The 144,179-nt window shown below is 43.6% G+C and overlaps 2 protein-coding genes across 3 annotated transcripts; both read right to left on the bottom strand.

Annotated features, from left to right (window-relative positions):
* Positions 1-28,717: 28,717 nt before the first annotated feature.
* MINDY4B (MINDY family member 4B) lies at positions 28,718-69,300 on the bottom strand. The gene is made up of 12 exons (XM_067739787.1): positions 69,194-69,300; positions 68,929-68,956; positions 66,954-67,121; positions 58,898-59,017; positions 57,883-57,974; positions 55,095-55,260; positions 54,156-54,221; positions 49,345-49,415; positions 47,513-47,585; positions 46,553-46,714; positions 30,507-30,687; positions 28,718-28,860 (listed from the first exon to the last, which is right to left on the bottom strand). The coding sequence occupies exons 1-12, from the start codon at positions 69,298-69,300 to the stop codon at positions 28,718-28,720; spliced, it is 1,377 nt and encodes a 458-aa protein (XP_067595888.1).
* A 35,565-nt stretch (positions 69,301-104,865) lies between these two features.
* Positions 104,866-143,465, bottom strand: CLRN1 (clarin 1). Of its 2 annotated transcripts, XM_067737198.1 has the most exons (5): positions 143,213-143,465; positions 119,853-120,032; positions 118,723-118,747; positions 117,671-117,684; positions 104,866-105,131 (listed from the first exon to the last, which is right to left on the bottom strand). In XM_067737198.1, the coding sequence occupies exons 1-5, from the start codon at positions 143,463-143,465 to the stop codon at positions 104,866-104,868; spliced, it is 738 nt and encodes a 245-aa protein (XP_067593299.1). The 2 variants fall into 2 exon arrangements, with proteins under 2 accessions (XP_067593299.1, XP_067593300.1); XM_067737199.1 differs by lacking the exons at positions 117,671-117,684; positions 118,723-118,747.
* Positions 143,466-144,179: the final 714 nt, after the last annotated feature.

The raw sequence follows: 144,179 nt of genomic DNA, 5'->3' as shown, positions 1-144,179 counted from the left end.
ATGTTGAGATCAGCCCTACCCTGGGCGAGCTGCACTGCAGGCTTCCCTCAATAAAACTCCCAGGGGTTTCTCCCCCACTGCTGTAGCCATGAGCTGAGGCTTCTGGTGTCCAGGAACGGGGGTTGGCAAACACATTACCTGCAGGAAAGGCTTTTATTTTTGTTGACCTGCAGCGTGAGGATTTAACGTGCATGATCCCTCCTGCGGAGAGAAGCCTGTGAATCGTGCCAGCTGAGGCAGCCCGTGCTAAGTGCTTCCAACCGAAAGGCACAATCAAATCCCGCGGCAAAGGCTCCAGTCTTACCTTCTCAAACAGTGTCCCTTGCATAGTTTGGCAAGCAACTGGGCATTAGGATTTCAACATATGAATTTGAGGGGGGACACATTTAGATCATAGCAGTGGATGTACCTCAATTTATTTAACCAGTTTCCTATTTTTTCTTTTTTTTTTTTTGATGTGGACCATTTTTAAAATCGTCATTGAATTTGTCACAGTATTGCTTCTGTTTTATGTTTTGGTTTTTGGCTGCACGGCATGTGGGATCTTAGCTCCCCAACCAGGGATCAAACCCACACCGCCTGTATTGGAAGGCGAAGTCTTAACCACTGGACCACCAGGGAAGTCCCACTAGTTCCCTATTGATGGATGCTACTGTTTGACAGGTTTTTTTTTTAATTATTCGAGGTCAAATACATCCTAAGTGATACACTGGTCAGTAAAGAGCAGAGGGTGAGGGGGAAGCCCTAGGAAACCACTTTAGCGGTAGGATGAATTTCACCAGGCACACACATTGCATAGCTTTGGGTGATCTTGGTTCTAACTGATAGATTTAATTGCAGTGGGCTGGACGTGAGGTGAAGCAAAGTACCGGAAGCACTAAAGGAAACCAGGCCTTATTGTTGACCCTTAGAATCTGATGACAAGGAATGAGTTAACATGATGCACTGTTAACAGGCATTTTAATTCTTTCTCATAATGAAGAGTCCTGAATTCCTGAAAAGGGCACCAGATACAGAGTGAGGGAATTGGGATCTAACCCTGCAGAACATCAGATTCCTCAGAGAAAAGTGCTGTGGCCTCTACTGTTTCAGGACCAGACCCCCAAGGGAACAAGATACTGAGTGGGACTTTTCCTTGGCCTGGGAATTGATGGCCAGAGACAAAGGCGAAAACAGAGGATTCTACAGAGAAAGGTATCAAGGAGCCTCTAAAAATTGGGGCCAATCAGCGGCCCACCTCAGCCATCGCCCCTGTGCTCCTATGTATAAGCCAAAGACAGCTGGCAGGGGGTAGGAGTGAGGGTGAGAGGTGCGGAGCCAGGGGAGAAAGTGAAGTGTTGGAGTTGTGAGCCGTCAATTTATGGGGGTGGGAGGGTGTTGTGGTTATTTCTATGCAAACTTAAACTCAAGCGAAGGGGTCCCCAGGGGTTACTTGTAAAGTAACCTGCAGGAAGGGTGGGTGGCCACTGTATTAGTTTTCTATTACGATTATAACATTACTACAAATTTAGTATCTTAAAACAATGCAAGTTTATGATTTTACAGCTTTGGAAGTCAAATCCGTCTCCGTGAGCTAAAGTCAAGGTGCTGACGTGCTCGTTCTCTCGCTCTGGTTCTATCATCACACGGCCTTCTGCTAACTTCGACCTTCTTCCCTCCCATTAGGACCCATGTGGTTATCTTGGAGCTACCTGGATAATCCAGGCTAATCTCACTATCTCAAGATCCTTCATTGAACTGCATCTGCAAAGTCAGAGAGACTTACCTACCATATAAGATAACATATTCACTGGTTCCATGGGTTAGAACATGGACATCTTGGGAGGCCATTATTCAGCCAATCACAGTCATAGTTCCTTGATCGGAATCACCTTTGGCACTGGACTTGTTGAACTGCCCTCCGCTTACCTGAGTGGAGCAAAAGCGAATTGGAGAGGGATGTGGAATTGAGGGGGGATGGCCATGGGGCAGATGTCACTGGCCGGTTAGATAAGGATGTGATAGTACCCAGGGCATCCAGAGAGCGGCCTTCACTTGGCGACGGGGATCCTGGGAGAAAGTAGCTCTGGGTAGGACTGCTAGGTGCAGGAAGTGAGGGGTTAGGATTGGATGAAGTGGGCTTGAGCCAGATCTCCCAACTCGATGTGGGAGCAGGAGAGAAAGCAGACCACCACCTCTCCCCACATCAGGCCCTGCAGTCACAGTCTGGTTGGTTATTTGGAAGAGAAAATGTTGCATCAAACATAAGATGGGGAGGTATAAACTGCATGGGCTTTTTAATAACTTTTTTTTTTTTTTTCATTTTGTGGTACGCGGGCCTCTCAGTGTTGTGGCCTCTCCCGTTGCGGAGCACAGGCTCCGGACACACAGGCTCAGCGGCCATGGCTCACGGGCCCAGCCGCTCCGTGGCATGTGGGAACTTCCCGGGTCAGGACACGAACTCGTGTCCCCTGCATTGGCAGGCGGACTCTCAACCACTGTGCCACCAGGGAAGCCCTTAATAACTTTTGATAACCAGAAAGCTAGATCTACCCGAGATGTCATACTAGCCAGTAGGGAAAGAAGAGTCAACATTTGACAGTTGGGGTTCAGTAAAGAAAAAAGAAAAACAACAGTTATTTCATGTTTGTGTTACTAGCAAGGGCAGGCTCTTCAATAAACCAGTTATATTTCTTCATATCAGGGCTGGGACTCCAAGGAGAGAAGGAAGAATCTTAAAAAGACTAAGTCACAGCAGCTATCTTTGCTTAAGTGCCACTTGCAACATCCCAAGAATGAGCGTTTTCCCTCTGGGTCCACACTTGCCATAGTTATGTGTGGTTATCTGTGTAGTTGAATAGCGTGGAGGCCCACTTCTAGCTGAGTTAGAGGAAAGGATTTTCAATTTAGAAGTCCTCAGGTAAACTTCTTAAATGGTTGTTTTTCTGGAGTGACCCACAACTGAACCTCAAACTTGCCTGGAAGGAGGCATTTGAAGGTTACCTATCACCCTCCTGCAATAGCACCATTCTGCAATATTCCATTCCTGCAACTGTTCCATGGGAGGCAGTGGAACAAGGCAGGTAGCAGGGCAGACAATCCCACGTTCTAATCCTAGTTTATCACTTCCAGGTGTGTGACCTTAAGCAGGTTTCTGAACCTTTGAATCCAACATACCTAGTCCAGATAGGCAAAGCACAACCTTTTCTTGGTGGATTTTGGGCACTCTTCAGTATCTGGGGTGGTGGGGTCACGTTATGTGAACTGCTGCAAACCCACCCTTGAGTTTCAAGGAAAAGAGGTCTCAGGCTGACTTCTGCTACACACAGACATTTACTAGCAAGTAGGTACGAAACATGCATAGTCCCTGTTAGTAAGCTTGATGGAGTCCCAGCTATTGATTCCCCATAGTTCTTCTTGCATAAAAGTCACCTCTGAGGGAAATGCAGCTATATATGTATATATATATAATATATATATATACATATGTATATTAACATCTTTATTGGAGTATAATTGCTTTACAATGGTGTGTTAGTTTCTGCTTTATAACAAAGTGAATCAGCTATACGCATCCATATATCCCCATATCCCCTCCCTCTTGCGTCTCCCTCCCACCCTCCCTATCCCACCCGTCTAGGTGGTCACAAAGCACCGGGCTGATCTCCCTGTGCTATGCAGCAGCTTCCCACTAGCTATCTATTTTACATTTGGTAGTGTACGTATGTCCATGCCACTCAAACTTCGTCCCAGCTTACCCTTCCCCCTCCCCGTGTCCTCAAGTCCATTCTCTACGTCTGCATCTTTATTCCTGTCCTGCCCCTGGGTTCTTCAGAACCGTCTTTTTTTTTGGATTCCATATATATGTGTTAGCATACCATATTTTTCTCTTTCTGACTTACTTCACTTTGTATGACAGACTCTAGGTCCATCCACATCACTACAAATAACTCAATTTCTTTTTATGGCTGAGTAATATTCCATTGTATATATGTGCCACATCTTCTTTATCCATTCATCTGTCATACCGGTCAGAATGGACATCATCAAAAAAATCTCCAAACAGTAAATGCTGGAGAGAGTGTGGAGAAAAGGGAACCCTCTTGCACTGTTGATGGGAATGTAAATTGATACAGCCACTATGGAGAACAGTACGGAGGTTCCTTAAAAAACTAAAAGTAGAGTTACCGTATGACCCAGCAATCCCACTACTGGGCATATACCCTGAGAAAACCATAATGCAGCTATATTTTAGTGGCAGGATTCTGTGGGCTGTTTTGTTGGAGTCAACAGTCCTCTGGAATCAGCAGGTGCACACCAGACCTTTTACAAGGGTTGATCAGCCTTGGGGGTCATTGATAAGGGTTAAGTTTCTTAGGTACCACTGATGCCAGTGGGTTCTTTAAATTGTGTTATTCATCTATATATGTTGAACAAGCTGTTAACTTTACCAATGGAAAGTCATGTTTAGTATCCATTAGGCTAATGAAAAAACTTCAAGTGCTGGTGAGAGATAAAAATACCTGAGGAGCTTATAGCAGCTCCCTCTGGAGTGGGGCCTTTTGATTAAAGGCCAGCACACCACCCCTGGAGTGTATATTCCTGATTAGGGCATGACTGTCACAAGGGTGTAGCCCAAACTAACTAATACATATATTTAGAGCACACTGTTTATGTTGAAATATTTGAAAGCAAACTACAGATGACATGAGACCGCTCACACCCTGGCCTCCTCTTCCTCAAAATGAGGGTAATAAAACCTACCTCACATGGTTGTCACCAGACTGTTAAATTATGAGAAAGCTTACTATAGTGCCTGGTAAATAGTAGCGGCTCAGAAAGTGTTAGTGATATTGTTATTTTTTGCTTAGATACATCCAAGCAAACTTTTTTTTTTAAAGATGTTGGGGGTAGGAGTTTATTAATTAATTAATTTATTTTGGCTGTGTTGGGTCTTCGTTCTGTGCGAGGGCTTTCTCTAGTTGCGGCAAGTGGGGGCCACTCTTCATTGCGGTGCGCGAGGCTGTCACTATCACGGCCTCTCTTGTTGTGGAACACGGGCTCCAGACGCGCAGGCTCAGTAGTTGTGGCTCACGGGCCCAGTTGCTCCACGGCATGTGGGATCCTCCCAGACCAGGGCTCGAACCCGTGTCCCCTGCATTAGCAGGCAGATTCTCAACCACTGCACCACCAGGGAAGTGGTGCAAACTTTTTAAAGAAATTATGTACCCATTGAACACTTCGAAGTTGACATCTAAAATTTTTCATTACAGATTTTTATAATAGCAAAGGATTTAATTTCTGGCATGTAGTAATTATTAACATTTTAAATTAAAACTGATGTATCAATCCTTTAAATATATCCAATGGAATCTAAATACAATGATTGGGTGCCAGCTGTCCCTATTTTAAAAACACATGAACAAGCTTTTCTTTCTTGTAAAACCTCTTCTGTGATATTTAAAGCACAACATTTTATTTCTTTACTTTTTCTCCTTGAATTTGCATTTCCATTTCACTTACCCTACGGAATTTTATTCTAACATAATATACTTTTATGCTTGAAAGTCTTTTATTGATCACGCTATTGTATTTTCTGCAACAAATATGTGTACGTAAAAAAAGGTTTGTAATTATTTCCTGTTACCTCAGGGCTCCAAATGTTAAAAACATTTAGCTTGGGTTGTCATTATAGTTATTTTTTTGTGTAGAGTTGATCAGAATAACAAACGTATGATACTTTTTTTTTTTCTTTCTGGTACGCGGACCTCTCACTGTTGTGGCCTCTCCCGTTGCGGAGCACAGGCTCCGGACGCACGGGCTCAGCGGCCATGGCTCACGGGCCCAGCCGTTCCGCGGCATGTGGGATTTTCCCAGACCGGGGCACGAACCCGTGTCCCCTGCGTCGGCAGGCGGACTCTCAACCACTGCACCACCAGGGAAGCCCCAAATGTATGATACATTTTGATAAACATGTGCCAAAGAAAAAGTAAGCTTGTATTAGAAATAAACTTAATAAAATGATTTTTTCAACTAATTCATGTATCTGGATGAATACTGTTTATTTCTAGAAGGAGACAAGAGTCAGGGAGAGCAAGAACAAGCTGGAACCCACAAAGGCAGACCGAAACCTTTCCCATTTTCCCAAATACTTTCCCATTTTTATTGATATGAGAAATGAGGACATTTATTCATGTATATAGGAAGTTGGGCATGGAAGGACTCTTGCTCTAGCAATGACATTTAATTCTTTGAACTCTGTATATTTTAAGGGATATTATAACAACCCCTGAGAATTAACTTGTAGATTATGAAAGCAGTGACGTTGTTGTTTAGATCACGTGGACCTGGTAGAATTGATTTATCCACCCCACCTGGGCAAGGAACCACAATCAGCTGAGGTGTTTGCTGAGGGCAACAGTAAAGGTAAGAACTAAAAACTCATGCTCAGTTGAAAAAATCTAACAGGGTATTCCTTTCTTTCGTTTTTTTTTTTTTTTTCGGTACGCGGGCCTCTCACTGCCGTGGCCTCTCCCGTTGCGGAGCACAGGCTCCGGACGCGCAGGCTCAGCGGCCATGGCTCACGGGCCCAGCCGCTCCGCGGCATGTGGGATCTTCCAGGACCGGGGCACGAACCCGTGTTCCCTGCATCGGCAGGCGGACTCCCAACCACTGCGCCACCAGGGAAGCCCTCTTTCTTATTTTGATATATATCAGCCAGATAGTTTTGTTTTTCTTCCCTTATTATCCTTTTATCACATTTTAAAATGTGTCAATAGTATTTAACTTTATATCTCAGTATGTAAGTTACAGGATAGCAAAAGGGGCATGTGAGTCAGCTAGAAGAATGAACAGCACCCAAGAACAAAAAAAGGGACTTGGCGTCTCCTCTTGGGGAAGGGATTAGTGGGATTTTGATTGAGCTGTGGTTCAGCTCATTGGCAAGAGGCGGCAGCTGGGTCTACTTTAGCTTTTCTGACTCCTGGGCGGGGATGTGTGTTCAGCTACGTGAAGAAAGGCCCTGGCTTTTGCAGGACACCATTAAGGTCAGAGGCAACAAGAGCTGACATAGGTTTTGGTCTGCCTTTGTGGGTTCCAGCTTGTTCTTGCTCTACCCGACTCTACAACCATCTTCTCTTCTTGACCCCCCTGTCCATCATCAGTCAGGAAGACAAGCCCTGACTGTGATAACTAATTTTATGTGTCAATTTAGCTCAGCTAAGGGATGCCCAGATAGCTGGGAAAATATTATTTCCCCGGGGGTGGGGAGTGGGAAGTCTGTGGCTTCTGGAAGAGACCAGCATTCGAACAGGTGAACTGAGTAAAGCAGCCCGCCCTCCCCCGTGCGCCTAGGCATCATCCAGTCCACTGAGGGCCTGAATAAAACACAAAGGTGGCAGAAGGGCGAATTCACTCTCTCTTTGCCTGAGCTGAGACATTCATGTTCTCCTGCCCTGGTAAGTTGGTACTTCTGGTTCTCAGGTTTTTGGACTTAGATTAGGATTTACACCATTAGCCCTTGATTCTCAGGCCTTTGGACTCAGGCTAGATTATACCACCGGATTTCCTGGCTCTCCAGTTTGCTGATGGCAGTTGTGAGACTGATTTCTCAGCCTCCATAACTGCATGGGCAATTCCTATAATAAATCTCCTTTGATCTATATGTATAGCTGTCTATATATCTGTATCTACATCTATCCTATTGGTTCTGTGTCCTCAAGTCCGTTTTCTACGTCTGTGTCTTTATTCCTGCCCTGCCGCTAGGTTCAACATTACCATAATGTTTAGATTCCATATATATGTGTTAGCATACAGTATTTGTTTTTCTCTTTCTGACTTACTTCACTCTGTATGACAGACTCTAGGTCCATCCACCTCACTACAAATAACTCAGTTTCATTCCTCTTTATGGCTGAGTAATATTCCATTGTATATATGTGCCACATCTTCTTTATCCATTCATCTGTCAGTGGACATTTTGGTTGTTTCCATGTCCTGGCTGTTGTAAACAGTGCTGCCATGAACACTGTGGTACATGTCTCTTTTTGAATTATGGTTTTCTCAGGGTATATGCCCAGTAGTGGGATTGCTGGGTCATATGGTAGTTCCAATTTTAGTTTTTTGTTTTTTTTTTTCTTTTTGCGGTACGCGGGCCTCTCACTGTTGTGGCCTCTCCCGTTGCGGAGTACAGGCTCCGGACGCACAGGCTCAGCGGCCATGGCTCACGGGCCCAGCCGCTCCGCGGCATGTGGTATCTTCCCGGACCGGGGCACGAACCCGAGTCCCCTGCGTCGGCAGGCGGACTCTCAACCACTGCGCCACCAGGGAAGCCCTTGACTCTGTATTTTAATTCACAACATCCCAACACAAGCCAAACTACTCAGTTGCATTTCACAATTATAGTTCTATTTGACAGAATCCCTAATCCTTTGGCTTTCACCGTTCTGCATTTCGTGCACCCCAACACCAGCTGGCCCGCTTAAAGTTTGAGCTCTGCCTTTAACCTTAGAGGTGTATAAGACAGAGAAAGGCAGGAGTTATGGGTTCCTGATTGATTAATTAACAAAGGGAGAGGTTTTTATACCCTGTGGCAATGCAACCGTAAGATTTGGAATAGGTGAGGGCTAGTGTGGGAGGGGACTATTGTGGTGCAGCCCCCTCTCCTAGGTGGATCAGTTTGAGCAGAGTACCTAAGGAAGCATAGGGTCTAGAAATCCGGTACCTTAAAATAATCCCTGCTCTAGTTTCTCTGGGAAGGTCTGTGTTTATCTGCAGAGGTGCAGGCTCTCGTGTGAAGACTGCTCATCTACATCTTGGCGTGGGTCCTCAGTATCCCCTGATGTCCTGCTTCTCTGGCCAGGTCTCAGTGCAGGGCGGCAGCTCGTGCCCTGTACAAAGGAGCCAGAGTGCAAGAGGAGGGAGGAAGTCCAGCCCCAGGCTCGCCAGGCTTGCAGCCTGGCAAGGAAGGGCCTTCAGGTACCTCATCTTCTGGGGAGTTTTCTGTAACCTGTGCAGAGGTGACATCTGTGCTAGTGGAGACCCAGGTGCTGGGTGCCCATCCCTAACATTCTCCCGGTTCCATCGTCTTCCCAGTATCAGGGCTTTAGGCCTCCAGGGTAGGAACCCCAAATCATCTTCATTTTGGCGTTTCAGTGGCTTTGTGTTGATTGTAGAAGTGGGGGGGGGGTCTTTCTTAGATCATCTACTCAGTCATGTTCAGAGGACAGCAGATCTTGGAGTCTCAGGGGCACGCAGACTGTAAAGTAATCTTCATCGTATCCTCCCTTTTCTCCTTTAAACTCTTACTCCCTCACTGCAAAATCAGATGCTTTCAGCATCTTGAAAATTATACACGGATCCTTTTAACAATTTAGATATCCAATGCTTGCTACAGAAATATTTTTAGAATAGCATTTTCCTGATTATAAAAATTATACCTGTTCATCATAAAAAAATCTTGGAAATTTTTTGAATGAAGACAAAAAGTTCTACCGTTCAGAATAAGTATTAACATTTTCTAATTATCTACTTTTCATGCATAGATGTCTATGTAGCTCTATTTGACAATATTAAGAATGATGTGTATTAACAGTTTCACATCTTGTTTTTGTCATTAAGTCTTTAAACAATTTGTTAAAAAATAATTAAAGAGTGTACTAGGAAAGGCACTGTGCTCGGCTGTAGGGTATACAGTGTGTGTGTGTGTGTGTGTGTGTGTGTGTGTGTGTGAACTCATATAGGCATGATTATATTTTCCAGCCTGTTCCCCAAAGTAAAGAGGCAATAGATGTTATCTCTGCCCTCCCAGACTTTCCAATCTAGTGGAAGAAATAATACATGTACGTAATTAATTTCAATACAGTGGCAGCATATAATAAATCATGAATTCCTCAGAGATAGCTTGGAGATGGGATGAATCTACACATGCATATTCTGGGCATTTTCCTGTTCTAGTAGCTGACATTGAAGAACTATAACAATAGTCTTGGAGCTTCCCCTGATCTGTGAATGAACAATTTCTGCTTTTCAAATGTAGAAATCATTGAAAAGTTTGGTATGCGCATGACAAAGGGATGTCGGGATCAATGGAATTTGTCTCATTTTCATTGTTCCCCACCTCTGAAAGGTCATTCTACCAACACTCTGTTTTGTCAGAGTCATTTAGAGTCCTGGGGAGCTCTGCCACCTGTCTCTGGAATGTTTTGAGGGTGAGGAATAGATGAGACATTCAAAGAATGAGGAGAGGTTTTGCTCCTCCCTCCTTGGTGTGCCATGGGAAATCACTAATTTGGAGTAATTAGGGCTAAGTAATGGAGAAGGCATAATGGGACATTAGCCATGCATATGACACAACAGGAGATTGCCCCTGCTAATGAGGAGAGAAGACCCAGTCTCCAGTAATTCAGAGACTGCACAGTGAAGTCCCATCTGAAAAGTGAGACTTCCAGGTAGGAGGGGACTGGGAGATCAGAAGTGAGCCTATGATGGGTGAATGTACCCTTTACAGAGGCAGAGAATTCCCCGTGTGTCTCCTGGTGTGTTTCACGTAATTTTCTCCTGCTTCAGTGTCTGATCACCATTATTTATAAAAGGGATAATCCAAAGACCAAGGGGCCACCTATGCCTTTGTAGCTGAGGCTCTGCAGACTTAACTGGTTACCCTTCCAGAAAATGGAGGTGGTATTTCCAGTGCTTTTTATTGTCTTTCCTGGGAAGCTTTCAGGATTTCGGTGAATTTGCTTACGCTCATACTCATGGAAAAATCCCATTAAATCTTGCTTCAGGGTGATTTGATTTTATTTGGGAAAGAAGGCTCTCTTCCCACCTTCCAGCAAGGATTTGCATATGCTATTTATTCCCCCTTAGTGCAGATATTTTATAGGAAACTGTGCAGACCTTATTTGGCATTCTTTATTTAAGGAAAAGAATCACTATTTTGTTGGCACTCACCGTTTCTGCAGGGAGGAAAGTCATTACATGACAGGAGCTGGGCCATCCGATACCAGGTGGAGAAATTTCAGAGAAAGCCGCCACCAGACCGCACTGCTCCCAGAGCGCTGTTCAGAGCGCGAATACACTTGGGTCGTCTGAGGGATGTAAACAGCCCGGCCAACTTCAGAGTATTTTTTGGATATGCTTGCATGGAAAAATCAGACTAAGAAAGTAAGTCAGGTTCCACCTTGAGAAAAGCTTCAGTGAATTTATCCCTGACTGCAAGGGAGCCCCTGTAATGACAACCCCATTCAGGTGGAAAATGATATTCTTGGTCATCTGACCATGGAAATTTTTCTTAGCAAGACAGGAAGTGGAAATTTAGTTTGTTATCAAATAATAGTGGTAAAAAGCAATAAAAGTCTTCCTCTGAGACAGGGACAAGGCAGTGAGGCTCCGCCAGAAGGCGTGCTGAATTGTCATTACCAGGGTGGTCATCTGTATTTGGTCCACCCATTTTCTCAGTCTACAGTTCACAAAAAATATTTGCCTAGGGGGTGCGATATGTGGAGTAAATGCTTTTCTTTGTGCAAAGCCAAGATTCATTTAGAAAGGAGGACTGACCCCTGGTGACCTCTGTGCCCCTCTGCCGTCCAACTGAGCTCTTGGAAGGCAGAAATCTTTCTGACCACGTGAACTTCCTGCTTAAAATCCCTTAGGCTTCCGGATGATACCCACACTCTTTGAAGATCTGGTCACGGGCTATCCCTTTAGCATCTTCTCTGATAACTCTTCACTCTGCTCTCTGGGTGCCGGTCATACCTACTTTTTTCTTTTTTTTAATCTAATACTTACCGAGCCTGTTCTGTACTACAAGTCAAACACTGTGCTAAGGATTTTTACATGGGTTAGCTCACGTAGTCCTGATGGCAACTCTACGAGGTAGGCACACAGAGGTTAAGTGACTCACCTGAGGTCCAGTAGTTAATAAGTGCTAAAGCAGGATTTGAATCTGAGCAGTTTGACCACCGAGCCCATTCCCGTCACTGCTGGGCTCCACCGCCTTCTAACCTGAAGGCACCATGCTCTCCCGCCTCACTGTCTTTGTTTATGCTGTTCTTTTTGTTTTTCTTCCTCATGGATTCCTTTCCTTGTTTAGAAATCATATGGACGTCACCTCCTTCAGGAAGCCTTCTCACATGCACTCTCCCAGCACCTGTACTTAATTGTCATAGCCCTTGTCACACTTGTGTGTGTGTGTGATATTTTTTATAGTCTCCCTTGTCACTAGGCCAACAGCTTCTTTTAGGTAAGAATGACATCTTTGATCTCCACAGTCCTACTCTGAGTTCCCAGAACTTAGGAAGTCCTAGTAAGACAGTCAATACAGTTTTTTCTTTTAGGCAATGAATGCGTGACGTGTACCTTTTTCTCACCAAACAGTCTGGATATGAGGGTCCAGGGCGGGGGTAGCAGCTCTAGGGTGAAGGGTCCCAGTTTCCTATCTTTTTGATTCACTGTCCTGAAGGTGCTGCTGTCGTCCATGTGAGCCTAGATGGACCATCTCCACAGTGTCCACCCACATTCAAACAAGTGGGAAGAGTGAAGGGAATGACAAAGCCCTCACTCTTTCCCTTTAAGGACCCAACTTGGTATTTGCACTCCTGACTTCTGCTCACATACCATTGGCTGGAACTGAGTTACGTGGCTGCATCTCGCTGCTAGGGAGCCTGGGAAATGTATTCTGGGAGGCCATCTGCCCAGATAAAAGCTATTAGTGTAACTGTATTACTGTAGAAGGAGGGTAATGAATATTTGGGGATAACTATCAATTTCTGCCACAGTGAACAAGAATTTAAAAACCACCGGAGCGTCTATCTTGGGCATGTTAAGTTAAAACAGCAGGTGGAGTGTTTGAATTTTTAGTTTACTAAATAGTAATTTATTTTATAGAGTCTAAAGCCTTTAACAGTTTTCTGGCTGGAATCATTTGTCAGTGAACATAGGATTAGTGAATCAATTTAGTGGAACCATGGAGGAGTGGCCCGTCGGGGAAGGTTTCCTGGAGGAGAAGCATCCGATCTGATATTTGACGCATGTGTAGGAGTTAAGCCAGCTGATGACCAACCCATGTCTCCAGGTCCAGGGGCTGCAGTGGTGACCAGCTATGCCTGGCCCACCCCCAGCTTCACGCTTGCCCCTCAGACTTCTTGCCTTCTGTTCTGGGGCCTCCCTGTTGACACCGATGCATGGGAAGTTATGAAACCCCCATACATACACAACCGGAAAGGCAGGGCAGAAAACACCCCCTGGAATAAACCTTCAACCTGAGAGGAGAGCTGCTAGGTACATTTTTTCCCCTTTCTCACCCAGCTGAACAGTCCTGAGGCACATTTTAAATGGCTTCTCAGGATTTCCCGGGCGGTCCAGTGGTTAAGACTCTGCGCTTCCATTGCAGGGGTCACAGGTTCATCCCTGGTCGCGGAATTAAGATCCCACATGCTGCAGGGGGTGGCAAAAAAAAAAAAAAAAAAAAATGCTTCTCAGAGGAGTGGCAGGAGGTCAAGCTTCTAGCACCCTCCATGCATCTCACCCTGACGTGGTACTCCTCCTTCCCTGTCTCCCTCCCCGTGTCCCTTGCTCCTGTTTCGTGGAATTTCCACCCCTAAATAAAGGAGAAGCACGGAAGCCTTCACCTCTCAGACTCTGCTTGCTGGAGAACACCTTGTTTCCTCAAATCCCGTTTCCCATTCCGTCAGCAGCAGGAAGCCATTCTCCTCTGTGCTATCTCTGTGAAAGGGGTAAGGTGCACAATAACCATCCACATGAGTACCCACCCCAACTTGCCCTGAAAGAGAGCGGAACTTCTGCAAAGACTCAGAGGCACAGGACATTTTCAGAAAGTCATTCAACCACACATTTCAATTTAGATCTCATTGATCCCATGTTAGCATGGGGAGACAGTTATTAAAGACTACGGTTGAGTGGTTCCTACCCTGGCCTCTGTCTCTCACAGAGGAGCTGTCATTGGCATGGGGTCGGGGAGGGGGGAAGGCAGGGAGGTGGACCTGCCAGCATCAGCGCCCCTCACAGCCTTCAGGAGTGGAGACAGATTTCTCCAGAGTCAAACTAATGTTAGGATGAAAGTCCCTCTCCCCAACCCCATACCCACAAAAAATCTCCCACAGAGACTCAGCAAGGCACAAGAATCTCATCTCGACTGTGGAGTCCCTACTTTTTAAAAAAATCGCTTTAATTTTTATTTTTTATCGAAGTGTTGTTGATTTACAATGTTGTGTTAGTTTCAGGTGTACGGCAAAGTGATTCAGTCGTATGTCTCTCTATATGTATACATACACACACACACACAAACACACAGTAGGTCCTTAGAGTTCCTACTTTACATAAAACCCAGCGGAAATCTTGTGAAGTTTCACCCGTTGACCAGTCTTGTTTTTGCCTTTTTTGTGTTTAATTGTGAGAATATGACATTAAAGAAATTTGAGAAAAAAGATCAAAGGTCAGCCACAGTCCCTCTCACCGAATACAATGCCAGGGAGCAGCTGTGGTAGGTGATCTTCATGGTGTCATCTGCATCCAGGAGCCTCTGGGTCTTGACTGTGATTGTGCTTCTCTTCCCTGTCCTGGTGAGGCTGGTGACAACCCATCACCTTCGCGAGCCCTCCAGTCGGCCCCAGCAGGGCCCCCACACTGCCATTCTCCCCTGTGCCTGGAGTGGAGCGGATCCTGGAAAGGTCTGAACTGGAGGGTACGATCCAGGTGGTTCCCTTATTAGCCCTACAGGGGCAACCCTCTGGGTGTGGAGGCCTCTTCCTGCCATTGGGAAGAACTTGAATGTTTTTGACACAACAGCAAATCACATGGGCTTATGATTTACTTTTCTTATAGAATCGTAAAAAATAAAGTGTAAAGGGAATCATCCACAATTCCATCATCTCCTGATAATCATTCTTACTATCTGAATATATTTTCTTGTATATGTACATATAGAATGTTCTCTGCTCATCACGTGATTGCTTGAGCCTCCATGCTACCTTGTTAACAAGAAGCCCAGAGTCTCCCCCTGGAATTCTGTTCTATAGGATGCCCCACTCCCCATGCTTATTTGTTGAAAAACTCCAGGAGCTTACTTGGGATAGAGTAGCTTAGTCCTGTTTCCAGATGCCAGGTGTGAGTACCCTCAGAAAACGTGATCATTCCTCTCCCACTCATTGCATCATAGAATTGCTCTTGAAGACCGATTCTGTGCTATTGGACAGATGACCTTGGTACTCTCTGAAGCATTACAGAGGTGCTTCACATGTTAGCTTCAAGGTCAGAGTCATGGAGTCCCAAAGCATGAAACAGCTGAGGAATGGCACAGTTGGGAAGTAGCCCATCCCAAGGCCTTTGTGTTGAGTCCGGACCAACTCTAAACTCCCCCCAGTATTCACAGCAGCACTATTTACAAGAGCCAAGACATGGAAGCACCCTAAGTGTCCATCGACAAAGGAATGGATGAAGAAGTTATGGTATATATACACAACGGAATACTCAGCCATAAAAAAGAATGAAATAATGCCATTTGTAGCAACATGAGTGAACCTAGAGATTATCATACTAAGTGAAGTAAGTCAGACAGAGACAAGTATCATATAATATCGCTTATACGTGGGATCTACAAAATTGATACAAATGAGCTTACTTACAAAACAGAAACAGACCCACAGACATAGGAAGCAAACATGGTTACCAAAGGGGAAAGGTAGGGGGGAGGGATAAATTAGGAGTTTGGGATTAAAATATATACACTACTATATGTAAAATAGATAAATATCAAAGACCTACTGTGTAGCACAGGGAATTTTACTCAATATCTTGTAATTTATAATAGAAAAGAATCTAAAAAAGTATATATATTGATATATATATATATATATATATATGACTGAATCACTTTGCCATATACCTGAAATGAATACAACATTGTCAATCAACTATATTTCAATAAAAATTAAAAAAAACTACCCCCTTTTCCTCAGGGTAATTTTGTATCATGGCATCATTGCCCTTTGCTGATAGTACTGGATCTTGCTTAGGATGCCATGATTCTCCTAACAAGTTTCCCTAACTTGAATTTCAGTAAGCAGGGCTGGGGCATTACAGTACCTTCTTATCCAGAAGGAGCCTGGGCACTGTATGCTCAGAGATCTACCCATCCCCACAATTCTCCAGTCCTCCCTACTAGGGGGAGGGGAGCTTTTGCTAAGCTTCACGAAAGGTAGAGACCAGTCACACCCTTCTCTCCAGGGTCATGGGTGGCCGCCACCTACACTTCTATAATTAACGGGACTCCTCAAGCAATGGTATATCGGTCAGTGTTTAACCAGCAGATCTCTGAAAAGATAAAAAGCCCTGAGTTTTCGTTTGCCAATTTTTGTGACGGAAATATGCGTACCAATTTCAACCCATCCAGGTGATGCCACAGGACTTGGAGTTGGGTGTTGATGAACACCGTTGGCACGCTCTGCCCTGGGAGTCCAGCCAGCTGCAGGACACCGCTGCCTCACGTGACTGGGCAGGACAGAGACCTGCTCTGAGTGCACCTTTCATCTTTGCCTACAGAGAACTGCTAGAAGCATTTTCTAAGTAAGTGCATAAGTAACTAAAGTATACCACATTACATACCTAAAAACTGAGATCATACCAAACAATGTATTCTTTTAACATTGAAATAAGGCTTCTGGTATCCAGTTGTTTTTTGTACTTATCAAATATCTTAGAGGAGGTTGATTATTTTGTTTAATTATCAGGTTTAAAAACCTGTGCCCATCACTCGAAGCACCTCCCCCTGCCCATAACTTAGTAGGACTCCTAGTGCAGAGAGCACCCCCTTCTGGGGCAGCTCCCTCCACCACGTTTCCCTTGTTTTCTGGGGATTTTGTCCATGGCCTTAAACATACATTGTGCTAAGATGTGATTTAGTTAAAATAGGAAAACCTTATAGGATCTGTGTATTGATTCAACATATTTTTATTCAGAACTTATGGTGTGCCAGGCACTGTTTTTCAGTGCTGAGATTTATCAGTGGACAAAACAGACAAAATTCCTGTCCTCGTGGAGCTAACATCCTAGCGAGGAGAGGCAGACAATGAATGAATGAATGAATGAATGAATCAGTGCTGGCAACAAGGACCAGTGGCATGCTGGGGCAGAATTCACTTTTTGCTGGAGGAAACAGGAGTCTTGGCACCTTTCAGAAAGATTCCAAACGTTGGTTAACCTGCTGTGGACTCTTGAAGGGCACTGTGTGAGGTCAGGGAGATGGCAGAACAGCATTCAGCTTTGATGTCTCCCTTTCTATCAACCCTCAAGACTCAGACTCAATGACTTGAGAGCAGTACCAGGGACCCTGGTCCAAGGGCCCTGGGAAAAGATGGGCTGGCCCGCCTCCCCTGTGCTCCCCGCTTACCCAGTGAGCCTTGAACTAATTAGCGAGCAGAGGGAGGGGTGGGGGAAGGAGTCCTGGAGGAAACCAGTGGCCTTGTAGTTCACTAGATGTAACACACTGGGCAGCTCGCTTACCTTCTCTGAATCTACTTCCTCGCCTGGAAAACAGGTTACTAAGTCCAACTTCAAGGTCGTTGTGAAGCTTACAATAGCATCTGATACACGGGAAAGCATACTGCAAACCTAACACAATTTAAATGCCATCTCTTTCATATCCTTTTGATTACGAGCTAAAAATATAGTGACAGGTGAGTTAGGCTGGAAATTGGTCATGTGCTTTCTTTGTGATTCTCTCTCTTGCTATGTAAACAGCATTTCCGATACAATACTAGATTCTGAAGCTATTTTCAAGTAGGGATTTAAAGCAGAGATTAAAGAAGCATGGATGGTAGCCGGTGGGAGTGTGAGACTTCTGATTAAGTGTGAACCTCCTCTGCTGTAGCAGAGGGCTCTTGGGATTTGACCTAATTGGCAGGTTGCAGCGGGTGCTTCCTTGTTCCTGGATTCTGGAAGGAAGGGAGAGGTTCCCATGGTGTGAGACTTGGGTGGAGGTGAGATGTATGGGCTGACAGAATGTTCAGGTGCAAGAGTGTTGGCGGAAAGACCCAGTCCATGTGGACAGTGGCCGCTTTACACCTCTCAACCTTCCTGCCGTCTTGCGTTAAATTCCATTCTGTGGAGTTTAAGGGAAAAGCCGTTTCCTACAGTTGTAAATTGCACACACAAGGTGACCCTTGTTGTAACTTAACAACAAACTTAATTTTGGGTCATTATTTGCCTGATACCACAATGCTACTATCATTTCATAGGCCGCTCGGCATGTTCACTGTTGCTCTAAAAACATCCAATTTATGTCAAGGCATTTGCATGAATGAAATGGTCACTTTTAAAATTTGGTAATAGCAATTGGCAGAATGTGGACCTAAGTCAGTGTTAGGAAACACTATCTATAGCCTTCAATACCATGTCTTTAAAGTACACGGACACATTGTGTTTAAAAACGTAAGTGAAGTTCTTCACTATTAAAGTTCCACTAATGCGTGAAGCATTTTTTTTCTTTCCTTGATGATTGTTGCACTATTGTCTGAAGGAGCCTGAAGTAGTTAATGTAGCTGCTGTCATCCTAATAATTTTGGAAACAGATTGTGGGTTGTAGTTATTTAAAAATGAGAAAATTGGAGCTCAAGAAGGGAATGCTATTTTCTTCTGGTGCAAAATATCAAGGCAGACTAATTACAAGAAGTCAGTTTTTCTGACTAAACAGGTATCTGTTATGTCTTTTCCATAAAACGTGCACAATTACTGGGCTGTACTGTTCTTTTTCTTCTCAGTTTAGCTCTCTGGGCAGCTTGTCCCTTACCAGTCTGTCTTGAGACCTCTGGAGGTTCTTCCTCCCTGCCTCCCTCCCTGCCTCCCTCCCTCCCTCCCTCCCTTCCTTCCTTCCTTCCTTCCTTCCTTCCTTCCTCCCTCCCTCCCTCCCTCCCTCCCTTCCTTCCTTCCTTCCTTTCTCTTTCTCTCACACTCATCAGCAGCCCTGCTTCACTCCCTATTCTTTTCATCAGTAAAGGCACCTGTCTTGATTAGATCACCAAAAGATACCTTTTAATCAACATCAAATGACTGATTAAATGTACCTCTCAGGGCTTCCCTGGTGGCGCAGTGGTTGAGAGTCCGCCTGCCGATACAGGGGACACGGGTTCGTGCCCCGGTCCGGGAAGATCCCACATGCCGCGGAGCGGCTGGGCCCGTGAGCCATGGCCGCTGAGCCTGCGCATCCGGAGCCTGTGCTCCGCAACGGGAGAGGCCACAACAGTGAGAGGCCTGCGTACCGCAAAAAAAAAAAAAAAAAGTATCTCTCAGATCAATAAATGACTTATAAGGCAATGGGTGAGAAGGAGGTACTGAGAAGAATAGAAGGGACTAGATGGCTTTAAGACTTATTGACTCCCAGAAATGGAAAACAAATTTATGGTTACCAGAGTGTTAGCAGGGGGTGGGAGAGGTAAATTAGGAATTTGGGATTAACATACACACACTATTATGTATAAAATAGATAAACAGCAAGGACCTACGGTATAGCACAGGAACTGTATTCAACGTCTTATAATAACCTATAATGGAAAAGAATCTGAAAAAGTGTGTGTGTATATATGTATATGGGAAGAAAGTAGGAAAAAACCCAGCCTGGGTATGGCCTGTATGTTGGAATGGCAGCTGTTCACACACATTTCTTTGGTTGTTCCCGGGAAGGGGTAGCACTTTGAGGGGCAGAGCAAGGAGATCCGTCACACCTTACATAGCTGGATCTCTTAAATTCTTGGATGATGATTTCATCCTTTCCATTACGCTAGCAGCTGCAACCTGAGTATGCAGGGCAAAGTGACCTAGATCATTCCAAGGAGCAAAGTATTTTCTATGGTGTACTGTTCCTTTTTTGAAATGGGAAATCTCATTCTATGGAAAAGACTCCAAATTGGTTTTTCATTTTACACGCTAATAGCCGGGGCAGCTACAAACAGCTTTAAGCAGTGATTACAGCTCTGTGCATGGAACAACTTTCTGCCTTTTGATTACCCTGGAAATTCAGGCTCTGGAGTGTATCTGATGTTACCCGGAGCTGGACTCACCGTTCGGAAATGACTCATAGTGGGCACGCTTGCCCTCACCTCCCCCGAGACCTGGTACTGACTGTGCTGTGAGACTGTCCTGTGAACTGCCCATCAGCCAGGGGCTGTTTTACTTTCTATGGTGACAGTTGAGTTCACTTAGCCAGCTCATTTGCACAGCTCTTTCCTCCCCGGTGGCTTTCAATTGCTCAGTTAGTGAATCTGTCTTACTTTTAAGTAGCGATCAAGCAGGTTGCTCACCTTCTACTTTGGTTCTGCCCGTCAGGGCTGCCCTGTCTTTCTGCCTGGCCAAGTCTGATTAATTCTTGCACATCGTGGCTTCTTGGGCTGCTGCCGAGGGGTAACCTGTGTGTTCCCCGCAGCACATCTCTCGTGGATGGTGGTCAGCCATTCAGGCACCCAGGGGAGAAAGGGGAAAGAGTCCAGGGAAGCTGGGGCTTCTGGGAGAGGAAGGGGCCATTTGCATTGCTGCCCCCCTCCTCGTTGGGTTACAATCTCATGCAAAACAAAAGCTAATTAGAGGTGAAGGGGCTTAATCAAGTAGGGGAGGGTCTGATTTCAGTGTTTGAAATAGGCCAAAGTACCAGCTTCTTTTTTTTTTTTTTTTTTTTGGCGGTATGCGGGTGTCTCACTCTTGTGGCCTCTCCCGTTGCGGAGCACAGGCTCCGGACGCGCAGGCTCAGTGGCCATGGCTCTCCCTCCACCATAAACAGTCATGCCTCTCAAGACACGTTGGTCAGAGGCAAAGACTTCTTGTCTTTGCAAATCTATCAGATCCTTGTTATTTTACTATGGCCCCTTTCAAACAAATGGTGTTAGTACCCCTTATAAATAGCAATTTTTTACAAACAGCTTTATTGAGATATAATTTATGTTCCATAAAGTTCATCTGTTTACATGTTCTTTAGTGTATGTACAGAGTGTGTATTCAATTCTATGATGTAATTTTAGAACATTTTCATCATCCAGAAAAGAAACCTTGTACCCTTTAGCAGTCACTCTCCACCCATCCTCCCTGCCTACCCTCTCCTCCCAGCCCTAGGCAACCACAAATCTACTTTCTGCCTCTATAGATTTGTCTTTTCTGGTCATTTTATATAAATGGAATCATATAGTATGTGGTCTTTTGTGACAAACTTCTTTCACTTCGCACAATTTTTTGAAGTTCATCTATGTTATAGTCAACTGTGATGTGGTCATCTATGTAGGCCACTCCTTTTTATGGCTGAATAATATTCCATCGTATGGATGTACAATATATTGTTTATTTATCAGTTGATGGACCTTTGGGTTGTTTCTACTCTTTGACTATTACAAATAGTCATTTATAATATAATGCTGATACAAACATTTGCATGAAAGTTTTTGTGTGGACATAGGCTTTTGTTTTCTGGGGTACATATCTAGGAGTGAATTGCTGGCTAATGTGGTAACTTCATGCTTAACATTTTGAGGAACTACCAAACTGGTTTCCAAAGTGGCTGTACCATTCTACATTTCCACCAGCAATGAAGCAATCAGCATCCTTACCAACACTTGTCTTTTTGATTACAGCCATCCTAGTGGGTGTGAAGTAATATTTCTTAGGGTGTTAATTTGCATTTCCCTAATGGATAATGATGTTGAAGATCTTTTTGTGTGTTTATGTAGCCATTTGTAGATCTTCTTTGGAGAAATCTCTATTCAAATCACTTGCACATTTAAAACTGAACTATTATTGAGTTATACATGTTCTTTACATATTCTGGGTACAAGTCTCTTATCAGATGCATGATTCTCAAATATTTTCTCCCAGTCTGTGGTTGTCTTTTCTTGATGGTGTTCTTTGAAGAACAAGTGTCTCTAATTTTGAGAGGTTCAGCTTATCAATCTTTTCTTCTACTGCTTGTGCTTTTGGTATTGTATCTAAGATACCTTTGCCTAATACAAAATCTCAGATTTATTCCTATGTTTTCTTCTAAGACTCCTATAGTTTCAACTTTTACATTTAAATCTATGACCCAATTTGAGTTAAATTTTGTGTATTGTGTGAGATAAGGGTCCAACTTCATCTGTTGCATGTGAATATCTAGTTACCCCACCACCATTTATTGAAAAGACTATTCTTTCTCCCATTTAATTGTTTTGTCCTCTTGGTCAAAAATCAACTGACCGTGAAATTTAGGGTTTATTTCTGAACTCTTAATTCCCTTCCATTGATCTATATGTCTATCCTCAAACGTCCTAATTCAGAAAAATCTTTTTATTAATTATAATATGCATATAGAAAAGAGCATACATTTAAATGTATAATTCTGATAAATTTTTGCAAGTGAACACAGCTGTGTCGCCAGTGCTCAGACTTGGAAATGTAACATTACTAGCACCCCACAACGCTCTTGTACCCCCGCTAGTCACTACTTCCACAGCTTATCGCTCTCCTGGCCTTTATCACCGCAGATCTGCCTATTTATTTTTTTAATTAATGAATGAATTTTTTATTTATTTCAGTTTTGGCTGTGTTGGGTCTTCGTTGCTGTGCACAGGCCTTCTCCAGCTGCGGCGAGCGGGGGCCACTCTTGGCTGCTGTGCGTGGGCCTCTCATTGCGGTGGCCTCTCCTGCTGTGGAGCACGGGCTCCAGGTGTGCAGGCTGCAGTAGGTTTGGTTCGCGGGCTCTAGAGCACAGGCTCAGTAGTTGTGGCGAAGCTTAGTTGCTCCATAGCATGTGGGATCTTCCCGGACCAGGGCCCGAACCCGTGTCCCCTGCACTGGCAGGCAGACTCTCAACCACTGCGCCGCCAGGGAAGCCCCAGTTCTGTCTATTTTTGAACTATATATAAATGGAGCTGTGTAGCACGTAGCATTTCCTGTCTGGCTTCTTTCCTTCAACATTATGTTTATGAGCTCCATCCATGTTGTTTCATGTAGCAAGAGTTCATTAGTAATTCATACGAGTTTTTGATATGGCATTATAAAATACGACAACATTTAATGATCTACATAATTCAACAAAGCAATATTCTCCAAATGACTAGTGCATGGGAAAGATGCATTGAAAGTGCAAGGTACACCAATGAATTTTAATATAACAGAGTTTGAAAAGCTCGTTGATACGGTTTCACTTTCTGCATTGCAACTAACCTTTCAGAAATGACTACTTGTAGAGTTCTGGTGTAGTATCAAAGAAGAATAGCCACAAAGCTATTCCATTTCTCCTTTGTTTTCCAGCTAAATATCTATGTGAGGCCAGATTTTCTTCATGTATTTCAGCCTAAAATTGTATCACAACAGATTGAAATGAGAGGCAGATATAAGAATATATAGCCATCTCACGTTAAGCTGGCCATGAAAGAGACTTATGGAAATGTAAAGAAATGCCACTGCTTCCTTTGGAAAATACAGTTGTTTTTCATAAGATAGGTTAACATGTAATAGGTTTATTATTGTTATTTTAAATGAATGAATAGATAAATATTTAAACAAATTTTCAGCTTTAATTTCTAACAGGATAAATATTAACAGAATAACCCTGATAAACAAAAAGTTTTCGGGGTCATTGATAATTTTCAGGGCATAAAGACGTCCTGAGACCAAAAAGTTTGAGAACCACCGGGCTAGTGGGTAGTTAGGCATTCAACACATAAGCATACAAATAAGTATGTAATTATTAACCACCACAGTGAGTGTATAAAGGAGAACAAGGTGCTAAGAGAGACAAACTTGGGAGAGCTATTAGATGGGGGATAGTGTCGGAGAAGGTCCATCTGAGGAAGTGGTTTTTAAGCAGAGATCTGAAGAGTGAGATAGGGCTGAGCATCCTTGTTGGCAGAGGGAGGGGGATGTGCGCCAAGCTCCTGAGGTGGGGGTGAGTTTGGCTTGGGTGGGGCATGGTGGTTAGCAAGAGAGGGGCATGAGATGAATCAGAAGTCAAATCCCACAGGCTCTTGGAAATCATGTTAAGATTTCAGCATTTTGTTCAAAGTCCATAAGCATGACTCTACTATATAATATGATCAGATTCAAAGTTTTAAAAGATAACTGTTGTGTTGAAAACAGAAGAGGCCAAGAGAGAAAGGGAGAGGAGTACGTGGGCAGCTTTTTTTTTTTTTTCTTCTTCCGGTACGCGGGCCTCTCACTGTTGTGGCCTCTCCCGTTGCGGAGCACAGGCTCCGGATGCGCAGGCTCAGCGGCCATGGCTCACGGGCCCAGCCGCTCCGCGGCATGTGGGATCCTCCCGGACGGGGGCACGAACCCACGTCCCTGGCATCGGCAGGCGGACTCTCAACCACTGCGCCACCAGGGAAGCCCCGGGCAGCTATTTTAATAGTCCAGTGGTGTCTGCACCAGGAAGGCGGCAATGCAGATGGAAGTATTTTAGAGCTAACATTTATAGTTCTTGCTGCACCCCCTCCACACCCCTCCCCCCTCACCGCCATTGGAGCTGAAGAAAAAGGCTCCAAGGAGAGCAGTACTACCCGCCATGCTTAGTGACACCAGTTCTAAGTATCACAAAAATTAAATATCCGTCGCATCAATTTTATAATTATTTGCTTATTTTTGTGTGTGTGATTGAATTGACCACATTTAATTATTTTTGATGAGATTGAAAAAGTCACTCTCATAGCACCACCTTGTGGACAGCAGTGAGAAGTTTTAAAAATTGGGTTTAATAACTGGAGGAGAAAAAAAAAAAGACACACCAAGTTCTCCAGAAAGTTTACCAGTTATCAACCACCCCAGGTCCTTCTTGGAAAGAGAGGGGATATGAATACATTCAACAGAATTAATTTCCGGCTATCCTGAAACTGACAGGCTGTATTTATTCGAAGTCCATTCTCTCTGGTTGAGTTTTGACATAAAGAGTCACTGACTGAAAATACCTTTTATTCAGATGTCATCTGAGGGCCACCTTCCATATCTCTGTCTGCTCCTTCTCTGTCTCTTTTCCAGGCTCATCAGAACTTGCCTGACCACTAACAGTGGAACTCCTCGGGGCTCCGATTCAGGCCCAGTTCTCTTCTTACATCATATTCTCCTCAGGCAAATTTAGTCCCGACCACCATGTTCCTCACCACTGGTACCTCCCAAATGTATTTATGTGGTTCAAACCTCTCCTCTGAGGTCCAGGTCGTTATTTCTAACCCACTGTTCTGCCTGTGCATGTGAATGTTTCCCATCCAAGACTGAACTTGGGATTTCCTCCCCTCCAAACGGCTGTTCTTTTAGTGTTTTTAAATTCAATGAAGACAAAAAACTTCCATCCAGAAGCTTAGCAGCTATTCCTGATGCCTCCTTCACCCTCACCTCCCCCCACACCCCCGCCCCAGCAATCAATCTCTTGACCTTGTCTGCTTTACCCACCACGTAGTTTCTCCTGAGTGGCCCACTTTGGCCGACCTTTATTGCCACCACTCTGCTCTGGTCATTTCTTGTCCAGACCCCTGCTGTAGGCTTCTAACTAGTCTCCGTGTCCACTGTGGGCTCTCTAATCCATTCTCCACACTGAGGCATTTTCTCAAAATGCACATCTTCTCAGGCCACTGCAAACCTTCCAAACCCATGCCTCCTAGTCTACGGTGCCTTGTGGTGGGTCCTTCCCTGCCCCTCCAGCTGCTTCTCAGCCACGCTCCACGCCACGCTCTGCGTGGCAGACCCGCTGCTTCTCTGTTCCTCAAGCGTGTCCACTGCAGGGATTGGCACCTGCTCGTCGCTCTGCCCGTCCCATGCTTATCTCCACTCAGCCTTCCTACCTCAGCTTAGCCCTCTGTTCCTCAGAGGTGCCTTTTCCTGAACTTCCAGCCTTTATTAGAAGCTGTTACACATCAGAAATACCTTCCCTCTGAACACTTATCTCAGTTTCCAAGTTTATATTCACTAAAGTGGTTTCTTGATGAAAGCCTTTGCTTCAAAAGAGCTCCAGAGGGAAGAGGGCCCACGGCTTAGTTTGCTCACTGTATCTCTCCAGCAGGCAGCCACGTGCCTGCACATAGGTGATGTTTAAAAAGCTCCCTGTGGGCTTCCCTGGTGGCGCAGTGGTTGGGAGTCCGCCTGCCGATGCAGGCGACACGGGTTCGTGCCCCGGTCCGGGAAGATCCCACATGCCGCAGAGCGGCTGGGCCCGTGAGCCATGGCCGCTGAGCCTGCGCGTCCAGAGCCTATGCTCCGCAACGGGAGAGGCCACAACAGTGAGAGGCCCGCGTACCGCAAAAAAAAATAAAAAATAAAAAGCTCCCTGAATGAATGAGTGAACTGCTGTGTCTCTGAGGCCCTGACGAGGCAATTACAACAGTCCGCAGTGTATATCCATAGTTTGTGTTACGAACTTGTAAATAAAATCAGGTCCAGGTGTGATGGAAGGTTGAACATAACCTGCAGATGCCAAACCTGGCCAGGGAAACTCAGGCCCGCCTGCCCCCTGGCCTGGTCCCGCCTGGTCTTGTGACATTGGTGAGCATACCCTTGACAAAAATGATACGGGCATCTTCGCTAAGAACAAACAATGATTTTGAGGGACATACCAAAAGTATTTGCCGTCTCCTCAGGGACATGGGCTCACTAAAAACACATTTAGTTTAGGTAACTGTTCAGAAAAATTATTATCTCTATCTTCACGCAAATAGCTTTTTCCTGCTTTTTGTTTTCGAAGCTGACAGGACAATTAAAGTCATTTATCTCAAAACACAGAAAGTTCAAAGGTGAACTGCCAGTCCTAGGAAATTTCTAGCTACTTTTCAATAACATGTTTCCACGTTACGAAAAGAATCAAACATTATTGGGTGCCGTGTTCCTAAGATGAAATAAACACTCATTTTCACTGGATATTGACATACAAAGTGATTAATGCCTCTCTATGTCAAAATTATTATACAACTGTATATAAAACATGTTTTTAATCTTTCCTCTATTATTTTACTTATTAATACATTTGTTCCAGGAATAATTGAAGATAGTATAACAGCACATAAAATACAGCAAAGTAACATAAATTATAAATCAATTAAGAATTCAAAAGAAAAATAGGGTAGGATAGAAAATAGATGCAGAAATGAGGCCAATTAAAAAATGCCTTTTGTAAGGACTAATATACTGCAAGGCAACACTGCTGGTTGTCTGCACAACAGGTTGTCCTGCCCTTCTTCCTTCTACAGAGTCCTGATTATGTTCTGATATCGAGTATCCTGTGCTCAGTCCTGGAGGATGAACCGTGGTTGATCTAAGAGAGTCACGGGCCCCTATCTGGACCATTTTGTTAGAAAGGAATGTCCTTGCTGTGTGAGACAATTTTAGTGAGATCTCTTACTTGTGGCTGGGAGGTTTCTGACCGATGCACTTGCTGTGGTTCTCATTAGGCTCTAAGCTTTCCAGCAGTCCACACCAAAAGGGAGATTTGGTTAGAAATAAGGCAGTGTCCGTAAAACAAAAACAGGCTCGCACCTCAGGAAAAGCACAATATTGCTAAGACTAAGCAGTATGCTGAGGGTCTGTAGGGATCCACTCACTTGTCCAATGTATTTAAAATCCTGAATGAAAGCATCCATGATAAGGATACTGTAATCGGCAATCCAAGCCATATTTGCCTTTTTCTTTTGACATAATTCATTATTCACCTTGAAGTTTCATTTTCTATATGCTTCTCAAGTTGAAACATTATTCTTTGAGCCAAAAGAAAATGCACTTAACAAATTAATTTGGACAACGGGTGCAGACAAGTTGTTCTTTGCAAACGAACCTTTGGCTTATGACTACAAAGCCCTAATTCTATGAGTCGGTAGACCGGTGAGGTGGGTAGGAAAAAGGTCTAGATGGTCCCCATGTGCTTCTTTTAGAAAGAATGTGTGTCTTGCTCTGTGTATTTCTACAGAAAAAGTGTAAGCATTCAACAGGACAGGGAAAGATCATATTCTAAAAAGAATTGTTTTCCCCCTTGAACAGTGACATAAGAAGACGTTTTACTTTTGTATCTAATTTTATTTTGTCTAGGAATCAGACTTCTTTTTCAGTTTATCTGTTTGTCCGTCTATGTATTTATATCCAGCTTATAAAGAAACGAAGCAAACATAGCACTGATAGAAAGAATATCTCCTGTGTGCTCTCCTTGATGGCTTGAACTCCCAGCCAGTTGCAATAGCCAGCCTACCAGGAATAGACCCCACTTCAAGCCCATTTACTATTTTAATGACAAGAACTTGCTAATGTGGGCACTCAAAATGTAACCTTGGAAGGGAATGCTCTTCATACCAGGAAATCTTTGAGAAGGCTTGAGTTCTTGCCATAACTAAAAATCTGATGATGTATTACTGATAACTTCATCCCCAAATGAAAGCTAGCTCCCTGCTTCCATAATCCCCGGGGAGAATCACACCGAGAAGAGAGGAATTTGGAGAGAACGTGAAGGAAAGAGACTTCAGTTTCTCTTTTGAATAAAAATGAAGGCACCAGTCTAGGTGAGTATAGAGGACACACCTTCCAGATGCTGCGGGAAGTGGCCTGCACGTCTCCTACAGCACTGATATAGCAACTGCAGACAGTTCATAGAGGACCAAAGAAAGAACAGACTGCTCACGGTGGGCGGGGTTTGGTGGGGCTTCGGAATGAGGAATGTAGATGTGAAATGGTCTCTCCCCCAATTAGGCTTTGTATCCCAGCGGTGCTGACACTTCAGACTTCATTGCACATCCTGGCTTTCTCTTTAGTAAAGGGGAACGGTTCCATTCCAGCTGACGGTGGCCTCTCCCCACCTAGTTCTGATTGCTGCCTCCACTGGAGAAAACCGTCTTCCTGGCCTGTGTTCATCTTCATGTCGGACTCTTTCCCAGTGATGGGAATGAGTATCTGAGGGGGGAAACAGCCAGCATTTAGACCCCAGCCTACGTATAGTATACGGTTTTGGAGGAAGCCAGGAAGGAAGGAAGGTAGGATGGGTGGGCAGGAGTTGGGCTCAGGAAGCTGTGTTCCTAGAACTGGGTAAGCAGAGGGGGATTCTAGTAGATGATGGTATTTAGACTCGCCCCATACAAAACACGACCATGATAACCTGGTTTGTTGTAGAGTTTGGAAATGGAATATTGATGACATGGAATGGCATGGTCCAGCACCAGATGGGACACATAGAGCCGGGTGTAGGTCACCAGATGTTGTCAGGAAAAACAAGAAAAGAGAGAGCTTACCACTTCTCAATGCTTCTAAGAGTACCTTTGCATTTGGGGGTGAAGGGCAAAGTATTTTCATGAGTAGTCAAGAACTGAGTTCCAGGCCCAGGTTGGTCTCAAATGACATTTGAGAGGGTACTTAACATCTCTCAGCCTCATTTACTCAGTTAGAAATCATTTTTTGGCCACTTCAGTTTCCTCTGTGTAAAATAAATATCATAGTATCTACCTCAGATGACTGTTGGGAGAATTTAATGGGATAATGTATGTAAAGTTTTCAACACAGCACCCGGAACAAAACGTTTGCCATGCATGTGAGCTAATAAAAACAAAAACAAAAAACGGTGCTTTCCTCAAAGAAGAGAGTAAAGTAGAAACAATGATATATTTTAAGGAATGTATTGTCAATGTCCCACTAAATGAAATGGGCTCATGTATATCTATATATCTATATAGATATTTCTCATAAGTAGAGAAAAAGAATTAGGAGTCACACAGATAAAGCAGTCACTAAGATACTTTTCCAAATTTAGTCATAATAATGACAAGTTGCTTAACACCAGACCTGTGATACTGAATGCAAAGAGTCAGACATCAAATCAGCAAGGCTCCGCCTATGGTGCCGAGGTACCAGATACAGCCTCCCAGTCTCATCATGGTTTTTCCCTTGTCCAAAAGGCCAATGTTTAAAGACATCTTAAGATTAGTCTTTTTTCCTCATGTGTTTAAAAAAATATGGTGGGAATTGAAGTGGATTGTGTGGTCGCCCTTGGAGCAGAACCTCTAAGGTTTGCTGGGACTGTACCTTCATTATCGTTGCTTTCCTAGTGGCTGGCTGTTAGTAGGCCTCCAAAATGCTTTTTGAACTAATCTGAACACAAATGCCCTCTCAGTTTCGTTACTATGTCCCAGGATGATTGATCATCTGATGTTTGTTCTTGGGATAGAATAGACCAGTTGGAACCCCCCTGCCCCATCCCTTTCTTTTTCTAGTTCTTTCCTTGGGCATTACATGCCTTGTGCTCACAGATAGAAGACTCCAGGGAAGACTTTTTTGGAAATCTGACTCTCAACCTTTTGTTTTTTCTCTTACCTAAAAGTTGTTGGTTCCTCTGTGCTACTTCCGGACCCCCTGCCCTTATTTAAAGCAGGTTTAGAATTTCCATGTTACAATGCTTAGGTTAGGCCCATGGGATTGATGCCTAGGTTTCATCTCAGAGATCACACTTCTACCTCTTCCTGTAGAGCTAGCATGAGCTGTGAACCGGCAGTAGCCGCATCTCTCTGAGCGCGTTAAAGGTCAGGGCGCTTGGGATCTGGAATGCTCACCTACGGTAAGGTGCGCAGGCTTGTTCTGTGCGGGCTGGCCACTGTAGAAGTACAGATCAAAGAGGCGCTCCACTTTCCAGTCTGATAACAGCTGCCTGTCTGTGCTAAAAAGGACGCTGTAATTTCCGTTGATGTTGCACAGCCAAATAGGTAACTTGGGAGTCTTCAGCATGCTGCCCACCTGCAAGGGGAGAGGGGAATGCAGATGAACATAGAGATTTGGCCACATTGTGAAAGATGCTGATATGGCATCAGGATCAAAAAGCAGCTTGGAGGCTCGGCGTTGCGCTGGGAGCTGCGCAGGGTGCAGTGTGTGAAGGAAGATTTCAAACGAAAGCTTCATCATGAATGAATTTGCATTTATGAATGGTGTGGTGGTGACGCTGCAGTTTTTCTCTGCATGGATTGTATTTTAAAACATTTTGGGGATGGGCTCACGGAGGAGGTGGAACCATTTCAGTTCAGTTTGGAAGTGAGGTGGAGAATAAATAGATAAACTGAAATAGAAATGTAGGGGTGGAACAAGAGAACGTCAAGTGATCTTTGTTGTTGACTAGTGTATTTACCCCCGTTCCCAAGGTAGGACAGTATTTCATTCAGCAGGTGGTCATTCAGGCAGCACTAACCATTTAGAATATAGGAAAAAGAGACTATTTAGAATATGGAAGTAGTGAATATTTTGAATACAAAAAAAAGCTTCTGGGAAATAAGGGGAACACACACACCCTCACTCACACAGATATACCTATATCTGCGTGTTAACGTGTAGATCAATTGTGAAGAGGTACTTGGAGCTGAGTGTACTAGTTTAATATTACCTATAATTTTAAGTTCACTGATTTAATCAGCTTGTTATCTGTTTTTTCCAGGCAACTGTCAATTCAGCCTTGAATTTTCAAGTTAGTGCATTAGATTCACAAAAACCCCACTCTGGGAGGTGCTGTAACAAAGGGTCCTGCACACTGCTGTAGCCCCTGAGGGTATCTCGATATTATAGTGTATTTTTCTTAATGGTGTCTCCCCTATTGTTTGAAGAGGCAGGGAAGCACATTTTGTTAAATGCCATTGAAACTCATTAATGTTAAAAAAAAATTTTTTTTTCTACTTAAAGAGATAAACATGAGCTACATGGAAACCCCCATCATTTTCCCACGATGCCAGGGAGAGCTCTGGACCCTCAGCCCTGGCACGTCTTCCCATGACAAAAGGATTCAGTTCTGTTTCTTTTCTTCTCAGTCCTTCAAGTTGTCCTGTGTGCTCAGGAGCAAATTCTTTTGTGTGGGAAATCCAGCTTTCAGAAAATGGTCACGTGTTTTGTAAACCCAAGTACTAAAGGCTAATAACTTGACATTCTGATTTCTCAATAGCTCTATTCAAATCTCTTCCTTTTTCTAGAGTTTAAATTCTTCAGTTGTGGGTGAGTGGGTGAATCAGAGGTGCTTTTGTCTTTAAGCTTTTCTCTTCAGCTACTGGAGAAAAATTATATTACTGTGTTCAAAAGAAATGACCTCAGTTTTAGTTGACAGTTGGAAAAAGGGGTGCAAACCCAGCACCCCAGTCTGGATACGCTCATAGTGGGTGCAGGTGGTACCACACCAGCACTGGCCCCTCTGGGCTGAGTATAACATGAGCCTCTCACACACCAAACGTGGGGTAAGTCGCCCACTGGCTACGTTGGAAATAAAACACAGAGGATGTGCCGTTGAAGCAGCCCCATGTGTTTAAGTTCCAGGAGCCGCCCCCAAGTTCCAAAGAACACTGTCGCCATTCATAGTTATAAAATAAGCTCTTTCTTTCCCAGGCCTTCTTGCGATGGTGCCTCCTGTGCTAAGGTTATGTGTAATCAAAATATGATCCATATGACTTGGGATTGTTAAGGTTGGAACACATGGATCAACCAATTAGGAAACTGAGGGCTGTTTGTAATCAAAAGCCACTCCATTTGAACTTCAGGTCGATGTTCTGGCTGATTTTAAACAAACGAAATTTCCTGTAAATTATGTGTGGGTGGATGTAATAGACTGTAGGCATATATGATATTGTTTCATGGAATCTTTGTAATGTAGGCAAAATTCAACAGGCACTCAGATTCATACTCTGCAAAGGGCTGACACCACACTGTAGTGATTTTATGCAACAATGCAATGGTTTTCTTTCCTGAACTCAAAACTACTCAAGATTTTATTAAAGTAGGAGGAAAATGAAGTAGTTATAAATATAACAATCTCCAACACCCAAAGTGATCACCCAGAGACCCCACACTAAACAGGCAGAGTCCCGCTTGCCTTGAGAGATTCTGGTCAAGAGGAAAATGTCTGTCACAGCACTTTGGGTTTTAACTCTGAGGGGTGAGCCTTCGGATTACAGCTGAGAACATACCTGGTTTAAAGGGAGTCCCACAAAACCAAAACTGAGCACCTCCCTATGGAACCCAGCCAAACATCATGCCCCTTTCATTCCTCTGAGCACCATGTAATCTGTTTGACTGGAATCTTCTGTTAAGAATTTGTATTGCGAGTTCAAGATGGCGGAGTAGAAGGACGTGTGCTCACTCCCTCTTGCGAGAGCACGGGTATCACAACTAAATGCTGAACAGTCATCGACAGGAAGACACTGGAACTCAACAAAAAGATACCCCACATCCAAAGACAAAGGAGAAGCCACAGTGAGATGGTAGGAGGGGCGCAATCACAATAAAATCAAATCCCATAACTGATGGGTGGGTGACTCACAGACTGGAGAACACTTATACCACAGAAGTCCACTCACCTGAGTGAAGGTTCTGAGCCCCACGTCAGACTTCCCAACCTGGGGGTCTGGCAATGGGCAGAGGAATTCCTAGAGAATCAAACTTTGAAGGCTAGCGGGATTTGATTGCAGGACTTTGACAGGACTGGGGGAAACAGAGACTCCACTCTTGGAGGGCACACACAAAGTAGTGTGTGCATCGGGACCCAAGGGAAGGAGCAGTGACCCCATAGGAGACTGAACCAGACCTACCTGCTAGTGTTGGAGGGTCTCCTGTAGAGGCGGGGGGTGGCTGTGGCTCACCACGGGACAAGGACACTGGCAGCAGCAGTTCTGGGAAGTACTCCTTGGCATGAGCCCTCCCAGAGTCTGCCATTAGCCCCACCAAAGAGCCAGGTAGGCTCCAGTGTTGGGTTGCCTCAGACCAAACAACCAACAGGGAGGGAACTGAGCCCCACCCATCAGGAAGCTTGTACAAGCCTCTTAGATAGCCTCATCACCAGAGAGAAGACAGCAGAAGAAAGAAGAACTACAATACTGCAGTCTGTGGAACAAAAACCACATTCACAGAAAGATAGACAAGATGAAAAGGCAGAGGGCTATGTACCAGATGAAGGAACAAGATAAAACCCCAGAAGAACAGCTAAATGAAGTGGAGATAGGCAACTTTCCAGGAAAAGAATTCAGAATAATGATAGTGAAGATGATCCAGAACCTCGGAAAAAGAATGGAGGCAAAGATCGAGAAGATGCAAGAAATGTTTAACAAAGACCTAGAAGAATTAAAGAACAAACACCTGGAAGAATTAAAGAACAAACAAACAGAGATAAACAATACAATAACTGAAATGAAAAATACACTAGAAGGAATCAATAGCAGAATAACTGAGGCAGAAGAACGGGTAAGTGACCTGGAAGACAGAATGGTGGAATTCACTGCTGCGGAACAGAATAAAGAAAAAAGAATGAAAAGAAATGAAGACAGCCTAAGAGACCTCTGGGACAACATTAAACACAACAACATTTGCATTATAGGGGTCCCAGAAGGAGAAGAGAGAGAGAAAGGACCCCAGAAAATATTTGAAGAGATTATAGTTGAAAACTTCCCTAACATGGGAAAGGAAATAGCCACCCAAGTCCAGGAAGTGCAGAGAGTCCCAGGCAGGATAAACCCAAGGAGAAACACGCCAAGAAACATAGTAATCAAATTGACAAAAATTAAAGACAAAGTATAATTATTGAAAGCAACAAGGGAAAAACAAAAAATAACATACAAGGGAACTCCCATAAGGTTAACAACTGATTTCTAGGCAGAAACTCTACAAGCCAGAAGGGAGTGGCATGATATACTTAAAGTGATGAAAGGGAAGAACCTACAACCAAGATTACTCTACCTGGCAAGGGTCTCATTCAGATTCGATGGAGAAATCAAAAGCTTTACAGACAAGCAAAAGCTAAGAGAATTCAGCACCACTAAACCAGCTCTACAACAAATGTTAAAGGAACTTCTGTAAGTGGGAAACGCAAGAGAAGAAAAGGACCTACAAAAACACACCCATAACAATTAAGAAAATGGTAATAGGAACATACATATCGATAATTACCTTAAACGTGAGTGGAATAAATGCTCCAACCAAAGACACAGGCTCACTGAATGGATACAAAAACAAGACCTATATATATGCTGTCTACAAGAGACCCACTTCAGACCTAGGGACACATACAGACTGAAAGTGAGGGGATGGAAAAAGATATTCCATGCAAATGGAAATCAAAAGAAAGCTGGAGTAACAATACTCGTACCAGGTAAAATAGACTTTAAAATAAAGAATGTTACAAGAGACAAGGGAGGATACTAAATAATGATTAAGGAATCAATCCAAGAAGAACATACAATTATAAATATGTATGCACCCAACTTAGGAGGCACCTCAATACGTAAGGCAACTGCTAACGGCTCTAAAATAGGAAATCGACAGTAACACAATAATAGTGGGGGACTTTAACACCTCATTTACACCAAAGGACAGATCATCCAAACAGAAAATTAATAAGGAAACACAAGTTTTAAATGACACAATAGACCAGATAGATTTAATTGATATTTATAGGACATTCCATCCAAAAACAGCAGATTATACTTTCTTCTCAAGTGTACACGGAACATTCTCCAGGATAGTTCACATCTTGGGTCACAAATCAAGCCTCGGTAAATTTAAGAAAATTGAAATCATATCAAGCATCTTTTCTGACCACAACGCTATGAGATTAGAAATCAATTACAGGGAAAAAAATGTAAAAAGCACAAATGCATGGAAGCTAAATAATACGCTACTAAATAACCAAGAGACCACTGAAGAGAGCAAAGAGGAAATCAAAAAATACCTAGAGACAAATGACAAGGAAAACACGACTATCCAAAACCTATGGGATGCAGCAAAAGCAGTTCTAAGAGGGAAGTTTATAGCTATACAAGCCTACCTCAAGAAACAAGAAAAATCTCAAATAAATAATCTAACCTTACACCTAAAGTAACTAGAGAAAGAAGAACAAACAAAACCCAAAGTTAGTAGAAGGAAAGAAATCATAAATATCAGAGGAGAAATAAATGAAATAGAAACAAAGAAAACAGTAGCAAAGATCAATAAAACTAAAAGCTGGTTCTTTGAGAAGATAAAAAAAATTGATAAACCATTAGCCAGACTCATCAAGAAAAAGAGGGAGAGGACTCAAATCAACAAAATTAGAAATGAAAAAGGAGAAGTAACAACTGACACAGCAGAAATACAAAGCATCCTAAGAGACTACTACAAACAACTCTATGCCAATAAAATGAACAACCTGGAAGAAATGGACAAATTCTTAGAAAGGTATAACCTTCCAAGACTGAACCAGGAAGAAATAGAAAATATGAACAGACCAATCACAAGCACTGATATTGAAATTGATTAAAAATCTTCCAACAAACAAAAAGTCCAGGACCAGATGGCTTCACAGGTGAATTCTATCACATATTTAGAGAAGAGCTAACACCCATCCTTCTCAAACTCTTCCAAAAAATTGCAGAGGAAGGAACACTCCCAAACTCATTCTATGAGGCCACCATCACCCTGCTACCAAAACCAGACAAAGATGCTACGAAAAAAAGAATATTACAGACCAGTATCACTCATGAATATAGATGCAAAAATCTCAACAAAATACTAGTAAACAGAATTCAACAACACATTAAAAGGATCATACACCATGTTCAAGTGGGATTTATCCCAGGGATGCAAGGATTCTTCAATATATGCAAATCAATCAATGTGATACACCATATTAACAAATTGAAGAATAAAAACCATACAATCATCTCAATAGGTACAGAAAAAGCTTTTGACAAAATTCAACACCGATTTATGATAAAAACTCTCCAGAAAGTGGGCATAGAGGGAACCTACCTCAACGTAATAAAGGCCATATACGACAAACCCACAGCAAACATCATTCTCAATGGTGAAAAACTGAAAACATTTCCTCTAAGATCAGGAACAAGACAAGGATGTCCACTCTAGCCATTATTATTCAGCATAGTTTTGGAAGTCCTAGCCATTGCAATCAGAGAAGAAAAAGAAATAAAAGGAATACACATTGGAAAAGAAGAAGTAAAACTGTCACTGTTTTCAGATGACATGGTACTATACATAGAGAATCCTAAAGATGCCACCGGAAAACTACTAGAGCTAATCAATGAATTTGGTAAAGTTGCAGGATACAAAGTTAATGCACAGAAATCTCTTGCATTCCTATACACTAATGATGAAAAACCTGAAAGAGAAATTAAGGAAACACTACCATTTACCATTGCAACAAAAAGAATAAAATACCTAGGAATAAACCTACCTAAGGAGACAAAAGACCTGTATGCAGAAAACTATAAGACACTGATGAAAGAAATTAAAGATGATACAAACAGATGGAGAGATATACCATGTTCTTAGATTAGAAGAATCAATATTGTGAAAGTGACTATACTACCCAGAGCAATCTACAGAATCAGTGCAATCCCTATCAAATTACCAATGGCATTTTTTACAGAACTAGAAAATAAAATCTTAAAATTTGTATGGAGACACAAAAGACCCTGAATAGCCAAAGCAGTCCTGAGGGAAAAAAACCGAAGCTGGAGGAATCAGACTCCCTGACTTCAGAGTATACTACAAAGGTACAGTAATCAAGACAATATGGTACTGGCACAAAAACAGAAATATAGATCAATGGAACAGGATAGAAAGCCCAGAGATAAACCCGCGCACCTATGATCAACTAATCTATGACAAAGGAAGCAAGGATACACAATGGAGAAAAGACAGTCTCTTCAATAAGTGGTGCTGGGAAAACTGGACAGCTACACGTAAAAGAATGAAATTAGAACACTCCCTAACACCATACACAAAAATAAACTCAAAATGGATTAGAGACCTAAATATAAGACCGGACACTATAAAACTCTTAGGGGAAAACATAGGAAGGACACTCTCTGACATAAATCACAGCAAGATCTTTTTTGATGCACTTCCTATTGTAATGGAAATAAAAACAAAAATAAACAAATGGGACCTAATGAAACTTAAAAGCCTTTGCAAAGCAAAGGAAACTACAAACAAGACAAAAAGACAACCCTCAGAATAGGAGAAAATATTTGCAAACGAATCAATGGACAAAGGATTAATCTCCAAAATTTACAAGTAGCTCATGCAGCTCAATATTAAAAAAACAAACAACCCAATCAAAAAATTGGCAGAAGACCTAAATAGACATTTCTCCAACGAAGACATACAGATACCCAAGAGACACATGAAAAGCTGCTCAACATAACTAATTTTTAGAGAAATACACATCAAAACTACAATGCGGTATCACCTCACACCAGTTAGAATGGGCATCATCAGAAAATCTACAAGCAACAAATGCTCGAGAGGGTTTGGAGAAAAGGTAACCCTCTTGCACTGTTGGTGGAAATGTAAATTGATACAGCCACTATGGAGAAAAGTATGGAGGTTCCTTAAAAAACTAAAAATAGGGCTTCCCTGGTGGCGCAGTGGTTGAGAGTCCGCTTGCCAATGCAGGGGACACGGGTTCATGCCCCGGTCTGGGAAGATCCCACATGCAGCGGAGCGGCTGGACCCGTGAGCCATGGCCACTAAGTCTGTGCGTCCGGAGCCTGTGCTCCGCAACGGGAGAGGACACAACAGTGAGAGGCTCACGTACGGAAAACAAAAAAACAAACAAAAAACTAAAAATAGATTTACCATATGACCCAGCAATCTCACTACTGGGCATATACCCAGAGAAAACCATAATTCAAAAAGACACATGCACTCCAATGTTCATTGCAGCACTATTTACAATAGCCAGGTCATGGAAGCAGCCTAAATGCCCACCAAAAGACGAATGGTTAAAGAAGATGTGGTCCATATATACAATGGAATATTACTCAGCCATAGAAAGGAACAAAATTGGGTCATTTGTAGAGACATGGATGGATCTAGAGACTGTCATACAGAGTGAAGTAAGTCAGAAAGAGAAAAACAAATATCGTATATTAACGCATATATGTGGAACCTAGAAAAATGGTACAGATGAACCGGTTTGCAGGACAAAAATAGAGACACAGATGTAGAGAACAAACGTATGGACACCAAGCGGGGAAAGTGGCAGAGGGGTGGGGTGGTGGTGTGATGAATTGGGAGTTTGGGATTGACATGTATACACTGCTGTGTATAAAATGGATGACTAATAAGAACCTGCTGTATAAAAAAATGAATAAAATTAAATTTAAAAAAAAAAGAATTTGTATTGCTTTGGGGTAGACACAGTTTATCAGCCAAGCTCCCCCAAAGGAGGATTCTAAATATCTTTTATTGGTGAGATTCCACCAATGCAGAATTGGTGCGTGTTGCCTCATGTTGCCATGGTAAGAAGGAAATTAAATTGTGATACAGTGGTGCTATAAATAAAATACCTTTCTCCTTAAATTCACTCATCGTGTAATAAGCCCAGTGTGTTCAGCCTTACATGCAGCAGTCAAGCCTTCCATAACATGTATCCTTTAATGTAAAGTTATGAAGATAGGAAGAAGGACGGGACAATTCTAAGCACCAGAGGGTGAGGATGGCGTCCACGTAATGCTTTCCTATGCTGCCGTCTAGAACAATGGCTCTTACAGTATGCCTTTGCACAGCGAGCTTGATGTTGAAGTCCCAAGGCCCCCAGCCGGTGATCTGAACCAGAGAAAGGTGTTGGAAGTGTTGTGCGTTTTTCGCTGATTCCTGGTGACAATTTGTGTGCATGAGTGCTCGTGGTTGGACTCTCATCTCTGCCACCTGGAACCTGAGTTGATGTAAATTCTCTCAGTGAGTTTGCAGGGATGTTGTCATGTTTGCGGGGCACTACCTCAGTGACTCAGTGGTAGAGAACAGTGGGTGGAGCTTCATCTGGTACTTTGAGGGTTGGCTATCTTCCTATCAGTCTCTTTAAAGGGAAAGTGTAAAAAGGGAAGAGGGTAGGACTCGGGTGGTGATGTGCTCTGCCAGGGCTGCCGGGGGAATAAATCCAGCAAGATATAAATGGCTTCAGTCCCTTCTAAAAACCAGAGTTGATTTTTCTTCTCTGTGGCAGGTGCGAAGGTAATGTAAACCTCCTAAGGCTTTCCAGATGGTGTTAGATTCCAACTGCTTTATGTTCTCACTTAGGTATTGGAACCTCACACTCAAACCTGTACCTTCAAATAGAAAAGTGACGGGAGGCTTCAAAATAGTGCCTCGTCCTGAGGGGAGCTGGCTGTGTGCTGCAGGAACCAGCCGTCTGCTGGGCTCTGGGGGCCTTGCCATGTCATCTAATGAGAGCTCCTTTTTCATTTTTTAATCTCACCCGCTGGGCTGTGACATTGGGACTGAAAGACGTGTGTTTTTGCAATCTCTGCAATTTTGTCACCGAGTAAGAAGAGATTCACTTCGGGAAGACAGATGCAGTGGTACAGGAGGGGTTTCACCTCGACAGCAGAATCTGTCAGGCAGCACGTTGGTTTTCTTTTGAACTCAGAAACCTTCTTATATTAGGTTTCTATTACCAGTGCCTACACAGAATCTTCTGATTTAGAGCATCCACCCCAGGCAGGAGTCCCTAAGTACCCATAAAATGCTTAAACCTAGATACTTTTGGCATATTCACGTGTCCTGTGCAGAGTCACCATGCCTCAGAGCAGAAAGGGAGGGGAGTGATTGTGAGATCCTCAATCCAGTGATGCTTAAAGTATTGTCCTAGACCCACATCTGGTTCTTTTCTGAGCAAATTGTTGTTCTGCAAGAAGTTCTATGATAAAATGTTGTGAAATACTAGACATCTGTGTGCACGGCAGTCAGATGGGGCTTCTGGTTAGCATGTCTCTGAGTGCCACTGAGCTTGTCCTTCTAGAAGTCAGTGGATAAAGTTCTAGATGTTGAGCACGACCGTCATGCATTCTAAAACGGAGCCATGATCTTGCCACCATCTAACTGTTGTAGTTCAGCATCACTGGACCTGTGATTGATCTCATAGATTATGTAATACAGATCTACATCTCTATGTCCATACATTGATGTGATCGATTACGAAAGTACTTCTGATGATATAATGCCAGGGTGACATTTTGTATTTACCACTTTATCAGAAAACAAGCCAAGATGATCATGACAGGCAACGTGGCACAGTGGGCTGAAGGGGCCTTGGAATGTAGCTGGGTCTGGGGTCAGAACCCTGGCTCTGACACTTCCCTAGCTGGTGGCCTAGGGCAACTTCCTATACTTTTCTCAGTCTGGATTTTCTCATCTCTAAAATGAATGACCAAACAACAGCCAGTGTACTTGAACTAACACTGATTATACCTTTGAGTGGAAGTGAGGAGGAAATGAAAGAAGATATCATTACCAGTGGCTTAGAGAGAGCCTGGCACACAGTACGTGCTCTACACAAGTGGTCGTTGGCACTATAATGACTAAATGAGCTTTAAAAAATGCCATCTTCAGGGATGATGAGAAAATATAAAATTCTTATATCCATAAAATCATTCTATGTAAAAATTATTTTAATAATAATAGATGAGTTGTGGATTGCTCTTATCCTGGAATATAATGAGCTGCTATAGAAACTAAAAAAGCACCTTCAGATTAAATAAACCTTATATGTACACATGTGGCTGCCGAATAGTCATATATCTCAGCAGTTCAAGTAAGAATACTACCCACCAGCCTATATCTGCTCTTTAATACATTTGTTCTGAAACCAAACTTGAAGCGCACGTGAGAGACAACATAATAAACATCCTCCGGGTTTCAAGCCATTAGTGTACAATTTCAGGCAATTTTTACCGCGGGTAGGGTTCATAGGCGTCTCCCTGGGGAGAGAACACTGACTCTAAGAAGAAAGGACGAAAAGCCACATTAGTCACTTTTCGAAAAGATGGAAGCTTTGATTCCTACATGTGATTTCTATGTAGATTTAAAAGCTAACCTGGCCTGTCGCCATCCTTTGCCCTACTTCCAATCTGCGAGCGGGCCTTTGGACGGTGGTCCTGAGGTCGGGTACATTTTGCCCTCTTCCCAGCAGGAAAGCTCTTATTTATTTTTTTTACCTTAGGCCTCGGTCTCTTGATTGACTTTAAGGTCCCAACAAACATCCACTTTATTATTGGAAGATATTTTAGGCTCTGCAGGTATTTTTCTTTAGAGCATGATTTAATAGCACTATTGGTCAGAGCTGACTTGTATCAAAAGAAATGCATGGAAAATGGTAGCACTGGACGGCTGTGAATTCTTGACTCTCTGAGGCTCTCTCTCTCTCTCTCTCTCAATCTCTCTTTCTTGGAGCAAGGGCAGGGGTGGTGGTGGTGGGGTGCGTAGCCTTCGATATAGTTTCTTGTGTTCGAGCAGCTTAGTAGCTATTTAGCAAACACCTGTTTAATTGTAATTTAAGATAAGGTTTGAAACTTGCCCCGAAAGCCTTGCAAACGGTAAAAAGGAATAGAAAGCTGTCAACCTTTCTGATACTGATTGAAAGAAGATACTTTTTCTTGTAATTTCAGTTGAAATAGCTAGTTTTCCAATTCTGCACGCCATGGATTTAATCAGCTAAGTCTAACAAGATTTTTTTTTTTCTGTTTTTTAGAGCAGTGATTCAGGCAGGGCAATTTTGTCCCCCAGGGGACATTTGGCAATGTCTGAAGACATTTTTCGTTGTCACACTGGGCGGGAGGCATAGTGGGTAAAAGCCAGGATGCTGCTAAACATCCCATAATGCACAGGACAGCCCCCATCACAGAGAATTATCTAGTCCAAAATATCAGTAGTGCTGAGGTTAAGCAGCCCTGTTCCAGAACAGAGGTTTCTAACCTTGGGTGCACATTAGAATCACCTGAAGACTTAAAAAAAAATTCAATGCCCAGGTGCTCTCCAGCCCAGATAAACAGAGTCATTGGGTAGGACAAGGCTATACAATTTGTCGGGTCCAGTACAAAATGAAAAAGTGGGGGCCTTTGTTGAAAAAGTGTTAAGGATGTTAAGGCAGTGACAACAGAGCATCAAACCAAGTGCAGCACCTTGTAAGTGTGGGGCTGAGTGTGAGCACACAGGTCCTACACACGTGTAGTTGACACTGTTCTGGAGGGTGACCTGGGCATTGATAGTTTTAAAAGCTCTACAAGTGGACCAAAGACTGACAGACACCTCACCAAAGAAGACAGACAGATGGCAAATAAGTATATGCAAAGATGTTCCACATCATATACTATAATAGTATCAGGGCGATGCCAAAAATACCCCAATAATTGAGATACCACTACATACCTATTAGAATGGCCGAAATCTAGAACACTGACAATACCAAATGCTGACAAGAATGTAGGGCAACAGGACATCTCATCCATTGCTGGTAGGAATGTAAAATGGCATAGCCCCTTTGGAAGGCAACTTGGTAGTTTCTTACAAAACTAAACATACCATATGATCTAGCATTTGCCCTGCTTGGTATTTACCCAAAGGAGGTGAAAATTTACATCCACACAAAAAACCTGCACATGGATGTTTATAGCAGCTTTATTCGTAATTACCAAAACTTGGAAGCAGCCAAGATACCTTTTGTAAGTGAATGGATAAATAAACCATGGTTTATCAGTGGAATAATATCTGTTCAATGAAATGTTACTCACAATATTCCAATGGAATATTATTCAGTGCTATAAAGAAATGAGATATCAAACTGAAAATACATGGAGGAAATTTAAATGCATAGTATTAAGTGAAAGAAGCCAATCTAAAAAGGCTACATACTCTATGATTCCAGCTAGGTAACCTTCTGGAAAAGGCAAAACTATGAAGACAGTAAAAAGATCATTGGTGACTGGGGTTGGGGGGGACGGAGGGTTGCACAGCAGGGCACAGAGGATTTTTAGGGTGGTGAAACTACTCTGTATAATACTATAATTGTGGATACGTGTCATTGTACCTTTGTCCAAACCCAGAGAATGTAAACACCAAGAGTGAACCCTAATGTAAACGATGGACTTTGGATGATAACGATATGTCAGTGTAGGTCCATCAGTTGTAACAAATCTACCACTCTGGTGATGGATACTGGTAATGTGGAGGCCATGCCTGTGTAGGGACAGGGGATACATGGAAATCTTTGTAAATACTTTCCACTTTGCCGTGAGCCTAAAGCTGCTTTAAAAGAATAAAGTCGCTTGAGAAAACAAAACTCTCCAGGTGATTTCAATGTGCAGCCAGTGTCAGGATCGCTGTTATTTAGTTTTTATTGCCTATCCTTCCTACAGCACTCAGTTTATGTCCGTGGTATTGGCCCATGTATAACTCCTCTTTGTATCGGACACAGAATCTCACAATCAATAGATGCTGAATGAACATGGCTGAATAAAACACTCTACTGTTATTCCTTATCATCTATTATGAAGCCTTATGTGTGGAGAGGTCATTCAGGCTTTCCAAACAGGCTTCAGCGTTCATGGTTTTGTTTGCTGTTCACATCAGTCATGTGGTTGCAGGGCAAGTGTTAGGACATTAGTCTGTGGATGAGGAAGCAGGCTCAGAGCAGGTAAGTGACTGGCCCAAGTCACACTCCTGTGAGTGGCAGGGCAAGGCCTCCAGCCAAGTCTCCTGGTTCCCAGGACAGGGCTGTTTTCCACGTGTTATGGGAACCTTCTCACTTTTACACCAGGTTTCTAAAGTATGGTGCACGTGCCCCTTGGTGGCATGTGGCGTGGAAGTCAGGGCACAAGGGGTGAACTTTAAAACAAAACACGTTTCCTTATTTATTTAATATGTATTAGAAAAAAATAGCATATCAAGTCCATAGTTTGTATTACTGCTGCAGAAAACGTTAGATTCAAATTGTAAAAGTGAGTTGATTTAAAGGAAAATATTAAGCAAATAACAGCAGAGGTGGTGCAAAGATATAACGAAGCTTTTGAATTACCTACTTAAATGACAGAACTATGAGAAACACTTTAAATCTTTGTAGTTTAAAATGAGGATACAGTGAAATAATATTGTGAAAGAGCTTTGTAATAGTAGGCAAAGCACTAAAATTGTTGGGGTTTTTGCACCCTCACTCCTTGAAATTTGCCCCCAGTGTATCCTACCAGACTGAGTCGTGGCCTGTTACTGGGCTCTGATTGGTACAGAATGCTTTACCATGGACCTCAAGTGACCATGCATGGTTGAAAGAAAAGAAAAATACGTAAAATGAAATCTGTAAGTCCCCTATTTCTGGCTTAGTTTTCCTTGTCATTATATATATATATATATCAAATTCTAAGATGAATTCCCAAATTGTCTGGAACAAACGATTAGGAACTTTATAATAATAATAAATCCATTCTCTCTAGGGCATATTCAAAGTACAGTCTTCACATTCATACAGTGAAAATCTTTGTATCCATTAAATGTGATGAAAGATATATATTCATTGGCATATAAGGACGTTAGTGTTAAATGCAGGGTTCAGAGGAGTAGGATAGAACATATTTATACGAGAAAGAGAAGGAAGCATTTCTGAGAGGATTGACCCTGGGTGATGGGATTGGGTTCATTTCTTTTGCTTTTAGCTTATCTGTCACTTCTCATTTTTTCTTTTTCTTTTTTTAAATTGAAGTATAGTTGATTTACAATGTTATGTTAGTTTCTGGTGTCATTTTTCTATGATGGACTAGATTTCAAACTCGGAATACTAGGTAAACTTTTAAGACACGCTTGTACACAAAATATACTAATTCTGCGAAAGTCAGACGCTACGTTCCCAGTGCTATCAGATGTGATTTGTATGTGTTGTGAGCTGCTGATTTCATGATTAACACATTGTAGCTGGAGCCAACAGTAGGAGGAAAGACAGATGAAGCTATGGATATAAAAGGACATTATAAAGTGTAAAGCCCTGTACGTTGAAAGGGATTTTGAGCTGGAACCAGGAGAGTGAAGGACAGGCTCTGAGTAATGGGGCCTCATTTGGTGCTGGTGGGCGGTGAGCCTGGGGGGGGTTGTCACCGTCACATTGAATTCCATCCCAGCTAGTGTTAGGGCCGCTCCAAGGAAGTGTTGGCTTTTCATAGAATCTACCTTGCCTTCCCTGGGTTTTGTAATGGCATTTTGGTGAAAATATCACAGAAGCATCTTTGATTTGTGGTTCGGGTGGGTATACCTGCTTCCTCACTCTCTCTCCTGGTTGTTTTTACAGAACCACATCTTACTTAATTCTCTGGCTGTGTTTTCAACAGCACAGTCTACTTTCTGGTTGTCAGAGGTTGTACATCCCCTGAGCTAGAAAGCTTTTTGAGAGGTGTTTCGTAAGTGGGATTCCCTTTTTTTTTCAGTTATTCTTTTTAAAGCTTTGAGCGATAGATAGAATATATGCATTCATGTTTGCATAATACACGGTTGGGAAGGTAACCATTCTCTGCTGACAGTATTGATTTCTGATGAGTGGGGAGGCCAGGAGACTTTATTTGTATATTTCAAGTATTGTTTAAAAATTATTTGCATATTACTCGTATTACCTATACTCTGTATACATAAAAATATATAAAGTAAAACAGGAAGCAAGTAGACTTGGATATTTCCATTTAGTCCCTGAAAAATCTCCACGTGTGTCTATATGTGCAAGTGGAAGGCATGCAGGGAAGTAGTAAAGGAAAAAGTAAGCTCCGATTTGAATTGCCTTGTCCAGATAGTGACACTCTGGTGGTGTGGTTGAGAATTGGAACACACTCACCTGTGAAAGTCTATCATCCTCTGAGGTGTCCTTATGCCACTGCAAATAGCCGACGTCACTGCGGGTCAGGACCCCACATAACGTTTCCTGAGACTTTCCTTTCTGATAGCCGTTAAAGACGTGTGGACTGGCTCTTCCAGTTAAAATCATGTTCAGAACTGCCTAGATGGCACATTTTACAAATATTTACATTTCAGGTAGCGATGACACAAGGACTTAGTTTCTTTTTTCTTTTAATCATCATAAAATGTATCATTTGTAGTGAAAAGAATGAAATCCCACAATATATAATTCTGGGAAAACGTATGTCATGAATGTTTGGTAGTGTTAAAACAGGAGTTTATTGATTTTTTTTTCTTGAGCCATGCCCCGTAACTCCCCATGGGACCTTCCTCCCTTCATATTTTTTTTAAACTTAGGTTTCCATAGTTGTGATTGAAGCTGCATGAAGCTAAGAAGTTTTCATGGTGCTTTTCTTTCAGTTATTAGGGACTCCTGGGCGGTCTTGTCAAGATATTGTCTAATGTTTCTAGAATCTCAGGGATGGCAGGCTCTCAGAGGTAAACTAGAAAGGACTGTAATGGAAAGTGGGAAGATAGAATCTGATAACAAACTCAGGGGAGCATCTTAGTTTTTCAAAGATAAGTTGATCACTCTTCACTTAAGGAGAGAATATGCTTAGTTGAAAGGAAAAAAAAAAAAAGGCCTAGGGCTTCCTTGGTGGTGCAGTGGTTGAGAGTCCGCCTGCCATGTAGGGGCTGCAGGTTCGTGCCCCGGTCCGGGAAGATCCCACATGCCACGGAGCGGCTGAGCCCGTGAGCCATGACCGCTGAGCCTGCGCGTCCGGAGCCTGTACTCCGCAACGGGAGAGGCCACAACAGTGAGAGGCCCGCGTACCGCCAAAAAAAAAAAAAGCCTAATTGAGGTGCTACAATAAAAAGGCAAAGTCTTCCAACCCACCTGCCTGCACAGGAAACCTCCAGCATTTGGTCGTAGCAGATGAGTGGTGGAGACGTCCAGGTCCTTCTGAAGCCTGCAGAGTGGGAGAAGCCATCAGCACTCACGGCCGGTTATGCTCCAGGGACATGCAGCCTCTCCTGCCTCCGCCCCCCCAACACAGAGCAGCAGTGACTTGGGCTTGCCTGGTCACTGTCCTTCCCATGTGCCTGGCACGTTTCCATCTGTCACTGGGAAAGCTTCTAGGACTGGGGCTGCAGAGGTGACGGGGCAAGCTCTGGATGCCGTTGGGGGAAGCCAGTGATAAGTGGTCAGGGAGGAGGACGAAGCGGCAGACCTCACACGTTAGAATCCCTGGGTGTGGGCTCCGTGTGGGTGCTGGGCTCTGTAGCAAAACTGTTTGCGCTGAGTGCCAAGGGACACTTGACTTAGGGCGGTGACACGTGACCCCTCCAGAGAGTGCTGGCCCAAGGCAGAGTTGACCAGACTGCTCAAGTGGAAACCACCAGCTGGGGAGTTAAGCCCATGTCTCGGCTGAAGCCTCTACTGTTTCACCAGGGCCAAGGGGTCAGGGTTCCACCCAGGACAGTATAATATCGAGGTGGAAAGTGGCTCGTGTTGTCGCCCGGAGGGAGATGCTGAGCTGTAGGAGCTGTATGTGTTCTTGAACGAACCTGTTCACAGGACTGGAAGGTCAAGCACTTCTGTGAATAAGACCTAAAGACGTGGGTCAAACATCAGATGTAATTCAGGGCAGTGTTTCCTAAATGATGGCATGAAGTTAGGTGGTATAGATATGAGCATTAAAAAAATTTACAGTAATGTGTTTAATACATTTTTTCTTTAGCACAGCAACTACGTGATTTAGAGGATATTAATGTTTAAGAAGAGGATGATATCTAAATGTCTGTTGATTTTGAATTTTTTCTTTTTTTTTTGGCCGTGCCACACAGCATGCAGGGTCTTAGTTCCCTGACCAGGGATTGAAACCGTGCCTCCCCTGCAGTGGAAGCACAGAGTCTTAACCACTGGACCACCAGGGAAGTCCCAAGTGTGTGTTGATTTAAGGACATTGTTAAGCAAATAATAATATAGATCATAAAAGTATGATATGCAAAAGACAAGTTTTCAGGAACTGCTTCAAGGCTTGAAATTCTTCCTTTCTGGGGGCCCTCTGTTTCTCTCTCTCTGACTCTCAAAAGCTTACCCTTTTCTCAGGGTCCAGAAGAAAGTCTGTTTCTTCCCAGAAGCCTTCCTTGGCCACCTTATCTGTTGGGGCCCCTCCCTCCTCTGGAATCCCTTAAGATTCATTGTCTCTGTACTTCATTTGGCACGTTAAGTACCACCTGGGACTGCTCAGCCTCTCTGTGTACCCCTGGTTTTTCCCAAATTGGAACCTGCAAGGAGGTCAGGGCCATATTCTCTTTTATTGGTATTTCCCACAGTGCCAAGAACAGGGCTTTGCATTTCATAGGGACAAAATAAATATTTGTGGGTATATATTTTATCGTACACAGAAATCATAAAATATTTTCATTTATGAAAACTGTACAAATAAGCCTGAGTGGTATCTGCCAATATTTATAACCACAAGAAAAAGGAACCTACTACTGTGCTAGAAAAGTAGATTCAGACTTTTCTGATGACATCCACTCTCCCACGAATATGGCCAAACTGACTACAGAAAAGGATGAATCAACAGAAGAGTGTCCACTAGAAAAAAATTGCACTCATGTCTCCAATAAGGCATGAAAATATTTTCCAACACAAGAGAGCATTGTTTATGTGACCCCAGAGCTATAGGAAATACCTGTGCAAATATTTGTAGACTTTACCTTTCAAATGTCCTGGAGAAGATCAGACTGTAAAGAAACAAGATGACACCATGGCTTCCTTCTCCTTTGAACTATTTGAAAAACAAAGGAAAAACACGTTTGCATAAACACAATACATCTCTGTGTATCTGTGGACATGAATTCAAGGATTTACACCTGAGAGATTTTTTTCTAGCTGCCGAAAGGACCATGGGAGCTCTCTCTGCTTCTCTAGGTCACCTCAACCCTCAGATGCATCCTCTTTCCTTGCTTCAGGCGTGCCAATGGCACCATCATTCTCTTGGTTTTCAACCCATCTTTCCTCCACTTCTATCATGTGATTCTCTTCGAATCATGGCTAAGACATAGTGTATACTTCCTCTCCATTTTCCAGCGTCTATCCTAGCTCAGTTCCTCAGAGCTGCTCTGGCTGGCCCTTATCCAGCCTCCCTCCATCAGTGCATCCTTCCTCATCATCCTGTTAAACTCAGGGGGAGCAGAGAAGCGTTCTAGAAATAGCTTTGGACTTATACAAACCTGAGTTCAAAACCAGTTCTACTATATTAACTCCAGCTTCTTTAAGTTTCAATCTCATCTGCAAATGTAGATAAAAAGACCCTTTTCCTAGGATTGTTGCAAAAGTTAAATGAAATAATGCACAGGACCTACCGTAGTTCTTAGAACATGCTAGAACCACAGCAAAATTACTGTCTGTCCCTCTCTAAGGCACTTCTCCCTGTCTCTTTTCCTGGCCAGGTTACTCTTCTGCTCCGAACTTCCCAAAGGTGCCCTGTGAGCTCCAGGATAAAAATCCATCCTCATTCAGGGCCTCTCACTGGTTGGCCTTATCTTAGCTTTGTGTCAATACTCTACCTGCAGAAAAGAAGCTCCTTGGCTGGCTTTCAAGGTGCCCAGGGTTAAAGCCTCTTCTTTAAAGGCATTATAGCAGGAAGCCTTCTGCTAAAATGCATGCACTTTTCCTTTTGTGGATTAATTTGTCCCCTTCACTATCTATGCCCTTTCAGGGGCTGGATCTTCAGGCAGGAGAAGAAATTTCAGTGCCCACAGAAGCCAGATGGGAACCCAAATGGGTGTACGCCAGGACGTGAGGGAAACGGGGAGAGGTGGGGCCCGAGGCAAGGGACAGCACTTGTGTGTCAGTTTCCTGTTGCTGCCTTAACAGACGACCACAGACGTGTTGGCTTAAAACCACAGGAATCCATCATCTCACAGTTCTGGAGGTTAGACGTCCAGCCCTGGTGTCACTGGACTCCATTCAAACTACTGGTTGGCCTGTGCTCCTTCTGGAGGCTATGATGTCTCCTAGCCTTTTCCAGCTTCTAGAAGCTGTCCTTATTCCTTGGTTCATGACTCCACATCACATAGCCTCTTCTCCTCTGCTTCCCTCATCACATCCCTTTTTCTGAATCTCCTGCCATCCTCTTTCTCTTATAAAACCCTTAGGATTCATTGGGTCCCTCAGAAAAATTCAGAATAATCTCCCGATCTGAGATCTTGAACTTAACCACATCTGCAGAGTCCTTTTTACCAGTTAGGTAACATCATTCAGTCTATCACAACTTGTCTAATGGGAGTCACTGCTCCCTTTATCAGCTGATTGAAGACATGCTAGAATACAGGCCTAGTGCTGTCAGAGTTTCTGATTTTGGGTGGGAGTGGGGAGGACCTAAACATTTAGTTTTTGTGTGTGTTTTTTTTTGCTGTTGGTTTTTTTTTTTTTTTTTTGCTGCTCTGTGCAGATTGAGGGGCGGCTTCACCTTAGTTCCCCGACCGAGGATTGAACCTGTGCCCTCAGCAGCGAAAGTGAGGAGTCCTAACCACTGGACCACCAGGGAATGCCTGAACATTTAGGTTTTTACGTGGAATTTTCTGATTATTTTTGAAGTTCACCAAGCCGAGTTTTTAAAAATACAACACCATATGAGCTAATGCTGCAGATCCTATGTAATAGATGTATTAGTTTCCTAGACCTACCCTACAAATGGCCAGAAATTTGAATGGCTTGAAACAGTAGGAATTTATTGTTTCACAGTTCTGAAAGCTAGAAGTCTGAAATCAAGGTGTCAGAGGCGGGCCATGCTCTCTCTGAAGGCCTTAGGGGAGGATCCTTCCTTGTATCTTCCTAGCTTCCGGTGGCTGCTGGCAGTCCTTGGTGTCCTTGGTTTGGGACAGTCTGCCTTCATTATCACATGGCATTCTCCCTGCATGTGTCGGTGTCTATGACCAAATTTCTGTCTCCTTATAAAGATACCAGTCATTGTATTAAGGCCCACTCTAATCCAGCATGACCTGATCTTAACATGATTACATCTGCAAAGAAACTCTTTCCAAATCAGAACACATTCACAGGTACTGGGGGTTAGGGCTTAAACATATCCCTTTTCTGGGGAGAGGGGAGATGCAATTCAACCCATAATAACAATAGGCCTGCTGCCCACATGTAACCCTCAGACCTCTAGCTTGTGATCTCTGCCTGAAGACAGGGCACAGAACTGCTTCATCTTGATAGTGAATGGTGTTTGGTAAAGGTCTGGATGGGGACTGATCACACATGCAGCCCCGGTTAGGGAGTGCCCTTCAGAGGAGTATCTATGCATCCAGATGCCCCCTCACTCAGGAAATGGTGCCAACCCTTTCCCCGCATGGCTATGGTAATGGTCAGCTTGGGTCCACTTGACACCACTCTTGTGCAAAGCCCACCTGCACCATGCAGTCTGATTCTGTTTCCTTTCATTACTTATTCCAGCTCAACTCTTAGTCTTTTTTTTAAATTAATTTTTATTAATTAAACATTAGTTTAAAAATTAAGTAGAGTTGATTTACAATGTTGTGTTAGTTTCTGCTTTACAGCAAAGTGAATCAGTTATACATATACATATATACCCTCTTTTTAAGATTCTTTTCCCATATAGGTCATTACAGAGTGTTGAGTTCCCTGTGCTGTACAGTAGGTCCCCATTATCAACTCTCAGTCCTTGAGGGGGAAAACCTATGTATAGCTCTAGCTCTAATCATCTTATTCTCAACTCTGGCTACACTTAAGAAGCCCTTGCAGATGTGAAAGACTTTCTTATTGAATCAGACTCTCCCAGGTCTGAGTTGAAGAGATGGAAGACAGAGAGGAAAGGGTTTGCCTCTGTTTGTTGGCAGAGTCATTTCTTACATGGTTCCTCTCCGTGTAGCCCCATTAAACATCTCCCTCTACCACAAAAAGTCCCTAAGCAGGCTTCTAGCTTAACATTTCATGTCAGGTATTTAAAATCTATCATATAGCTTCCATTAGTTTCATATTGCTGCTGTAACAAATTACCATACATTTAGTAGCTTAAATAATACAGGTTTATTATCTTAACAGTTCTAGAGGTTAGAAGACTGAAATGGGTCTTACTGGCCTAAAATCAAGATGTTAGCAGCCCTGCGTTCTTTCTGGAGGCTCTAGGGGAGAATCTGTTTCCTTGCCCTTTCCAGGTTCTAGCAGCCCTGCCCACGTTCCTTGGTTCATGGCCCCCACCTTTGACCTTCGATGCCAGCAACAGTGGGTGGTACTCTTTTCACATCACATCAGTCTTCCCCTGTCTTACGCCTTCCTCATCCACATTTAAAGTCCCTTGAGATTACACTGGGCCCACCCGGATAATCCAGGGTAATCTCCCTATTTTAGAGTCATCTGATTAACGAGCTTAATTCCTCTTTACCATGTAATGAAACATTCACAGGTTCTAGGGGGTAGGGTATGGACATCTTTCAGGGGACCATTCTTCTGCCTACCACATAGACCCAAGAGAGGGTGGGGGAGGACGGTCTGGGGTAACTAGTTTAAGCAAGACCATGTAGCTAGTGTGTGACTGAGAACTCATGCCCAAGTTTTCTGTCCCTATGACCTTTGAAAGGAATGGGGTTGTGAGTTTCATGAATCAAATTTTCCCTTTCCATACAAGCCACATTTATATGGCTTCATGGTTACTCTAATTTTCCTCTGCTACATTGTAAGGTTCTGATTCTTTAGAAAATCAACTTTCATTTCTTTATCCACAGAGGAAACTTAAAAAAGCACCTTCCTGGGGCTTCCCTGGTGGCGCAGTGGTTGAGAGTCCGCCTGCCGATGCAGAGGACACGAGTTCGTGCCCTGGTCCGGGAAGATCCCACGTGCCGCGGAGCGGCTGGGCCCGTGAGCCATGGCCGCTGAGCCTGCGCGTCCGGAGCCTGTGCTCCGCAATGGGAGCGGCCACAACAGTGAGAGGCCCGCGTACCGCAAAAGGAAAAAAAAAAAAAAAAAAGCACCTTCCGTTTTCCACCATCCCTATCCCCTACTTTGTGTCCTTCCCACACAGGAGGTGGGGGAGATTCATTGCAGGGGAGGGCATTGTGTGGAAGGTGCTGATAGAAGACGTGAAAGGGGGCCACCTTTTTCAGACTGGCAGTCATTTTTCTGAGCCAATGTGAATGGCCGTTTTGGCAATTTAGACTACCATTTTTGTGTTTTATCCCTTAGATGAGGCAAGGCTGCTCTAACATTTTCTCTTCCCATAAAAGCAATCTTATTGTATATGCCCTCTATAGTATTATTCTCTGCGTTTGATTAGCCAAGGAGAAAGAGGCATTTGTGAGTGGGCCTGTGTGTGATCTGGCCTCTTTCTAGATTGTGGGGAGGGAGAGACAGGTTTCTCTTTCCCTCATTCTGCCCTCTCTTAGTCCTCAAAATGACCTGCTTTTCTTAACAAGCATCATTAGAAATACACTTTATAAAAGGAAGAAGATTCCTGTACGATCAGTTCAACATAAAGGAATTATCTCAGCCCTTAAATACTTACACACTGTACGTGATCATAGATGAATTTCTCCGTGGCTTCTTTCTCTAAAAGTTCAAACAGCTGGAGCTATAAATCAGAAATAGAAGATAAAAATGAAAAGGAAGATGAAAGTTATAGCTAGAAGATGTCAACTCACTGTTAGTACCTCAAGGGAGTTCTTTGTTTCATTGCAAAATCACATGGCTAGAAACTGACATATACACAAGGCCCTGTAAAACATACATGGTAAGATTGGGTGGCCACCGGCCTCACTTTTACATTCCTCAGTTTTAAACCAATATGGTGTCTTGAGCAGGAAAACTGTAAACAGATTTTTTCCCTAATAGGTAGAATTCAGCCATGTTTAGAAGAGTGGCTATGGAAATGGAGTTTATGATAATTTCAGGCATGGGATATTCTTTAAAAAATTTTTTTGTTGTTGAAGTATAGTTGATATACAATATTATATAAGTTACAGGTGTACAATATAGTGGTTCACAATTTTTAAAGGTAATACTTCATTTATAGTTATTATAAAATATTGGCTCTATTCCCTGTGTTGTACAACATGCTTGTAGCTTATTTTATATATAATAGTGTGCACCTCTTAATCCCCTCCCCCTGTGTTGCCCCTCCCCTTTCCCTCTCCCCACTGATAACTACTACTTTGTTCTCTATGTCTGTGAATCTGCTTCTTTCTGTTGGGTATGGAGTATTCTTGATCATGGTGAATTCTGGAAGGAGAAATTCACAGCAGGCATCTCTATTTTGGCTGCTTGGATTACTTATGCCCTTGATCCTGGCCTCTTTGGCAGGTACCTTTGGCCACATCAGATGCTTACATCGTGGAGGTCCACCCAGGAGCATCAGTTCCACCTCCAGTTCCATGGCGAGTCTAATACTCACCCAGGCGTCACCATCCGTTATCTGGTAGGACAGGACGGGCAGGAGTGCACTCACCCGTTCAGTGAAACCATCCCCAGAGTAGTCAGGAGTCGGGGCGACGTAAGTGTCCTCGGTGACAAGGCAGATGGTGGCTTTCCTAGCTGCTCCTGCGGCCCACAGGATGCCTGCGAGCGCCGCGGCCAGCGCGTGCTTCTGCCCCTGCTTGCTCATCGCGCACAAACTTCAGCCCGGGGGGGCGGGAGGGTAGGAACGCATTGCAATGAGTGCCCCTTAGCTGAGGGCCTGGACCTCCACTTTCATGGACCCTCTGAGTACAGGATGGGTCAGTTTGGTTCCTTCATCAACCTACACTGTGAGAACATTGTGGAGGGCCTCATCCTCTCTGCCCGCACTGAACGGGCATCCTCACCCCAGAGCATTAATCCTCTGGTTTCTCCACTGATCCCTCCCTGTGCATTACTGCCCCTGCTGAATCTCAACACTGTCTTCTCTCCTGAACTCCAGCCAGGCTCCATCCCAACTCTCTAACCTGATAACACAGGCCCTTCCCGAGTGCAACCCCAAACAATCCTTCCAGTTTTATCTCCCAGGTTTCCATTTTGCAAACCCTCTGCCCCAGATGGACTAGTTCCCTAGACATAGTTTCTGCATTCTACCTCCATGCTTTTTCTCATGTACTTGTCTGCCTTTAATATGCAAGTTCTGTCTGTTCTTCCTGACTGATCACGTCCTACGAATCATTTGAGGCCCACTTCCCTCTTACTAACTTATAGTTTACACTCATCTGGTACTCACTGGGCCCAGAATTGTTCTAAGCACCTAACACATATTACCTCATTTAATCCTTATGACAACCTGTGAGGTGGATGCTATCAATATTATTAGTCCCATTTTAGAGATGAGGAAAGTAAGACAGGGGGTTGAGTACTCTGCCCCTGGTCATTCACCTTTAAAGCAGTAGAGCAGTGATTTGAATGCGGGCAGTGTGCCTCCTGACATTAGATTGTTCTTAACCATTAGATTCCATCAAATAATCCCAGTGGGTGAGAATTCCCCGGAAATGGGAGCCAATCTTTACATCACAGACCTTTCCTATGCTCATTTTCTAAATGTTTAACATTGACAACTGTCTTCCTGGTGAAGAAACACATGACAGAGGTTAGTGAATGAACTCAGCCATGATTTATAGCAGCGGTCCCCAACCTTTCTGGCACCGGGGACTGGTTTTGTGGAAGACAATTTTTCCACGAACTGGTGGGGGGGTGGCTTGGGGATGATTCAAGCACATTACATTCATTGTGCACTTTATTTCTATTATTATTACATTGTAATATATAATGAAGTAATTATACAGCTCACCATAATGCTGACTGGAGGTGGAGCTCAGGCAGTAACGTGAGCAATGGGGAGCGGCTGTAAATACAGATGAAGCTTCGCTCGCTCGCCTGCCGCTCACCTCCTGCTGTGTGGCCCGGTTCCTAACAGGCCACGGACTGTTACCAGTCTGTGGCCCGGTGGTTGGGGACTCCTGATTTATAGAATCCATCTAGCTCTATGGTGATATCGAAATCAGTAGCAGGACCCTCACACTCCAAAACCCTCGTCCAAGGTAGAATGAGAGTCAAACAAAGTGCTGTGAGACTGCAGGGGCAGGAGGGAGAACTTGTGACTGGGAAGGTTCAGGAAGACTTCATGGAGCAGGTCGATAATAGCAATTACTCATTAGCATTTATGTGATACCTGCCACGAGCCAGGTACTGTGCTAACTGCTTGCTATTCATGGAGCAAATGCTGTATGTGTTCCATCTAGGTCCCTTGGGATCCCTTTTACTCAGTTGGTGGACATGCCCACCCCCCGTTGCTTTGGGCACTGCTGCTAGGGCCTCATACTTTTCAACTTTCTCGGATGAACTGGAGCCACCTTCCCTGGAAGTGACTGGGAGTTGTGCCACCTGCCCATAGGAGGGTCCGTAGCAGATGCCTGATGAGGGTGGGAGGTGTAAAGACCCCGCCCCCTTATCTGCAGATGGAGCAGTTGCCCCCCAGAGCTCCCATGGCTCAGGCGGAGGCTAGACATCACTGGCAGCCACAGTCCTCCTCTGCTTCTCCTCCTTCCCTAGCCTGCTCCCCTGCTCTCTTAGGGGTTTCTCCTGAGGGCATGCATTCCCTTAATAAATCACCTGCATGAAGAATTCCCATCTCTGGCTCTGCTTCTAAGGAAGCTGGTAATTCACGTTCTTAGAATAGATGAGACGTTCAGTTCCTGTTCTGGGTGATAAGTTACCCTGCCTGAGGGTAGGTAGATGCCTTTTAATTATTTCTGTTTCCTCTAATATCATAGAGTTTGATAGGGGTTTATTAGCATCTAAGAACAAAATAATTTGAACTGATTTTTTAAATAGGCAACTACCAAACACTGTACTTTGTCAGCGTGATTAAAGAGGAGGACGAATCCTTCATTTATTAGGTTTGTCATCACCCCTTTTGTTCTCTCTCTGGAACTGTTAGTTTGGGACTTCCTATCAAATGTTGTCAGGTAAGCCTGTCTGGAGACCTGGTGCTTCGTCTCCTCTGTCAGGGGGCTCTGCAGTGGAGCATAAAAACTGTCAGTGTTACCCCTGCCACTGAACACTGAAAGGGACTCTGGAAGAGCTCTACCTACTCACGAAATTCAGTCCCTCTGGGAGAGCCAGAGCCATTTCTGTCTTACGAGGCAAGTCCTCTTATGAGGCAAGTCTCCTTCCTGAGGCAACCTGGGGGATTTTCCCTGGTGGTTATCTAGCCTACAAAGGTTCTCGGGAAATGGGTAATTCTTTGCAAATACTTTTCATAGGCCTCTTACCTGAGAAAGTTACAGTCTTTTCCCTTCCTTGTAAACAACAAATATTTAATGATGCATCCTTGTACAGCCATCTGAATGCTTCGGGCACCTCCCTGAAAAGCGGAGGGTCAGCAGTGAGGAGTTTACAATGGTGGTGGAACCCTCAGGGCCCACGTTATAAAAGAGAGGTCTTGGAAATGGATGTCATTATTTATTCTTCTCGGCAGCCTTTTCCCTTCTGGGACACAGCATCCCCTAGGCTTCTCTACATGTGCCACCGCTCCCCATGGGCTGTGGCTGGGCTAGAATCTGCAATGACTAGCTTCTCTGTGGAGCCCCATAGACGGGCACCCCGGGATGCCTGTCCCCCTCCGCCCCACCTTCACTGGGCTCGTGCCTCATGTCCAACCGTTAGATTTGCAGGAGGTAAGGAACCAGTCGGCTAGCTCTTGAAATTCTGCCTGGCTAGGGATCAATGGTTTGAATTACTGAGGTTTTAAACAAGCCAGAAAGAAACTCCTAGATCTCTTCCAGCCTCTAGATCCTTAGGAATGCTTAGGACCTGGAGAAAAGTGCCAGGAAAACGAAAATTTGGAAGAGAGTGGGGAGGAGTTTGAGACTTTGTGACATCCTAGATAGCGTGTCATAATTTTCAATAGTCTGTTATCATTTAAGTTTACATTTTAAATCGTCGATATGTTTCTACATATGATGATAATGAAAACATGCCTCGTATGGAGGAGGATGGAAGGAAACACAGACAGGGAGCATGGGATTAGGACTTTAAAAAATTATCACCTGGGCTTCCCTGGTGGCGCAGTGGTTGAGAGTCCGCCTGCCGATGCAGGGGACGCGGGTTCGTGCCCCGGTCCGGGAAGATCCCACATGCTGTGGAGCGGCTGGGCCCGTGAGCCATGGCCGCTGAGCCTGCGCATCCGGAGACAGTGCTCCGCAACGGGAGAGGCCGCGACAGTAAGAGGCCCACGTACCACAAAAAAAAAAAAAAAAAAAAAAAAAAATTATCACCTGCTATTACCTTTCCCACTTCCAAAGCGAAAGCCAGGTCAGAAAAAGGATCATGAAACCGGAAATAGGCCTTTGTCCAGTCAGAGCTGAAGACCTGGGCTGTATTTCCAAAGAGGATCTGGCGCAGTTTCTGAAAAGAGGGGAAATAAATGGTTCAAACAAGACACAAGCCCTCAGCAAACAGACTTAAGCAAGGTGGTGAAACCATGAAGGAGGGCCTGTCCCCTTCCTAGAGTCAGGTTCACACATTACTCTATTCCCTGATTGTAATTGTCCAGCTCTGTGCAAAAGGTTTGCATAGCGTTCACTTAGGACATTTTATCCTGAAGGCTGAGAGTGTCAACTGTGCACCTTTTTATCCCCATCCGAGTTCTGTCTCTGCGTCTGTCTCACCCTCCATTGCCAGCCATCTTCCCTGTACCCCCTTAAGATCCATGACGGGCGACTACGCTCTCCTTATGCCTCGGATTCCTCTAACCATGACTCTGTAACTCCTATCTCTCCCACGTTAGGGTCTTTCTCTCTTGCTCCAGTAAAAAGGAATAGGCAGGACTCTGATTCCAGCAGTCTGAGTACAATAGTGGTGTAAATTGGTATTAAACAAGCAGCCTCTGTTTTTTTGCCCTAGAATCTTTAAGTTTTTTTCTGGATACTCTGCAGCATGTTAAGATTGGAGAGGGTCTTTTAGAAAATCCCAGAAAATTGGGTACAAGCCTTTGTAAACCAAACCCGTGACAAAAAGGGAATCCCTTTATAATCAGAGGCATATTAATCATTCGGCTTGTGCTAGGTCCTGTGTGGGGTGTGGGTATGGAGAGAGAACTTCCGACTGAAGTACTCAGGAGGGCTTCGTGGAAGAGGTGGCATTTAAACTAGGCTGGCAGATGGTGTCTAGCATTTATTGAGTATTTTCTACGCACCAGGCACTGGGCTAAGTGCTTTGCATTCATTATGTTAATTCAATTCCTTGAGAAAGGTACTGTTATCATCCTCCTTTTACAGGAAAGTATTTGCCTAAGGTCACCCAGCAAATCAGGCAGGGCTGGTATTCGTACCCATGCTAACACCACTGATCTGCCTCCCCAGCTTTAATAGTGTATGTACCATCCTTATAACTGCTGTCATTTTTGTATGCCAATAATTATTGAATTAATATTTCTCATTAGCTTGGGACATTCTTTTATAACTTAGAAAACATTTATTTAAAGCATTTCTTTCTTTCTTTCTTTCTTGGTGGGGAAGTTGGCAGTTTCTCGTTTATTTCAAGTCAGTTCACCGTCATTAAGAGCTTACAAAGGGTCAGATATGTGCATTATCTCATTTAATCCCCATTTTACAAGGAAACATTCATTTAAATAAATAAATAAAGCGTTTATTTAAAAGGACACTTTATACCACATCCTTAAATGAGAATCAAAATCACTTGCCATAATAAAAAAAAATAGAGATATAACGATGTTATTAGATTATGCTAGAAACCGTTGCCTGTGAAAGCTCTGACTGAGCCCCGCGCTCTTTGTAATTAAAAGGGAGATAAGACGTGTTAAAGAGGTGTGAATGTGTGCTGCCCTTTACCGGGTCTTCTCCCTGGCCTGCCAGAGTGGAGAAGGGGCTGACTTTCCCACGAGGTAACTCAGTGCTATTCAGTGTCGCTTACTGCCATATCCCCAAAGCACCCCAAGCTCCAGCACAGGCACATGTCCCACACTCTGTGACAGACCACACAGTGGTCTGTCGCCTGTAAAGGCGGGGAGGCTGGGTAGAGAGAGAGATCTGCAAACGCACACACATGGTACCAGGGTATCCAGGGACAGTGAGTGGTTCACTGGGTCTAGAACACTGTGTGCTCTGGGGCCCCAGGGCAGGAAGTCAGTGGAAGCTCAGAATGGAAAGTACCTTGGGTCTGATCCTGGAGGGCTCTGAATATCACACTCAGGCATTTGGAGCCAGTTGAAGAGTGTGGACAAAAGGAACATGGAGCCCAGCCGGTCAGAGCCAGGGTACCTCTTCCCAGCTGTGCATAGCGTGGGCTCTAATGGTTTCCAAGAAGGACAGATGCAGGAGCAGCAAGCATCTGGAATGGTCTTCCCCATCTCAAACCAGGGTCTGGTTCCATGGCTGGAGTTTATTTCCTGGCCACCTCTGCACCCACCCTCAAAAGAAAAGATTGCCTCTACAGAGAAATAGAGACAGGTGCATTTCAGAATAAGCAAGAGCCTAGAATTGCACCTGAAGGAAAATTATCTGTCCGGTGGCCATCAAGGAGAGGGAGGAGAAGGCTGCTCTTGGGAGACACAGACTCGGTGTGCACCGCAACCAAAGAGGGCCACCAACCCAGGACATCCCCAGCAGAGCCCTGAATATGGACAGAAAGTGTCTCCCTGACATCAAGACTGCACAGAAGAAAACTGCTCACTCCTGACTCCAGGGTTGAGAAGCCCCAGCTCTGCTTGGACATGCCGACCACATGAACGGGGACAGATTGTCAAACCTCTCTAAGGCTTTCTTTGCTTATCCTGAAACGGGGACAACCCCTGCTCTGTCCCCATCACTGAAATTGAAAGCTACCACTGCAAGAGGAGAAGTATGGAAAGGACTGTGGGAACCATAAGTGCTGTTATTACCTTTGTGAAAACACAGCCTGTCTACACTGGAACCTCTCATGTTGCATGGAAGAAAGTCCCAGCCCAGATGGAAAAAGCCCAGACACTGGCAGGGGTAAGGGAGGAGAAGCCATGGATAATGTGACAGCCTAGGACAATTGTGGCTGAGAAAGCTGAGAATTCAAATTCAATTTAAAAAGCTCAGTAAGCCAGATCAAACTCCCGTTTCTGTTGCCAGCTGCCCCCTCCAACTTAGGGAGAGCCACTGTCCAGCTTCACCTCGGGAAGGCCTAGAACAGGGGGGCTGCAGGCTTCTCAGGGAGCCCCCAGTGTCCAGGGTGGCAACAGAGATGACTCACCTTACTTATGTAACACTGACTTTCTTTTCTTTTTTAAATTTTATTAATTTAATTTAATTTAATTTTTTGGCTGTATGCGGGCCTCTCACTGTTGTGGCCTCTCCCGTTGCGGAGCACAGGCTCCGGACGCGCAGGCTCAGCGGCCATGGCTCACGGGCCCAGCCGCTCCGCGGCATGTGGGATCCTCCCGGGCCAGGACACGAACCCGTGTCCCCTGCATCGGCAGGCGGACTCTCAACCACTGCGCCACCAGGGAAGCCCTCTTTTCTTTTTTTTTTTAAATTTTTATTGGAGTATAGTTGATTTAGAATGTTGTGTTAGTTTCTGCTGTACGGCAAAAGTGAATCAGTTATACGTATACATATACCCACTCTTTTTAAGATTCTTTTCCCATATAGGCCATTACAGAGTACCGAGTAGAGTTCCCTGTGCTGTTCAGTAGGTCCTTATTAGTTATCTATTTTATATATAGTAGGGTGTATATGTCAATCCCAATCTCCCAATTTATCCCTCCTCCCAACACTGACTTTCATATCAGTATAATTTATAACAAGATTAACCTGACACATAGTCAGTGATACATGTATGTTTTTGTGCTGCCTGGTAACTAGACACAAATGGCAAATGGTCCTAATAAATGACTATAATGATTGTTATTACTTAACACAATCAGGCACGGTTTTTCTCTCTTCACTTTGTTAGTTTTCCAGGAATACCTCTCTTCCCTGATTGCTGTGGTGATGATAACGATGGTGATCATTCTCTCTCTCTCTCTCTGTTTCTCTGTCTCTCTGTCTCTCTGTCTGTCTCTCTCTCGCTCTCTCTCTCTGTCTCACACACACATACACACACACACGTCCTGGATCATTCTTCCCAACAGATTTCATTTCCTTACCCTGACTGCCTTGTCCATTGTCCCTGGTCTTAGAGGGACCTCTTGTGACCACCTGTCCCCGTCCAGTCCTCTCCCACATGCTCCCTGCCCACAATTTGAAGTAGAATAATTTGCTTTGAAGCTCCTTCCCTAAATCTTTTCCTGCTTTAGAAATTACTGGACCATCATGGAATCAGAGAGGTTAGAATTACTGCGTCCTAAGAAGACATTTCTAAACTAACCCATCAAATAGAGTGGTAGTCTCTTTACCTGGTTGCGTTCACCATCAATTTCGCAGCATCTGGTGCAGTACCTGGTACCTAGCAGGCTCGCAAGAAGTAGTTGTTGAATTTTTAAAAATCGAATTTGGCTCTCGTTTTACAGTTAAAGGACTTGGGGCCCAGAGCAGTGAAGTGGTATGCCCAGGGTCACGTAGATAGTAAATGGTAGTGCCAGGAATCAAATGCAAGCCTTTCAACTGGTACCAGTCAGGGTCCCAGCAGGAAACAGATGGCACTCGAGTCAGGATAATTAACTTGAGGAAACTTTAATTCAGGGACCATTTACAAAGATGTGGGCTGCATGTGGGGCAGCAAGAGTGGCTAATGCAGGGCCCCAGGGTTAGCAAGAGTGAGAAGTTTTTATGTCGCTGACACCTGGAGGGGTGGAAGGGATGAGGGAGTCCTGGGAGAGGACTGCCTTCTGAGGAGAGGGATTCAGCCAGCTTTGCACACCTGACTTCATTCCCTTCCGTCCCTCCAGGCTCCCTCCAGGGCTCCCATTGGTCAAACTCAACAGGAAGTCAGAGGAGGGAGCCCTACTGATGGGGTGAGTACAGCTCAGTCTGCAGTGCAGAAAGCAGGGCGGACAGGGGTAGAGTATGCTTCTGAAGGGGCACACAAATGACACCCACTACCCTGTACAGCGATGCCTCTCTTGGGGATCACCCAAGAGGCAATGAATGAATGAATGAAACATCTACTGAGGACCATCTATCAGCCAGACCTATGTTGGGGTTACCAGGCTGTGCTTCCTGCTCCCCTAAAGCCAGCCCATTGCCTGTTACCCTCGATTAGAGCTTCATTTTTCTGGTTCTCCCCCAGAATATTTTGATCTCCCAGTATTACAGTTTTAATATGATCCTGCTGGGTGATATTGCAAATACACTAGGGGTTTGTTTATTGGCTGCTGATAAAAGAGGCAATAGGAATGTATTCCAGGCTGGGTCCCGCAGAAGGGCCTGACTGTGAAGGAGGATGAAAAACTTCTGCTGGTGGGAAGCACAGCGGGGGAGGGGGTGTTGCTGTGGAAGAGCCCAGAGGAGGACTCTCACCTTCTCCGATGATGCCACCTGGGCCAGCAGCCTTGCCCGCCGTTCATTACACCACATACACTATAAGACGTGCGGCTGGGGGAAGGAAGAACCCTGTGGTACTGGAAATAGGGCAACAAAAGGCGAGAAACAGGAGAGCTGGGGAAAGCAAAGGGGCATTGGCTGTTTTGCCCACTCCCTACTTTCTCAGCAGATTCCCAGCAAAAAGTGTGTGCCAGTGTCAGGAAATCCTATGAATCGCAATTCCAAATGGAGGCGGGAAATGAGAACAGCAGAATGACAACGAAAAACACTCTCATGTGAGTGCTAGGATCCAATCGCTCTAATAATTTGCCAGGCGGCTGCACGGCCAAAATGTCGATTAGAATTGGTCAAGCTTCCAAACTGCCTCCCTGGACACGAGTATTCAGAACCGCAAGGCTCATCATCTTGAAATCCCAGGGTGTGTTTAATTAATGCTACTGTTATTTAAAGGATACATTATCATCTGGTCCTCATAATGGGAATACGTCCAAATTTGTTTTTTTTTTTTTTTTTGAAGAAAAATCAATTCTCTTTGCTTCTGGGACTTCCTGAACCCTCCATCAGGTCTGATTCTTTCGTCTCCCAGCCTTTTCCAAAGGGAGAGAATTACCTTGGAAAAGTCACTGAGGAGGTCTCCAATTGCATCATGTCTGTGTTTGTAGGCAAGTGGGAGAATTCAGACCCAGACTCTCCTGCCTCCACAATAGAGAGAGGAACTAGAAGACTTTGGAAACACCTGTGAATGCCTTTTTTTTTCCCCCTGTTTTTAAAAGGCATGACGGTGTTTTTAGAAATAGATTGTCCATTCACATGGTTCAAAATCCAGAGAGTACAAAAAGCTATGCTGAGAAGACTCCCCCCGACCCAGGGCCCTTGCCCCTCTCCCTCCGCCTACTGTCACATTTTAGGAAGTCTTCTGGAATTTCTGTGTGCATATACAGGCAAATACGGTATCAGTGTAGAATCAGTTTTCTCTATTTTCCGTACAAAAGGTAGCCTATTTCCTGATATGTGTAAATTTTAAAATGACATTCTTCATAGAAATTCATTAGTAGCCAATAATACTTTTTTATTAAAGTGTTCATTAAAAACCTTTTACAGTAAAATGTGGATACACTCGGCCCTCTGTATCTGCGGATATGGGGGGGGCAATGGTATTAGGCCATTTTCTATAAGGGACTCGAGCATCAGAGGATTTTGGTTTCCTCTGGGGGGTCCTGAAACCAATCTCCCGAGGATATTGAGGGGCACTGTAGTTGCTCTAACTACTGTTTCTACAGCACAGTGTAGGCAGAATAACCACTGAGCCTGGAGATGCTAATAGGATTACACGTCACCTGTCTTCATTCCTCAAAAGGAGAGTGATGAACTAGACACCTAAGACACAAGTTAAGGCACCATCCAGGAACTGTGAGGCCAACGAGCAACGTGCAGCATCTCAAGAGAGCCCTGCTGGCCTGTCTTCCTGTGACATCTGGCACTGGAGCACAAGAGGGAAGGTGGATTGAGGCAGAAAGATCTGTGAAGATAAGAAAGAGCACGTGGGCCTCCCAGCACGTTTGTGCCGCAACCTCAGCAGTGGAGAGAGTTGCTCTGTGAAGGCTGTGCGGATGTACGTGATGAAAAAGAACACGGGGGCTGTAGTCCCTGTGTACGATGATGTTCCACCTGGGGAGCCTCAGGAAGAGCTACACTGAGGGTTAGAAATACTGCAGTCGGGGCCAGCCTGGCCTCTGGGCTCGACAAGCAGGGGGAGACTGTGAGGTTTCCCCAGAGGGGGTCTGGCCCCCACTCCTGCCTCTCATCAGGGACCCTGCCTGCAGGGCACAGACTACAGAGCTTTATGTCCATGGCAGGTCTGACCGTAGGCCTTGCTGGTCTTTACCCAGAAGACCAGGCTGGTCCCGGGTGGGTTCTGCAAGCGTGCCCAGGTGCAGGGCCGCGTGTCCTCAGAAAGGAAGTGCTTCTTCCAACTTTTGTCCTTAGGGCCCCAAGGAGAGGTTTCTGCCTAAGTATCTAGAATGTGGTCTGGAGGCTGAGGAAATGGGGTGAATGTGGGAAAACTGTCCCTAAAAGCCCTGATTTTCACTATGATTGAAAGGGCCATATTACAGGACAATCCTGTTGGCGGGATCTCTCACCCTCTCTGGTGCTTTTTCCCTGCCTCGACCCCTGGCTTTACTTCCCCAATTCCCGATCATGCCTCTTTGACCATGACAGCTGGTCCTTTGGCCATTCGCCAAGGCATTGCCCCCAGCCCATGCAGTGAGGTGTGTCTGGGTCTCTGCCTCAGCCCCTCTCCCCAGCCCTGGTCAAGTTTTGAATGGAACAAACAGTCCCTGGGAAGAGTAGCTTCCAGGTCCACTTGGATTCTTGAACATCGGGTTCTTTTCAAATCTGCTTATTTGTTGGCAGCCCCAGGGAACGTTTCTTTCTTGAGATCATCTCTTTGCCCCAAGACTGGGCCTGGACATGTGTCCCCATCTCCCTCCTTCCTGCCCACACAGGACAGGGGTCCTGTCTCCCACATCTACCTCGTCTTCCACCTTTGCAGTCCTCACCGGCTGCCCTGTCCTACCTTATATGTAAATTATTTGAATTTAACTCCCTCATGGCTTCACACTTGACTGTCACACTGAGGGAGTAAATAAAGAGAGACTGAGAGTTTGGGAGGAAAAGCCTGTAACGTCACCGGTGTCCTTGAAAAATACCATAAATAAGTCATTTTAATTATATTCGCCTTTTACCAGTAACCACCGTCTGTAGTCTTATCTTCCATAATACTCTCACATGACAGCAGATAAGATTCCCCTGCCTTGTTGTTTGGGGAAGATTACGTTTCATTTCATGTTTAATTGACAAGCTATACTTACCGTGGCCACTGCTAGGGAGATAGGAAGGCCGCCCGATTTTGAAGAGATGATAGAGGGTTTGGGAATAGAACAAAGGCTACTCGATGGCCAATGTCCGTGTCCTTTTGGCTGAGGTATTCCTGTTCCATCTTCAGTTTCACCGGCAGATATATGGTTGCCTTCACGATTCTGTGTAAAGTGCCACCACCAAAAAACAAAGCAAACAGAGCTGGTGATGACCTTTTTTCCTCTCTTTTCTCTCTTTCTCTCTGAAATATCAGTGTTCAGAAAATGTTGTCTCCCTTTTAAAGCTGTCTGAAAATTTTCATAAATAGCAATAAAAGAGGCAGAAAAATCCCAGTGTCTGTGTCAAAAGGGTTTCTCCTAAGTTTTATGTGACTCGGAGAGGTTAAGTGTAACTATGGAAACATAATTAACGCTATCAAGACCTTGACTTGAAATTATGTTTATAGAAGAATGTAAGTGTCACTGTCTCTTGTTTTGAGAAGGCAACATTTTATAAACAATGAGTGAATCTTTCCAGTCTATATGAGGTATTTCTCATTACGTTGTTAACTGGCCAGTAAACAAAGTCAGGTTACCTCCTTTTAATTCTCTCAGATTCCTGTTGCCTAGCAAGTGAATATAATAATTTTCTTCCTTAAAAAAATCCACCCCCTACCTTTAAGAAAAATATCTATTTTTACTTTTCTTAACTGATTCTTACGGCATTTAAATATAAGTTAGCATTGATTCTTCTTCCAATTTACTTCTATCCTAATTTCATGAAACAAATTTGCCCAGTTGGTAGCTGAAACATGAAGGAAACTGCCTTCCTAGTTTTTCTGGATTCCTAGAGGCTAAGATGCTTTCTTATCTCAGAAACACAGCATCCAAGTCACAGACTACTGGTGGGATAAGATGCATTTCGCAAATCACATGGAAAATCTTTACATTTTTGGCAGGGGGTTTCCCCCACCTTGTGTAAAGCATAACTTGACATTTTTTTTTTTTCCTTGTAAAGATTGTTTTATCTTTTGACTATTCTATTCCCCCAAATGATAGCTACCTCCATTTAATACTTTCCGGACTAAAACAGAAGTATTATCTCCCCAATTCTAACAGACTGGGTCAGAGAGTTTCAGCACATATAATAAGGCTTTTGATCACAGGTTACTTGGAGCAAGGTGCTTTAGTGGTAATAGTTAAAATATTAATAATTCAGTTGTTTGATTGTATCGTATATTAGTGCCAAGAAAATCACCTTAATATTTTATGCTGTGTTTGTTCAGTGATTGAATTAATATCTGAAACACAAAGTCCATTACCTTCTAACCTTTTCAGGTGACGTGAGAGAAAAACATCTTTCATCTTATACTGTATAACAGATTTTAAAATACATGTTAACACCTGAATTCAGTCATCTTTTCCTTATTTGAAGATGGTAAGGAAAACAATTTTTCAGAAGCTGAAACAAGACAATAACTATTTTCAGAACTACTTTTCTTCAGGGTCACTGAAGCACTTGGGTGTCAGAATCTAGTGTTATTTCACAAGTGTAGGAACTCTAGATTCTCATATTTTTTTTTTCTAAAATAATAACCACATGGTGTTTTTAATGATGAAGAGGAGATCAGCTCGGTGCTCTGTGGTGACCTAGATGGGTGGGATGGGGTGGGGCGGGAGGGAGGTCCAAGAGGGAGGGGACATATGTATACATACAGCTGATTCACTTCATTGTACGGCAGAAACTAACACAACATTGTAAAGCAACTATACCCCAATTAAAAAGAAAAAGTAGGAAGAGATTTTTCTGAAAAAAGAAGGCGCAAGAAAAGATCTTCAACAAGGTTTCTAGTTTTGTGTTTTCACACGTTAAATGCTGGGTGCCTGAGTGACATTATGTGCACAGAATAAATGCAGATTATGCTGTTAATGTGATTGTTTTGAAGAAGCAGCTAGAGGAAAACACACTGGCTCTGAGAAAAATAATTACCTGAGAAGTTGTATTATTGGTTCCCAACCTATAAATGAAAGAGAAAACATCAAGAAAATTACTCACTATGTTCAACCCTTATACCCTCAAACCTCTTCAACCTCAACCTTGCTAGGGATGGCTCTTTCTGCAAACAGTCATACCTGAAGCATTTAAAATGTAAATCTGTAACGGACACTTCTCACGTGGCAAGCATAAAAGCTGATTACTTAAACACCTAAAATCCCTCTGGTTCTCGAGAAATGAGAAAATGAGAACATCTTACCGGTGATAACTAAAGATTTCCCTCCACTTGTCCAGAAATGAAATCTTCCTAGTTATCTCCTCTAAATCCAGCTCTTGGGAGCTCTGTTCCTGGTCCGAGGACTCCATAGATGTTTAGATAATGTAAGGAATTAGAAGAAGGAAGTTGTTCAGGTGGGAGAGAGAGAGCTGGCAGTGAAGTGAGATGGCTGGCATAGATGCCCAGGTGAAGTGTGTGCAGCCCCTACTTTTTGACCAGCAAGGAGATCACGCCACCCAGTTGCAGCTTTGGGCGTTTTGTAAGCCCCCGCTATCAGATAATGATTAAACTTTCATTAGAGGTAGAATACTTTTGTGTTTTTCTTCACTGTATGGACGCCATGAATGTTTAATCCAAGACACAGATTTATAAACAAAGGGACTGCAATTACTTACCTGTATCAGAGCAACTGGGATAATTTAATCGATGAGAGATACCATGCTGGTGGAATGTGATAGCACCTTATTCTGTGGTACCTCCTTGGAAATACGTAGTCAAAGAGGATAAAAGCCATCATGCTGATATTGAAAAATGATAGCAACTACTATTGGGTAATACGTAGGCCGAGGAAGAATCTGGCCAAAGGATATTTGATATAGATTTTAGTCCACAGAAATATTACACAATTTGAAGAGGGACTGGTTTGATTTGTTTTGGGGAGAAATTTAAAGGTATGTCTCTTCCTATTGGCTGAATGAATTGTAGCTGTAATAACTGGCATAAAAAAGAATATTGATGGTTGTGTTGGTTAATTTTATGTGTCAACTTGCTAGACTATGGTACCGAGTTTTTGGTCAAATACCAGTCCAGATGTTGCTGTAAAGATATTTTTTAGATATGATTAACATTTAAATGGTAGAATTATGGTTCCTCTGGGTATATGCCCAGGAGTGGGATTGCTGGGTCGTGTGGTAGTTCTATTTTTAGTTTTTTAAGGAACCTCCATACTGTTCTCCAGAGTGGCTGTACCAATTTACATTCCCACCAGCAGTGCAAGAGGGTTCCCTTTTCTCCACACCCTCTCCAGCATTTATTGTTTGTAGATTTTTTTGATGACGGCCATTCTGACAGGTGTGACAGATGAATGGATAAAGAATATACAATGGAATATTGCTCAGCCATAAAAAGGAATGAAATTGGGTCATTTGTAGAGACGTGGATGGATCTAGAGACTGTCATACAGAGTGAAGTAAGTCAGAAAGAGAAAAACAAATATCGTATATTAACGCATAAATATGGAACCTAGGAAAATGGTACAGATGAAGCAGTTTGCAGGGCAGAAATAGAGACATAGATATAGAGAACAAATGTATGGACACCAAGGGGAGAAAGCGGAGGTGGGAGATGGTGGTGGTGGTGTGATGAATTGAAGATTGGGATCGACATATATACACTAATGTGTATAAAATGGATAACTAACAAGAACTGCTGTATAAAAAATAAATAAAATTCAAAAATTCAAAAAAAATTTAAATTAGTGATTTTGAGTAAAGCAGATTATCCTTTGTAATGTGGGTGAGTCTTATCCAATCAGTTGAAGGCCTTAAGAGAAAAGACCAAGGTCCGCAGAGAAAGAAGGAATTTGACCTCTAAACTGCCTTTAGACCTGAGCCTGCAACATCAACTCTTCCCTGGGCCCCCAGCCTGCCAGCCTGCCGTGCATATTTCAGACTTGCCAGTCCCCACAATCATGTGGCCAATTAGTTTAAGGAAATATATTATATTATATATATATAGAGAGAGAGAGAGAGAGAAAAGAGAGAGAGAGAGAAATCCACATGTCCTATTGGTTCTGTTTCTCTGGAGAACCCTGAGAAATACAATGGTTTTATCAAAACAAATAATGGTTACCAGAAAAGAGTTCCTGTCTTTTCTGACCTAAATTGGACCTCTTCAGCAGGAGGTCACTTTCTCTATGACATATCTGATCATGAGTTTTGTAAAATTCTGGTAATACTAAGAGGTCAAAGCAAAGAGGCTATGTGGATTTATGATGACTAGAGTAGTCAGGGCTGAGGGGACTGGTTATATATTGAAACACAGCAAGTCACCACATCAACCAGAGGCAGATTTAAATGTCCGCAGTTTTGCTTGGGAACGCTCTACTTCCAGTTTCTTAAACTAACTTTTAGGGATTGTTTAACCATTTCATATTCACAGGTCTCATAAACTTCCACCAGGTTCAGTACTTTCATTGTAAACATGAGAGGCATAAAGAAATCCTTTCTTATCTCCCTCCTCTAACCATACATCCTCCTTTAAAAAAAGCTTTACTCTGCTTTCCTCTTTATAATTTTATAGTTTTAATGGGGGCATCAGTATTTAATATTTATTGGGCACCCCCTAACCCCCGCTATAGAATAACAATGAAAATACTTGATCCTTGCTCTCAAATAATATAAAGGTGAGAAATGTCTTGGAATTTCCAATTTAGAAAGTCATATTAAAAAATTAATTCTGGATCTACCATTTAAATAATTTAACAACCCTAAACCAAGAAAGAGGAGTAGCTGAGAAAACTATTTTTCGTAAGAATCATTATTAAGTCTGTATATTTGGAACTATGTCTGTGTCCTGGTTTACAGAGAATTCTATAAAGGTAGAAGCATAAGCCCCATTGACTAGACAACTTACTAATGTACCATTTTGTTGGGTTCAATAAAAATATTTTGAGTACTTCCTGTGTGTCAGGCACTTGGAGATGCCAAGTTGAGTAAGATATGGTTCTTGCTCTTTCTAGCAGAGGAAACAGGCACACAGGGAGGGGAAAATGCTGTGAGAACAGTGGCTCGGGGCTGTGGGAGCACAGGGGGCGGGTAGGAAAGCAGAGTGGTAAAGGGCATGGTCTCTGGGCCCCAGCTGCTTAGTTTTGAATCATGGTTTCACCACTTGATAGCTGTGTGGCCTTGGGCAAGTTATTTAACCTCTCTGTGCCCAGTTTATTTATCTGTGAAATGGGGATAGTTCCATATCTTTACCACGTTGAGGCTTCTAATAGATGAAAATGGTATATCACTCTACTTATGTAGATCTTATTTATCTTTCCATTGTTTAATCCTTAAAAGTAGAATGCCGGAACCAAACGATATGGTTATTGTAAAGAGTTTCGCTACTGCCAAATTTTGTTGTTGAGAGCATTCCTTGCCCAACCCCTTTTGCTCCTTTTATTTCTAAGTTGGAATTCATGGTCCCATTCTTTTCAATCAAGAAAGTGCTGTCTTTACTACCCTTCCTTTCTTTTTCTTCTCAGTTAGATGTTGGTAAGAGTTCTATAAATGGAAAGGGCTGGCCTCTGGACCACACCAGGAGTTAAGACTCAGCTGCATCCAGAGGAAGCCACCCCTCTCGCGGGCATTTCGTCAAAAGACTTAGAGTAGGAGCTGGGTGTAAGAAGTAGGGTAGAAAGAAAGGATGGGATTGGGGGATCTCGGGCCAGATCTGGAGAGATAGGGCAGGAAAGGTGTACACAAATATGTAGAATTTGGGGTTATCCCCGTCACTTCCTAATACCTTTGCCCCCACCCCATGGCACATGAGGTCACCTAAATCTCCTGTCCCAAGACTGCCCATGATACATCAGAGGATTGGGGCTGAATACAGGGTCTCATGCAGCAATGGATCTGCAGCAGCAAAAGGAAAGAGTACAAAGCAGGGGCCATGGGGGAGAAGGGAAGTTTTGCAGCCCTGCAGAGGGCCAGGGGGATGGTGCAGGGTCTGAAATCCTTCACCTATAAAGGAAATACACTATGTAAGTGCAGAAACCTGTGCCTGAATCCATGTGCTTTCTTTCTTGATAATTTTGAAAAATAATACCAATGATTTCATGAGAAAAGCTAGTTTTTATTTCAAACTTGGAAATTAACATGTAAACATTTAATGTTATTAACATTTGCTGTAGGTTCCCAGAAAACTATGACTGATCATTACCGGATTTACTCAGTTCATCCTTAGGGTCAAATTTGAAGACCTTGGGCTTGCAAGCACTTTGACCGGCTTGAAAAATTATCCCCAACCTTTCTTCTTGCTGTTTTTACATGAGACTTTATAAACAGAAATCTGGAGGCAGAATTTTAGAGCCTTTCGATTTTTTTTCTGAAATAAAATCTTGTTAGTGTTTAATTAACCTTACCCCTGGAAAGCTCTTCCTTAGGATTAAGTTAAATCCTTTATGGTTTAATTATCATTCATTTTCTTTAGTTCTTTCTGTGGAGATGGAAATTTCCTGATTGTAGTCCTTCCTTAAAGAATTCTGCCAATCCACTGGAAACTAGAAGATAGTTGATACATTCCCCTTTTGTTCTTTGGTGGTGTTGTAAGGAAGAGAAAGAGGGTGTCAGGTCCAGGGTCAAATCCCAGGGCCTCTCCCATGACCGTAACCTTGGAGAAGTTATTTAGTTTCTCTGAGCTTCACTTTCCGTATCTCCTTTGACTTACCTCACAGAATCATAATGAATATGACCTATGAGAAAACTAGTAACCTTTAGCCAATGTTCTCTTGCCTCTTATATATTAAAAATTCTCCTTTAAAAGTTTTACTTTTACCTGCCTTTACAAGTTCTAGGGGTGATAGCCCAGGCTCGGGATAGAGCTAGAAGTCAAAAAGTCCTAAAGTATGAAGACTGGGGCATTTGTCCCTCAGTCAGTGGCCATCAGGTCGTTGGTTGGTCACTTAGTCACTGGTATGGGCCACAGTCCTCCTCCAAAAGGTCTTAAAGACCAGTGTGGTGTAATGGGATATACATATTTAGTCTTTGTCCCCAGTTCCTGTCAAACTGTTGGAATTTCAATTGTAGAACACCTAGGTGGTGTTGGAGAAATAGCGAATTTGTTGGTTTGGGGAAAAAAAAATCTCTCATCTGCTGTCAGAAAGAATCTGAGAACCAGGATTTAAAGCACAGATCCTGGAGTCAGATTGGGTGGAAATCTTTGCTCCTCTGCTATATTAGTTATCTATTGCTGCACAAGAAATTACCACAAACTTAGCAGTTTAAAACAGTACCTATATACTATGTCACAGTTTCCCCCACTCAGGAGTCCAGACATGGTCTAGCATCCTCTGCTCAAGGTCTCACAAGGCTGCAATTAAGGTGTTTGCCAGGCCTTGAGCTCTCATCTAGACTCAGAGTCCTCTTCTAAGCTCACATAGTTGTTGGCAGAACTCATTTCCTTGTGACTATAGAACTTATTTCTTCAAGACCAGCAGGAAAAAGGGAGGCTCTGCTGCTTCAAGTCTCTGATCTTGGGAAAAGCCTAAGGTCTCTTATAAAGGACTAACTTGATTAGGCCAGGTCCACCCAGAAACGTCTCCCTTTTGATTAATTGGAAGTCAAACTGATTAGGGACCTTAATTACATCTGCAAAATTCCTTAACCTTTGCCATATGAGGTAACGTAATCATGGGAGTGATATCCCACCATCTTTGCCATAGTCTGTTGGCTTTTTCAGATGGTCTCTTTCTTGTGTGAGTTGTGTCTTTCAAGGAATTGGTCAATTTTATTTAAGTTACCAAATTTGTGATCATAGAGTTGTTTATAGTATTCCTTTATTATCCTTTTAATGTCCATGAGATCTGTAGTGATGTCCCCTCTTTAATTTCATTTTTTTATTTTGATTTATGTTAATTATTATATATGGTTTATATCATCATATGTAAAAAGTAACCAAGCAGAATTTTAAAAGCCCTTAGCTATTATATATTATCTACTCACTTCTTTTTTTTTTTTAACATCTTTATTGGAGTATAATTGCTTTACAATGGTGTGTTAGTTTCTGCTTCATAAGACAGTGAATCAGCTATACATATACGTATATCCCCATACCTCCTCCCTCTTGTGTCTCCCTCCCACCATCTCTATCCCACCCCTCTAGGTGGTCACAAAACACAAAGCTGATCTCCCTGAGCTATGCAGCTGCTTCCCACTAGCTATCTATTTCACATTTGGTAGTGTATATATGTCCATGCCACTCTATCACTTTGTCCCAGCTTACGCTCCCCCCCACTCATGTCCTCAAGTCCATTCTCTACATCAGCGTCTTTATTCCTGTCCTGCACCTAGGTTCTTCAGAACCTATTTATTTATTTATTTATTCTTTAGATTCCATATATATGTGTTAGCATACGGTATTTGTTTTTCTCCTTCTGACTTACTTCACTCTGTATGACAGACTCTAGGTCCAACCACCTTACTACAAATAACTCAATTTCTTTTCTTTTTATGGCTGAGTAATATTCCATTATATATATATGTGGCACATCTTCTTTATCCATTCATCTGTTGATGGACACTCAGGTTGCTTCCATGTCCTGCTATTGTAAATAGAGCTGCAATGAACATTGTGGTACATGACTCTTTTTGAATTATGGTTTTCTCAGTGTATATGCCCAGCAGTGGGATTCCTGGGTCATATGGTAGTTCTATGTTTGCTTTTCTAAGGAACCTCCATACTGTTCTCCATAGTGGCTGTATCAATTTACATTCCCACCAACAGTGCAAGAGGGTTCCCTTTTCTCCACACCCTCTCCAGCATTTATTATTTGTAGATTTTTTGATGATGGCAATTCTGACTGGTGTGAGGTGATACCTCATTGTAGTTTTGATTTGCATTTCTCTGATGATTAGTGATGTTGAGCATCCTTTCATGTGTTTGTTGGCACTCTGTATATCTTCTTTGGAGAAATGTCTATTTAAGTCTTCTGCCCATTTTTGGATTGGGCTGTTTGTTTTTTTAATATTGAGCTGCATGAGCCACTTGTAAATTTTGGAGATTAATCCTTTGTCAGTTGCTTCATTTGCAAATCATTTCTCCCATTCTGAGGGTTGTCTTTTCGTCTTGTTTATGTTTTCCTTTGCTGTGCAAAATCTTTTAAGTTTCATTACGTTCCATTTGTTTATTTTTGTTTTTATTTCTATTTCTCTAGGAGGTGGGTCAAAAAGGATCTTGCTGTGATTTATGTCATAGAGTGTTCTGCCTATGTTTTCCTCTAAGTATTTTATAGTGTCTGGCCTTACTTTGAGGTCTTTAATCCATTTTGAGTTTATCTTTGTGGATGGTGTTAGGGAGTGTTCTAATTTCATTCTTTTACATATAGCTGTCCAGTTTTCCCAGAATCACTTATTAAAGAGGCTGTCTTTTCTCCATTGTATATTCTTGCCTCCTTTATCAAAAATAAGGTGACCATATGTGTGTGGGTTTATCCCTGGGCTTTCTACCTGTTCCATTCATCTATATTTCTGTTTTTGTGCCAGTACCATACTTTCTTGATTACTGTAGCTTCGTAGTATAGTCTGAGACCTGGGAGCCTGATTCTTCCAGCTCCATTTTTCTTTCTCAAGATTGCTTTGGCTATTCGGGGTCTTCTGTGTTTCCATACAAATTGTGAAAATTTGTTCTAGTTCTGTGAAAAATGCTGTTGGTAGTTTGATAGGGATTGCACTGAATCTGTAGATTGCTTTGGGTAGTATAGTCATTTTCACAATGTTGATTCTTCCAATCCAAGAACGTGGTATATCTCTCCATCTGCTTGTATCATCTTTAATTTCTTTCATCAGTGTCTTATAGTTTTCTGCACACAGGTCTTTTGTCTCCTTAGGTAGGTTTTTTCCTAGGTATTCTATTCTTTTTGTTGCAATGGTAAATGGGATTGTTTCCTTAATTTCTCTTTCAGATTTTTCATCATTAGTGTATAGGAATGCAAGAGATTTCTGTGCATTAATTTTGTATCCTGCTACTTTACCAAATTCATTGATTAGCTCTAGTAGTTTTCTGGTACCATCTTTAGGATTCTCTAGTATAATATCATGTCATCTGCAAACAGCGACAGCTTTACTTCTTTTTTTCCAATTTGGATTCCTTTTATTTCTTTTTCTTCTCTGATTGCTGTGGCTAAAACTTCCAAAACTATCTTGAATGATAGTGGTGAGAGTGGATAACCTTGTCTTTTTCCTGATCTTAGAGGAAATGCTTTCAATTTTTCACCACTGAGAACAATGTTGGCTGTGGGTTTGTCATATATGGCCTTTATTATGTGGAGGTAAATTCCCTGTATGCCTACTTTCTGGAGGGTTTTTATCAAAAATGGGTGTTGAATTTTGTTGAAAGCTTTCTCTGCATCTTTTGAGATGACCATATGGTTTTTCTCCTTAAATTTGTTAATACGGTGTATCACATTGATTGATTTGCGTATATTGAAGAATCCTTGCATTCCTGGAATAAACCCCACTTGATCATGGTGTATGATCCTTTTAATGTGCTGTAGGATTCTGTTTGCTTGTATTTTGTTGAGAAATTTTGCATCTATGTTCATCAGTGATATTGGCCTGTAGTTTTCTTTCTTTGTGACATCGTTGTCTGGTTTTGGTATCAGAGTGATGGTGGCCTCGTAAAATGAGTTTGGGAGTGTTCCTCCCTCTGCTATATTTTGGAAGAGTTTGAGAAGGATAGGTGTTAGCTCTTCTCTAAATGTTTGATAGAATTCGCCTGTGAAGCCATCTGGTCCTGGGCTTTTATTTGTTGGAAGATTTTTTATCACAGTCTCAATTTCAGTGCTTATGAATGGTCTGTTTATATTTTATTTCTTCCTGGTTCAGTCTCGGAAGGTTGTGCTTTTCTAAGAATTTGTCCATTTCTTCCAGATTGTCCATTCTATTGGCATATACTTGCTTGTAGTAATCTCTCATGATCCTTTGTATTTCTGCAGTGTCAGTTGTTACTTCTTCATTACTAATTCTATTGATTTGCGTCTTCTCCCTTTTTTTCTTGATGTGTCTGGCTAATGGTTTTCAATTTTGTTTATCTTCTCAAAGAATCAGCTTTTAGTTTTATTGATCTTTGCTATTGTTTCCTTCATTTCTTTTTCATTTATTTCTGATCTGATCTTTATGATTTTTTTCCTTCTGCTAACTTTGGGGGGGTTTTGTTCTTCTTTCTCTAATTGCTTTAGGTGTAAGGTTAGGTTGCTTATTTGAGATGTTTCTTGTTTCTTGAGGTAGGATTGTATTACTATATACTTCCCTCTTAGAACTGCTTTTGCTGCATCCCAGAACTTTTTTGTCTTTGTGTTTTCATTGTCTTTCGTTTCTAGGTATATGATGATTTCCTCTTTGATTTCTTCAGTGATCCCTTGGTTATTTAGTAGTGTATTGTTTAGCTTCCGTGTGTTTGTATTTTTTACAGATTTTTTCCTGTAATTGATATCTAGTCTGATAGCGTTGTGGTTGGAAGAGATACTTGATATGATTTCAATTTTCTTAAATTTACTGAGGCTTGATTTGTGACCCAAGATATGATCTATCCTGGAGAAAGTTCCATGAGCACTTGAGAAGAAAGTGTATTCTGTTGTTTTTGGATGATTGTCCTATAAATATCAATTAAGTCCATCTTGTTTAATGTATCATTTAAAGCTTGTGTTTCCTTATTTATTTTCATTTTGGTTGATCTGTCTTTTGGTGAAAGTGGAGTGTTAAAGTCCCCTACTATGGTTGTGTTACTGTCTATTTCCCCTTTTATGGCTGTTAGTATTTGCCTTATGTATTAAGGTGTTCCTATGTTGGGTGCATGAATATTTACAATTGTTATATCTTCTTCTTGGATTGATCCCTTGATCATTATGTAGTGTCCTTCCTTGTCTCTTCTAATAGTCTTTGTTTTAAAGTCTATTTTGTCTGATATGAAAATTGCTACTCCAGCTTTCTTTTGATTTCCATTTGCATGGAATATCTTTTTCCATCCCCTCACTTTCAGTCTATGTGTGCCCTTAGGTCTGAAGTGGGTCTCTTGTAGACAGCATATATACAGATCTTGTTTTTGTATCCATTTTGCCAGTCTATGCCTTTTGGTAGGAGCATTTAATCCATTTACAGTTAAGGTAATGTTCAATATGTATGTTCCTATTACCATTTTCTTAATTGTTTGGAGTTTGTTATTGTAGGTCTTTTCCTTGTCTTGTGTTTCCTGCCTAGAGAAGTTCCTTTAGCATTTGTTGTAAAACTGGTTTTGTGGTGCTGAATTCTCTTAGCTTTTGCTTGTCTGTAAAGCTTTTAATTTCTCTGTCGAATCTGAATGAGATCCTTGCTGGGTAGAGTAATCTTTGTTGTAGGTTTTTCTCTTTCATCACTTTAAATATGTCCTGCCACTCCCTTCTGGCTTGCAGAGTTTCTGCTGAAAGATCAGCTGTTAACCTTATGGGAATTTCCTTGTATGTTATTTGTTGCTTTTCCCTTGCTGCTTTTAATGTTTTTTTCTTTGTATTTAATTTTTGATAGTTTGATTAATATGTGTCTTGGTGTGTTTCTCCTTGGATTTATCCTGTATGGGAGTCTCTCTGCTTCCTGGACTTGACTGACTATTTCCTTTCCCATATTAGGGAAATTTTCAACTATAATCTCTTCAAATATTTTCTCAGTCCCTTTCTTTTTCTCTTCTTCTTTTCGGACCCATATAATTCGAATGTTGGTGTGTTTAATGTTGTCCCAGAGATGTCTGAGATTGTCCTCAATTCTTTTCATTCTTTTTTCTTTGTTCTGCTCTGTGGTAGTTATTTCCACTATTTCATCTTCAGGTCACTTATTCGTTCTTCTGCCTCAGTTATTTTGCTATTGATTCCTTCTAGAGAATTTTTAATTTCATTTATTGTGTTGTTCATCACTGTTTGTTTGCTCTTTATTTCTTCTAGGTCCTTGTTAAACGTTTCTTGTATTTTCTCCATTCTGTTTCCAAGATTTTGGATCATCTTTACTATCATTACTCTGAATTCTTTTTCAGGTAGACTGCCTATTTCCTCTTCACTTTTTTAGTCTGGTGGGTTTTAACCTAACTTCCTCATCTGCTGTGTGTTTCTCTGTCTTCTCACTTTGCTTAACTTACTGTGTTTGGGGTCTCCTTTTCACAGGCTGCAGGTTTGTAGTTCCCATTTGTTTTTGGTGTCTGCCCCCAGTAACTAAATTTGGTTCAGTGGGTTGTGTAGGCTTCCTGGTGGAGGGGACTGCTGCATGTGTTCAGGTGGATGAGGCTGGATCTTGTCTTTCTGGTGGGCAGGACCGCATCCGGTGGTGAGTTTTGGGGCATCTGTTACATTATTATTATTTTAGGCAGCCTCTCTACTAATGGGTGGGGTTGTGTTCCTGTCTTGCTAGTTGTTTGGCATAGGGTATCCATCACTGTAGCTTGCTGGTCGTTGAGTGGAGCTGGGTGTTAGCATTGAGATGGAGATCTCTGGGAGAGCTTTTGCCGTTTGATTTTATGTGGAAGCTGGGAGGTCTCTGGTGGTCCAATGTCCTGAACTCGGTTCTCCCTCAACCCAGAGGCACAGGCCTGACACCCGACCAGAGCAGCAAGACCCTGTCAGCCACAGGAAAGAAAATAAATAAAATAAAGTTGTTAAAAAATATTAAAAATTTAAAAAATTAAAAAGTAATAAAAAAAGAAAGAAAGAAAGAAGATAGTAACCAAGCCAAAAAACAAATCCACCAATGATAACAAGTGCTAAAAAGTATACAAAAACAGGGACTTCCCTGGTGGCACAGTGGTTGAGAGTCCGCCTGACGATGCAGGGGACACAGTTTCGTGCCCTGGTCCGGGAAGATCCCACATGGCGCGGAGCAGCTGGGCCAGTGAGCCATGGCCACTGAGCCTGCGTGTCCGGAGCCTGTGCTCCACAATGGGAGAGGCCACAACAGTGAGAGGCCCGCGTACCACAAAAAAAAAAAAAGTATACAAAAACAAAACAAAACAAAACCAACAAAAAAACGGACAGACAGATCCCTAGAACAAATGTTAAAAGCAAAGCTAAACAGACAAAATCACACAAAGAAGCATACACATACACACTAACAAAAAGAGAAAAAGGGAGGAAATATATATATCGTTCCTCCCAAAGTCCACCGCCTCAATTTTGGGATGATTCGTTGTCTATTCAGGTATTCCACAGATGCAGGGTACATCAAGTTGATTGTGGAGATTTAATCTGCTGCTCCTGAGGCTGCATGGAGAAATTTCTCTTTCTCTTCTTTGTTTGCACAGCTCCTGGGGTTCAGCTTTGGATTTGGCCCCACCTCTGCATGTAGGTCACCTGAGGGCATCTGTTCCTTGCCCAGACAGGACAGGTTTAAAGGAGCAACTGATTCGGGGGCTCTGGCTCACTCAGGCTGGGCTGAGGGAGGGGTATGGAATGCGGGGCGAGACTGCGGCAGAAGAGGCCGGCGTGACATTGCAACAGCTTGAGGTGCACCATGTGTTCTCCTGGGGACGTTGTCCCTGGATCTTGGGACCCTGGCAGTGGCGGGCTGCACAGGCTCCCAGGAGGGGAGGTGTGGATAGTGACCTGTTCTTGCACACAGGTTTCTTGTTGGATGCAGCAGCAGCCTGAGCATCTCATGCCCATCTCTGGGATCTGCGCTGATAGCCGCAGCTCACACCCGTCTCTTGAGTTCATTTAGGTGGTACTCTGAATCCCCTCTCCTCGCGCACCCCGAAACAATGGTCTCTTGCCTCTTAGGCAGTTCGACTCTTTCCTGGACTCCCTCCCAGCTAGCTGTGGTGCACTAGCCCCCTTCAGGCTGTGTCCACGCAACCAACCCCAGTCCTCTCCCTGGGATCTGACCTCCGAAGCCCGAGCCTCAGCTCCCAGCCCCCGCCTGCCCTGGTGTGTGAGCAGACTAGCCTCGGGCTGGTGAGTGCTGGGCGGCACCTATCTTTTGTGCAGGAATCTCCATTTTGCCCTCTGTATCCCTGTTGCTGCGCTCTCCTCCACAGTTCCGAAGTTTTCCCCCTCGTCCCCCCACAGTCTCTGCCTGCAGAGGGGTTTCCTAGTGTGTGGAAACCTTTCCTCCTTCACAGCTCCCTCCCACTGGTGCAGGTCCCATCCCTAATCTTTTGTCTCTGTTTTTTCTTTTTTCTTTTGCCCTACCCAGGTATGTGGGGAGTTTTTTGTCTCTTGGGAAGTCTGAGGTCTTCTGCCACTGTTCAGTAGGTGTTCTGTAGGAGTTGTTCCACATGTAGATGTATTTCTGATGTATTTGTGGGGAGGAAGGTGATCTCCACATGTTACTCCTCTGCCATCTTGAAGGTCTCTCCCCCTCTTTAATTTCTGATATTAGTCTTGTTCTCTCTTCTTTTCTTAGCCCAGCTAGAGCTTTATTGAGCTTATTGATCTTTTCAAAGAACTAGCTCTTGGTTCCATAGATTTTCTCTATTGATTTCCTGTTCTTAATTTTATTGATATCTGGTCTAATTTTTATTATTTATTTTCTTTGCCTTACTTTGGATTGAATTTACTCTTCTTTTTCTAGTTTCCTAAGGTGGAAATTTAGATGATTGATTTTAGATCTTCTTTACTAATATATGCATTCAATGCTATAAATTTCCCTCTAAGCACTGCTTTTGCTGCATTCCACAAATTTTGATAAGTTGTGGTTTATTTTCTTTTAGTTTAAAATATTTTAACTTTTATCTTGATATTTCTTCTTTGACCCATGTGCTATTTAGAAGTGTGTTGTTTAATCTCCACATATTTGGGGATTTCCCTGTTATCTTTCTATTATCGATTCCTAGTTTAATTCCATTGTGGTCTAAGAATAGACATTGCATAATTTCTATTCTTTTAAATTTGTTAGGTTTTGTAACAACTCTAAGAGTTCAACTAGTGAACCAGGTAGATGTGTTTCATGGCCCAGGATGTGGGCACCAACCTAACATCTTATGGTATGTTAGGTGTGTTTTATTGCCCAGAATGTCGTCTATCTTGGTGAATGTTCCGTGTGAGCTTGATAAGAATATATATTATTAGTTGGATGAAATATTCTATATGTCAATTATATCCAGTTGATTGATGGCATTGTTGAATTGAACTATGTCCTAACTGATTTTCCACCTGCTGGATCTGCCCATTTCTGGGAGAGGGTGTTGAAGTCTCGCACTATGATAGTGGATTCATCTATTTTCCCCTTGCAGTTCTATCAGTTTTTGCCTCATGAAGTTTCATGCTCTGTTGTTAGGCACATACATTTTAAGAATTACTATGTGTTCTTGGAGAATTGACCCCTTATCATTGTGTAATATCCTTCTTTATCCCAAATTCTGTTGATAAGAAGCAAGTCACAAGTCCTGCCAACACTCAAGGGGAGATGTTTACACAGAACCGTGACTTGTTGGGGGGTCAACCTAGGGTGTGTCCACCATATCTAGATACGGGCAGTGATCTTGGACCAGTCGTTTCACCTTTCTGCACTTTAGTTTCTACCCTTGAAAAATGGGGATAATAATTTTAACCACATCATTGGATCACTATGAGGATTTATTAATACCTAAGAAGCATTCAGAACAGTGGAACACAGCAGGTGTTTATGACTTTTAGCAGTTTCTCTTTAAAATAGGGACATTTCCTGCACTGTCAACCTCTTAGAATTGTTACAAAACAACTCGGGGTTGCAAGGTCTCTGTTAACTAAAAAGCACCACACAAATGGGGATGGGTTATTGTTTTAAGGCTTATCTTCCTCACTCTTTTAACAAATGTTGCTTTTTGACTACTTTCCTGTATATTTTGCAACGACACATAATTGTCTCTTTACATTTGTGCATGGAAGGAAGTGAAGGCTCTGCATCTATTCATCATGTTGGCGCTTCACATCTGCCTGCTCTGAGATATTTTCTGCCTTGTTTTAGCAGCTGCTCAGGCAACAAAAAGGTCACAGGGCAGCAAATAAAGAGATATGAATGCACTTAAGCTGCTGTGTGATCTTATGAAAGTCACTCACCCTCTCTGAGCCTGTAGAAGTAAAATAAGGGGTTGGACAGCACTAGCTAATCTCCAGATGACCCCTTCAGTGCATACCTTCTCTGATTTTGGCTTAATTTGTCAATTCTACCCAACTCCACTTGGAATCTCTTGACTCAGACCCATGAACTCTTTTCTTTTTATAGGCTGTTCATGGTTTCTAATGCTTTGTGCTCTCTTCCTGGACTTTAGATCATCTAATTTTCAATGGAATCAAGAAAGCCCCTTCAGAGACAGCAGAATTCATTCTCAGAAATGAATAATAATTCTAGGAGCCAGAAGCAAAGTAATGCTAACAAAGTCAAAAGGCAGGCAAAATTAACAGATGCTCCCAGTAATGACCAAGGTGCAGAGAGGTTTTTCATAATGACTGCTTCCGTAGAGCATAAATAGGAATGCATCCCTTTCCTCCCGTCTCCCCTCACACCATCTGTTATTTGTGTCAGGCAGTCAGTAATTGCTATATGTGACCCTTGTTGTTGGTAACAGGGACAACACTGTACACTGCAGCTTTCTTTGCTTTCTCCCATCTCCTGGCAGCTGTGGCTATAAGGTTTGTGTCTATCCTAAGATGGTAGATCAGGATTTCCCTGGCTCTTGTAACTAAATATAAACCAATCACTCACCCTCCCAATTGGGAAATAAGTTATAAATAACAAGTGGGAACAATCTTTCATCAGAGAGACTGTGGTTACTAGGAAACGGGCACTGCAGTCAAGCTGTCTATTGTCATTATGTATCCATATGGCATTGAATATAAGCTCTGGTTCTCTGTCTTTGGCCTTTCAAATGGTTCCTGAGTACACTATTCTTGTATATTAGAGTATTCTACTCTTTGGTACATTTGGGGTTCTAATTTGGCCTCTGTCATCAACTTGCTGTGTGACTTTGGGTGAATTAATTCACCTCTCTGGTCCTCAGTTTAATTCTCAGTAAAAGCGATGAGAAGGTTCGACTAGATCAGGGCTTAACAAATGACAGCCCACAGACCAACAAATCTGGTCTGCTATCTGTTTATGTGCAGCCAGCAAGCTAAGAATGGTTTTTACATTTTTAAATGGTTAAAATCAAAAGAATACTATTTCATGACATAAAATATTTTAGTATTTCATAGTATAATTTGACAATACATAACTATAATTTGTAATAATGTACATTATAATATTTATGAAAATTATATGAAATCCCGGTTTGTGTCCATAAATAAAGTTTTGTTGGAATACAGCCACACTCACTTGTTTACATGCTGTCTATGGCTGCTTTCAGACTCAACAGCAGAGTTGAGTAGTTGCAACAGAGATCATATGGGTGGCCTGATAAGGACTAGAAATATCTCAGCCCAAGACAGGTTTGGGTGCTGGATTCTGGTCCTGCCCTTGTCTGGGTCGGTCCAGGCCTGGGGACCAGGGTAGTGAGCCACATGCCTGCCCTGAGGACCAGAGCCTGCAGTGGTTCTAGGCCAAGGCCCCTGCAGGTCTAGTGGAGTGATGGGGTGTTAGGATGTCCTTGTCGTGACAGAGAGACTCCACGTAACAGTGGCTTAAACAAGCCAGAAGATCGTTGGTCTTTTCCATAAAAGTCCAAGTAACCTATACACTAACAGAGACATATCAACTTATTGCAATGTATGGAATTTATTTGGATCCTGCAAAAAAGTTTATGAGATAATTGGGGAAATTAAACACTGTATGTTTAATGATAATAACAAAGAATGGTATGATGATCATGTTTTTAAAAGAGTCCTTATTCTGAGATATATGCTAAAATATTTATGGATGAAATGGTGTGATGTCTGTGATTTGCCTCAAAATAATCCACTTGGGGAGGATTGGAAGTGGATGAGGCCATACAGATGAAACAAAATTGGTCAGGAGTTAGTAGTTGAAGATGTGTAATACGTATACAGGGGTTCATTGTATTACTTTCTCTAATCATGTATATATTTGAAATTTTCCACAGTAAAAAGTTTAAAATATTTAATGTTCATAACCAGTGATTTAAAATTTGTATTTTAAAGGAATTTAGTCTATGAAAAATCTCACACAAGAGCCCAAAGCATATAATTACCGTCATTGTGTTTTTGATAGAAATTTCTAGTAAAAAGTTTCTCTATGAGAAAAAAATTCCTTGAAGAGGAATAATTGTATTAAAAGTTGTAAGCATTCAAAAAATTTCAATTGATGCAATATAGTTTATTAATAATTTCACTATTGATATATAATCATTTTAAATCTTAAAGTAGATAAAGAAGACATAGAACTTACCACTAATTCCCTAGCCAAATACACCGACTTTTTTTTAGCCTGCATATCAATCATGTAAATATTTAGCATTTACCAGTGCCTACTATAATACTGCATGATGCATGGCGTTATATTATTTCTTCAATAAAGCCATAATAAAATGATTTCTTGGAATTGAAAATAAGTCTGGGTTGGCAGTGATTAGTATGGTGGCTTCGTAATCGTCAGGAACCCAGGCTTTATCCATTTTGTGTCTCTGCCATCCTCATACTTGTTTTGTACCTCATGGTCCAATATAGCTGCTTTACCTCCTGCCATTAACTCTGTATTCCAGAGTGTAGAAAGGGGGAAGAGGTAAAAGACATGCCCTTTAAGAGCATGACAAGGAATTTGTACATGTCACTTTTGCTCACACCCCAAAAGCCAGAACCATGTGGCCACTACTTGGAAAGGAGATTGGAAATGTAACCCTTAGCTGGGCAGCCATTCATTCTACTAAGAATGTTTTTACTATATTGTAAGGGGAGACTAGCCCTTGTGGGGGCAATGAGTAGCCTCTGCCATTGATACATTATAGGTATGTTTTACGTGCGGATTCCAGAAGTCTTCCTCTTGATCTGAGTCTATTTCTTGCTCTTCCCTTTCCTCCATCTGTATTCTGATCCCTCCTCCCCTTTTTCTTGCTCTCTTGTAAATAGCTTAGTTTGAGAGTGCAAGTGACCACGTTCCTTCCGTTCTAGTTGTTCTGATCCAGACACCCCCTTACTTATTATTCATGCATTTCTACCCATGTAGTCATTTGTCTCTCCCACACCCACACTCACATACTTGGTTTTGCAGCACAGGGGACATAGGGTTAAGTCCTGCCTCCTCTACTTAGTCTATCTGTGACCTTGGGTAAGTCCACTAAGCTTTGTCAGCCTCATCTTCCTCACCTGAAAGAAGGCATCCTTGCGTCTGAAAGAGTCCCTGCTCAGCCTACATATGTGATAATTGTGAGGATGAGAATAGTCATGGGGAAGTGCTTGGGCTTTATAAAGGGTGAAGAGCCACATGGCTGGGAAGTAATGTATGGAGGGAGCCCAGGTACACCGCACCTTTCCCGAATCTGATCACACTGTTCTTCTCACAGAGGGAGCCCCCAGGAGCCCTGCGTCTGCACATGACCCCATCCCAGTTCCAGCTGGTTGATTCAGGCATAGAATCTTGTCCCAAACAGGCTTGATTTTTTTATTTGGGGAATATGCATTTGGACTGGAGGGACAGATGACGGTGAGACAATCCTCCTAGTGGTTGAGATCTGTAGGGGCCAATCACAAACCGTGGGATCCTAGAGTCTTTCCACGGTGCTAGAGGTCAGCAAGTCTTTGTATTCTGTGAGATGCCTTATTCCTTCAATAAATTCCATTTCTTTGCTTCAGTTTATTAGGTTAGTTTCTTTTCCGTACAAGAACCTCAACTAAACTCTGTTATTGGCAAACTTGGCAGTGTTTAACATTTGGTACCCTCATCTTATAAACCTGTGCCCTTTCACCCTCTCAAAGAGAAAGGTAAACTGGTTTCTTCTGTTTCCATGTTCCTTCCCAATCAAAACTGGCCATTAGAAAAGGATCCAACAACAATTATTGACACTGCAAAAAATGTGAATTTGTAGATATACACCTCTCCCAGGCTGATCAAATCAGCCTTAATTCTAATCACATAATAAAACATATTTTTTTCTAATAAAAGAATTTTATGTGTCAGAACAGAAATGAAACGGTGGCCTTTCTGGCAAAAGGGAAGAGCTTTCGACCCTCTCCACCCCCATTTAACACTGTACTGCACAGGTGGCTGCCTAGTTTGCTTGTGTGTGTGCCCACATGTGGACGTTTCCACATTTGTATGCATCCGCACCACACTCTGTGCAATCACAAGCAAGCTTAGCTACACTGGATTTGAAGGCAGAAGACCTGGCTTCTCCTATGTTTATCTGGCTATTTCTTCTTGCCCCCAAGACACCTCCCAAGCATTTAGCTCTCACTGAACTGGGGGCACGACCTCTGAGGCTCTAGTCCTACATTCTGTCTTCTCACTCCTCACCCACTTCATATTTGGGTAGCTTGTCTTTGGTTTAACAGAAAAAATGTTCACCAGACACTTATTAAAAATGGCAAGAGAGATTTGATTCAAGCTACTGCAGTAGAGGAGAGAGACTTTGGTTTAGAACTGAACTCACCTCTACCCCTCACATTTGGTCAATCATCAGACCCTGACGATTTGGCCTCATAAACATTTCTGCATCCCTTTACTGCCTGAGTCAGACTCTCATCATCTCCTGGGTGAGTTTCTATAAAATGTCCTTGTTGGTTGACCAGTCTCTGTTCCTACCCCTCCTCAACAGGCCCCAGCATGTCCTTCTATAACGTAAACCCAACTATGCCATTTCCTTTCGATAATTTGCTGTGAAACGACTGCACACAAGGTCCCCTCCCCAGGATGGGTTCTTGCTTCCTCCAGGCCGCCTCCACAGATATGGCCTTCCCAGGTCCCTAAGCATCTCTCCACGGCCGGCCTGTAGACCTAAATCAGCATTGCATTGCTCTGGCTCTGTGACCTTGCTGAGCCAACATAGTCCCTGTGCAGGACAGACTCGCAAATGCCTCTGATGTGGGGCTGCCAGGTTAGGGCAGGTCCTGGTACCACCTCCTCACCCCTGCACAGTCAAAGTCAGTGCTCCCAGTGACGTGCTGTCCTGCCTGGCCCTGCTGTACCCTCCAGGAAGTGCTGGATTCCTTCAAATCATTAGCTGCTTTAGTCGAGAGGGACTGTAGAGGTTTTATGAGTGGGTCGTCTTTCATGTATAATGCAGCTTTGGATCCAGCCCTGACTCGACAGATCGTAGGCTAGGGTCCTTTCTGGATGCATTTATAAGACATCGACAAGAGCTGATAAGCGTGATCTGTTGGGTCAGAGAAGGAAATTTTGTAGCTGGGTGTCTGGAGAGGAGAGAAGAGGCACTTGTGACGGGAGAGAATGCCATCCCATGTGTGGCATTTGGGTTGCGCTCAGCCTACAGGTCTGGTTTTGGGCTTTCCTGAAAGGTATGTGACATCCCAGGCACAAACGAGGCTAGTGGGGGGTACAGGTGACAGAGTGTGCTCTTCTCCGCCCATGCCCTCTCTCTATCACAGACTCCATGCATTCTAGAACCCTAGGGTTGCAGAGTGTCCCTGGGGAACAATTCCTTTGCCTTGGGAAAGCAGTCTTGTCATAGAAGCCTCAGAGGCAGGTAGGCTGTGAGCTGCCTTGGTGTGGGAGCTGGGATAGCAGAGGAAACAGGAGGACTTAGAAACTTCCAGAATAAAGTAGGAGGGACTTGGGTGGGAGGGCAGGGTGGGAAGCAATGCCTTGGTTCTCTTTTTGGCAGGGGGCTGACTATTAAGAGCCATCGAAATTTGGAAATTAAATCTCGTATGATTGTTATTTCTGTTCATCTACTGGGGAAGTCCAGGGATATTTAGATTGGTTTCAGATGGGTCAACAAAGGTCAGGAAGAGTTAGATGATGCCCCAACCTTACAGAACTGGCGAGAGCAAGAGTTTGGGCTTAAACCAAGTCTCTTTCCTGCTTCAACAAGCTGGTTCAATTTGAATTTACTTATTGAGAAGATAGTCTGTATTTCAGTGGCAGCGTAGTTTCAGTGATTTTAGGAAACTGATTTAAGTTCTAAGAGCAGGGGCCAAGGCCTTGTACGTCTTTCCTGTAGGGCATGTGGTTGAAGCTTAATCAATATCTTGCGAGTCATTTGATTCATTCACTAGAATCGGTACCAGCATCTTCTCTGGGGTGTTGTAGGTAGTTATTGGCAAAAGATTGGGCAGATGTGGCAGTACAGTAGACCTTATATCTCAACGTCACCACCCCCTCCAAAATGAAGGCGTGAAAGCGCTGGTAGATTTATGGTTAGACAGAAAGCAAGGGGAAGGGTACATGCAAGATGGTAGGGAGGGGACTGAGTTTCGGGACTTCAGTAAAGATTAGAAGCAGTCAGGTCTCTGGGACAGAAGGAAGGGTTGAAAATCGGCCATTATCATTCAACAAAAATTTACCGAGTGCTTAGCACACATCAGGCATTGTTCTAGGGCTTCAACAGTGGATGAAACAGAATTGATTTACGGAGAAGGCATTTTGAGGATTGGGTTATATTTTCTTTACATCTTTCCTTAAGCCCTTGTAGTCCTAGCATGATGGAAAGACTTGGGTTTGTAAAATTTATATCCCAGCTTGTTCAAAAAAACTTACAGCAGCTTTTAAAGTAGTATGCAATTCATGAAGATATCATAAAATAGAAGTAGAAGTAACAGGTAAATGCATTTCAAAAAATTTAAACATCATTGGAACCCGAATCCAGCCAGAAATAAGGCTAGTTACTAGGACGCAACATGTATCTTTGAAGTCCTAGATGCCACAAGTGAGCCACAGATGCGGCTTTAGGCTTTTCGGTGACTGAACAACTTGGGGGTTTGCGGGGGTGGTGATACCACCATTGAAACAACCAACCAACTATGGTTCTTTGGAAGAAGAACAACAAATCCTAATACCAAGACCGGAAGGAAATTCCTTTGAGAATCCTCCAAAAAACAGGACGCTCTGTGGATGTCCTATGAGCCTCAGGTGAGGCTGGGAGAGCTCTCACCTTGAACCCAATGGCCAGGGCTTCGTGGCTTCATATGGCATCTCCTGCAACAAGGCGGGGGCAAGCGTGCCCATAGTGAGTCAGGCCCTGCCGCTTTCTTCAGCAGACATTACACACGCGGGAAAGCATGGCTATTGATCCTGCATGTGTTTCATGAGATAAAGAACTTTAATGTGATTCACAGAATAGCTGGAAGCAAGGCAGGAGGGAGATAAGAAGGCTTGAAGTGAGCTTCTTGCAGAGAAATGTGGGTTTGTAAACATGATCAGAACAATCTCCGCTCAGGCCCTCTGGCTCACCTGGCTCGTTACGTACACGTGGGTTTGGCCATAGATGTGCTATGGAGTGGGTGAAGAAGGCCAGAGAAAGGATGGGAAAAGGCTGTCACGTTAGAGTAGAATGAATACATCTAGGAACGAAACTGCTTTGCCTTCTCCCTAGAAATCATCTAGAGAGCCCCTCCCCCTCCCCCCCTTTAAGGAAGCACTTGCTGTTCCGTCAGCTGGGGTATCTGTGAATGCGAAACACAGAGAAAAAGTGAAGCTGTGTCTCCACGTCTTTCTCTCAATGTATCTCCATGTCTTTCTCCCTCTGATTTTAGAAAACAGTAAAATGGGAAAGAACACCAGAAATACATCTACGCGTGGAACAACTCCTACGGAGCACCTACTGAACGCTGGCAGAAGACCTCAGACCTCCCAAAAGGCAAGGAACCCCCCACGTACCTGGTTAGGGCAAAAGAAAAAACTAAACAGAGACAAAAGGATAGGGACGGGTCCTGCACCAGCGGAAGAGAGCTGTGAAGGAGGAAAAGTGTCCACACACTAGGAAGCCCCTTCGCGGGTGGAGACTTCGGGAGGCGGAGTGGGGGAGCTTGGGAGCCGCGGAGGAGAGCACAGCAACAGGGGTGCGGAGGGCAAAGCGGACAGATTCCAGCGCAGAGGATCGGGCCGACCGGCACTCACCAGCCGAGAGGCTTGTCTGCTCGCCCGCCGGGGCGGGCGGAACTGGGAGCTGAGGCTCCGGCTTTTGTCGGAGCGCCTGGAGAGGACTGGGGTTGGCGGCGTGAACACAGCCTGCAGGGCGTTGGTGCGCCGCGGCTGGCCGGGAGAGAGTCCGGGGAGGGGTCTGGACCTGCCGAAGAGGCAAGAGACTTTTACGTCCCTCTTTGTTTCCTGGTGCACGAGGAGAGGGGATTAAGAACGCTGCTTGAGAGAGCTCCAGGGACGGGCGCGACCCGCGGCTAAGAGTGCGGAGCCCAGAGACGGACATGGGACGCTAAGGCCGCTGCTGCCGCCGCCAGGAGGCCTGTGTGCGAACACAGGTCACTAGCCACACGCCCTTCTGGGGAGCCTGTGCAGCCCGCCACTGCCAGGGTCCCGGGATCCAGGGACGGCTCCCCCGGGAGAGCGCACGGTGCGCCTCAGGCTGCAGCGTCACGCCGGCCTCTGCCGCTGCAGGCCCGCCCCGCACTCCGTGACCCTCCCTACCCCCCGGCCTGGGTGAGCCAGAGCCTCCGAATCAGCGGCTCCTTTAACCCCGTCCTGTCTGAGCAAAGAACAGACGCCCTCCGGCGACCTACACGCACAGGCGGGGCCAAATCCAAAGCTGAGCCCCTGGGAACTGTGAGAACAAAGAAGAGAAAGGGAAATCTCTCCCAGCAGCCTCAGAAGCAGCGGATTAAAGCTCTACAATCAACTTGATATACCCTGCATCTGTGGAATACCTGAATAGACAACGAATCATCCCAAATTAAGGAGCCCTGTGGATGAAAGGCTCTTGGTGCTGCAGCCAGGACTCAGTGCTGTGCCTCTGAGGTGGGAGAGCCAACTTCAGGACACTGGTCCACAAGAGGCCTCCCAGCTGCACATAATATCAAACAGCAAAAATCTCCGAGAGATCTCCATCTCAACGCCAGCACCCAGCTTCACTCAACGACCAGCAAGCTACAGTGCTGGACATCCTATGCCAAACAACTAGCAAGACAGGAACACAACCCCACCCATTAGCAGAGAGGCTGCCCAAAATCATAATAAGTCTACAGACACCCCAAAACACACCACCAGACGTGGACCTGCCCACCAGAAAGACAAGATCCAGCCTCATACACCAGAACACAGGCACTAGTACCCTCCACCAGGAAGCCTACACAACCCACTGAACCAACCTTAGCCACTGGGGACAGACACAAAAAACAACAGGAACTACGAACCTTCAGCCTGCAAAAAAAAAAAAAAGGAGACCCCAAACACAGTAAGATAAGCAAAATGAAAAGACAGAAAAACACACAGCAGATGAAGGAGCAAGATAAAAACCCACCAGACCTAACAAATGAAGAGGAAATAGGCAGTCTACCTGAAAAAGAATTCAGAATAATGATAGTAAGGTTGATCCGAAATCTTGGAGATAGAATGGACAATAGAATGGACAAATTGCAAGAATCAGTTAACAAGGACCTAGAAGAACTAAAGATGAAACAAGCAACGATGAACAACACAATAAATGAAATTAAAAGTACTCTAGATGGGATCAATAGCAGAATAACTGAGGCAGAAGAACGGATAAGTGACCTGGAAGATAAAATAGTGGAAATAACTACTGCAGAGCAGAATAAAGAAAAAAGAATGAAGAGAACTGAGGACAGTCTCAGAGACCTCTGGGACAACATTAAACGCACCAACATTCGAATTATAGGGGTTCCAGAAGAAGAAGAGAAAAAGAAAGGGACTGAGAAAATATTTGAAGAGATTATAGTTGAAAACTTCCCTAATATGGGAAAGGAAATAGTTAATCAAGTCCAGGAAGCACAGAGAGTCCCATACAGGATAAATCCAAGGAGAAATACGCCAAGACACATATTAATCAAACTGTCAAAAATTAAATACAAAGAAAACATATTAAAAGCAGCAAGGGAAAAACAACAAATAACACACAAGGGAATCCCCATAAGGTTAACAGCTGATCTTTCAGCAGAAACTCTGCAAGCCAGAAGGGAGTGGCAGGACATATTGAAAGTGTTGAAGGAGAAAAACCTGCAACCAAGATTACTCTACCCAGCAAGGATCTCATTCAGATTTGATGGAGAAATTAAAACCTTTACAGACAAGCAAAAGCTGAGAGAGTTCAGCACCACCAAACCAGCTCTACAACAACTGCTAAAGGAACTTCTCTAGGCAAGAAACACAAAAGAAGGAAAGGACCTACAATAACGAACCCAAAACAATTAAGAAAATGGGAATAGGAACACACATATCGATAATTACCTTAAATGTAAATGGACTAAATGCTCCCACCAAAAGACACAGATTGGCTGAATGGATACAAAAACAAGACCCATATATTTGCTGTCTACAAGAGACCCACTTCAGACCTAGAGACACATACAGACTGAAAGTAAGGGGATGGAAAAAGGTATTTCATGCAAATGGAAACCAAAAGAAAGCTGGAGTAGCAATTCTCATATCAGACAAAATAGACTTTAAAACAAAGACTATTAGAAGAGACAAAGAAGGACACTACATAATGATCAAGGGATCGATCCAAGAGGAAGATATAACAATTGTAAATATTTATGCACCCAACATAGGTGCACCTCAATACATAAGGCAAATACTGACAACCATAAAAGGGGAAATCGACAGTAACACATTCATAGTAGGGGACTTTAACACCCCACTTTCACCAATGGACAGATCATCCAAAATGAAAATAAATAAGGAAACACAAGCTTTAAATGATACATTAAACGAGATGGAGTTAATTGATATTTATAGGACATTCCATCCAAAAACAACAGAATACACATTTTTCTCAAGTGCTCATGGAACATTCTCCAGGATAGATCATATCTTGGGTCACAAATCAAGCCTTGGTAAATTTAAGAAAATTGAAATTGTATCAAGTATCTTTTCTGACCACAACGCCATGAGACTAGATATCAATTACAGTAAAAGATCTGTAAAAAATACAAACACATGGAGGCTAAACAATACACTACTTAATAATGAAGTGATCACTGAAGAAATCAAAGAGGAAATCAAAAAATACCTAGAGACAAATGACAATGGAGACACAACGACCCAAAACCTGTGGGATGCAGCAAAAGCAGTTCTAAGGGGGAAGTTTATAGCAATACAAGCCCACCTTAAGAAGCAGGAAACATCTCGAATAAACAACCTAACCTTGCACCTCAAGCAATTAGAGAAAGAAGAACAAAAAAACCCCAAAGCTAGCAGAAGGAAAGAAATCATAAAAATCAGATCAGAAATAAATGAAAAAGAAATGAAGGAAACAATAGCAAAGATCAATAAAACTAAAAGCTGGTTCTTTGAGAAGATAAACAAAATAGATAAACCACTAGCCAGACTCATCAAGAAAAAAAGGGAGAAGACTCAAATCAATAGAATTAGAAATGAAAAAGGAGAGGTAACAACTGACACTGCAGAAATAAAAGAGATCATGAGAGATTACTACAAGCAACTCTATGCCAATAAAATGGACAATCTGGAAGAAACAGACAAATTCTTAGAAATGCACAACCTGCCAAGACTGAATCAGGAAGAAATAGAAAATATGAACAGACCAATCACAAGCACTGAAATTGAAACTGTGATTAAAAATCTTCCAACAAAGAAAAGCCCAGGACCAGATGGCTTCACAGGCGAATTCTATCAAACATTTAGAGAAGAGCTAACACCTATCCTTCTCAAACTCTTCCAAAATATAGCAGAGGGAGGAACACTCCCAAACTCCTTCTACGAGGCCACCATCACCTTGATACCAAAACCAGACAAGGATGTCACAAAGAAAGAAAACTACAGGCCAATATCACTGATGAACATAGATGCAAAAATCCTCAACAAAATACTAGCAAACAGAATCCAACAGCACATTAAAAGGATCATACACCATGATCAAGTGGGGTTTATTCCAGGAATGCAAGGATTCTTCAATATACACAAATCTATCAATGTGATAAACCATATTAACAAATTGAAGGAGAAAAACCATATGATCATCTCAATAGATGCAGAGAAAGCTTTTGACAAAATTCAACACCCATTTATGATAAAAACCCTGCAGAAAGTAGGCATAGAGGGAACTTTCCTCAACATAATAATGGCCATATATGACAAGCCCACAGCAAACATCATCCTCAATGGTGAAAAACTGAAAGCATTTCCACTAAGATCAGGAACAAGACAAGGTTGCCCACTCTCACCACTCTTATTCAACATAGTTTTGGAAGTTTTAGCCACAGCAATCAGAGAAGAAAAGGAAATAAAAGGAATCCAAATTGGAAAAGAAGAAGTAAAGCTGTCACTGTTTGCAGATGACATGATCCTATACATAGAGAACCCTAAAGATGCTACCAGAAAACTACTAGAGCTAATCAATGAATTTGGTAAAGTGGCAGGATACAAAATTAATGCACAGAAATCTCTGGCATTCCTATATACTAATGATGAAAAATCTGAAAGTGAAATCAAGAAAACACTCCCATTTACCATTGCAACAAAAAGAATAAAATATCTAGGAATAAACCTACCTAAGGAGACAAAAGATCTGTATGCAGAAAATTATAAGACACTGATGAAAGAAATTAAAGATGATACAAATAGATGGAGAGATATACCATGTTCTTGGATTGGAAGAATCAACATTGTGAAAATGACTCTACTACCCAAAGCAATCTATAGATTCAATGCAATCCCTATCAAACTACCACTGGCATTTTTCACAGAACTAGAACAAAAAATTTTGCAATTTGTATGGAAACACAAAAGACCCCAAATAGCCAAAGCAATCTTGAGAACGAAAGAAGGAACTGGAGGAATCAGGCTCCCAGACTTCAGACTATACTACAAAGCTACAGTTATCAAGACGGTATGGTACTGGCACAAAAACAGAAAGATAGATCAATGGAACAGGATAGAAAGCCCAGAGATAAACCCACGCACATATGGTCACCTTATCTTTGACAAAGGAGGCAGAAATGTACAGTGGAGAAAGGACAGCCTATTCAATAAGTGGTGCTGGGAAAACTGGACAGCTACATGTAAAAGTATGAAATTAGATCACTCCCTAACACCATACACAAAAATAAGCTCAAAATGGATTAAAGACCTAAATGTAAGGCCAGAAACTATCAAACTCTTAGAGGAAAACATAGGCAGAACACTCTATGACATAAATCACAGCAAGGTCCTTTTTGACCCACCTCCTAGAGAAATGGAAATAAAAACAAGAGTAAACAAATGGGACCTAATGAAACTTAAAAGCTTTTGCGCAGCAAAGGAAACCATAAAGAAGACCAAAAGACAACCCTCAGAATGGGAGAAAATATTTGCAAATGAAGCAACTGACAAAGGATTGATCTCCAAAATTTATAAGCAGCTCATGCAGCTTAATAACAAAAAAACAAACAACCCAATCCAAAAATGGGCAGAAGACCTACATAGACATTTCTCCAAAGAAGATATACAGAGTGCCAACAAACACATGAAAGAATGCTCAACATCACTAATCATCAGAGAAATGCAAATCAAAACTACAATGAGATATCATCTCACACCAGTCAGAATGGCCATCATCAAAAAATCTAGAAACAATAAAGGCTGGAGAGGGTGTGGAGAAAAGGGAACCCTCTTACACTGTTGGTGGGAATGTAAATTGATACAGCCACTGTGGAGAACAGTATGGAGGTTCCTTAAAAAGCTACAAATAGAACTACCATATGATCCAGCAATCCCACTACTGGGCATATACCCTGAGAAAACCATAATTCAAAAAGAGTCATGTACCAAAATGTTCATTGCAGCTCTATTTACAATAGCCCAGAGATGGAAACAACCTAAGTGTCCATCATCGGATGAATGGATAAAGAAGATGTGGCACATATATACAATGGAATATTACTCAGCCATAAAAAGAGACGAAATTGAGCTATTTGTAATGAGGTGGATAGACCTAGAGTCTGTCATACAGAGTGAAGTAAGTCAGAAAGAGAGAGACAAATACCGTATGCTAACACATATATATGGAATCTAAGAAAAAAAAAATGTCATGAAAAACCTAGGGGTGAAACAGGAATAAAGACACAGACTTACTAGAGAATGGACTTGAGGCTATGGGGAGGGGGAAGGGTAAACGGTGACAAAGCGATAAAGAGGCATGGACATATATACACTACCAAACGTAAGGTAGATAGCTAGTGGGAAACAGCCGCATAGCACAGGGAGATCAGCTCGGTGCTTTGTGACCGCCTGGAGGGGTGGGATAGGGAGGGTGGGAGGGAGGGAGACGCAAGCGGGAAGAGATATGGGAACATATGTATATATATAACTGATTCATTTTGTTGTGAAGCTGAAACTAACATACCATTGTAAAGCAATTATACTCCAATAAAGATGTTTAAAAAAAAAAAAAAAGGGAAAGAAATTGTGAAGGAAGTTTGATCAGTCATTACAAGGCAAGAAATGACACTAAAAGATAACAAGGGATAAAGATTAATGTATGGGATGCAGAATCACATAACCGACCGTGATGGGTAGTTTGGGGGTCCCTGCCAAACTCATATCCTCTTCTAAGAGACCTCCCCTCACTCACACACACACACACACACACACACACCCATCCTCTGGGCCCAGCCCCTCCCTGCCTCTGTGACTCATCTCTCTCTTTCTTCAGTTGCGTGGAGTAAGGATGGGCACGTGACCAAGGGCATCTGGTGCAGAGGCTGGGCTGCATCATTCTGATACTCATTCTCTCTCTCTCTCCCCCTCCTTCCCTCCCTCCCCCACTCCCTCTCACTCATTGGTTCTGGATCTTGGGGATAATGTAGATCCTGCAGATAATGGAGAGCTGGACTTCTCCCCCTCATGTTTTGAAAAACAAAGAAAGCTGGTATGCAGAGAGAGAGAGGAAAGTGAATTAGAGGTACAGGGAGAAACGGGCCAGAGGCATGTGGCCTTAGACACACACACACACACACACACACACACGTACACACAGAGGAGGGTGTAGGAGAGAATAGAAGGGAGGGGAAGGGCAACCTTGGTCCTACTGGCTTTCCACGAGATCTGCCTCTCCCTGGGGCCGTCCTCGTGTACTAGCGTGATGGCGATGGTTAAGATGTTTTAAGTGGGTTTTTTTTTCTATATTAAATATTCACTGACCAAGATATTAAGTGAAATAGGAAGTTTTCTTTCTTTGGGGATAAAGAATAGAGGATTAATTGATATAGCATAAATATACTCTATGTATTTATATATTTATGAATTTTAAAAAGGAAATAGCATATTTGTGCAGGTGGGAGGACAGTTGTGAAGTTTGCTAGAAAGTGGAAAAAAAAAAAAAAACATGAAGGAAAGAGCTCCCAGTTCTTTTTTTTTTAAATTGAAGTGTAGTTGATTTACAATGTCATGTTAGTTTCAGGTATACAGCACAGTGATGCAGTTATATATATATATATGTATTCTTTTTAAAATTCCTTTCCCTTGTAGGTTATTACAAAATATTGAGGATAGTTTCCAGTGCTATACAGTAGGTCCTTGTTGCCAGTTTCATGTTAATGTGTGTGTGTTGGGTGGAGGGTGAAATATTTCACTGGTTCTATTTGCTTTTCTGCTCTCCTATGTCAGTTTCACTTCTTCACCTGTATTCCAGTTACCTCTGCCCAGTCCAGGTAGCTACACATAAGCTTTGGGGAGAAGGGGGTGACGACGGTGGACTTAAAAACTGATGTTAAGTTCAGTAGTCGCTAATTTAGGTGTGAAACAGAGTCAGATACATTCTTGAAGAAAAAGTTTGCTTTTGTCTCCAAACCAGCTAGAAAATTCCTAGGGCTGGGGATGGGCAGGAGGGGGAGAGGTACACCTAGATTAAACCTAGAATCTCTGCTAGACTAAGTACCATCTTTTTCCAGCACCAGAGAATGTTGGGGAAATGAAGGCAGTGCCTGGGTGTCACCCTCATTGCCGTCCAGGTGAAGCCTCAGCTGACAGCAGGGAGAGGGTTTCCCATCAGTGTCCTTGCAGGAAGGACTCTGCTCAGGGCCCCGAGGCTTCACTCAGGGCTCGTCTGACCCAGAACTGTGGAAAAATACCTCCTCCAAATGCCCTGGCCCCTCAGGAGGGGGAAGTAAGGGCAAGTGGTACTGTGGAAGGGAAAATGGCTGCCTGCCTAGGCACGACCCAGGTGACAGCCCAAACCTGGGCAGTGATGGAAGCCTCCCCCCTCCCTCCTGGCTCTTTCAGATACATTAAAAAACCTTCCTTGGCATTATTTAATTAATTTCACAGTTCTTACAATATTTTGTGAAAAATGAAACTCTAGGATAATTGTTGATTTGGGGGGGGATTTATGTAGTTAAGGAATCGCATCTGTTTTTACTGCACAAATTTGAAAGCTCTGTCTTTAATAATAAATTGAAGCTTTAAAAAGGAAATAAGGATATCGACAGATATTCTTCTCTGCTCTCAACCACAGATCAAGGAAGAATGTTTTTCTGACTCTACATTTCCTCCCCCCATCTTCAATGCCTTACCCGCAGCTAGATCCACTGTAGGTGCAAGATAAAACCTTTCTGAATGAATGAAAAGGGGTTTATTAATTGTCCATTGGAAAGAATCCTGAAGGATACCAGAAAAAGCAAAAGTATTTTATTTACTCGTTAGATATTTATGCAGAAAATTCACTCTCTGGTCTTCATTTCGTGGGTGGGGCGTGATGAGTCATGTGGCCAGAGGGCCATGGCTTTGCGGAGGACGACGGCCTAGGGAGCCACTCAGTGGTGGTGGTAGAGGGTGTACCTGGCCTCAGGCTGTATCTCAAGGGACTTAAAGAGCTTCTCACTGTCATGAAGCAGAACTTTCCTGGAGAGCAGGGCTTTGTTGGCGAGGCTAAGTAGTAACAACCACCCAAACTCAGCGGCTCTACAGAAAGTTTATTTACCACTCTTGTCACGCTCCAGGGCAGGTCACGAAGACTGCCTCTGCTTTGAAGCCTCGCCACTTGGATCCCATGACCTCCAAGCCTGCAGTGCCAGGGGAAGGCAGAGCTGGAGCATCGCACGGGAGGGTCTTCAGGACCAGCCCCAAAAATGGCCTGGGTCACTTGAGCCTGTATCCCATCAATCCAGACTCACTCCCATGGCCCCAGCTGCAAAGGAGCTGGGAAACGTGCCTTAACTGTGTTCCTAAGAGGAACGGGGTGGGGAGTGCATAGCAGTGTCTGCCACAGAGGGCCAGTGGGGAGGGGGTGACAGCCAAAGATCAGCGTGAAGGGAGCACCTATGTGGGAGCAGATGAGTGTCTACACCAGCTTCTCCTGGGGTGTCTGGCAGGAATGTGCATCAAACATGGTCCTTCCCCACGTGAAGGCCATACTCTTCCTTTTCCTTGGCTAAATGAAAGGATGGCAAGTTAAGTGCAATTAGTGAGCTGGGGCATCTTAGAATGCATACCTGTGAATTAGATGTGATACCCTTTTTTGCACTAGGTAAAGTCCGTGACAAACTGGAACCTGAGGAGGCTGTAACGACAGGCGAGCGGCTTGTGTGCCCTGAGACTGTGTGTCTCTGTTGGGGCAAGGGCTTGAATTGCTTGAGGGTCCAGACACCTTCTCTGTGCTCCCCCTTACAAACCAGACTGGAGGAGAGAGGGAACAGAGGCTATATCAGGAGCCCCTGAGACTCTCCCCCTCCTCCAGGATTGGATTGCTGGCCCACAGGGAGAAGAGAACTTGTGCCAAGGGAGGGACACACCCAGCTTGCGACTCATCCTGTTCTTTGCGAGTGAGTCGAAGTCCCTCCAACCAAGACTCTAGTAAAGAGATATTACCTTTTAAGACATGTGCCTTTTAAAAAATTATTGAAGTGTAGTTGATTTACAATACTGTGTGCCTTTTAATTGTTGGGTGGCTTTCAGAGCACCATAGCTATTCCCCAGGGTCTCTACCGCCATTGTGTGATACTGTCCTGTAGGACCCACAGGGGACACTTTCTGGAGGTTTCTGACAGGGTCATCCAGTTGGCCTTGGGCTCCTTTGGACTTTCCAAACAGGCCAGTGAGTCCCAGCTCTGGGCATGACACGGCAGGGGTGTCTGGTTATCTAAGGGGGTACGGGGGAATCACAGAGTCTGTAAATCAAAGTGTAAGTTTATTGAGTTTGCATTTTTATCAGCAAGAGGGTGTTTTCCTGAGTGGGAATTTTCTCCTGGAAGCCAGGGCCCCAGGCCTGCCCAGCCTTTCTCTCTGTCCTTTAGCTTCAAGGAACAGGTACCTCTTCTCTACATTGACCAGCACTGCTCTGTCCCTTGTCACTTGGAGGAGGGGGCTTATCTGCTGAAGCAGACATCTGCCCTGAGCCATGAACGACTGCCATGAGCCATGATGAAGGGGGTTGAGAATGGGAGGACCACCAGATCACACCCCGAGCACCCAAATAGCACAGGCTCCTAACATCTAAATAGAAGGGGTCAGGGGCAGCAAGGCAGTTAGAAAAACAGGGCTGATGGCTTGGGACTGCTCTTGAAGCAGCATTTCTCTAAACCATCACCCTTTTTACTTATACTGGGTCTTGTTGGAAGGGGAAAGGTTGAGGAAAATTGAGAGAGGTTAAGCTCTCTGCTCCCCAGCCTCTCCCCAGCCAGTTGTTTGGGTTTCCATTAGGTACATGATTGGGACAATACCCACTGTAATGGCAGGCTAGTGTATTCCTCCTAGCTGGTTCATCCTGGCGCTGCCGCCAGTGTGGACCCCTCCTCCCTCCACCAGAGCTGAGACGGGCAGACCTCCCCATCTCACCTCTCTCCCTGCAAATGGGCCTCCAGAGAGGAGAGGCATTGCCCCAGGGTTGTGTGCTGTGTGAGTCACCAGCCAAAGTGATCAACCTTGAATGCTTGTCAAGTGACGTGAGGGCAGCTGCTCTGAAGGAGTAGACGGGACCTCCAGAGCACAAGACGTGCAAACTGTAAAGTGAGCACAGAGGGAAGGTACCCTCCTGTTCCGTGTCCACTGCCAGCTCTGCCCCAAAGGACCCAGCTTTCACAGCTTCTTGCCGTTCTCTCCCACAGCATAACAAGCACCGATGTTCTGGGGGCTGAGGGTGTGTACGGACACCGGGAAAGGAGCCCCCAACCGTGGTGTTGTGTTTGCCGCCCTGCAGCCAGCAGGCGGCCCCGAGTCCCAGAGGGAATGTGAGACAGTGGCTGCCACCTGGGGTGGGAGGTCGGACACAGTGTGATGATTGTTTTCCCGGGGCCTCTGATCCCCACAGAGAACGTCCTGGCCATATCCCTCTTGGAAGTGTTACTCTCAGGCCATGTGTCACAAACGTTTCATCTGAGAGAAGAGAAGGGGACAGCTTAAGTGCTGTCCTCTGAGGGTCCAGGTTGCATCTTCTTGTATTTTTGTGTTCCACCCAGTTTGCGGGGGTCAGCAGTCCTCCTCTACTTCCCATCAGGAAGATTGTTAGTTTGCCTATTAGGTTGTCACTGAGGTTTCAGTTGCCACTCTGAGTTATCTCTGTTTACAGAACAGAGAACAACCAGGGAGTTGTTTTCTGAAGAAGAAAGCTTCGTGTTAGAAGTTTTTCAAAACTCTGAGAAGAGAGAGAGGGATCCAGTGGGACTCTGGGGACTTCCAGGGCCTCAGGCCAGTTACCCCTGGCGGTGAAGTTCCTTGTGCTTTCCTGCTCACTCCTAGAGGAGCTGCTCTGAAGAAGCAGACGGGACCACGAGATGCTTCTGTATTTAACTGTTTCGTGAAGACTTCCAGAACTAGGCTCCACTAGCCCGTTACTGAAATAAGCATCCTCTTCATCACTAGACTGACTTGGAGTCTTCTAGAAATTCTCCAGATATATTTCCTGAATGAAGGTAGAGAGACTAACATCTGGAAACGAAGGGAGTGTTCTGATGTCAGCCTGTGGGTTGCAGGTCACCATCAGAGCAAGTTATTTCTCAGGTAGACAGACAGTTGTTTTTTTCTTGTAAATTGTTCCCAAAGAGAAAAAAGTATTTTTTAAAACCAGCACTGTCAAAACCTCTTGTATGGCGGCTGAGTACCGAGCAGCTGTGGTGAGGGGCCTGGCGGTGTGTTCTCTGTCATTCTCTGCCTCTTCCTGAGCGCTTTCTCGAGGGCAGCAGGTGGAGGATAGAGGAACGGTCAGTTCTAGGCTCACTTGCGGCCTTTGGTTAGCGGCAGATCAATTTCATGGGTAATTCAGGAAAAAAAAAATTGACTTGAGTCATGCTTTTGTGACAGACCAAAACCCAAGATGACAGTGATATCGCTGTGATCCCAGAATGTAATATAATTTCATAATTGGGAATTAGTGCTTGAAAACACTAAAAACTTAGAAGCAACAGCCCCAATGAGTCATTTTGCGTCAAGTTTACTAGGAAGAATCATTTTTCACGATTTCTCAGTGGTCCCAGCAATTACGTCTGTTGAAAGTACTGTGTTTCTTCTTTTTTCCTCTTAGAAGTTTATACATGTTGACCAATAGGCATGGATAGTAAGAGTGTGCTTTAAATGACTTTAAAAAAGTGCATTGATACACTTTATCAATGCTCATTTAATGCACTATCATTTTAGGAAAATGATTCCAGCTCTGTTTTCTGGTACCTGTGGCAACAAATGTGCAGCTATATCGGAAATAGTATTTGTTTGTATTAAAATATATTCCCCGTGCCTTCCAATTCCTACCTGACGGAGGAGGCATTTTGCACTCTGGTGTGGATACGGAGTAACAATTTGTCCATTCTAGTCAACTGTCTTGACTGCCCGGGCGAAGCAATTTCCCACCAGGTTAAACAACCTTCCAAAGCCTTCTTTCTGCTCCCCTGACTTCCTGGCCTGTATCCTTAGTACGTAGTTTGTAAACATTATCACAGAGGGTTTGGTACTTTAATTTGTGCATCTAAAAGGTTGGACAAAATTAACCATGTTTGCCCTTCAGTACATTAGATCTGCAGCTACGTTAGTTGTCTCTGTGTCTTTAGATTTTGCAAAAGGGAACTGAAATCCAGCAAATCGTATCAGAAGCCCATTCAAAAAGTGAACAAAAAAGCAAATGAAAACCACCCAGAACGACGTGGTGTACTTTTCACTTTGTGTTTTGTAGGCATAAGTCCCTTCTTTGTAATTTGCAATTTTTTCTGAGAGGCGGTGGATTTTCACTTCAGAGGCAAACAGTATCATGACAAGACAGCCGCAGGAGCCTGCAAGAGAAAGAACAAACAGCATGTTGGGACAAATATTTCCTGATTGTAAGGGACAGGAAAGAGGGTTTGTGTGCAAACTAAAGAAAGCCTTTTCCCGTTATCCTCATGTGCGTTCTTCTGCAAAAATATATTTCAAATTTTTAATCCCGAACCTGGTTCTCCAACCAATGGCTGGTAGTGCCCGGGTTATGGTTCTGCGTGAGAAGACTTTCGGGGGTGGTGTGGGTAGAATCAAGCCGATCTTACAGAGACTGGGAGACGTTCCACTTTGCGTGAGGAGAAGGCTGAATTGCTGGGCACCTTAAAAGCACAGTGGTGGAATCAGGCTATAAAGCAGCCACTGCTATGGTGTGGCTTCAAAAGAACGATTTCTCTGTACTTCACAGGTCATGCAGAATAAATGGCAGTCATCCAGCCCCCTTGTGAAAGGGCTGAGGGTTTCCTTCAGAAGGCTTACATGGCTTCTCCCCTTCCTTGGGCTCCCACCTGGCCACAGCTGCCCAGATGTGTACCTGAGCAAAGGCAGCCATGGATAAGGTGTCAAGGCGGAGAGTATCTGTTCTCCTTGTTTGTAATAGAACTCAGGATTTTTACCTGGGCATGTGGCTGACTTGAATGAGGGCTACATTGGTTGAGGGGGGCTGGGATGTAGGGGCCAGAAAGTTTCCTTGAAGTGTGCAGTATTAGGGGCCTGCACTCTCTTTCCCCTGTCCTCCTTCCTGTAGCTGAAATATGGATGCAATGGCTGGAGCACCAGCAGACGTTTTGGACAAGGTGGCCTTAGAAATGGAAGACATATATTATGGAAAAACAGGAAGGGAGGAATTTTGGATATCAGACATCGGGAGCCACCAGTGTCTTCAGTGGACTTTAACCTCTAGATTTTTGTGTGAGAGAATAATAAACATGTATTTTTTTAACCCATTATCATTTAATTAATTTATTTTTGGCTGTGTTGGGTCTTTGTTGCTGCGCGTGGGCTTTCTCTAGTTGGGCGAGCGGGGCTACTCTTCGTTGTGGTGCGTGGGCTTCTCATTGCGGTGGCTTCTCTTGTTGCGGAGCACAGGGTCCAGGTGCGCGGGCTTCAGTAGTTGTGGCACGTGGGCTCAGTAGTTGTGGCTTGTGGGCTCTAGACCTCAGGCTCAGTAGTTGTGGCGCACGGGCTGAGTTGCTCCGCAGCATGTGGGATCTTCCCGGCCAGGGCTCGAACCCGTGTCCCCTGCATTGGCAAGCGGATTCTTAACCACTGCGCCACCAGGGAAGCCCTATTATTATTATTATTATTTTCCCCTTATTTATCACTCATTGGTAACCTACTCTAATCTTAAGTGGTGTGGCTGTGGCCTGGATGAGATCTCTGCAGGACAGGAGCACGTCATATTGAGTGGTGCCTGGAAACTCTAATAGTCCCTCTCCCGTGAGGATGGAGAATGAGAGCCCCCCAGATGGGTGGATGGCACGGGGGCAGAAGCAGGTGGCAAGAGGGGCAGAGTCAGGGACATCGAGGAGAGCTGGGGCTCCCAGGGCTCCCACAGCTCCATCTGCATCCTAGGCCATCACAGTGGGGTGCTAGTTAACAGGAAACTTGCTGAGATGGTTTTCAGACTTTGGTCAAACCAATTTGGGTTCAAACCCTGATTCCGCTAGTAGCTATGTGAAAGTCGTCAATTTTAACCTCCAAGCCTCCACTTCCTTGTCTATAAAATGTGGACAATAAAGATGATTCAAGATTAACATTTGGTATTAGAATTGGCACATGGAAGTGCTCACTAACTGGTAGCTGTTCCTCTGGTTTTTATGTATTTTTTCATCTTGCAAGTCTTCGTTCCACCACACGCCAAAAAAAACCCTGAATCCATCAGATAGGCCACGCCAGAGAACGTACTGATACTATAGCGCCTCGTTCCTCCACATGCTCTCCCATTAGGTTTATGACTCCTTGAGGAGGGGTAAGTGCTTTTGCCTTCAATTACAGTTAATTCAAATGCCCTGGGAGCAGCAACATAGTGGCTTAAGTTCCCATTCATTAATTCACTCATTCATTTATTCCATGAGACTTATTACGGGCCAAGCATGGGAATAGTGGTGGAGATTTCAACGTTAAAGAAAATGCAGATGGTTTCTGCTGTAACAGAGAGTATAATCGGGCAGGGAACTCAGATAAAACAGTTGTAAACCAATTGCAGTGGGTGTCATAGTAAGGGAGGTGCAGGTAGCTATTACTGAGTAGGTGGGCAGCATCCTAGAAGGTCCTTTGGAAGTAGCTGTAGGAAAAGTTAGCAAAGGGAGGTTGGACCGTGTGGGGAGAACGCTCCAGACATGAGGTGCTACCATGCAAATGATGTTCCCATTCCTTTTCCAAAGTCTGGGTTTGGGTTGGTAAGATGGGGGTGGGGTTGGTTTGGGGGTGAGGAGGAAAGGTGAAATTCTATTTCTTCTGTGAGAATTTCACCTGGGACCGGCTCCCGCCACCATCATACATCCCCAAGTAATTAAGTGATATAATTTTCTTGAAACGTCACTTCCCACCAGCCTTGGAGAATATTCCTTTGTAAAAATTGTCAGCCTATTTTTGTATTCTGAGCTTAAAACCAGAGCTCTCCCCTGGCAATACTGTATTATTCCTTTATTGTTAGATCCAACAAAAAGGCTGAGATGCTGTTTTCTCTTTATCTTTTATTTGAAAATTGTGGAGAAAATGCCATTGCTTTTACCATGAGAACCTCTTTGTGTGAGGAGATGGTGAATTTCAGACAGAAGCGAAACACTGTATTTCCCTGGTGCTTGAAAGGAAAATTCAAGCTCGGTTTTCTTTTTCAAGTTGTTAAATATTTTAAAGGTACTGCTTTGTTAAGGAGAAAGCATCACACTGAGACTGCATTTCAAATTCTTAAAGTAAAAGTTGCTTGGGTATCTAAGACCCATAGCCCTTCACTGGAGCTAATACTTCAAGCATGCAAGCTCCCCAAACACGATATAGTTGTTACGAGGACGGTCTGAGATTCTGCTCTTGGAGTCTGGAGTTGTCCGTGAGGTCAACTTGGTCATTTCAGAGTCAGAGCATGGAAACCCAGCCTGAGTCTCTGCCAACCCCTCAGTGACGCTAGGACACACGGAGGGAAACGACTCAGTGTGAATTTAGGATATTTTTGCCTCTCTCTGTCCCTGGCTCTAAATGAAATGTGGGACCACCAATACCTATTTATGGATTATGGACCAAAAGATACCCAAGAAGGGGCTTCCCTGGTGGCGCAGTGGTTGAGAGTCCGCCTGCCGATGCAGGGGACGCGGGTTCGTGCCCCGGTCCGGGAAGATCCCACATGCCGCGGAGCGGCTGGGCCCGTGAGCCATGGCCGCTAAGCCTGCGTGTCCGGAGCCTGTGCTCCGCAACGGGAGAGGCCACAACAGTGAGAGGCCCGCGTACCGCAAAAAAAAAAAAAAAAGATACCCAGAAAGAGTTTCTGTTTGTGGCCTGGCCGCTGGGGACATGAAGAGAGGTGTGTAAGGGATGTGAGTGGTGGTGGGAACAGGGCTCAGCACGTTTTCCGGTCTGGCCCTTCGCTTCCAGCAAGGGGGCTCCTGCTATGGGTCCCACATTTAGAGGGTCCTGCTCTCTCTCCTGTTGACACCCCTCCCCACGGGGTGAGGACTGCTTGATGTCAGTGGGATGGGGCCATCTGGAGTCCCTGACCCCATGCCAGATGGTACCCCTGGGACCCAGGAATTTCCTCCACAAACAGCCCTGAGCACACTTCCTGGGCTGGCACGAGCATCTTCCCTGGGTCCATTTACACAGCGGTGGATTTTGTGGCTTCTGCTGTAGGCCTGAGGGTGGCCAAGGAACGGCTGTTTGGGGGGCATGGTCAGAGCTCGGATACGCGGTGGAGTGTTCACACACTTATGCTCGAGGCCCTTTACGGCGTGGATGGAACCAGCCACGGGAAGAGAGACGAATAGACAGGGCTCGGCCCTCCTCTCATCACCACATCAGCTGCAGAATTCCCAGGGCTCAAGAAGTCTAAATCTGAATCTGGCCTCCAGGTCCAGGTCCTAGAGAGACGTGTGTCAAGGGTGAAGGATAAACATGTTTCACTGAATAGTCTATTAGCTTATAACTTTTAAATGATGAGACGCGTGGTATGTGGGCTTTCATTCGTGCTCTTGCCCAAGGGTTAGGAGGATCAAGCCTGCATACTTCCTCCCAGTTACCCATGTCCCCCAAGAGCCCAAACTCAGCTGGGGCCATTTGGACAGATTTCCCCCTTGTCTGTCTATCTGACCAACACTGCTGCAGCTCATAAGAAAGGTTAAAGTTTACACCAAATTTAGGGAAACCTGACAAGCCTTGCTCAAGCTAGAATTTGGAATATAACCAGGCAAACGAGGTTTTGCTGCCGGGTGTCTTACTCAAAGACGAGCCATTTTCCTTTCATGTGTTTGATTTCCCCACCATCTGGCTGGTACCGTAGTGTTTTTTTTTTTTTTTTTTTTTCCCTTCTCCTTTTAATGACTTTGATTACTGAGTTAATTTCTGACTGAATAGGAGAGCTGAGTTACAGGGCTGTCACACCATGAATTATCAGTCAATTAACAAACATGTGTCATGTACTAGACACTACACACTCAGGGCTCTCCTCTGGCAGCTGAGACTACAGAATCGGTCACCTCTCCCCTCCAGTCCCTTACAATATAGGGAATGAAGCTCACAGCCAACAAGAAAGCTGCTTCTTTATCCCTCGGTGACCCCTGAGAGTGACTATACTTTATGGGTGGGAAGACCCTGCCAGGGTCCATGGGAGTCTAGGGTACCATGGGTTTCAGTAGACATGTGTTCTCAAAGGTGAAAAACACCTCTGAAACTTTCTCCTATTATCACTAAGATTGCATCTGGGAAATAGTAAATTCGAATTTCTATTCCATTTAAAGTAATGGCCAAGATTTCCAGAAAGCTAACATGTCATCTTTAAACTCTCTTAGAGATGATGAGTGGAAGAAAGAATTGCCCCTCCCAAATATACCACTTCAACAGATTGATTATTTTGAATTAAAGTTACTTAAGAAACAACTAGTGCAAGAAGGACACTCTGACCTTCCTCTGTCTCCCTGAAATCAGGAAATAAATTTCCCATATGAAGCGTACCCTCCCTGCACCTGGAGGGTAGAAGGCATCCTTAACACTAGAGATAGGGAATTCAGGGCTGAGATGGCTGTATAAACAAACCTTGCTACTTCTTCACTAATTTACTACCCCAAGCCCAAACTACTTCGGTCAGTTTTTCACAAATTTATTGTTTCTTTGTCTGAAAGGTATAAACGCGGCCTGCTTGGGTCAGTTCTTTGAGTCTCATATTTTATGAGCTCCTGTACGTATGAAACGAAATTTGTTCTTCTCCTGTTAACCTGTCTTATGTCAATTTAATTACGAGGCAGCCAAAGAACCTGGAAGGGAAGAGTGAAAACTTTTTCTCCCCTACAATGACAACTGTTAGAGGCATTCCATTTCCTCCACAGAATGATAAGTTGAAGATTTCCTTCTTTAAGGAGTCTTGAGAGACGATACATGGGGTTGAAAAGGCCACTTCAGGTGTAAGTGCTAATTTTCTGTGAAATTATGTAATCTCACTAGAAAGTCAGTTATCATTGGTGAGATCTCCAGCAGTGATTTCTTCCCCAAATGGAAGCTGCTGCAGTTCCAAACTGCTTTATAGACCAATGGCTACCATCTAGACTAGTAAAGCAAGCTAATATCTAAGAGTAGATTTTGAGGTCATAATGAAGAGCAATTTGGTCATGTATTTCCAAAGAGCAGGTGAGGAGGAAGTTATTACACCAGCTGGGTTCAGCTTTTCCCCTTCTTCTGTGATATAATGTCTTCTGTAATGGAGAGTTGAAGAGCCCATATCTAACTTAAGTTTTACAGATGTCATGTTAGTGAGAAGAGTGATTCATGCAAAGATCTTTTTCTCATTTGAACTGATTTTCAGAAAAGGAGATTGTCATGTGTTACTAGAAAATATGTAGAGCTGCTTCTGTTTTATTCATTTACCAACAAATACTTATTGGATGCTGACTGAACTATTCTGGGCACTGGGGATACAGCACTGAATGAAGCAGACAAAAATCCCTATCTTCATGGAGCTCTCAGTGGTAGAGAGAGTGGAGAGAGAGGCTATAACAACATAAGTAATTCCATTCTGTAGTTTATCAGAGTGTGATGTGTACTAAGGAGAATAAAATAAAGCAGGGAAGAGGGATGGCCTGGGGAAGATGACACTTTAGTGCCTCTTGAAGAAGTCGGGGGTGAGAAGGTAGGTATTGGAGGGGAAGAGCATTTCAAGCTGAGGGAACAGAGAGTGCAAAGGGAACCAGGGGATTTGAGCAGAGAGAAGAAGAGAACCAGGCGGAGGGGAGTAAGAGGTGAGGTATGTGTGCGGGTTTCTAGGGTGGGCACAGCAAGTGCTACTTTGGTGGTTGTAGCAAGAACTTGGGTTGTGACTCTAAATGAAACACAGGGGAGACATTTGTGCATGTTCTGAACAGGACAGGAGTCTCTTTGCAGTTGTGACAGGACAAGATTGAGCGTCTCCTTGCACCAGATCATGCACGGCCGGGCCCCGTGCAAAGTGAGTTAAACAATCCTTCTGTCGCGTCCTTGCCGTGAATGACCTGAATGCAATCCCGTCACTACGTTTCTGCCCCTTCAGATGCTGCCCTGTATCTCAAAACAAAATTCCTTGTCCGTTGACCATCACGGGCTGGCTAATATTACCTCTCTTCCTTCTGTGGCCTCCTTCCAAAGTTTATGCTGAGAAACTAGTCTTTTTGTTGCTGACTTTTCCTACCACCAATCCTATCCTTCCTCAGGCTCTGTGGTTTTAATGCCCAGGTGTCCCTGGATCTTTCTCAGACTCTGAACAACAGCTCCTCCATAAGGACTGAAGTGGAACTAAGTTGCAGATGGTTTTTCACTAACAGTTGCAGAATAATATGCCCTAGACTTATTACAGAGGCCAGGGTGTGATTAATACTGAAACTGATGTATGACGTGAAGCACCCTTCTATCCCTGTGCTGCTCTTTATTTTCCTGTCTTCTTGTTTTACGTATGACTGGGCTTATTTATGTTCCATGCCACGGCTGTAATTTTCGTAATTAATTATGTCCACTTTAGGAGTATCCCCTTTTTAAAGAAAGGCCGTTGTTTTCTTTGTTTGCCTTGCTTGGTGTAACTCAAACATGATGCTACATGTAAGACAAGGCATAATAAATACGCTTTGCAATAAGTCCACATTTCGGTGGTTTCCATCGCCTCTAAAAGGCCTGAACTGATACATTTCATAGCATCCTCAGGGAATATTCCCTGAACTGTCTAGGATGTCCCACTAAGGATCCATGGCGAGTCTTCCACGTAACCTGCTCTCTTACATGCATATGTGGGGTAGACTCTCTATCATCAATTGGGAACCTTCTCGAATGGAAAGTGTAAAAGGCATATATCAGTGCTCCAGCGTGAAACTATGGGTCTAGCTGCTGCTATACTCAGCTCCTCCTATTTGGGCACCTGCTCTTTCTCCACCTCCTTAATTTGAGGGCCTCTCTCTCTCCTACTGTGTTATAAACCTTGAGGAAAGTGTTTTTCACCCAGTTTTCCCCATTCTGCCTTCCCCTGCCACCCTTCCCTCCCTCTCATTGACTCTCGCAGGTGGCCTCCCTTTCCCATACTTCATTGTTGATCTGTACTCTTTTTTCTTTTTTAACTTTTAATTGGAGTAGAGTTGATTTACAATGTCATGTTAGTGTCTGGTGTACAGCAAAATGATTCAGTTATATATATATATATATGTATGTATGTATGTATATATATTTTTTCATATTCTTTTCCATTATGGTTTATTACAGGATACTGACTATGGAGCACTATGGTGCTCTACAGTAGGCCTTGCTGTTTGTTTGTTTGTTTGTTTGTATTTGTGGTACGCGGGCCTCTCAATGTTGTGGCCTCTCCCGTTGCGGAGCACAGGCTCTGGACGCGCAGGCTCAGTGGCCATGGCTCACGGGCCCAGCCGCTCCGCGGCATGTGGGATCTTCCTGGACCGGGGCACAAATCCGCGTCCCCTGCATCAGCAGGCGGACTCTCAACCACTGCGCCACCAGGGAAGCCCTGTTTATCTGTTTTATATCTAGTTGTCAGTATCTGCTAATCCCAGACTCCTAATTTATCCCTTCCCCACCCCCTTCCCCCTTTGGTAACCATAAATTTGTTTTCTATTGTTGGCCTGTACTCTAGAACCATCCCCCTCTTGTAGCTTCTGGGACACCACGTCTCCTGATTTTCCTTCATCCTCTCCAGACACACCTAGTCAGTATCCTTTGCTGCCTCCTTCTCCTCTTTCTTCTCAACCCCAAAATTAACTGATGGTGTTATTCAGGGATTGGTCCTAGGCCAATTTTTCTCTATCAACATTCTCTTCCTAGATGATCTCACCCATGTTCATTGCTTTGAGTGATATCTATATCTTGACAACTCTTAAATTTATGTTTTTTGTCTAGACCTCTTCTCTGAGCTCCAGACTCATATATCTGACTGTCTACTTGAAATGTCCTCTTGAACATCTCATAGGATCTCAAACTGGACATGCCCTAAATGGAACACTTGATTTCTAATGCTAAGCTCCTCTCCCCACTTCTTTTTTGCCCTAAACTCTAAGCCTGTTCCTCCCCTGTCTTATTCAGCTGGGTTAATGCCCCCACTGTCTACTAATTGCTTAAGCTACCTACAAAACATTTGGGACCTACTTTCAAAATGCTCTTAGAATACATTCATCTCTCTCCATCTCCAATGCAACAGCCTAGTCTTTCACCAGACATTTCTTAAAAGGGAAATCAGTTGGACTTCCCTGGTGGTGCAGTGGTTAAGAATCCGCCTGCCAATGCAGGGGACACGGGTTCGAGCCCTGGTCCGGGAAGATCCCACATGCCAGGGAGCAACGAAGCCCACGTGCCATAACTACTGAGCTTGCGCTCTAGAGCCCGAGAGCCACAACTACTGAGCCCACGTGCCACAACTATTGAAACCCACGCACCTAGAGCCCGTGCTCCACAACAAGAGAAGCCACAGCAATGAGAAGCCCGTGCACCACAACGAAGAGTAGACCCCGTTCGCCGCAACTAGAGAAAGCCCACGCGCAGTAATGAAGACCCAATGCAGCCATAAATAAATAAATTTATTAAAAATTAAAAGGTAAATCAGCTATCAGACAGCTTCTTAAGGACTTTCAGAAGTGTCTCATTGCAATTAGAATCCATTCTGAAAGACTTGCCGTGGCTTTTGAGGTCTGATATTAACTGACGTCAACTGATCTAATTTTTTTTTTTTTGGCCGTTTTCCCCTCACTGCCTGTTCTCTAGCCACATGGGCCTTCTTTCAGTGCCTACAACAAGCTGGCCTCTTTCCCTAGCATCCTCATGTGTGTTTTTTCCTCTCCTTGGGAAGTTCTCTGAGGATCCTTAGCTCTTTTGTATCTTTAGAACTCAGCTACCTGGAGTAGCCTTTGCCGACCGCCATATCAAGACCCGATCTTCCCTTCCCTTCATTCTCTATCATGACAGCCTGTTCATCACCATTATTGTGATCTTTAATTCCCTGTGTAAACTTCTGTTGACTCTCCCACTAGATTTTAGCCTCCACGAAGGCAGGACTGTGTGCCTGATGGGTTGTGGTAACACCAGTACCTCTCATAATGGCTGCTACGTGGTGGCACTCAGTCAGCGTTTGTTGAATAAATGAAATGAGTGCACCTGTATCAGTGGTTCTTGACATTGGTCACACATTAGAATTATTACCTATGAAACCTTAAAAAAAAAAGAAAAAAGACCAGTGCCCAGGCTCCACCCCCAGAGACTCCAATTTGTGATGTGGGACCAGCATCAGTATTTTTGGAACTTACTTCTGGTGATTCTAATGCGTGGTCCGGGAAGAGAATCACTGTCCAAAATGAACCATGGGAGATCATTAAGATATTACTAAAATCCTAACTCAGGGAAAGACTTCTCAGGCCTGGGTTATGATTGACAAGATGAGAAAGAGCAAATTAACTGACTTGGGTGGGTTTCATGGAACGATGATAGTGGGAAGAAAAGTTACATGAAGAAGGCTGAGGAATGCGAACCAGACTGAAGGCCGTGAGAAGTGGAAGAGGCACTTTTCTGGTCCAGATGGGCCACAGGATATTGGGCTGCAAGGACAAGCAGGCTGTGGTGACAAACCGTTGCTGACCTCATCCAGAAGTTGGCGCCCTTTTTCCTTTTCTCCCCCTGAGGTCTGGCTTGCAGTGCATCAGGGAACTCAAGGAGATGCCCACAGCATTGTTACTCTAGGCAGCATGCAAGGTCCCAGACAAGCCGGAAGAGCTCCTTTCCCTTCTCTTCCCCCTCAAGGAGGATGCCAAGCCTGGGGGTCCCATCCAGCAGGGAGGTAGACAGCTGAAGAAAGAGCCCTGGTGTGACATCAGCACAAGGAAAGGTGGCATCTTGGGGAACCCAGGGCTGAGTAGGAGGAGAAGAAGAAAAGGGAGGAAGGAGTTTTTCTCTGCTGGCTATGAGGGAGGCTGCCGGGGTAGAGAAACGGGGGAGGAAACTCAGCAGAAGAGAGCTGCCCCAGGGGAAGGAGGTCTCTAGTGAAGTGTGACTCCCACGGGCATTAAGGGACACCCCCCCCCCCAATACAGGCTCTGGCCTCTGAGTGTGTGATTCATTGCCTCACATTCCGAGTGTTTGTGATAAGGGCCGTGAAATCCCCACCTTTCCACGAGTGGGGTTTACAGCTGGGGTCTCTGTGAATATTACAACTTTCGATAAACTTTTCCAAGCCTCCAGAGGCTTACGGGTACCATATGTAGATCAAAGGGAATGAAGTAGTTAGTCTATGATTCAAGAGTGACCTGTTACCTCTAGAGGTCACAAACTGTCAGTCCATCTGACCTTCAAACATGTTTCGTTGTCAGGCACAGTTTTTTAAAAATTGTTGAAAATTCTGGTTTTTAAAAACAAGAATTCTTATTTTAAAAATAAGAATGTTAGGGCTTCCCTGGTGGCACAGTGGTTGAGAGTCCGCCTGCCGATGCAGGGGACACAGGTTCGTGCCCTGGTCCGGGAAGATCCCACATGCCACAGAGCGGCTGGGCCCGTGAGCCATGGCCGCTGAGCCTGCGCGTCTGGAGCCTGTGCTCCGCAACGGGAGAGGCCACAACAGTGAGAGGCCCGCGTACCGCAAAAAAAAAAAAAAAAGAATTTTTAAAAGAAACAGATAATCTGGAAACACTGGGCCTTCATCCTCTGTGAGACGCAGATCTGGAGCTGGCTCCTTCTTTCCTTTCTCCCTCTCTCTTCCTTCCCTCGTCCACAGACCTTTATTGAGCACCTGCTTTTGCAACAAGTTCAAGGATAAATACAGTACAGTGTGAGCCCAGGGCCTGTGTTCCCGCATATATTTCTGTGCTCAGGTTTTCTCTGCACTAGACTTGGCCAAAAGCCGAGATAAGATCTGGGACTTGGATTAAAGTCTGCATTCTCTGAGTCATCCTGCTTTTCAAATACCGTTAGTTTGGTCGTCCGTTAGAACGGTCAAATAATTTGTCTTCCAAATGGGCTGTTCTCAGTTTCATCCAGAAGCCAGAGTGTGAGATGGCTGTACCACTTAATAAGCGGTGGTGTCTTGGCATCAAACCAGCTCTTCTTTTCTGTGCTTTGTGATGCAGGGTGCAGACTCCCCCCACTCTGGTTCTGCCTTGTCACCTGCCCCAGTCCTACCAACAGGGAGGATACCAGGGCAGGGGAGGAAGGTCTGGCTGGCCTTGCCACTGGGTAGCACTTCTCTGGGCCTCAGCTGAGGAGTTCCCAAGCCCTTTCCACATTGCCAGAGCTGCCTGCTGCTGTCACATGACAGTGCCACCTCTTCAGAGGTCTGAGACCCAGTGCCCCAAGGCCTCTCCTTAAGCCTCTAGGTTCTGGTAACACTAAACACTTCCCTGGGTTCCCTAGCCCTAGGGCTGGCCACTGCTTTGTGACATTGCCATCTCTGAGTTACCTCAGCGTCTCCTTGTTTTTCAGTCCTCCAACGTCTATTTAATCAACTCCCTATAGCCCTGGTTCTCAAACCTGAACTTGCATCAGAATTACCTGGAGGGCTTGGTGAAACACAGACGGCTGGGCCCCACTCGAGAGTTTCTGGTTCAGGCGGTCTGGGGTGAAGCTGGAGAATTTGCTTTTCTATCAAGATCCCAGGTGATGCAGGTGCTGCTGGTCTGGGGACTCCACTTGAAAAACCACTCCTGAACATTATATTCCCTCTGTTAAAATAGTGTGTATCCTGTTGTCTAGTTGGTCCCTGGTTGCTTCAAGGGCCTTCACTGAAACGGCACACCACCCAGATCCTCCAGTTTGGTTTGCTGTCGTGGGTGGGGTGAAGTAATCCCAATACCCACTTCTAACCTGACCCTCCCTTGAGACTGAACCGCTACCTCTGTCTGTCTGTGTGCACCCTGTATTTGCGTTCTAGCTCCTCTGCCCTGATTGCAAAGCTCTTGGCCTTCCTTTACATTATTCTGTTCCATCTCTTTGGATCTTGTCCCACCGCCTCTGCAGGTCTACTCTGCTAATTCCATCCCATTCGCATTCTGTGCTGTTTAAGTGACCGGCTTAACATCTCCTTCTGGGCTTGCTTTCGCAAGTCAGTGAATACGTATTGAATCGTTTACTGTGTGCAGAGGCCCATGCTGGATACTTTCCCTAGCGATCCAAAGATGAGAAGGACTTAGACACTGCCGTCATAGGGTAATCATTTCTGCACAATTGAAACTGTATTATTTGCTTGTGAAAAATATGGAGAAAATATTAGCAGAACCTCCGCTAGAGAGAGAACTATTTTGGTTGGGTAAATAATTTGAATAGCAAGATGTAGATGGTGGAAGACCCCAAGAGGTTGAGACAGGCTGAGACCTGGGCCCCTTTGTCTCCTCGAGCGAAAGAATACAAAGAAACTACAAGGGACTAAAAATCACTGCACGCATGTGCACGTGGGGCAAATTATGAACAATAAGATACAAAAAGGTCAGAGCGCAGCTGCCACTTCTGAGTTGCGGGGAGCAAAAGCGGGGTACTGCGCAGGATCCCTTCACACAGCACCACCAAGGGGGTGAGCAGACCACCTGTCACCCCTCCAGCCTGACCCACCGATCTGCTCCCACCCTCACCCCATTTAAGGAACCGGCTCCCCCTACCTCAGCGAGCAAGCTAGGGCACCTGTTACTTGGTGTTACTCCCTTGTGCTTCAGCACAAGTCCCCGTAAAGCCTTGCCTGAATTCCGCATTTTACCAATTTCTATTGATTAAGGAGCCCAAGAACCCAGGTTGGTAACAAAGGGTGCTCAAGTGATCATGAATAGAGGCTCATATACTGCTTTCTAAGACAAGGGAGCACCCGTTAACTACAAGGCTTTGTTTGATAGAGAGGGAGCTATGAGAGTTTGTGGCTGGAGTTGAATTGTGCAGGGAGAAGGGGGTGGTGTCAAGAGAGGGAAGGGGCTTGGTGGCCTGGGGGCTGGCAGCCAAAGGGCAGCTACAGAGAAGCAGAGGGTCTGATATGGATCTTCAATACACTGTTTGCTGGTGTGAGTTACGTTCTCTCTCATCTCTCCATGAAATCATTAATACAATGACTTGCTTCCTGGGGCTATGACAAAGCATTGAGTCTTTTTTGCAAGTTTGGAGTGGGGTGAAATCAGAGACCTCCCACTGAAGGATGGTGCATGTGAGTTATGTAGACACTTTCGACTTTCTCATCTCTTTCTCTTTCTTGTAAATATATCCTAAGCACCCTGTGGCACTGACTGGGTTTTATATTGTTTCCCATCAGCCCTAGTTACTGAGCAGGACGTGTTCATTAATGAACTAATTTTGGGGTTTAGAGTTTTCTCCTTGCCCAGATACACCTACGTAGGCTACACAAAGACCCTATAGGCCTGAATATGGCAACTCATGTGTGGGGGGAACACTGGCTCTTTACTCTTTTTTCATGGCTTTTATTTATTCTTCTGATTAGGAATAAATAAATGCACATTACTGAATGTTTGGAAATAGTAAAAAGTATGAGAAAAAATGAAAATCACCCATAATTTTACTGCTCAGAGATAACTACTACCAACAGAATACATTCTCTTTCTCTCTCTCTCTATGTGTGCGTGTGTATATATATATATGTGTGTGTGTATTTATGTATATATATATATATGTATGTGTATTTATGTGTATATATATATACGTGTGTGTATTTATGTATCTATATATGGAGGCTATATATATGGAGAGTCTATATACAATATATGTATATATTCTCTATATTTACATATAAAATCAAATTAGGTTCATGTTTATAAAATCTTATATACGGCTTTTTTCACTTAACTTTTTGATACAAGCACTTGTCCTTTTGATTTCATCTTCTTCAAAAATATAGTTCAATGCCATCTAGTCAAATAGATCACCAGAATGAATTTATTGAATTCCCTATTGTTGGATAAGTATAGTTATCTCCACTCTTTGCTCTCATAGATAGTGCCACCGTGGACATCCACATATATGTACTGTCACTTTACATTTGGGTAGCTCTGTCTTTTGCACATTGAAAAGCGCATTTATCTTCAGAGATAGAATTCTGTACTCACCGGAAATGAAGCTCAAGAGATACAACCCCAGTGGACCATGCAGGGTTTCAAAGGGCTTGCCGAAAGCATTGTACATGAAGAAGGCCGTCCCCACCAGGGTTAAAACGATGAGGATCGTGGAGAAAAGAATGACATTGACGTGGATACTCACTGGGATGGCTTTGAGCAAATCTGGGAAAACTGAAGATAAAACAAAGATTAGAGGAAATTTCATCAGCGGTCATCTGCAAGTGTAATTTTAAAAAATTAAATCCTTTTTTTTTAACTTCAAAAATCACTAAAATCCTTCAGAGGAATACATTCTCACTTACTAATTTACAAGGGATTTACAAAAAGGTTTAAACATGGGATTATTTTATAGAACTCACCAGTAAAAACTAGCAAAGGGGAAGATTTGAGGGAATTTTTTTTTTTTTGCCCTCGCTCATATGTAATTACTTAAATAAACAAGTGCTGGCTTTATAATCAAAATCTATACATTTTGATGACCAAACTTTTAATGACATTTCTCATTAGTCTTTAAAAAAAAAGGTCTATCTTAACTTGTAATGACATTTTCAGAACTGGGGGAGTTCAAACGTCAGGAGGTTTCTATATTTCCTTTGATACAAAAACAAAAATTGTTCCTTGTTCACACCAAGATTAAAGAATGGGGTATTTTCAGTCAACTTCAATATTTTGATGTAGCACAAGCTGTGGGAAAATAATTTCTGGTAATACAAGAAATATTTTCCATTTAGAAAACGTGCCAAATCTATTTCTAGATTTTGCGTTCAGGGCAAGTTTTTCTTGTTTGCAGAAGAGATGAAATACTTTATAAATGTAGGATTTCTCTTATCTGGTGAGTCGTCAGCATGTTAGCGTCAGTGAATCTGGAAAAACCAAACTGGAGAAGTTTAGTTTAGTCCATTTTAGTTTCCCAGACTTTATTTATTGAGCACCTACTGTGTGCCCGACATTGTTCTAGGCGCTGGAAATAGAGCCATAAAATAAGATAGACAAGGTCCCTGTTGTCTTATGGAGTTTATATAACCTAATGGGAGTTGATAGACAAATAACAGGTAAACAAATGAATGTGATAGTTGATTGCCAAAGAAGGCCACCATCAATTCCTTTCCTCCTTTTACAAACATGTCACTTCTGCTTTAAGAGGTAGAAGTTATTCCTCAGTCCCCTTGAACCTGGGCTGGCTTATGACTGCTCTGACCATTTGAATATGGCAGCAGAAATACATTGTGCCACTTTCAGGCCTGGCTTATAAGAGGACCAACCATTTCCACTTCTTTTCTCTTGGAGACTTGAGCTGCCATGCAGGAAGTCCAGTTCTCTGCTGGAAAAGGAGGCCACCCAGAGGAGCACCGGGGCACCAGACAAGGGAGGGAAGAACCTTAGACATCCAGCCCAGAAAAGCCTCCGGATGACTCCAACCCCAGCCGCTGTTTAACGGCAACAGGGAAAGTCCCAATCAAGAACTGCCCAGCTGAACTGGTAAATTTCTGTTTCAAGCCCCTGAGTTTTGAGCGGCTGTTACCCACTGATAACAAGACACTTTCAGATTGTGATAATGCTGTGGAGAAAGAAAACAGGGTGATGGGGTTTTGAGTGACTGGATGAGTGGATGGGGGTGGTCAGGAAGGTGACACCTGAGCTGACACCTGAATGTTGAGAAGGAAGTGCCTGTATAAAGGTCTGGGGCAGAGCGTTTCAGGGAAGGGGAACGCAGCTGAGGCAGCGGTGTGCCGGTGTGGGCCGCGGTTCCTGGTGAATGAGGTGGAGGAAGAAGTGGGTTTCTGTAGGCTGGGATCAGATTCTCGGCTCCTGCTAGATCCTGGTCTGTTGACCATGGTGGTGGGGGTGGGGGGGCGGTCTGCCTTTAGGCTAAATCATTTGGAAGCCACTAGAGGTTTTTTTTTTTTAACATCTTTATTGGAGTATAATTGCTTTACAATGGTGTGTTAGTTTCTGCTTTATAACAAAGTGAATCAGTCATACATACACATATGTTCCCGTATCTCTTAGTTCCCACTAGAGGGTTTTAAGTAGGAGAGTGACCTAATCTACTTCAGGATGTGAAAAGATCGCTCTGCCTGCTGAGTAATGAGTACACAAGGGAGGTGGAAGGGGGAGAGGGGAGGGGGAAGGGGGAGAGGGGAGGGGGAAGGAGGAGAGGGGAGGGGGAAGGGGGAGAGGGGAGGGGGAGGGGAGGGGAGGGGAGGGGGGAGGGGGAGGGGGAGGGGAGGGGAGGGGGGAGGGGGAGGGGGAGGGGAGGGGAGGGGGGAGGGGGAGGGGGAGGGGAGGGGAGGGGAGGGGAGGGGAGGGGGAGGGGAGGGGAGGGGGAGGGAGAGGCCAAGGGTGGAAGCGGTGATACTGGGGGTGGGTGTGGGGAGGTGGCAGGTATTTACAGTGATAAGAGATGGAGGCCTGGCCTAAGGTGTAGCAGTAGAAGTGGTGAGAGCTTGTCAGATGTGAAGATGGAAGATAGAACTTGTTGAAAGAAAGAAATCGAGGATAACTCCTACTAGAGTAACTGAATAAATGGTGACGCTATTGAGACAGATAAGTAGAAGGAGCAGGTTTGGCCAGGGGAGGGGGAAGTGATGCAAGAGTTCTGTTTTAGATATTTTAAATTTGAGCTGTGTTTCGGATATCCAAGTAGAGACGACAAATAGGATTTGTCTGCAGGTCCAGGGAGAGGGTGGAGGTATTTAAGGAGGTGAAACTAGGGTGAGGAAAGCAAGGTACCTAGGGCAAATAGGGAAACTTAAGGAGACAGTCGCGCTCTGGGGCCAAGCCTGCCCTTGCACAAGCCCAAGAGTAAATGCCTCCTTAACTTTTATGACCTAGGTGCCTCCGTGGCCTCACCCTGGTTCTGGAGCTTGTATTTAAAGCCAAGGGAATGGCTATCACCTGTGGAGAAGCTGTAGCTAGAGGAGAGAAGGGCCCAGGAGAGAAAGAGAGCTTGTGAGTTAGGAGCAAATCCATGGATTGGACAGCAGGAAGCCAAGGGAAGAAAATGTTTCAAGGAGGAAGTGGTCGGCTGTGCAAATACATGTCCTAAGGCCACAACGCTGTGCTCCTGACCACGTGTCAGAAAGCAACCAGGTGAAGGAGTTGCAACCCGGTTGAAGGGTTCAGAACAAACCCTTCACCACTGCTAGATATAACTAACTACCTACAGACGTGCATAAAACATGCTTAGCGCTATCAGCTAGGGAACATCCTCTCCACGAGTACCGACAAGGTCATTTGTTTGTGCCCTGCCTGTCATTTGACTGCTGAGGTTTACTTGCGCTATATTTCTTTTACCTTCCCATAAGAGAAATGCACACTAAATCTATGAGATACCATTTTCCACAAATCATATTTACAAAGATTAAAACGTTCAGTGATATCCTGTGTGAGCTAAGGTGTAGGGAAATGGAGATCCTTGTGCACTTTTCTTGGGAGTGTAAATTGGTACAGCTTCCTTGGGGCAGTTGGGCACTACCTATAAAGAATTAAAATGCACATATCCTTTAGCTCAGCAATTTTACTTCCAGGAGTTTATCCTATGGATATTTTGCATATGAATCCAATAAAATATTACAAGGGTATTCATGGCAGCATTTTTTTTGTAAAAACAAAAGGTTGGAAATAACTTACGTGTCTATCAGTATGGCATCCATACAGTAGAATTAAGTCAATGATTTCAAACAATGAAGCAAATCTTTAAGAACAGGTATGGAATTATCATCAAAATGCGATGTTAGATGAAAAAAACACATCAAACAAAGAAAAATGCCTCATTCTATCATTTGGGTAAAAGCCAAAGGAGAATGTATATAATAACAAGTAATTATTTAGGTACTTAACTTATCTGATTTAATTCTCTCAGCAATGCCATGAGATAGGTACTATTATTAGTTCTATTTACCAGAGGAAAAAACTGGAGCTCAGAGGCGATGTGCCCAAGATTTTTACTTAGTAAGTGGCAGAGTACAGACTTGAACTCATGTTCGCACTCTTATCTACCAGGCTACAGCCTGGGGACAGGCATGCTTGTCTAGGTAGAGACTATTTCTAGAGGATTACACATGAAACTGGTAACACTGCTTCTGGGGGAGGAGACTGAGGGATATTTCATTATGTACCTTTTAGTACAGTTTGGAAAAAAATTTTTACCACTCTGCAAGCATTATCTATTCAATAAATACATGAATACTTTAAAAAAACAAAAGGATAAATGAAGACAAAAAATTCCCACGACTGTTCTAGATTAAAAGACACTTAGGAGATGTACTAACCAAATGCAATGTGTAGGTATTAGTTGGGATCTGAACAAAACTTTATGAAAGACATTTTGAGATAACCAAGGAAAATTGAACATGGACTGAGTTTTAGATGATATTACATAACTATTATTGATTTTGTTGGTTATGTTAAAGGTGTTGTGATTGTGTTTTGAAAAGTCCTTATCAATTAGAAATCAGATGAATGGATGGATGGATGGATGGATGGATGGATGGATGGATGGATGGATAAATATAAAACAAGAAGATACCTCTGCTTTGTTTGGAAGAGGGTGCAGAGGCACACGGGGTGTGGAAGCGCACAGGGGCTGAGCCTCGGCTGTCAGTGATTCTACTGGTCCATGCTACCCTGTGCTCTGGGGGCGCAGAGCGAAGCAGCTGGTCTATGATCACCAGCCCTCCAGAGATTCCAACTGCTGAGATAGCTCAATCAATCCAACCTGTTATTCTTACGCTTGGGTAGCTGTTGACTTGGTTTTGACTAGCAGTTATCAAAAACCTTGCTTCCTTCCATCTCCCCACTTGTAGAAAATGTAGCCACCTCTGTGTGTGATGGGGCAGCTAGGTGAAGCCCCTTTGAAAATTGAGGTTTGTTACTGAATTGAAACAAAGGCAGAAGAAACTGCACTGATTTGCCTCCTGGAAAGAAAAGCCAGAAGCTAAAATAAATTTCATGTGGAGCATATTAATTCTTATGAAGTCTCTTAAAATTCCTACTCTTGTGACAAAGTCACCCAGGAGTGCACTAATCCCTGCATGTCATGCTTACATTTTATCAGGTTTCTTTGTTTGATGAAAATTCCCTGAGTCTGTAATGACCAATCAGAACTCTGATAACAACCCTCCATTTTCCAACCAACACTAATATGAGTTTTCCTTTGCAGAAGATGAGAGCAGACCGTTCAAATAAATACTGGGAGGTGTCACTTTAATGATATTGGATATTGTGTATCTAGGAGGTAGATTTGTCCGGTCTTTTCCATTCTTTGAGGTGTAGGATTACAACACAGGAAAAGGATTTGAACATTTTGATCTGTGGAGGGACTGTCATTAATCCAGCGTTGCTTCTGGCCTTGAGAAATTACTTGATTAGCTGTTGACAAGGGAAAGGGAGTTATTTATGAAAACGGGCAGCCGATGCCACGTTAGCAGCACAGGCTTGGTCTGTGGGTTCAGCGTTACTCTCTCTCTTTCATTCCCTTATCACTGATTTCCTCCATTCTGTCTATGAGTCCGTGTGTCTAGGTCTCCTCATCCTTCAACCACCCCAACCCCTAATTACCGTTCTTTTCTCTTCATTATTTCATTACGAGACTTCCTCAAAGAGAAATATGTGAGTAATAATAATACGAATAAAAATAACAGCCACTAATTATATGGCATTTGCTATGTACCATGTGCTTTAGGTATATTGCATAAATCAACACACTTAATTCTTACAACAATATAAGGAAAGTACTATTTTATCCTCAGTGTATAGGTTAAAAAAAAAAGCACAGAGAAGTTGAGTATTTGTGTAAAGTCACACAGTGGCATTGCTGCCTTGGCCTTTACTTTCTCCCCCTATTGTTAAGACCAAAGTAAAATTAACACAGTAAAAAGCATTCTCTTTTTAGCGTACAGTTCTGTGAGTTTTGACAAATGCTTACGATCATGTGACCACCACCACAATCAAGTTATGGAACTATTCCACATTTCCCAAAGCTTCCTGTTCCCCCTTTGTAGTCAACCCGTCCTCCACCCCCAGCTCCTATATGTGTGACTTTATAAGAGACTGCCAAGTATTTTCCACAGTGGCTGTACCATTTCACCTTCCCCCCTGCAATGTATGAGGGTCCCAGGTGTTCTGCATTCTTACTGGCACTTGTCAGGTTTTTAAAAATTGTAGTCATTTAATAGAAGTGTACTTTATCTTGTAGCTTTAATTTGCATTTGCCAAATGACTAATGATGTTGAGCATCCTTTTGTGAGTTTACTTGCCTTCCATATATCTTTTTTGTTGAAGTGTCTATTCACATCTTCTGTGCATTTTTTTTTTTTTTCCGGTACGCAGGCCTCTCACTGTTGTGGCCTCTCCCGTTGCGGAGCACAGTCTCCGGACGCGCAGGCTCAGCGGCCATGGCTCACGGGCCCAGCCGCTCCGCGGCATGTGGGATCCCCCCGGACCGGGGCACGAACCCGCGTCCCCTGCATCGGCAGGCGGACTCTCAACCACTGCGCCACCAGGGAAGCCCTTCTGTGCGTTTTTTATTGAATTGTTTATTACTATTATTATTGAGTTTTGAGAATTGTTTATGCATGCTGGATACAAGCCCTTTATCAGATAAGTAATTCACAAATATTTTCTCTGAGTTTGTGACTTGTCTTTTCATTCTCTTATCAGTATCTTTTGAAGAGCAGTCCTTATTTTTATGAATTCCAATTTATGAGTTTTTTCTTTTATGTGTCACATTTAGAGGTCAAATCTAAGAAGTCTTTCCCTAATGCAAGGTCACAAATAATTTCCTGTATGTTTTTCTTCTAGACATTTTTTGGCTTTAGGTTTACCTTTTAAGTCTGTGATCCATTTTGAGTTATTTTTTGTACATGGCCAAGGTTAAATTTTTTTTTGCATATGAATATCCAATTGTTTCAGTACTTAAAAGCCCATAGACTTAACATATGACCCAGCAATCCCACTCCTAGATATTTGCCTAATAGCATTAAAAACATATGTCTACACACAAATCTGTATGTAAATGTTTACAGTGGCTTTATTCATATTTGCTAAAAACTGAAACACATCTTAAATATTCATCAACTGGTGAATGGACAAACAAGCTGTGACCTGTCCATAAAACAAAATACTACTTAGTAATACAAAGGGACGGACTGTTGGTGCATACAGCAGGTTGGGTGTACTGAAATGCATTATGCTAACTGAAAGTAAGTGAATTCAAAAGGCTGCGTATTGTATGACTCCATATATGTGACATTCTAGAAAAAGCAAAATGATAAGGACAGAAAACAGATCAGTGGTTGCCCGGGGTTGGAGGGTAGGGAAGGACATTGACCACAAAGAGGCACAAGGGATATTTGGGGGGTAATGGAAGTGTTCTATATCTTGATTGTGGTGGTATTTACATGCCTCTATGCATCAGTCAAAATTCATAGACCTGTGCACCTAAAAAGGGTGAGGTGTATTGCATGCAGTTTTACCTCTATAAGCCTTACTGAAAACAACAAAAAGCAGGAGGAACAAGGTCTAGAATGAGCAGGGTCCTCCAGACGTGAGTGATAGCCTCAGCAAAGGTGACCGTTTGGCATGGAGGAAGGAAGAGCTTAGTTAGAGAGAAGAAAAGGATTACTGGGCCAAGAGTCAGGCGCCCAGGTTCTGGTCCACTATGGGACCCTGAGCAGGTTAATTGGTCTCTCTTTCTCTCTGTAAAATGAGAGTGCTCCATGGGCAGCCAATGACCAGGCATTTGAAATTTTTTTTTTTTTTTTTTGCGGTATGCGGGCCTCTCACTGCTGTGGCCTCTCCCGTTGCGGAGCACAGGCTCCGGACGCGCAGGCTCAGCGGCCATGGCTCACGGGCCCAGCCACTCCGCGGCATGTGGGATCTTCCCGGACCGGGGCACGAACCCGTGTCCCCTGCATCGGCAGGCGGACTCTCAACCACTGTGCCACCAGGGAAGCCCCAGTCATTTGAAATTTGACAAAGGAAGTTCATGTTTCAGCTTCTTTTCGAACTCTCTGAACTCCCTAAACCTTGATTTCCTTATCTGAAAAATAAGACTAATCCCACCTTTCTCTCACGTCTGTGAGGATTCAATGACATCAGCGTATGGTGAGCCTAGCGCATGGTAGGTGTTTAGTAGAGGTCTGCTGTGGTGCACCCCTAAGGCCAATTCCACCACAGTCCACCCTTCCCACTTCCTCAAAGACACTGCTGGGGAGTTCTCTCCTCTCTCTGCCACAGCATCAATTTTCCCCGTCTGTTGGATCAGTTCCATCATCACACAAACATGCTATCATTTTCTCATCTTAAAACAAAAAAATCTCACTTAAGTCCTTCTCCAGCTATTACCCTCTTTCTCAGTTTCCCTTACAGCAGACGCTCTCAGGGAGTTGCCTACACTCTCAGCATCTCATTCCTCTCTCCACTTTCTCTCTTGAACCCATTGCACTAATGCTACATTTCCCAGGGCACCAAAGAGCTTCAAGCTGCCAAACCCAATGGTCCATCTTTCTCCTCATCTCACCTAGTCTACGTTTGACACAGCGGCTCATTCCCTCCTCCTGGAAACGCTTTCTTCCCCCTGGCTTGCAGAAACTGCCCTCTCCTGGGTTTGCTACCTCCCTGCTACCATCTTGAACTACTTTGTTGGTTCACCTCATCTCCTGAGCCACCCAGGGGACAACTCAGTTCCTTGACCACTTCGTCCTCTTCCCATACTCCCCTGGTGCTCTATGCAGTATGCTGGCTTTAACTGGAAGTACTCTCAAGCAGATGTTTCCAGCCCAGACTTCTCCCTGAATTCCACCCTTGCATGTCGTCCAATTACCTATTGAACATCTTGACTGGGATATTGAATAGGCATCTCAATGTGTCCCAAACTGAACTCATAATCTCCTCTTCTCACCCTTGCTTCCTTTAGCCTTCTTCCTTTAGCAAAAGCCTTCAGTTGCTGGCAGTCCGATTCTTCCTCGGCCTCACCCTTGATTCTTCTCTAACTCTCACATTTCATGTTTAATCCATCAGGAAAACCTCCCGGCACCATCTTCAGAGCCTGACCACATCTCCCTGTCTTCACTGCTCCAGCTGGTCTAAGCCACCACCATCTCTCACTTGGAGGACTGCAAGGGCTTCCTAACTGGTCTCCCTGTTTCCACCCCTCCATCCTGCAATCTGCTCTCAACCCAGTAGCCAGTGGAATCTTTTAAAAGTGAATTGGGTTATTTCAGTCCCCTGCTCAAACCCTTCTAGAAAATTCTAATCTCACCCAGAGTATAAGCCAAGTCAATACACTGGCCTACTAGGCAGTACATGATTGGACTTCTTGTCAGACCTCTGACTTCATCTGCTACCTGCTTCCTTGCTTGGTGTGCTCCAGCCACTAGTCTCCTTACTGTACTTCAAACGAGCCAAGAAGACTGCTACCTCAGGGCCTTTGCACATCCTGTTCCCTCAGCCTGTATTAGTTCCCTAGATAACTCATGGCTTGCTCCTTTACCTCCGTGTATTTACTTAGATGCCACTTTCTTGGGGAGGCCTTCTTTTTTTAAAGTTGCAACCCCCTGCCCAGTCACCCCCCCACCCCCGAATTCCCAGCACCTTGTGTTGTTTTTATTTTTCTCCATAGCAATTATCACCGTTTGATAAGTGGCATATTTTTACTTATTTGTTTCTTTGTTTCCCCTGTAACATGAGGACAGGTGCATTGGTCTGGTTTATCCACTGCTGTATTCCTAGCACCTAAAAATGCTGGCAAAACAGTATTTCTCAGCCTTTTGTTTTCACTGTTGCTCCTTACCCGAGGAGTCTTTGTAGACATTCCTCCTAATCACCCTCCACTCATGAAATTTTAATACACAGATACATTGTATATTGGTTTCTGTATTGTATTTGTATATGTACTTTATACACATATAATACGTACTTTCTAAGGAGTAAGGGATATTTTCTTGCCCCCAAGAATCCATTTTCACCTCCTTAGGGGGTTCTGCTGCTGTGGAGAATGCATAATATAGCTTCTGGACACAGATATGTTGGATGGATACGTTTTCCTTGGAGTAGGACGCAGGGATGGAGTCTGGTTAGCAGATTTGGGGTTTCTTGGTGGAAGCCAGTGATTCTGATGGAAAGGAGTTAGTGCCACATTGGTGAGGAGGGAAGGAAGGAGAGGAGAGGACCATGCAGATAGCGACCTCTGGGCCAAAGGAGAAGAAGAAGGGGGTTGGCAGTTTTAAGTGTGTTGGGAGTTTCTGGTTGAGAATCAGAATTTGTCCTTTGAGTCAGGCAGTCACTGGTGACCTTGATATAAGCTGTTTCTGGGGTTGGTGGTAATAGAAGCTGAATTGAGTTTTTGGAGAGAATCTGGGACAATGCGGAAATAAAATAGAATAGTTTGCCAAAGGGATGATAGGAGCCAGTGTGGGTTTTTTTTTTTTTCTTTTTTTTTTTTTGCCTTTTAAGAAGTTGAAAGACCTGGCTGGCAACTGGAGTGGAATTTCAAATCTCTTTATTAAAAGAAAAATTTTAATCCGACATACTTGGGAGATTGTCAACATGTTAGATGGAAACTGATGGCTGTTTAATAATAAGGTTTAAAGGTTGGGATTTGTGAAAGAATCCATCTCAGACTTGAACATGACACAGCTCTTTTTTGTTAGCAGGGCAGGAGGATGGGGGAAGATGGACTTGTTCTCTCCATATTTCTGTTAGTTTGAGCAAAGGTCCAACTGTTTATGGAGGGATCTTATAATTGAACAACATTATAAGAGTGACATGGAAATTAAGATACAAATTTCACTCACAGTCTCACCAACATAAAAAGCAAAGCTTTTCCTTTATTTTTGTTCCTTTCAAACCTTTAGTCCATCTTAATATTTATTTCGTACATTACTATAATCATAATGAAGTTTTAAGGCCACATTCTATTCTTTTTATTCAGAATATAAGCATTTCCCATGTCATACAGATTGTCTTCATAACTACCATTTAGATAACTACATGAATTTTCCATCAAACTGATGCAGTATTGTCCATTAGGTAGCCTTCCATTATCTCGGTATTATAGCTAATGCTTCCATGAACGTTTTCAAGCACATACCTTTTTCTCTCTTATTATGAGGGTGGGTGATGAGCAGGAATAACCTTTCTGGATGAATTCCCAGGAAAAGACTTACTTGGACCAGCATGCTTTCTAAGAGAACGCTATCTAGATATGTAAAGTTCGAGGGAACCTAAAGATGTTGAGTTATAGTCTGTAACATACATGTTAAACTCCTGGTTCAAAGCTCAATTTCCCCTCTGTGAAGTCTGGAAAGTGGAGATTTCTGACAAGATATCGAGTCAGAAACAGAGCTAGAAGGAACTAGTCATTGGACTGACTCTACCAATAGAATAGAAGGCAGCCACGTCACAGGAGGGAGAGGAGAGAAAGGGAACCCATATCACATAGCTTGCTCAGCACAGAGGAAGGCTGTGGTACCCTCATGACTACAGTCTACTATTATGAAACAGAGCTGAGTAAGTCACAGGTTAATGACTGGGAGTAAAAACGCAGTCACAGGGATGCTCTCTTTAGGAAGGTTACTCTCCTGCTGTCATTTGGCCGGGGTGGGGGGAGGCTCTATTCCTTGGGCTGTATGTCTTGCCTCTGGACTCCCACTCTCCTTGAGCCTCTGATCTGTGGCACCCCCATTTCTGCAAAGCCTTTTCCAGTCTTTCCCTCTTCTGTCCCTCGTCAGACATTCCAAACCTCCCCCCGCTTTTAAGCAACTGTCACATCCCCACTCCATTTCCCTTAGTCTTGTCTGCCTGGCCTACAAAAGGCTCGAAAATACCTAGCGAACCGAACTGTTCCATTTCACAGAGTAAACAGAGGCTATCAGAGGAATTACCTCAACTTTTCAGTACCCCAGGGCCACCCTTCTTTTTGGTCCAGGCCAACCTTACCTCCATTCTTTTTTTTTTTTTTTTTTTTTTTTTTTTGTGGTACGTGGGCCTCTCACTGTTGCGGTCTCTCCCGTTGCGGAGCACAGGCTCCGGACACGCAGGCTCAGCGGCCATGGCTCACGGGCCCAGCCACTCCGCGGCATGTGGGATCTTCCCGGACCGGGGCACGAACCCGCGTCCCCTGCATCGGCAGGCAGACTCTCAACCACTGCGCCACCAGGGAAGCCCCAAGGACCTCCCTTCTTAAAGGAGGACCACTCCATCAGGACTGCTTTAGCAAAGGTCCCCCATGATCGTCTATAAGAGTCCCAGGGCTATCTTCGTTGTCTCGCACGCGATGCCTCTGTGGTGGTCAGGACTGTTGACCATCGCTTCCTGGTTGAAGGTTGCTCCTCCCACGGTTCCCCCTCAGCCAGTTCCCTCCCAGCTCACTGATCATCCCCTCTCAGTCTCCTTCTCAAGTCCCTCCTCTTCTACCCGGAAATATTGGTCCTTTCCAGAACACATCTTCTTTTGCCTTCTCATTCGATCCCCCTCTCTGGGAAGCCTCCTCTTCAGCTGGAGCTCCACCTGCCACCTCCAACCTGCCAATTCCCGGCACTGTGCCTCCGCCGCAGCCTCGCTCATGACCTCCAGATCTGCGTAACTGATGGATGTCTCTTGTTGCTGGCCCATAAATGAACCTCATTAAACATGACACAAAGTAATTTCATCTTCTCTCTGAATTTTCCCCTTCTGTATTTAGCTTGGTGGACGATCAGAACCGTCCCTCCAGAGGAAATCTGGGGTTCATCCTCTGTCACCAAGTCCTGTTGATTTGTTTTTGGTTTTTTTTTTTTGAGGTACGCGGGCCTCTCACCGTTGTGGCTTCTCCCGTTGCGGAGCACAGGCTCCGGACGCGCAGGCTCAGCGGCCATGGCTCACGGGCTCAGCCGCTCTGCGACATGTGGGATCTTCCCGGACCGGGGCACGAACCCGTGTCCCCTGCATCAGCAGGCGGACTCCCAACCACTGCAGTCCTGTTGATTTTTCTTCTGATTATCTTGGAAATATTTGCTCCCCTTTCCAGCCCTCTGACAGTGCTTTGGTTTGGACCTCCAGATCTTGGAGGAGCCTTCTGACTACCTTCCCACCTCTCTTTTGGTCTTCCAATCCGTCTTCTGTCCTGACACATACCTGCTAAACATCCTTAAAGGGTCTCCCAATGCCCACAGGATAAAGCTAACTGCTTCCGTTCCGCGAAGTCCCTCACGTCCTGGTCCCTGCTCCCTTTCCTGCCTTACCTTCCTCTTCCACCTGTCTCTCAGGCACCCTCTGCACTCTGGCTACAGTAGGCTCTTCATACCTTGGCCCATGCTGTTCCTTTGCTCAGATTGGCCTCTTCAGTGCCAGTTAGTGAAATCTAACTCTAATCCTTCCTTTCCTCTGATTTCTCTGTGCCTTGGCCTGACAGAGAGTAATTCTCCTTCTTTGAGCTTTCTGAACAACAACATTCATGGTGATGGTAAAGGGTGCTATTCCCCCATCCATAGTTCTGGTTCTTCCCCATTCTGTTCTCATGATAGGATTGCACGTTTTGGCCCCTTTGGAGGCCCCATGTAACAACCTTGGCCAAGAAAATATAAGTGGAAGCGGCATGTGTCAGTTCCGGGTCGGAGAATTTAGTTGCCAGCGTGATAGCCTCCACAGCTCTTTGTTGCAACAGCTGGTGACATTCCGGACGGTGGCTGCATCCTGAAACAGACCTATAGCTAATCTCTGACGAATACGTACTGTGAGCAAGAAATCAATCTTTGTTGGGTTTTTTTTTTGTTTTTTTTTTTTGGCCGCACTGCGCAGCTTGTGGGATCTCAGTTCCCCGACCAGGGATTGAACCCGGGCCATGGCAGTGAAAGCCTGGAATCCTAACCGCTAGGCCACCAGGGAACTCCCATTCTTTGTTGATTTAGACCTATAACATTTGGGCGTGTTTGTTATTAAAACACAACCTAGCCCTTCTTGACTGAGGAACCTGTACAGCTCTTATAAGTGGTCAGTTATTTAAAAACACTTCTGCTAGATTCCTAGTTGTTTCTCTTATTCCCTGTGTGTCCTCAGAGTCTAGAAGAACACTTGAGCACATAAGCACCAATGATCTTTTTGTGGGGGGTGAGAGGAATGAGGGCACATATACTCTAACTTAAAAAGAATTTGTGTTTTACATGTGAGGTTACACTGTTTTCAGTAGATCATTGGAAAGTAATAAGATAAAAAAAAACTGTTTTTACTAACTGCTAAGTATGTTCTTTTATTACTTGCCATTAATCCATGTTTTATTTGATTGCTATAAATGTATGGCTTTCATTTCACTTGCCTTACAATTTATTTTATTTCTATCGCCTGGGTTCTTCTGTTATATTTTATCCTGAAACTTTGTTCTCTTTTTATCTCTTACTGATTCCAGTCTAGCAGTCGTATCTTTCATCCTGCAATTCTTAAAACAGGAATCAGTAAACCCGGTCTAAACCTATGTCTAGGCACTAACCAAGACTATGAGATGGTTAGAATATCATGCATGACCAAAGCAAGAAGGGCGGGGAGCTGGTGGGAAGAGAGAAAAATAGCCAGGCATTAACCAAAGGACAAAATGGCAGGTCTGGAAAAGCACAGCTTTTGGAATTAGGAAAGTCTGAGATTAATCTGTTTTTTCCATTTACTGCTCATGGGGGCCTTTGCTACCTCAGCTCCCTTACCTGTAAATGTGGGCGGTAACAGAAATAAGTCACAGAATTTTTGAGAGACACAGTGAGATCATTTATGTGGGAGCTCTTTGTAAATTGTACGTAATCACTTAAATATTTTTTAACATGACAAGAGTGGCAGAAGAGTTATAGTTCCACCAGGAGCGGTGGATGTAAGATCTCAGTGCGGTGAGTGCTGGCATTTTCAAGTCTCAGCCTTGATCACTGGGAGGGAAAGGAGTTATTTGGCCCACAGGTGGGGTCATATCTGTACATTAGGACCTAAGATCCTCCCAGAGGAGCCCTTAGATTACATGGAAGTCAGGCAAACTATCTTGTAGCTCAGAGTTTGTTTTTTTTTTTTTTCTGACCTGGTGGGTGACTATTGCTGTACGTAATCCAAGAGCTTTGGGTTTAGAGTTAATCGCTTATTTGCTGCCTGACACACACTCCCCTCAGTGTCTGAGCTACTGCTCCCATCCTCGCTTCTGTTTCCCTTGTGCACTTGCGTGCACATTCTCTGTAATGGTTTTCTAAAATGATGCTTGGGCTGACGACACACCTCTGAAGAGGACTCCTGACTCTTAGAAGGAGCAGAGCCCTTCCACAGGAGACGCGCAGGTGGAGGCCGAGACATTCGCTTTATTTCTGATAAAGGGCTGAGGAATGTGGTTTAGATCGTCCACCCAGTTCCGCTGAGTTAGGAGCCTCTCCCCCACTCCCTGCCAGCCACAGGCTGGCCAGGGGAAGAGCAGACTCCGGTAACTGGTGGGCAGATTTGGAAAGAGGGGAAGCCTTTGAAGCCGCTGGGGCTGGGAGCCAAGTATGCTCAGTTGCTTACTGCAAACCCATCAATCAGATCTCTCATTCCCTCCGAGGCCAGGTAGGTGTGGATGAAGCGTGAGACCCTTCACAGAAACACGCAGCTAAAGGAATGGAAGGCAAGCATCCCAACTCAAATGTGACCAGAAAACCTCCCAGCTGTGTGGAAACAATACTAAATACTGCTTCTCCTCACTGCCCTCATTCTGGTGACCTGCCCAGCCCTAACACTGAGGGCTTCTGACTCTTGGCCTCACCTGATTCTACCTGTTTTGCCGTCATCCACCGCAATAGTTCTCAACCGTGGCTACACATTAGAATCACTTGGGGAGCTTCTAAACCATCCGGTGCTCAGGTCCCACCTCCAGAGATCCTGATTCAATTGGTCTGGGGTGGAGCCTTGGCGTCAGTAGTTTTCAAGACTCCCTGGGTGATTCTAAATCACAGCCAGGGTTACAGGCCACTGATCTAATGGTTTAGGTCGCATCGACCCTATTTGTCTTCATCTGGCTAGATGTAAACTGCAGGTAACGCCATCTGTGAAGCTCTCAGAATGAAAGCAGCCCCTCTGATAATGATGTTAGCAATGGTACCGCCACTTCTTCCCAGATTAAAGCCGTGATGGTAGCTTCAGAGGTCCTGTTTTTCTTCTCAACTTGTCCTTCACATAAAAGGTCGGTTTCAAAAAGAAGTTGTATTTGGCCCCTTGGTGCTCAGCTATTCATTTTCTTGAAAGGGAATAAGGAGGAAGATTTCTTTTCTTCTTACAGAAATGCTCTTGATCTGACTTTCCCCTCAGCCCATCTGCCGCTAGTCATTATGAAAATCCAGTAAAAGACATTCCCTGACATAAACTCAATGCATTCATCTCCCTTAATATCACCCCTAGTCGCACACCCAGGTATTGAGCCAGGCTTCTGATGGCTACGTGGTCAGGGAGAATGAAATCCATGACCCCAGCGCTTAAAAGGAGGAGACATGATGATATGATAGAAGCATTTAAAATACAGTTTTCTTGGTACCGCGCCTGAATTTCTCTCAGCTGAACTGTATCTACCTGACTCCAGCCTATTGGAAGCAGCCCCATGAGTGAGTCTTAATCACCCACAGTGGCTGAGGGACAGCAGATGCTTTGGTGCATCTGTGTCTCTGATAACAGAACCCACTTAACTGCTCTGAATCCACGGGGTATGATTACATTGGGGTAATAACTCCCAAGAATGGCTTTGCCACAGTTATAACATGCTGAGAGGGAGCGGAATACGAATCCTGCATACATTCGTCTGCCAGGTACAGTCAGCTATTCGTCAGTGCTATCATACCTGTAATAAGAGAGCATCACACCACAACCAGTCTGGGTGTTCAGCTGCACGACTAGACGAAAGGCACATTTGTCATTGTTTAATTTAGATGAGTTTTGTTTTTAAAAGAAATATGCCGTTAGCTTTATGAAAACCCTGATAGAGTTCAGAGATTAAAATGAGTTTTTATTTTTCATCTTTTGAAAAAAGAGATCTGGATCTATACTCATTCTATCCCATCTATCCCACTGATTCCTCATTTAAAAAGTATCAGTTTTTTGTAGTGAATCAAATGTACCTGCTTTTTGTTTTGTTTTTTTTTTCCATCCCTGCCTCTGTTTTGAAACTGTTCATGTCACCTCAGGAAGGAGCCTGCCATTTTCGTCATTGCTGTGGTGAAATATTTATTGTAGTCCAAGTAGCTAACTTTGAAGATCGTACCGTGTAGATTTTCGCTGGCAGAGATTTTAACTCAGCTAACCACATGTGCGGTCAGATATCTCTGCCTTCAACGTAAACTATCAACGTCAAGGTGATATACTTACGTAACCCATGTGACCTGCTCAACCTAGATTCTTAAACAGGCTTGGCTTGACAGTTTTACTTTCCAAAGGTCAAAGATTGGGACTGAGATATCAGGGCCACTGAAATGTGAAATAAAGAGGAAATGAATGAATTCAAACCTTAAGACCAAGTACCATCACCTGGTCATATGAGAACTAGCTCTTGTGAAGCACCAACATAATTGTTTCTCATCTTTGAGGTTTTTTTTTTAATTGAAGTATAGTTGACTTACAATATTATATTAATTTCATGTGTACAACATAGTAATTTGATCTTTTTATAGATTATACTGCAAAGTTACAAATATTGACTATATTTCCTGTGTTGTATATTACATCCTTATAACTATTTATTTTATAACTGGGAATTTGTACCCCTACTTTGCCTGCCCCACCCAACTCCCGTCTGCCAACCACTAGTTTGTTCTCTGTATCTGTAGGTCTGTTTCTGTTTTGTTATGTTTGTATTTTGTAATTCACTGCATATAATTGAAAACACACGGTATTTGTCTTTCTCTGTGTGACATTTTACTAAGTATAACACCCTCCAGTTTGATCCACATCGTCACAAGTGGCAAGATTTCATTCTTTTTATGGCTGAGTAATATTCCATTGTATATATAAAACGTGTCTTTTTTATCCATTCATCTGTTGATGGATACTTTGTTTCTATATCTTGGCTGTTATAAATGATGCTGCTATGAACATAGGGATGTGTATATCTTTTTGAATTAGTGTTTTTGCTTTCTTGGATAAATATCTCGGTGTGGAATTGCTGGATCGTGTGGTAGTCCTATTTTTAATTTTTTGAGGAACCTCCGTAGTATACTGGGTAGTGGGTATACCAATTTACATTCCCACCAACAGTGCACAAAGGTTCCTTTTTCTCCACACCCTCACCAACCCAACATAATGTTTTAAATAGGTGGTGAAACTGAGTCCTACTCTTACATTTTCCTCCACTCTTTGCATCCTTTTTTGCGTATTGTAAGGAGACAGAATGTGGCAGAGGAATGAGCAGATCAAGAATTTCAATCCTAGGTCTGCTACCTACTAGGTCTGTGTCTTTGGGAAGGTGTTGTGATCTCTCTGAGTTTCCAGTTTCTATATTTGTTCAAGAGAAGTAGCATCATAGCATCTCCCGTGTAAGGGTTGGAGTTCATATCTGCAAAATGCCTGGCACCCGTGAGACACCCAATAATCGGGCAGCTGAAATTAGTATTTTTTTCTTTTGGATCGTCTGAAAGTCCTTGGGGACGATGAGTCACCCTCAGAGACCAAAAGAGAAGGCAGAGCAGCAAATTGTGAGGACAATTTAGGAGTCATCCTCCAACAGGTAAAGTTCACACTCCAGGGTTAAGTTCTGGAAGTTCCACTGAGGACCTGCCACATAGAACCTCAGAAGCAGCCCCGTCACGTCAGCCTCTACTTCATCTCTCAGGAAAGCCCAGGTCAATGGCTTTACTGGCTGTTAGAGTGGAGGGTAATTTAAAGGGAAGGAAGGTGTGTGTGTGTGTGTGTGTGTGTGTGTGTGTGTGTGTGTGTACACATATATGCAAAATTACAATTGTCAAAGAAGGCTGATTTTGTGGATTATTTTTCTGGTAAGGATATTAGAGGTAGTTGTTAGGGAGGAGAGAGAAATAAACGTTCTTGTCCTGTACTAGCCAAGGAGAGCCAGGAGTTCCTTTTCTCAAAAACACCTTTTCCATATTTCTCGCTCATCTGAGGATAATTTCTGCTTAAGTTCTGCCTTTGGGTAAAGAATACCTGTGGAGTGTTAAATATACTAGTTACTCCTCATTTCTTGCCATCACCAGTTCATGAAATCAGATTCAGGAAAGAGGAGTTTTTCAGTGAGAATGGAAGAGGAGTTTCTAGGAAAAATGAAAGAAAAAAACGGAAGCAAGTAGGGCAGCCTCTCCCCGCCTTTTGATTTTCTCCTTTTTTTGCTTTCTCAATAATTCTCTCTTAATTACTTGTTTATGGCTGTTCCTGCTCTTTGGAACCCACTGACCCATTTCCTTAGAATTCCAGAATTCCCCATTTTTCATTTTCTCCTTCTTTAACCTGCAATTTTCTACACAAAAAGTAAAAGGTTATGACAGGGGGAAAAAAAAAAGAAGCATTCACTTTGATAATGAAATTCATCTGGGTCCTAATAAATGGTAGGTATCTCAGAATACTTCACTTTAAAAATCAGGAGCTTTGAAAATGAAAGAGCAAAGGCACACAAAACTCACCACTTCTAATGATGGTGGCAAAAATCTGTCAGTGGGGGTTTCAAGCAACTGAAGCTAGAAGAGTCATGCAAATTTAAAGCTGGAAGGGCCTTGTCTAGAACAGCCAGCCCCTTGTTATACAGATCATAGAATGTTTGAACTGGAAGAGACATTAGAAATAGCCTAGTTTCACCTCCCATTTTGTAGATGCAAGAACTGAAAACCAACGAAGTGAAATAATTTGCTGGAAGTCTAACCTCCAGCGAGTGGCAAATTGCATCGCAAATTTCTTAAACATTTACTAAGTACCCCTTTGTGACAGACGTCATGCTAGGCCCTGGTTTGAGGGAGAAATGGGATGGTTTGAGGGATACACATCCCCTTGCCTTCTTGGGGCTCCGGTTCTCCTTGCAGTGAAACACACATCCTCAAACACTTTTAGTACAAGGTGATTTGAAATAACAGAGTGAACATTAAGGTCTGGAAAGGATATAACCGTGAGAATTGGCTTTCCCCTTCATGCTACTGTTTCCTAAACATTACGATCTGCTATCCCACTAATCACTTTTTCCCCCCAATGGGAGGAAAACAACATCACTATTAGCTGGACTGTTTCAATGGGTGAGTGAGACTAGACAGTAGCCCCTCCCCCACACCCCGAGCTAAAAGGCCAGAGGGGCCCTGCATGCTGGGTGACACAGTACAGGTGGCTTCCTTGCCCCCCTTCCTCCCACCAGGTAGTCTTCCTCAAACTCAATAGGTGTCCCTCCTACCTGCGCTGTGCCTGCTTCCACACAGGCGGTGCGCTAAGGAAGAGGGGAGAGATAGGCATTGTTACTAGAAGGAGGTACATCAAAGACCTTTGCAGCTCTGCCATGTGTAGGTAGGGTGATGGGAGAGATGCAAGTTGATCACCTGGAACAGGTGGGAACAGCAGGAGACAGGAGTCACACCTGCAGGGGACCATGGAGACAGAGTGCCAACTCTCAGTGTTGGTCACAGAGACCCTGAATCCCAACTATTCTACGCCAAAATATGTTTGAGAAGCCACCTGCTTGCTCACCGAAGTAGTTTCAACATTCCCTCTGCGGTCTGGGTCATATGCCTCATTTGGTCAAGAAACTCTGCTTCTCTAAAACGTGAAGTCAGCTAAATTTCTTCTAAGTTTTTCCAAATTTTCCATCATAAGGTCCAAGATGCTTTAGAAAGTATGACTCAAGTTGCGAGCTGTGATACGTGATTGGTTAAATTTTATTTTTCCCATGTCAAAAAAAATATTCCATATGTTTTCCCCAGCTCATTGAACTGTCTTGGCAATGAAGAGATCAGTGTATGTAGGAATGATTGACACCATATGATTCTTGGGTATCATATTTTGATGATGCTCTGCACTGTTTCAAACCAAAACAGAAACACACCCACACACCCTGTGCTCAAAAACCAGTACTTTTTGTCTTGATGACTACATTTAGAGTTGAAACATCATCATTAAAATTTTACGGGTGACATATCAGGAAAAACTAAGCCGACCAAGTTGTGTTGCCTAGAAAGAAAAACAGTCCTTCATTATAATGAATGAAATTGTGTGCTAGGTAGGAAGGCTAGTGACCTCTAGAAGATGAATCACTGACCCATAAATGGATGAGAATCAGCCAGAGTAAACGAGGCAGAAGTTTTCCCAGCATAATTGTGCATGCTGGCAGGGAAGATGTTTGTTATAATTAAAAGAGATAGAATGGTCAATAGGGAACATTTAATAGGAACAAATATGACAACATCACCTAACTATTTTTCTGGTCCATTCTTCATCCTCACGTTGTACCATACATCTGGGTTTTAAGAGGGACACATACATTGCACATAAAAATAACACACATCAACTTGTACGGCAGAACCAAGCAAAAATTCATTTAGAATAAGGACACTGTCAATGCCCAATTTATTCAGAGTAAACCTCCAAGTAAATCTGCACCGTCCAATGCAAGATTTTCTTCACTAGGCTGGGGAAAATGTTAAGAGTATCATGGGGACTAATGCAATCCTGTGAGATAGGCTAGGGTACTGTGTAAACCCCACCAGCTCTGTGAGTCTTCACAGAAGGCAAAGGGTCACCTGATTAGAACAGCTTCATTACAGACAGGGCCGGCGTGGGACACAGCCATAAAAAATCCTTCATTGAACCAGAGAGGACTGTGGCCCTGTGAGGACTACATGAGACAAGATATGCATAGCACTTACTGTGAAGTAAGTGTTTAGAAGACATATTGTTTTGGAACATGTCCTGTGCTATGAGTAAAGCTTATCTTCATTTCACTGTACAAAATGCAGAGGCTCCAGAAAAATCCCCTGTAGGCTCCCTGCTTTTGTCTAAGTTCATTTGTGAGAAGCGTTACTCACACTTTAGCTGCCAATGACTCATGGTTAAATCGGTTCACTCATCTTTTTTCCTTTTTTGTTTTTTAATACAGTTGCAAATCACGTGACATTCTGCTTTGTTCTTTTTTCCCCCCTAAGGGAAGCTAAGCAACTCTAAGAGCCCCATTACCTTAATGAACTAAAGCCATGCAGTGAAAAGGGTGGGTATCCACTTCATCAAATCTAGTAGATGATAATTTCTTGAAAAGCTGAAGACTAATTCTTGGGGATTTTCTGGAGCCCTATGCAAATTCATATCGCTTAACAGCCTATGTGAGTTGAAGGTTGGTGTCCAATGACGGCTAAGAAATTGTCAGGAATGTTGCAGAAATATAAATAGGCCAGCACTGAAATTTAATTAGACACTGCGTACGTTAATAATAAATTCAATTAATTTAGCCTTCTACCTATGCTAGAAAAAAAATACCCAGGCAACATAATAATTCATTTTAAATGCCTCACTTGGTAACCTCCTTTCCTGAAGAGTGATTTATGCAGTAATTTCCTGGCTGTGTCTTCATAAGATTGTTCCAAACCAGCCCTTTTGAAATAATAATAATTTCTGAATGTGCACTAGGAGAGATATAACAAATGACTTTTTATTAATTTTCATTTAATGAGTTGCCTATTCACATGGTAATTTTTTAAAAATTCTCTTCTTAAGATAAACAGGTTGTAAATACTACAAGTAACACTTCCATTTCACAAATATCGCGACAGGAAAATCTGTCTCACATTCTGTACGTGATTTGAAGGTTAATCAGTGGCAAATTTTCTATCCTAAACAGGCTTCTAATTCTTTCTCAGTTAGCACAGCACATCATTTTAAATTTCTATAGTCAAATGATCCAAATTGGGTAAGGAAGAAAAAAAAAAGAATATTTTTCAACAGCAAAGCTCCTAGGAGGGAAAATAAGGGTGTAGACAGGAAACAAAGTTCTGTGCAAGGGGGAAAAGCAGCTAGAGTTGGTTAAGGAGCCCATGACACTGGTTCTTTTTTAAAGAACAAAACCAAGATCATCTCTTACAGCTTTCCTGTCGCACAAGTTCCTCCCTTTTAAAAACGGAGCCCATAATTTCTTACATAAATATTAATATTTAAGAACTTTAATTGCTTGTCTTTTCAAAAAGTTTAATTCCCTGGCAACTCATGAACTATAAATTGTCATAAGAAAAATAGCAAGAATGAAATAATAAAAACTAGGAAGAAGAAACCGTCCAGAAGAGGCCTGGGTATTTCAAGTAGTTCATACCTGTTTAAAACATCCTGCAATAGACAGGGCCAGGCTCTTAAAAATAATTTCTTGCAACACTTGGAAGAGTTTGCCTAAAGTATTAAATAATTCAAATGCAATAGTTACTTACATGAGAACCGAAAGGGCCTTGCTCCCAGCCCGCACTGTCTCATGCCCTCTCCATGGAAAAGCCCGTACTGCATCTCGCCCATGAACTTGTCCAGCTCCTGCCCTGAGGCATTGACGAGCAGAGCCCCAGTTTTGCAGAAGAAGGTGGCTTTGATCCACAAAGGTGTCCCCAGGGCTGCCACAGCTCCGAGGGCACACACAAAGCTTAACATCCCAGCCATGCAAAAAATGACTTTCTTCTGTTGGCTTGGCATGATGAGAAATGGCTCTTGTGAGGGTGAGGTTCAAAAACCAGACCTTTGTGACCGATGAGAAGTGACTGCCCCTTTGACTGCATTTATTATGGAAGGTGAACAGACAGAACCCCGCTGAAAAGGCAACTTCACCATCGATGGTGTTTCTCACCAGGTTAAATGTCAGAATGCCAGGATGAAGGTGGCTTCATCACGCTTACTTGTTTTTTTTCTCCTTTTCTGCTGCCGCTTCTAATTTGAAATCTTTGGACTAAGAATCTGTAAAATAAAACTCTTTCAAACTGCCTTCAAGTAGCTCCTCTTGTGTCCCTTGGTAACAGAGGTCTAAGATAACAGATGGAGTCCTCCGTGTAACTTGATGAATGCCTCCCCTCTCCTCTGCCTTTTGTCTGATTGGGTGAGTTGAAACTTTCAGAAACGGGCTTGGCTCCTATGGTAAATTTTCAGCAACTTGAGAAGTTCATTTATTGATGTGTTTTTATTTTTGTTTTTGCTTTTGGTGGGGAGAGAAGAGGAGTGTCATTAGAGGTAGGAAGAATACACACACACACACACACACACACACATATATTGGCAATTAATTGATTTTGGAAAATGTTCATTGTAGCAGGATAAAATAATGGACTGAAGGGGATTCTGTATGGATCTGAAGCACCGTAGACCAGCCACCGGGGCTCCTAGCTCCTTTTCTCCCAGATCAGTGATTTAGAACCA

The sequence above is a fragment of the Pseudorca crassidens genome, chromosome 5 (assembly GCF_039906515.1).
Source record: "Pseudorca crassidens isolate mPseCra1 chromosome 5, mPseCra1.hap1, whole genome shotgun sequence".
Taxonomy (NCBI): domain Eukaryota; kingdom Metazoa; phylum Chordata; class Mammalia; order Artiodactyla; family Delphinidae; genus Pseudorca; species Pseudorca crassidens.
Note: the sequence above shows the minus strand (reverse complement) of the source record. Positions and strands in the feature narration are given on the sequence as shown.

What these genes read in the sequence shown, in the direction of transcription:
- MINDY4B (XM_067739787.1), bottom strand. Translation starts at nt 69,300, where the DNA reads ATGGAGTCCTCGGACCAGGAACAGAGCTCCCAAGAGCTGGATTTAGAG. An exon ending in TCTATGATCACGTACAGTGT is followed by an intron (nt 49,416 to 54,155) that starts GTAAGTATTTAA and finishes TTTTTCAAATAG; the next exon opens with TTCAAAGGAGAAGGAAGCCA. An exon ending in AGGATGATAGACTTTCACAG is followed by an intron (nt 30,688 to 46,552) that starts GTGAGTGTGTTC and finishes CTCCCCTTGCAG; the next exon opens with GTGGGCAGCATGCTGAAGAC.
- CLRN1 (XM_067737198.1), bottom strand. Translation starts at nt 143,465, where the DNA reads ATGCCAAGCCAACAGAAGAAAGTCATTTTTTGCATGGCTGGGATGTTA. An exon ending in AAGGCCCTTTCGGTTCTCAT is followed by an intron (nt 120,033 to 143,212) that starts GTAAGTAACTAT and finishes TTTTATCTTCAG; the next exon opens with TTTTCCCAGATTTGCTCAAA. An exon ending in TCTCTTGAGCTTCATTTCCG is followed by an intron (nt 118,748 to 119,852) that starts GTGAGTACAGAA and finishes GCTTCTCTGTAG; the next exon opens with CTGCCCTTTGGCTGCCAGCC.